Source organism: Jatropha curcas, chromosome 1 (genome assembly GCF_041381405.1).
Source record: "Jatropha curcas cultivar XTBG-Jc1 chromosome 1, XTBG_Jcur_1.0, whole genome shotgun sequence".
Classification (NCBI taxonomy): domain Eukaryota; kingdom Viridiplantae; phylum Streptophyta; class Magnoliopsida; order Malpighiales; family Euphorbiaceae; genus Jatropha; species Jatropha curcas.
In genome coordinates, this window is record NC_143151.1 from 27,642,203 (window position 1) to 27,767,677 (window position 125,475).

The 125,475-nt window shown below is 31.3% G+C and overlaps 11 protein-coding genes and 2 long non-coding RNA genes across 25 annotated transcripts; 6 read left to right on the top strand and 7 right to left on the bottom strand.

The window, feature by feature from the left end:
• Positions 1 to 254: 254 nt before the first annotated feature.
• LOC105630096 (subtilisin-like protease SBT3.9) lies at positions 255 to 5,364 on the bottom strand. Its single transcript, XM_012211792.4, has 11 exons — positions 5,210 to 5,364; positions 5,027 to 5,118; positions 4,411 to 4,508; positions 4,154 to 4,309; positions 3,945 to 4,056; positions 2,942 to 3,485; positions 1,859 to 1,956; positions 1,524 to 1,763; positions 1,234 to 1,348; positions 948 to 1,170; positions 255 to 878 (listed from the first exon to the last, which is right to left on the bottom strand). Exons 1-11 carry the CDS (start codon positions 5,285 to 5,287, stop codon positions 310 to 312), a joined length of 2,325 nt encoding a protein of 774 aa, XP_012067182.1. The 5' UTR covers positions 5,288 to 5,364; the 3' UTR covers positions 255 to 309.
• A 6,020-nt stretch (positions 5,365 to 11,384) lies between these two features.
• On the bottom strand, positions 11,385 to 13,474 carry LOC110010010 (uncharacterized). Its single transcript, XR_016319968.1, has 3 exons — positions 13,217 to 13,474; positions 12,316 to 12,381; positions 11,385 to 11,498 (listed from the first exon to the last, which is right to left on the bottom strand). It is a non-coding gene; the product is annotated as an uncharacterized LOC110010010 (long non-coding RNA).
• Positions 13,475 to 14,466: 992 nt separating this feature from the next.
• Positions 14,467 to 18,712, top strand: LOC105630098 (SH3 domain-containing protein). The gene is made up of 10 exons (XM_012211794.4): positions 14,467 to 14,685; positions 15,423 to 15,545; positions 15,626 to 15,695; positions 15,789 to 15,940; positions 17,000 to 17,101; positions 17,414 to 17,614; positions 17,707 to 17,769; positions 17,845 to 17,997; positions 18,128 to 18,202; positions 18,328 to 18,712. Exons 1-10 carry the CDS (start codon positions 14,626 to 14,628, stop codon positions 18,442 to 18,444), a joined length of 1,116 nt encoding a protein of 371 aa, XP_012067184.1. The 5' UTR covers positions 14,467 to 14,625; the 3' UTR covers positions 18,445 to 18,712.
• Positions 18,713 to 19,434: 722 nt separating this feature from the next.
• LOC105630097 (squalene synthase 1) lies at positions 19,435 to 32,019 on the bottom strand. Of its 3 annotated transcripts, none has more exons than XM_020677864.3 (15): positions 31,823 to 32,019; positions 31,168 to 31,375; positions 25,202 to 25,244; positions 24,359 to 24,448; positions 23,724 to 23,799; positions 23,068 to 23,137; positions 22,572 to 22,715; positions 22,361 to 22,465; positions 22,081 to 22,227; positions 21,206 to 21,281; positions 20,969 to 21,057; positions 20,274 to 20,365; positions 20,131 to 20,176; positions 19,855 to 19,924; positions 19,435 to 19,771 (listed from the first exon to the last, which is right to left on the bottom strand). In XM_020677864.3, the coding sequence occupies exons 1-14, from the start codon at positions 31,903 to 31,905 to the stop codon at positions 19,856 to 19,858; spliced, it is 1,338 nt and encodes a 445-aa protein (XP_020533523.1). In that variant the 5' UTR covers positions 31,906 to 32,019; the 3' UTR covers positions 19,435 to 19,771; position 19,855. The 3 variants fall into 3 exon arrangements, with proteins under 3 accessions (XP_020533523.1, XP_020533524.1, XP_012067183.1); XM_020677865.3 differs by having other exon boundaries at positions 31,168 to 31,385; positions 31,823 to 31,914; XM_012211793.4 differs by lacking the exons at positions 31,168 to 31,375; positions 31,823 to 32,019 and adding an exon at positions 25,837 to 26,314.
• A 3,808-nt stretch (positions 32,020 to 35,827) lies between these two features.
• On the top strand, positions 35,828 to 41,006 carry LOC105630099 (protein DETOXIFICATION 46, chloroplastic). 2 transcript variants are annotated; one of them, XM_012211795.4, is made up of 14 exons: positions 35,828 to 36,592; positions 36,685 to 36,779; positions 37,364 to 37,472; positions 37,597 to 37,652; positions 38,062 to 38,117; positions 38,256 to 38,394; positions 38,480 to 38,617; positions 38,710 to 38,778; positions 38,866 to 38,976; positions 39,277 to 39,405; positions 39,914 to 39,991; positions 40,267 to 40,338; positions 40,422 to 40,487; positions 40,578 to 41,006. In XM_012211795.4, exons 1-14 carry the CDS (start codon positions 36,139 to 36,141, stop codon positions 40,677 to 40,679), a joined length of 1,674 nt encoding a protein of 557 aa, XP_012067185.1. In that variant the 5' UTR covers positions 35,828 to 36,138; the 3' UTR covers positions 40,680 to 41,006. The 2 variants fall into 2 exon arrangements, with proteins under 2 accessions (XP_012067185.1, XP_020533581.1); XM_020677922.3 differs by lacking the exons at positions 35,828 to 36,592; positions 36,685 to 36,779 and adding an exon at positions 36,989 to 37,194.
• Positions 41,007 to 44,023: 3,017 nt separating this feature from the next.
• Positions 44,024 to 51,042, top strand: LOC105630100 (protein DETOXIFICATION 46, chloroplastic). Its single transcript, XM_012211796.4, has 14 exons — positions 44,024 to 44,615; positions 44,714 to 44,808; positions 46,425 to 46,533; positions 46,713 to 46,768; positions 47,490 to 47,545; positions 48,105 to 48,243; positions 48,331 to 48,468; positions 48,549 to 48,617; positions 48,703 to 48,813; positions 49,018 to 49,146; positions 49,602 to 49,679; positions 50,327 to 50,398; positions 50,495 to 50,557; positions 50,638 to 51,042. Exons 1-14 carry the CDS (start codon positions 44,129 to 44,131, stop codon positions 50,737 to 50,739), a joined length of 1,704 nt encoding a protein of 567 aa, XP_012067186.1. The 5' UTR covers positions 44,024 to 44,128; the 3' UTR covers positions 50,740 to 51,042.
• A 627-nt stretch (positions 51,043 to 51,669) lies between these two features.
• Positions 51,670 to 56,005, top strand: LOC105630101 (protein DETOXIFICATION 46, chloroplastic). Of its 2 annotated transcripts, none has more exons than XM_012211797.4 (14): positions 51,670 to 52,383; positions 52,630 to 52,724; positions 53,119 to 53,227; positions 53,413 to 53,468; positions 53,640 to 53,695; positions 53,856 to 53,994; positions 54,079 to 54,216; positions 54,295 to 54,363; positions 54,452 to 54,562; positions 54,694 to 54,822; positions 55,259 to 55,336; positions 55,443 to 55,514; positions 55,599 to 55,661; positions 55,770 to 56,005. In XM_012211797.4, exons 1-14 carry the CDS (start codon positions 51,921 to 51,923, stop codon positions 55,869 to 55,871), a joined length of 1,680 nt encoding a protein of 559 aa, XP_012067187.1. In that variant the 5' UTR covers positions 51,670 to 51,920; the 3' UTR covers positions 55,872 to 56,005. The 2 variants fall into 2 exon arrangements, with proteins under 2 accessions (XP_012067187.1, XP_089579818.1); XM_089723692.1 differs by lacking the exon at positions 51,670 to 52,383 and adding an exon at positions 52,857 to 52,957.
• A 789-nt stretch (positions 56,006 to 56,794) lies between these two features.
• LOC105630102 (RNA-binding CRS1 / YhbY (CRM) domain protein) lies at positions 56,795 to 60,040 on the bottom strand. Of its 3 annotated transcripts, none has more exons than XM_089726531.1 (4): positions 59,390 to 60,040; positions 57,543 to 57,749; positions 57,328 to 57,419; positions 56,795 to 57,103 (listed from the first exon to the last, which is right to left on the bottom strand). In XM_089726531.1, the coding sequence occupies exons 1-3, from the start codon at positions 59,987 to 59,989 to the stop codon at positions 57,342 to 57,344; spliced, it is 885 nt and encodes a 294-aa protein (XP_089582657.1). In that variant the 5' UTR covers positions 59,990 to 60,040; the 3' UTR covers positions 56,795 to 57,103; positions 57,328 to 57,341. The 3 variants fall into 3 exon arrangements, with proteins under 3 accessions (XP_089582657.1, XP_089582653.1, XP_012067188.1); XM_089726527.1 differs by having other exon boundaries at positions 56,795 to 57,108; XM_012211798.4 differs by having other exon boundaries at positions 56,795 to 57,204; positions 59,390 to 60,039.
• Positions 60,041 to 67,764: 7,724 nt separating this feature from the next.
• On the bottom strand, positions 67,765 to 69,949 carry LOC105630349 (uncharacterized). The gene is made up of 4 exons (XM_037636739.2): positions 69,134 to 69,949; positions 68,909 to 69,028; positions 68,508 to 68,649; positions 67,765 to 68,348 (listed from the first exon to the last, which is right to left on the bottom strand). Exons 1-4 carry the CDS (start codon positions 69,751 to 69,753, stop codon positions 68,199 to 68,201), a joined length of 1,032 nt encoding a protein of 343 aa, XP_037492667.2. The 5' UTR covers positions 69,754 to 69,949; the 3' UTR covers positions 67,765 to 68,198.
• A 2,455-nt stretch (positions 69,950 to 72,404) lies between these two features.
• XK-1 (xylulose kinase-1) lies at positions 72,405 to 76,665 on the bottom strand. Of its 2 annotated transcripts, XM_012211800.4 has the most exons (9): positions 76,540 to 76,665; positions 76,179 to 76,393; positions 75,503 to 75,642; positions 75,141 to 75,393; positions 74,909 to 75,041; positions 74,081 to 74,169; positions 73,358 to 73,635; positions 72,862 to 72,931; positions 72,405 to 72,780 (listed from the first exon to the last, which is right to left on the bottom strand). In XM_012211800.4, the coding sequence occupies exons 1-9, from the start codon at positions 76,604 to 76,606 to the stop codon at positions 72,577 to 72,579; spliced, it is 1,449 nt and encodes a 482-aa protein (XP_012067190.1). In that variant the 5' UTR covers positions 76,607 to 76,665; the 3' UTR covers positions 72,405 to 72,576. The 2 variants fall into 2 exon arrangements, with proteins under 2 accessions (XP_012067190.1, XP_012067191.1); XM_012211801.4 differs by lacking the exon at positions 76,540 to 76,665 and having other exon boundaries at positions 75,503 to 75,646; positions 76,179 to 76,533.
• Positions 76,666 to 90,898: 14,233 nt separating this feature from the next.
• LOC105630104 (Kinesin motor family protein) lies at positions 90,899 to 103,938 on the top strand. Of its 5 annotated transcripts, none has more exons than XR_016320219.1 (25): positions 90,899 to 91,551; positions 91,657 to 91,754; positions 91,883 to 91,972; positions 92,112 to 92,164; positions 92,499 to 92,564; positions 93,247 to 93,300; positions 93,586 to 93,645; positions 93,960 to 94,038; positions 94,132 to 94,199; positions 95,681 to 95,737; positions 95,824 to 95,928; positions 96,326 to 96,430; positions 96,735 to 96,842; positions 96,940 to 97,071; positions 97,182 to 97,364; positions 97,860 to 98,075; positions 98,838 to 98,975; positions 99,591 to 99,710; positions 99,830 to 99,880; positions 100,363 to 100,410; positions 100,598 to 100,744; positions 101,029 to 101,766; positions 102,493 to 102,622; positions 102,738 to 102,823; positions 103,578 to 103,938. XR_016320219.1 is itself a non-coding variant. In XM_089719741.1 (25 exons), the coding sequence occupies exons 1-24, from the start codon at positions 91,211 to 91,213 to the stop codon at positions 102,791 to 102,793; spliced, it is 3,273 nt and encodes a 1,090-aa protein (XP_089575867.1). In that variant the 5' UTR covers positions 90,900 to 91,210; the 3' UTR covers positions 102,794 to 102,823; positions 103,578 to 103,938. The 5 variants fall into 5 exon arrangements, 3 of the variants coding, with proteins under 3 accessions (XP_089575867.1, XP_089575863.1, XP_089575870.1); XR_016320218.1 differs by having other exon boundaries at positions 102,738 to 102,820; XM_089719741.1 differs by having other exon boundaries at positions 90,900 to 91,551; positions 102,708 to 102,823.
• A 1,769-nt stretch (positions 103,939 to 105,707) lies between these two features.
• Positions 105,708 to 107,788, bottom strand: LOC105630350 (B-box zinc finger protein 20). Of its 2 annotated transcripts, none has more exons than XM_012212158.4 (3): positions 107,348 to 107,788; positions 106,763 to 107,206; positions 105,708 to 106,144 (listed from the first exon to the last, which is right to left on the bottom strand). In XM_012212158.4, exons 1-3 carry the CDS (start codon positions 107,582 to 107,584, stop codon positions 105,890 to 105,892), a joined length of 936 nt encoding a protein of 311 aa, XP_012067548.2. In that variant the 5' UTR covers positions 107,585 to 107,788; the 3' UTR covers positions 105,708 to 105,889. The 2 variants fall into 2 exon arrangements, with proteins under 2 accessions (XP_012067548.2, XP_020533464.1); XM_020677805.3 differs by having other exon boundaries at positions 106,011 to 106,202.
• A 1,191-nt stretch (positions 107,789 to 108,979) lies between these two features.
• On the top strand, positions 108,980 to 111,933 carry LOC149499289 (uncharacterized). The gene is made up of 2 exons (XR_016319657.1): positions 108,980 to 109,238; positions 111,697 to 111,933. It is a non-coding gene; the product is annotated as an uncharacterized LOC149499289 (long non-coding RNA).
• Positions 111,934 to 125,475: the final 13,542 nt, after the last annotated feature.

Sequence of the window (125,475 nt, forward strand, 5' to 3'; positions counted from 1 at the left end):
AAGTTATTAGGATTTGAAAGGATGACCTGCTGCATTAGAGAAAATCCTTTGATTCAATAACATTTGAATTGTTATATGACTTCATTAAACCACTCCAAAACATATATTTATCACCACTTCTCTTAATCCATTTCAAAATTTCAGTAGGCATGTTGAACAGACAGAGTTATTAAGAACCTCAAACAGCATTTGACTACTTGTTTGCCTTTTGATTTACCAGAAGCAGAAGAAGAATTAGTAGCAGGCTATCAAACTTGTAAGAAATGACATATTATTCGCAGAAATTGATGCAATTAGTCACATTTTGCATCATGTTTCTGCATAAAAATTATCAACAACAGTTTTAACAATCAAAGGTATTCTTACTACATGGAACCCATCTTCCCAAAATAAGTTTCCAAATGAGTATCTTCCTTGAACCCTTAACAGTGAACAGAAGGTTACCTTGAACTTGAGCTTCTTTACAGAAGAATTAAATGACAAAATTGATGGCTCAACTCTCGCATAAGTCCCGGCTGGAGCTTGAACACGTGAGAAGTAGACAGACATGGCAGGACCAACATTTGTGACAGTTCTTGATACAGTTAACCTGTTCTTAAGCTCAGGAATGGTGATAGATGGCAAATTAAGATTGACAAGGAAGCTAGTCGATTTGTGGCATACAGTTCGAGTTCTAGTCATTAAGCTGATTGCGGAGTTATTATAGCCCAGAGAACAAAGGAAATGGATGTAATTTGAAATGCTAATGTCATATATAAGACCAGGATCTAAGGCTTTGTTTGGATCGACATGACCACCTCCATAATCAAATGGATCAGCTTGCTTGTGAGGACCTCCCTCAGCAACAATTTTTTGACCATATTCATCTTCTATAGAAGCTGCACAACAAGATAGAGCGTTAGTAATATGCAAACCAGTAATCGGAGTAAACAAATTTGGTCTGTTACCTGTTGTTACTAATGCAGACTTTATTGCAGCTGGGCTCCATGTTGGATGAGTAGCTTTAAGAAGAGCCACAATACCAGAAATGTGAGGGCAAGCCATGGATGTTCCCGATTCGAATTTGAAGTTCAGTGAAGTCAACTTATTTTTTGTGATATCAAACGATAGAGGTGAAGCAACAGGTGACCAAGATGCCAAGATATTGACCCCAGGAGCAGCAATGTCAGGCTGCAAAAAAATGATATTTTGTTAAACTGAAAGACCACAAAAAGACAAGAAGAAAATTATTACCTTTAAGACAACGGGAGAGAGGGAACTAGGTCCTCGAGAAGAGAAGAATGCAATCTCCGGTGATATCTCTTGCCCAATAACTGTTTTTGTGAAGCTAAACTTGACTCTAGGATTTCTGTCTCATGAAAAGTTTCATTAGAGGCGTACATAGACCATTCCATTGCTTAGGAAAATTAAATTAAATGCATGTTGATCATGTTTAATGTGACATTGAATAACAGTGGACATAGTTTTTGGTTGCTATTGTTAAGTTCTATTCTCAATGTAACTTCTTTCGATGTAAAGATTACCTGCTTGACTCCATGTATGAGAGAAGATATGTTCCAATTGCAAAGTCCACATGGATGCATGGGATATCAAAACATAAAATGACATCCTTATTAGGAAACTGTGCAAAGATAAGACCAGCACCCTGAACCTCGGAGACAGTCCTTGTAGCGACAGTAGCTGACCTGACTGATCGAGATTGAAAACATAGAATTACTTTCCCTCTTGCTAAAGTGGCATTCAAGGTTCCAGTTTCACAATTTCTGTTAAAGCAAACACTATCAGAATGCGCATTTGCTTATAAGAGTCAGAGATTATCTTCTACATTTTTATATTAACAGAAGGCACAAAAATATACCTTGCACTTTCTTCAAATGCACCTGCAACTGCTATGTCTTCTCCATTCACAACAGGGTAAAACTTGTCTGCATTTTTCCCTGTATACAAAGCCTGACCCTGTTTGAGAAGAAAAAATTCATTTCTTGGTGTTTGAGACATAATGTTATAACTAATAGATATGTCATTTACTTAAAAAGGATGTTAATGAAAATTAACTGAAAGTTTCAATAATCATTATATCCTCCCATTTTGATCCTAAACCATTGAGTTTGAACAACTCATATTTTCTTCAGAACATATGATATTTGGCATTTCTTAAAGCAAGAAACTGCTTTTAATCATGTCTCAATCAGAATAAAAATTCTATAACAGGAATCTTTAAGGGCACAAAGATTGAAATGGAAAAAAAAAAAAAAAAAAAAAAAAAAAAAAAAAAAAGAAAAAGTATGCCCTTGGTTGTGAAACAGATAGAGTATATACTTGTGAACTAAATTGGCATATTCAACTTTCAAGCACACTATGAGTTCTGATTCTCTGATAGAAATTGTAAGTGTCTTAACCATAATAACCAAATAGAAGGATATGACCCTTAGCAAATGAGAGTTAAAAAACACTGATGTGGATGATGACTCTCAAATCATAACATGTTACAGAATGAGCAATTATTGAACTAAGGAAAGTGGCTCACTTTTAATTCAGCCATCGATGCTCATAAATTTTAGAAACAGTAATCAACTATCAAGTAGGTTGGCTTGGTACACTTGGAATCACTTCCAATTGGATATTGCATTTGACTACTATACCTACCTCAAGAACCAACCTTAAACAAATAACAAAGTAACTAGTTGCATGTTATAGGTGTTTGCAAGAAAAGTATTGTAACTCTAGTCATCCTTGGTGAATTCTTTTCATTACTATCATGGTTCATAGACAGGAACAGTTGTGCCATGGAAATCCTTTCCCATCCATGCATTTATTTGTTCTATTTACAATCAATATCTATACACATTGTGGTAAAGATGTCAATCTCCATGCTCATATAATGCAACTATGAACATAGCAAAAGTTGTCATGGCTGAAAAGAAATATAAATAGTGATTACCACCACAGTTTGATTATTCCCTAAGGTAATCCTTGTAGGAAAAGCTCGATCAATCGTACTTGCTGCAACAGTAGTAACCCATGGAGCAGTGTTTATGACAGTTTGATGATAAGGACCGGAATTCCCTGCAGAGCAAACTACAGAAATTCCTTTAGTTACAGCATGAAAGGAACCTATAGCCACTGGATCTTCGACATAAGTTGCTAGAGGAGGTGTTGAGCCGATAGATACAGAAAGCACATCAACACCATCTAGGACTGCATCATCGAATGCAGCAAGAATATCAGCAGAGCTGCAGCCACCATTAGCCCAACAAACTTTATATATAGCAAGCCAAGCTGATGGGGCACCCCCTCTTGCTAATCCTTGAGCTAGTCCCATAAAACTTGCATTTTCCACTATAACACCAGCTGCAGTGGATGAGGTATGAGTTCCATGGCCTCTAGCGTCTCGAGGAGACAAGTATTCAAGCACATCACTTGTGTCTAGCTTTCCAATTTCAGCTTCATAACCCTTGATATACCAACGTGCACCAATAATTTTCCTGTCCCAAAGTATCATAGAAGTAACTGTAAAGAGTTAGTTTTTAAGTTCACTGAAGAGGATCCAGTGCAGTAGTAAACATACTTTCTATGCTTAGGCAACATTGGATGTTAGAATTTGGTTACATATCACCATTCTGCAAATTTAAATTCAATAATTGTTTTTTTTCATAATGCCATATATATCGCACAAGATCCTGTTAAAGTAAGGGAAACCTCAACTGCACTAAGATTTGTAACCAAAAGAATAAGTATAAAACAATTAGTAGGTACTCTAGGTAGTAAGCCATAAAAACATAGATTCATTATGCAATGAGAAACTTTGACTCTCTAGTCCCCACCAAACAAGTAAAGATGCATAGAATCTGCAGTTTTAACATGTATCCTGCTACACTCTTCAAGTCAATGCCAAATCAGTTTACGGGACATTGAAGCATATAATAGAGCATAATTGGCCAAACCTATTGCAATGAGAATGATTAAATCCTTCTCCTTCCTGACATATCCCTTTCCAGCGTGATGGCACCTCTCCTATGCCCTCATCTGTGAAGCTTTTTGACTCTGGCCATATACCTACACCCAGAGTAGTTAAGAAATGGGAGAAAAAGAAAAGAGATTACAGAGTCAAGAAAATTGTTAAAACAAGAAATCTAACAGCATCCCCACCAACCAGTATCCATAACACCAATGATGGACCCAACCCCAGAATGACTCTTTGAAAGGAGTCCATCATCAAGATAAGGCTTTACTTGCAGGAAATCCCAACTTCTAGTTGTCTGAGGTCTAATAATTTTATTTCGAATTACACTGACAACTCCTGGAAATTCTGCACCAGTACATTATTATACAGAACATTAATAAAGAAATAGTTACAAGTTAAAATTTATATTGGGAAAATGAGTTCACAGTTCGACAATATTATAACACCTGCAATAACCTTTGCTTGTGACTTGGTTAAAACTGCTGCAAATCCTGAAAATCCATGCTTGTAGTTGTACAGAATTGATTCTTTTGCAGCTTCTTCACTGTCAAAATCCAAAATGACAGGATGTTGCTATCCATGGAAATATGTTTGAAATTGCTAAAATCTAACTGTAATAGAACAGTAAATTGAATCAAGCTCAACCAGAGCAAGGCGAAACCTTTTCCTCGCTAACAGCCGCATCGGGAGGGAATACATTCAGACTTGACCGTTCTAAAATTGCTAATCCTACATTGCATGCAATAGTGCCCATATATATTTTTTTTTTTTCACAACCACTACAATCACCTGATTCGTCCAGCATAACTTTGTATTCATATCCACCTATATGTTACAACTTAGAATCTCAAGATTCATTTATATATTAAGTTATTTACCTGAAAATTGAAAAACCAAGGTAATAGTACACACTACACAATTATAAGCTAATAGAGATTCATTTAAAACAGAAGGCTAATAATAGGCCGAAACAAATTGTGATAAATCCTTTTTTTTTTTTTTTTTCAAAAGAAAAGATAAGGCAATGTCCATAATCCGTAAAGAAAAAGAAAGACTAGTAACCTTCCAATAATATATGAGAGAAATTCATGGTGGGACTCCTGAACCAGCTTAGGCTCATCATGGAGTCTGTCTCCCATATATACAATATAAACCTGCAAATATAGAATTCCAATAACAAACCTTAATAAATTCAAATATAAATTAAGAAGCAAAACAAAACTCAAGGATTTAAGGAAAACCCACATATCTTTCAGCAAGAATTTCAAGGGACCAAGCCTGAAGTAGAGCAAGAACAATGCCAAAGCTCCAAAGAGAAGCCATTAGAGTGGAAACAAGAAAACTTTGAAAACCAAAAAAGAACAGTGCGATTTATATATAGTGAAATGGGGTCAAGTGAATCCACTGAGTGGGACGTGGGGGCCATAGCAAATACACGAACTTATTCACTATTACTAGCATTATTGGACAAGTGACTCTGCAAATAAATTTGAAGGCATAGGATTTGTCAATGAGGTCTTTTCATGGAGCAAACATGCATAAGAGGCTCATAAAATGGTTGACTTTGAATACCAGTAAACGATAACGGGACAGTATCTAGCGATAAGCGAAGATGGCATATCCTTTTCACCTGTGGGAAGTTGGGGACTCCACTCTATCGGTGCTCTCTCTATACATTTTCTTGTTTCTTCTTCTGGAGAAATACTGTGTACTTTTTCATTAACTTGCTCGTTAGGTTCTTGAGAACTATAAAGACAAAGATGGGTGCATTACCATTCATATTATTTTTTTTGAAAAAGTTATATAGTATTACACACATTTTAATATTATACACCAAGATATAAATAAGTAATTTCCAATATTCAAAAGAAACTGTATTTTAATATTAATCTCTTTTAAATATTCATATATAATATTAAAATGTGTATATTTGATATTTTTCATATTAAATTTTCAACATTATTTATATTTAAGATTATTTAAAACAAGCAGCATTGTCAAATTTAATTGATAAAAGATACACAAACGAAAATCAATATCTAAATTCTCCGACCAAATAAAATTAAGTAATATATTTTTATTTAATAACAAAAAAAAAAAAAATACTAAATCCTTATAATGAAAGAGAGCAAACCCTCAAGAAACACTACAAGTATGAGACAAGTAACAATAAAAAAAAAAAAAAGGAGATGATATATCTGAATTTACTAAAAGCAAGTAAAAGATTAAAAGAAATAACAAAGACCGAATCTCATTTACTCATATCAATCAAGATTCCGTCAATTCCATTACAAAGTGCTTCAAAATATCATAACTAGTATTTAGTTGATGAAGGATGCATGCTTAAAAATTAAAATTACTTGGCCAATAGGTGGTATTTTGATTGGTCTTCTCACTTATGTGAGGAGTAAGAGATTTTAATTTGAGGTCTTTCGACTACAATTGTTTTCACTAATTTGATAAATCAAGAGGAAAACTACCCACTATTGTGTAGCCCGCCATATTATCACGCCCATATAAGCATCTAATGAATTAAAAAAATTAAAATCGAGAGGATTTAGTCTTAATTATTAAAAATCATTTATTAATAATTTATATTAATATGTAAAATAATAGATAATACATTCTTACAATAATTTTCTTTAATTACTTAAATTTCAAATTGCATACAAATCGAAAATCCTTTTTTTTTTTTTTGGTTTTTAAGTATTGGGAGAGGGGATTGAAACTTGGATCTATTATCAGGTCATATGTGCATTTACCATTAATTTATATCTTGATGTGCTACAAATCCCATTAAGTTCAGGTCAAGTATAAAAAGTAATAATTTGTGTAGAAGAATTGAAAAAGAAAGAGAGAGGACTATACTTTTTCTCTGTCTTAATCCTACTTTCCGTCCATTTGAACCTAACTTGCAAATCACATTCCATCATTTTGAGGAGGAAATACAAAAATTGAAATGTGTTTTACTAAGAATGATACAATATATTCCCTCTGTTCTAAAATATAGTTCAATTATTTTTTTACATTATAGTTAATACTTAAATTATCTATTATACCCTTATTAAAAATTTTATCTTATTTTCAATAATCTTCATTAGTTTTTACTTATTATTCAAATATAATAAATGCTCGTGTGTTATTTAAGATGGCATAATAGAAAAATTATATTAATAAAATTATCTTTTAACTATATTTCTTAACTGTATAAAAATATATTATCTTTTTGGGACGGAGGTATCTTCGCATAAAAATTTTCAAAAGTTAATAAATTCAGCCAACAAAAAAAAGCAAAGCATAAGAGAGGTAATGGGTTAATGGAATGACCTCTTCAGAAAATTATTTCTTTAAAAGCTATTTTGCTCTCATAGAATATAGAGGACCACCAATATCTTTTAGTTGCACCAAGAAATTAAAAGGAAATACTGTTACCTTTAGTTTAGGTTACAAAAAGTTTATTCTAATATCATTAGTAAGACTATTTTAAACTCTTTAGTATGTTAGAATACCCGAACTTTACAGGATTTTACAATTTCACTCTGTTTCAATTTTGTTTTTCAATTTTGACCTTACTATAAAATTGAAAATGACATTACTATAAAATTATATTCACTCAAATATCATTTTTCTAAATTTATAAATGTGTCACTCACCATATGTGAATATAATTTGATATTCAAATGATATTTAAAATTTATTTTTATTATTAATTTTTTTAAATGACGGAAATAATCTTTTGTTTACCTATCCTAAGGGAGCGAATACACACAAAATTTGCAATATTAATACCCAAACTCATTTAAATATTTCAATACCATATGCATCCCAAAAACCCATTTAAAATTCTTTTTCAAATACTCATACGCACACTTGTTCAAAAATTTAATATTAGCATCAGTTCCATATCCATTTAACTAACGTTCAAATCTGCTTTAAATAGATTGGTGTGGGTAAGATACCCACGAAAGTCCACCCTGCTTGTATATACAGTACCGTCCACCCTGCTTGTATATACAGTAGTACCTCACCAAATCCATTATAGTTGATGTTGGTTGAGCTTTGGAAGACGGGGATGAAAATAAATGGTGGACTAGAAAAGGAAAAGTACAAGTAATGGATAATTCTAAAATTTTAGTCATTTGATATTTTATTAAGTAATTAATTTTTTTAGTATTTAATGATATTAGGGCTTAGAGTTTTGAGCTTGGGTTTAATTTATTTTAATTTTTAAAAAATATTGAGCGCTATATGCACATTAATTTTCACTTGAATATTATTATATTAAAAATTTTAAATTATATAAAGGGTTTTGGTGGATACTCACCGCTTTAGATCAATACTCAATCCAAACTGAAAGTGGTTATATCTGTTCTAAACCCATTTAATCAATATTCAAACTTGCTTTAAACGGGTTTTTACGGATTTGCCACCTGCGCTTCCATACCTCACCTATCCTTAATCCCAATTGAAGATGCCATTATTATGCAAGTTTTGAAATTACAATAAGTTTAACCATCAAAATACAGTGAAATTGCAAAAATTATCCAAACTCCAAATATTTTTATACACTGAGCCTACGAAGACTTTAAGACTCTTAAATAATAAATTAGAAATAGTTTAAACGGAGCAAGAAATATGAAGTGCGCTTATATGATAATAATCCACGAAATGTTAAAATTATTTGATATGAATAAATTTCATAAAATTTTATATTTTATTATTTAGTATAAAAGTAAGTTATATTTATTTTACTCTTATAAAATCAAATTTTATAAAATTTAAAAGAAATAAACTTTCGTTTATCATTCAAGTTTATTTACTAATTAATAAGAGGTGTATTTATATTTTACTAGATTAAAAAACAATTACTATGTTTTATTATCGACCAATCACATCATTGGTACTGAAACATACATTATATGCTTCTACTGTGTTCTGAAAGACAGTGGATGACATGGTCATTTTCGGTTGTCCACCAACTGCCCCAATATAAATTTTCTTTGTTGTTTGATTGCATTTTCCAAAATCTAATCTGTGGAGCAACAAAATCTTTCAATTTCTTATTATATCAGCAACTATTGCGAGGGATCAATTGCAATCGAGAAAGCTGAGATATAATATTTTTTAAGTGGTTGATCGATCATGTTAAACTACAATGAAATTTATAATATTTAGGAACACTAAGACCATTGTTTTTTCTGAAATAAGCAAAATATATAAATTTAACATTTCATTTTAACCATTTATTTTTTAAATTTTCCTTTTAATAAATTTTAAGCACAAATTGTTAAATTATTAATGAATTATATAATAAGTACTAATCATAATAAATTAAAAGAAAGTGATAACGAAATTATATATTTATGATATATAGTATCCATGATGGCTTTTTGTTTTAAATACCAAAGTAAAGGATAAAAATTACAAACATTAATTAGGATGTAATAGGTGAAATTAATATAGATTTGCTAATAGTTCAAGAATATACTTTATGCTTTCAACCTTTTAATAATTAAAAACAAAACAAAAACCCTAATTGCATTTTCAACCGTATATAAATGAAATGTCACTCATTTAGAAGTGGGTACTTAAAAGATGTATCTCTCATTTCTCATTTAATGTTAGCACATTTGCTTTTGATTCAAAAGGAGAGGGAAAAGAAAAGGGCAAAGATGTAAAAAGCAACAAAATTAGAGATGTTCACAAACTTCCATTAGACGATTAGAAAAATCACTTAAAATTCAAGAATTGAACATTATTGATGATATATACAGTTTAAATAAAGATTTGATATAAAACTCAAGTTTTTTTTTTTAAAAAAAAAGAAAAAAAAAACTTCTTTGAATATGTTATTATAATTAAACTCACTTTTGAATAATGTCTAAAATATGTGATTTAACTTCAACTTTCATAAAAAAATATTTAGGTACTTGTATTCAAATCCGTTTAAAGTTTTACTACTCCTATTTGTACCAAATCCATTTAAAATATACCTTAAATGGTTAGAGTATTTATAAATTTTAAACAATTCAAATCCGAACTTTTTCAAAATACATATTTTACTAATAATGGATAGATACATGCGGATACAAATTTGTTTAGAATCGATTCATGAGCTCATCTTTAGATCAAACCAATCGCAATAGAGAATTTTATAAAATTGTTCATACTTTATCATTTTTTTTTCCAATGAATGATCAAGAATATTATCGTTTCTAAAAAAAAAAATTTATTTTCCAGTGATTTGATCCATAGGTGGGTCTATAGACCACATCTAGATAAGTCATTCTCCGAAAAGCTTATCACGTATATCTTCACAAAGGCAAAATTTGACCCTTCAATTTTTAAAGAATGTCCGATTGGATATAAAATTAAGTTATCAGTCAAATTAAAACAAAATTTTTAAGTTATGACTCGATTTAACCCAAAATCTTAGGTTCTAACAAAATAGAATAAAAAATTAATTTGAGCCCTTATTTTCAGCTGCTTTCTAAATAATGCCCAATATTTAAATTTTTTGTAATTAGAACTTTTTTAAAAACATTTTATGCAATTAATTAATTATGTGTCTAATTTGCATGTTTTAAGGTTATTTGTGTATTTTCATTGTATAAAGCCTTTTAACTTAAGTGGTCAACATGTATAGGCTGCAAAAATGTTCTTGGTGATGATACAACGGTTGATGTTATCCCATGGAAACAAAGGTTACATCATAAAATATAAAGACAAACATTCTAGAAAAGAAAAGAAAAGTCAGGATTTGTCCAAAAAAGCAAACCTAATTATCTAATACGTGAAATCCATGAAACATAATAATTGGAGCATGCCTACGTTTCTTGTATTAGAAGGGTTCAATTCTACACCATTATTTTCCTAAAAAGAAATAATAAATAACTAAATATATTAAATGATTCATTTAGCATTAGAATTTTTTATCTTTAATTTTAATATTTTTCTTGTAATCTATAAAAAAAAAATTAGAGTTTCAAATTAAATATATTTTTATCTAAATAATATTTATTGAAAGAAAAATGAATATATAAACTTTAAAGTTTATGTCTCATTGTCACGACCCGTTTCTGTGGGCCGGACCGGCACTAGGGCCCAGGTAAGCTTAAGGCCCCCGAGGCCCGTAGTAAGCCTAAATTATTCAATCTGTCTACATGATTCTCCTAATTTCAACAAAACAGTAAGCCCATATGACTTAAGATATAAGTTTTATAAAATTTTCAAACATCTGGCCCAATATCAAATAATACATAAAATTTAACCAGGGCCTATTCACAATAACTCATAATTACAATAAGGGCTTACTAGTTTACCTACAGTTAATTGCACAATAATTAATTTATAGCGTAGTGCTAACAATAAGGTCCAATTTAAATACACAGCCCTATAACTGCGGAGTCCAAAGAAAATCTGGTAAAAGAATAATTTATACATTCAAAATTAAATATCAAGAATATAAAGTTTACATTTATAACTCTGCGGAGAAGATTGCAGAGCTTCAGTCGGATCAACTGCTTCCTAGTACCTGGGAGGTTTGGAGAGAAGGGGGTGAGTTTTGCAACTCAATGAATAATAATAAATAATACACACCACATACAGTCAAGCAAAATGCACCATAGTATACTGATGAACACACAACAGTCAACCATATGACATTACATCAGCACCCACAAACAATATCACCTTCAAATAATCACATCACGTGGAAATTAGTCAGTGGAGTCACCGAACCCCGATGAGCCGTCCTCCCACATGGCTCATCCTCTCACATGTGCACCAGGGAGCCGATCCCCCATACTGGCCGACCGGTCTAATCCTCACTTGACCAGCCCTCTCATTATTTTTCCATTCTCTCTTTTCTTTTTCATACCAACAGGAGGTAATCCGGTCGTCTCCATCAAATCTAGATCATCAGGCGCTCACAACAGGAGGCCACCCTGCGGGCTGCGATCAAATCTAGATTATCAGGTGCGCCCAATAAAGAAACCAACTTGTGGTTTTCCATATCACACAGATCATAGCAGTAGATGCACACGGGGGCGCCGATCTCCTATTTACCCGGCTAACAGTAATCATATTGAATCCATATAACGGTACGGTCTCACAGTCCCATGGTGACCCACTTCATCCCAATTCCACACAAACAAATCACAATATATGCACAACACAATTATTCAAACAATTCTTTCAATGTACTGCACCAAATACATCAAAATATACAATTATGCAACATAAAATAAATATGAGCTTTAATATAAAAATATATATATGTATATATATAAGGTTTGTAAAAAAAATGCTATGCAAATGCATGTTGATATGCATTATTTATTATTACTCACAGTGGTGGAGAGCGAAATTCTAGCTTTGATTCTGTCCTGGAGGAGCACTAGATGGACCCGGGCGATCTAAGAAATTTAAAAAATGACACCAGAAAATAATTATATCAGATAAAATATTTATTTACCTTTAATAATTTTTATTTCCTATTCTTACTTTTTATACTTAATTATTCTCTATATTAAATTTCTTTTCTGACATAACTTTTATTCTTATTATTATTATTATTATTATTTTATTCTATTTTATTTTATTTTATTTTATCTAACTCTAGTTTATTTATTTTCTTCTACCGAAATTTATTTTATTTTTATACCAAATTTATTTTTATTTTTCTACCGAAATTTCGGCAGCATCTCCCTTAAAAATTGAACTATCTACCTATTAAAATATCAACAATTTCACAAATATTCAATCCATACGAGCCCATCCATCGGGCAATTAATCAAACAACATTTTCCCATCCTCCTCCAATCTCAACATCACCACACAATCCAAATTATACATTACAATAACATTATATTTAAACTACTTTAATTAAATCAATACTAAAATTATAAAACTGTTAACTACTCACAATTATCAAATTAAATTAACCAAATTACTTAACTACAAATAATAAAATTAATTTAATTAACTAGCATTACTAACATTAACTTAACTAAACTAATTGACTACAAGTAATAAAATTAATTTCATTAACTAATATTACTAAATTAATTAACTTCAAATAATAAAATTAATTTAATTAACTAATATTACTAACATTAACTAAATCGACTAAAATTATTAAAATTAAACTAACTAAACTAAATCAATTAACTAAATAAATTCAAGAACACTAACTTAACTAAATAAATTACCTACAAACAATTAATTTCATTCACTAAAACTAAATTATACCTCATATATTGTTGCCGGAATTCGATTAACCGGAAATGGGGCTGGTGGCCGGAGGTCGACTGGCGGTGTGGAGAGAGGCGGCGAGGGCTGGGTGGCGTGCAGTGGATCTGCTGTCTCTCGCCAGTCACACAGAGATAGACGCAGGGAAGAAGAAAAGAAAAGAAAAGAAAAGAAAAGAAAGAAAGAAAGAAAGAAGAAAAGGAAGAAAGGAGGAGGTGGTGGTGGTGCGGTGGTGGGCTGGAGGTGGCGCAGAAATGGTGGGTGAGAAGTGAAGGTGCAGCGTTGGATATATAAAAAAAAAGGAATGTTCTAGATGCTTTGGGTCGAACCGGTTCGGTTCGATTCGATTCGGCCCAAATCATCGATTTTTAACTGGTTTTTAGCTTTTTCAATCGGTTTTCGATCCGATTTCTTACAGTATTCGCACTAAAATATTAATATTAATTTACAGGCTCGGTTCATTAAATTTAATTGGAAAATTTTTTGAAAATAAAAATTCTGCTTGTTTCACTCATGCATTACAAGATAAAAGGAAAAGTTAAAATTTTAAATTATATTATAATCAAATTAATATATAGAAATATTTGTTTTTAAAAACTAATTATATTTTGCTGACATTTTAGTCTTTTCATTCAAAATAACCTCTTTTGACTATCATTGACTGAAAAATCAATCCATTGACCATGAAATTCTTAACTTATGATTTTTATTAACATTTAGTCCCTCTGTTTTAAACGGTAAAATCAAATATTGATAAAATTATAATTTAGAGATTTTATAATTAATTTTCTTATGCATTGATTTGTCATAGTTTAGGGATTAATTTAAATTTTTTTCATAAAATAAATAAACACTACCTCATTAGACTAACATGAATGTAAACCACGTTTGGAAGTGAACCAAACCTAGATTAGTTCGACAAATAATAAATTATAATTAACTTCTACTTTTAAATCAAACCGAAATTGAGAGATCATATTTGATTCAATTTCAATTCAAGTCCTTATGGTTTGGAATTATAACCATAATTGTTTGATTCAGTTTGGGCAATTTCGACTTTAAACTGTAAATTGAATTCATAGCTCGATTTTTAAAGGTTTACAAATCAAACTAAATTACTAATTTTTAAAACTACAATTTTAGATCGGTTTGGGTTAATTTGAGTGGTTTATGAGTAATCTACTTTCCAAATTATAATAGAGTCCAGCGTTGGTAAAATGAGAACGGCCACAAGTTAACATTGATGTGTTTCTCTAATTTGAAAATAGGCATAGAACAAAGTAACAAAGACACCCCAAACTCACAGCGATTTCCCTAGTTTGTGCCTAACACCAACAGCATCTCGTTTCCTCTCTGTGTCACAGCTCTGAAGCTTCACAACATCAAATCCAAAATCATCCCTCAAGTGAATGGAAGCCATAAGAAAACAAGCCACGAAGCTTCGAGAGCAGGTTGCTAAGCAGCAACAGGTACCTCAAAATCGAACCCTAGTATCAGATCCAAGTTTGTCCTTTTCCCGTTTATCAGCTGCATTTCTTTAATTGGTTCTAATCTCCTTTTCTCTTGCTTTCTGTTTTTTTTGGTCATTTCTTTTATATCTATGTTGTTCTATGGGCTTATTGAACCATGCACGCCCAAATTAATAAATTGTAACAAAAAAGGCTTCGGGAAATTCAAATTCAAAAATGCGGGCTGATTTTGGAAAAATGGAATTCATTTTTAAGGAAAAATGGAATTCATTTTTACAATGTGTAATGGGTTTAATTTTGGACTCCATTGCCTAGTTTTAGAGTCGGGTAGATTGCTATTAAAAAAAATTCTTGTAGAAACTCGATTAGATGAGTCAATTAACTTTGGATGTTCAAGCATTCCCTTGAAGACAGGAACTGGGTCTTGTTTCAATAGAGCCAATCTATGTTATTTATAGGTGGTTTTACGATATGCATGTATGCATCTAAGTATTCTGCTTATAGCCAATATACAATTCTTGTTTTCTTCTTATAGTTGTCTTTTCTAAAATGTTGATTTGATTTATATTTGTAATTTGAATTTAACCTATGAATCAGAAGCTCCATGTTTGTGGTTCCCCGTATTAATATTATTGTGCGTTTTTAATTTTGTATGCATTAATCATGATTAGTCTTTTTTGTTTAGTCTAGTAGCTTTCTGTTTAATACTTCTTTAATTACCTTGAATGTTACTCCAGGCTGTTCTCAAACAATTTGGGGCCGGTGGATATGGAGGTTCAGACAATGTTATTACGGATGAAGCTGAACTCCATCAACATCAGAAACTTGAGAAGCTTTACATATCAACACGTGCTGGAAAGGTTGACTAGTCCTCCTATAATGTATTTATCCTTTCATTGTTCTATTTGCAAACTTGAAAGTGATAAATGTTGCATTTCAGCATTTCCAAAGGGATATAGTTCGTGGTGTAGAAGGGTATATTGTTACAGGATCCAAACAAGTTGAAATAGGTGAGATTGTGCTTTGATGTCATTTTATGGTGTTCTGTAATGAATTTCGAGGATCAAATGTTCTCATATATGTGTATGTATTATTTTCAACAGGAACAAAGTTGTCTGAGGATAGCAGGAAATATGGTGCTGAAAATACATGTACCAGTGGTAATACATTATCAAAGGCTGCACTAAATTATGGGCGTGCTCGTGCTCAGATGGAGAAGGAACGTGGTAATCTGCTGAAAGCTCTAGGGACACAGGTTTGACAAAAAAATATTGTTTTTTTTGTACAAAATAAATTTCTACAGATTTACATCTCAAATTGTTTGCAATTCAATAGCAAAAACACTCGCACATATTACATATTTAACTATTATTTTAAACAAGCTTATATTCTGAATCTACGAGCATTATGGCATATATAGTGAACCACATTCCCTAAACGAATGTGTTCCATCATTCTGCAAGCTCCCAGCCGCATTGCATAGACTCTTTGGAACTTCTACTGCAAACAAGAGAGCAATTGACATGAATTTACTGGGGCTATTAAGAAATTTTTCTCAGTAAGGGGGGTAACTATGGGATTGCTGCATCATTCTGAATTCTTGTTGAGACTATCAAACTCTTTTTTTTTTTTTTTTTTAATTATTTGTAATGGTGTTAAGTAGGCTCTCATTTGCGATGACTGCCCTCTCCCCATTAAATTAAGTTATTCCACTAGAGATGAGATGAAAGGTTTTCTTTTAATGCTGAAAGATATCTGGAAATTAGCTATGTATATAGATTGGGGTTAGATCCTGCATCTAGCATCTAGGGCTGTTAAAAAATTAGTTAACCACACATACATTCTAATCCAAATTTGGTAAATAATTTATCAAATCCATTCCAATTCATCAATTTCAGTAAACTTTTTTAGGTACAGTCTTTGTCTATATATAACAAGTTCAGATATCGAATGTATTTCTCCAAGTCTTTTTTTTTTAAAAAAAAAAAAAAACCAAATACCCTTTCTTTTTTTACAATAGATCAGATTACATAGAAATACTTGTTTGGTTTATTGTTCTCTGCTAACTAGCTGTAGCAGCTCCCCACTCCCGCACCCCACATAAAAGTTAATAATTTTTTGTATTTCATTTGAAATTATTTTATTAAAAGTTTCTATCCTTTTATTAAATGCTTGACGTTTTAATTGTCCTTATTTTGCTTGGAATAATGTTAGTGTGGCTTGATTGTTAATATTTGCTTACTGTCTTTGTTTGTTATGATCATAGACCTTTCAATTAGGTGCATGATACAATGTTAATTGTTTTGATTGGTAGGTTGCAGAACCATTGAGATCAATGGTAATGGGAGCTCCATTGGAGGATGCTCGGCATCTTGCTCAACGTTATGACAGAATGCGACAAGAAGCAGAAGCTCAGGTAATTGCAAACGTGGCTTCTTACTGGATTATTCAAGGGTATAATTTGATGGACATGAATCAATAGGATCTGTAGATTGTTCTTGAGATTGACTTATTACGTTCAATGTTCCTTTTGATCTAATACTGATTGTTCAAGTTTCCTTGATTTTTGCGTCTCCTGAAGAACTGCTAGATATACTCCTTTTTATATCTAAAATCTATTACAGCATCATGGATGAGTCTATTTGCTTTTCAAAATCGTTACACTGATTTTGAGTTGATTTTCACCTAAAATTGTTTAGTAACACACACTTCTGTTTAACCTGGTCAGGCTATTGAAGTCTCCAAACGCCAGGCAAGAGTAAGAGAAATGCCAGGAAGTCCTGAACTTGCTATGAAATTGGAAGCTGCAGAATCGAAGCTGCAAGACCTAAAGTCGAACATGGCAGTATTGGGGAAGGAAGCAGCTGCAGCAATGACTGCTGTTGAAGCTCAACAACAGAGGTTGACCCTCCAACGGCTTATTGCTATGGTAACTTGAAGTATCCACTGCCTCTATCATTGTTCAATTTACTTATGATGTCAGATTGTGACCTATATCCTTGTGTCCTTTATGAATTGAAGGTTGAAGCGGAACGTGCTTATCATCAGAGAGTTCTGCAAATACTTGATCTGCTTGAAAGCGAGGTATGTAATAATATTTTATTATGAGCTGCATTGCCTTGGTTTTTGTGTTTGATCTCCAAATCTTGTTATCATTAGATGATATCTGAACGACAACGAATTGAAGCACCCCCTAACCCAAGTGTGGAGAGCAACATGCCTCCACCTCCTCCATATGAAGAAGTAAATGGTGTATATGCTTCTCAATCGCATAATGGCTCAACCGATGGCATGGGTTACTTTTTGGGTGAAGTAAGAAACTCATTCATTCTGTTGCAACATTTGACTTCATAAAAAAAAATGGCATGATTTGGTTGGTTAATTTGCTTTTTTATTTCCTTTTCCTTTTGGGACAAATCTTAATTCGCTGTTTGTAATATAGGTTATGCATTCATATCAAGCTGAATCTGAGGTAGAGCTGACTTTATCAGTTGGTGATTACGTTGTTGTTCGAAAGGTTTGGATTTATCTAAAACAACACCTTCTGTTTTTTTCTTTAATGTCAATGGTGTCCAATTATGCTGTCTTATATCCACAGAATTCAGTTTAAGAAAGTTGATTTTTGCTATGCATTGTTAACAGGTGACAAACAATGGCTGGGCTGAAGGAGAATGCAAAGGAAAAGCAGGTTGGTTCCCATTTGGATACATCGAAAGAAGGGAACGCGTTCTAGCGAGCAAAATAGCCGAAGTGTTTTAGAGAATTTTTGCTGGATTGGCTTGTGAGCTGAGGATTTTGTGTGCTTGATTTGCTCCGGCACCTCCACATATACTCAAATGTGGAAGGACGTATGGTCACAAATAGAATGCCATAGCTTTCCTCCTTGTGATATAGATACCAACATTTTCTTGTGTTGTTATTAATATATGAATGTATTATTTGTTGATTTTTTTTCTTTGTGAAAGGATGCAATCAAGATTTTGACCTAAAAATTGTTGATATTGTGAATTATGATGATTGAAGAAAACTCTCTCTCTCTCTCTCTCTCTCTCTCTCACTTATATTTATACATTCATGATTAGTCTTGAGCAAATGGCAAAGTGGTCCTCACGGAAAACAAACTTGTCCTCTAAGTATATAGAGGGAAAATAATTATTTAGTCTTCAGATTTATCATAATTATCTAAGTAGAGATATTTAACTAATACCTCACGTTTGCCTCGTCAAAGACCCTTTGAGTGAGGTGAACCACAATGGGATTGCAATGGAGAGAGACAAGAAGTCTTATCTTTATCCCAAACGTGAACTTGACGCTGCTGGTACATCCATTAAAGCATTGTTACAGTGGATGAGATGTTTTTTCATGATTCAAAGTGATTAGTGTGGAAACCGCTGCAAGTTGGGGCTGAATGAAACACGAGAACCTTCGATTTTGAGGTAAATATGCTAAACTTTGACCCATCTAAGTGTTTGCTCTACATGATTGAAAACCCATTGATTGCTTTCACTTAAAAAAAAAAAACCCTTCAGCTGAAAATCCCTTATGCACCAATCCAAATGAGACTTGGTAGATTTCAGCCTCGGTGCCACTCCTTGGTCATTAGACTTGGTATTTATTTTGAGCATTAGTAGTAAACGCCAATTAATATTGATTTAATTTTAATTATGTCAAACTTATTAGATTTCAGGAGAATTTCATGCAAATTTTAAGAATTTTTAAATTTCTTGCTACCAATACCACCATAAGAGGTTTTATAGGAAAGAAGACCTCAATTTGCATAATAGTATTTCAGTAGCAAAATAGGGCACAGTTGACACATGCGCCCACAAAAAGGGAGACGTTTCGTTGCACTTTACAATCTTAATATTATTGCTCCACCACCACAATTAAGAGTAGAGTAACAACAATCAAGCAATAAATTAACTAAATGGGATTTCAGGGTTAAGGGGGTGCAAACTTTACTTATAGGCCTTTTTGTTTAAATATCAGGGAACAGACTTCTGGCATTACAATATTCTGTGCAAACATTGTAAAAGACGAAGTTCGATGGAGCAAGTCATGAACAAAGTTGAACAGAGTCACAATCCTGCAGAAATGATTCAAGGTCTCCCGTAAAGTCAATTGCATAATGATGCTTACAACACCAACCAATTTTTTAACAAAACTTACTCTAGATACTTGGTCGATTTGCAGAAAGATAAGAGAAAACGATGGACAGTATTACAAAAAGTAGGACAATCTGCATTGAGATTATGAAATAGGAGTCAGTGTATATTATTTAAAACAAGTCCTATTGCACATATCCAACAGTTGATGAATGGATAAAGTTGAAAATGGGTGGTGGGATTCAAGAGAAATGAAAAGGAGGGAATTCCATTCAATTCAAAAAAAAAAAAAAAAATTAGGGCCAAAAGAATGGAGGCTGATATTTTGGCAGGAACTCACCAGTGCAGAATTGTATCTTGGCTTACTCCTATTAATGTATGATTTCCTAGTAGAACAAAGCCCCAAAAAAGAATCAGAAAAATGTCAGCCAAACAAAAGAAAAAGAAAACCAGATCCAATGTTCACAGGACAACTTGACTAACCTTTTGTTTAGAAGCCCAGACTCCTGGCATGCTTTTTGTATCCCTTCCAGCCTGCTTAATGTCTTTTCTGCATTTGGATCACTCATGTCGACCTGTGGTAGCCAATTTCATAGTTTCAATAAGCACATGGATCATCCAGATAAGATTTTAAAAAAAAAAAAAAAAAAAAAAAAAAAAAAAAAAAAAAAAAAAAAAAAAAACCCTACACCAAATATCATCTGGCAGCATAAAAGACAATTTTGTTGCATTTGCAAGTAAACTTTCAGTAGGCTTTGGAATACATAGACCACTACAGTTGTTAAAGGCTATAACAAATATAGATTGCCATGCATGTTAACCATGGGGAAATTAGAATGAAAGTCCACCATCATTGACTTGATCTAACAACGGAGATGATTCTTAAGAGATTTCTTCATTTTCAGCAGGAAAATATTCTAATTGTTTAGAGATCTGAAACTTCCATCCCATGAGTGGAAACATTGGTGATACTGCAACATTCTGTGAAATAATTGTCTAGAAAGTCTATTTGCATAAATTATGCGGAAATCTTCAGAGATTCAAAGACACAAAACAAAGATTGCAGAAAAAATTAAAAGAAAGTGAAGTGGTACAGGATAGAGCATTTGAGATTACAAGTTAAATAAAAATAACTCTTTACACTAACTTGCCGAGCAAATTTAACAGAAGTGCCATACCTTGGACTTGAGCATACAGGAGAAATCAAAGAAAGCACCATATACATCGGCCATACTTTTTGTTTGATAAATGACCTTAGCAGTTAGACCTAGAAACATGTTATTAAGTGTTAGTCAGTTGAGAACTTTCACGTCCCAGTCTTTCCTACTCGAAACTCTTAAAGAAGGATAGTCTAGAACATGTCTCCAATTTCCACAACTAAGAAAAGCAAACAGTAGCCAATACATTAAACTTACCACGCCTCATCTTGACAACACCTCTGAATACTTCGATGTTGTTGTAGCACAATGCTAGTGTTCCAATTGCCATGATCTAACAATAGACATGTTAAATGAGAATTATGCTTCAACAGGAACATCCATCATAATCATTAGAGGAACAACTATAGAACTGGCACATCAAATGATTTTACTATGTAATAGGGCATCCCTAAGAAGGTGGAAGTGGCACCTGTTGAATAAAAGTTGAGAGAAGGAAGATTCATAAGGTTTTAGGCATGCGCATTGTAGATATTGGAACTGAAAGTTGAGCACATTGAAGTTGCAGCAGAAAAGAAAACAAGAGGTAAAGGTAAACCAAGGAATAGGGGCATGCAAATGGTCAATTCAGTTCAGAATGGAAATTGAGCAAACTGAACAAACCAAATCTGAAATGAAAACCAAACTGAATCAGACAGGTTTCATCAGCTTTTACCTATTTTACAGTTCTGGGCTTATTTTTTGAGCTTCATGAAAACCGAACTGAAGTGAAGAAAATGTCAGTTTATGAAAGCTGACCCATACTTTGTGTATGAACCGGACCAAATCAAACGACCATACTTATATATGAACCAGATCAAACCAAACTGGTTCAGTTCAGTGGAAGTTTGCATGCCCCTTCCAAGGATGATAGAGGGTGAAGTTGTGAGAAAAAATTAGTGTCTATACACCTTTCTAAACATGCACAATTTTGGAAAGTTGCTATCTTAGGACTTGACAGGATCCAATGTCAAGTTCATCTTTTTCCTTTACAGCATCATATTAAAACAATTAAACAATTTAGCAAGATACAAAAGCTGATTAAAAAACATGAGATCAACAATTTTGAAAATCATTAGTCATAATATGCACACCTGCGGGATGACACAAAATCGAAATATAGCAGGATCACGCAATGCAGACATGTACTTCAAGCAGTCATCCACATGCATCAGAGCATTTGTCACCATATCATTCAAGCATCGCACTGCCTTGAGCGAGTTCTCTTCATATTTCAAGTCCTGAGGAGCAAACCATGAAATGGAGGAGAAAAGGTCAATCAGATAAACCAAAATAACAATAAGGTGCAAATTTTAAAACGACCTCCAGAGAAGTATTAGAAACATTAAGACAAGAAATGGAAAATAAACAAACCTCAAGTTTGTCAACATATTTACTCCAGATCTGGCGAGGCCAAAACATGCGTGACTTGGGTATCTCATTTATGTCCTCCAGATAATCTCGAATAATGTTTGTTTTCTGTGTTTTATCAAATGCAGAACTTATGGTATTAGAATTAAATTTCAAGACAAAGCTGAGAGATTGCATGTGAAGCATATGGTTACTTCATGCATCATAGTGATACCTGAAGAAATAAACCCATTGAGTTGGAAAGGACATCTGGTGCCAAATCTTCCAATTCAGAGGCATGGAAAAGCTTGGACAGGCCTAGTCCAACAAGTCCTGCTACATAATGGCAATATTCATCGTAGTCATCAATTGTTTCCACCTGCAAGATAAGAAATTCAATTAGGTCCATCAGCACCACGAAGAAGTGAAGGCATAATTCAAATTCAGAAGCTCATGCAATTTCTCTAAGACTTAACAAGCCTCAACTTCTTCAGAACCAGGTGTCTAATTCCAATAATTCAATTTCTTGATTTCACGACAACCCAGGATTATATGCCTATTTTCATTTTAGTTCTGATATCACTACAGATCCATGACTTTCCAGCTGTTTGTATGCACATACTTTTGTAGTTTATATCATGAAAACTAATAATGACCCCCGCAATTAAGTTTATTTGAGTTAGTTATCTATTTATGCTGTACTCCCACTTATAATAACTCATTGCACCAACCTCCTTGCATATGAATTTAGCCATTCCTGCACCCATTCTTTTCGTAATATCCTCAATTGCCTCCTGATAACTGCAGAATAAATTGAATTTCACAAGTCATTTATGGAGTGAAAAGAAAGGACATCAAAAAATTTAATGGCATATTCACACAAGTTAGATGCATTGAGTTGTTAAACCATAAAGTACATCATACAGATTACATAACTCCATACCAATTATAAATATTCCTCTTAAGCTTAAATATGATGTAGTTTACTTAAAAATATTTTTCAATAAAACTTATCTACCTAAAATCCTCAATAACCAAGACTAGACTTAACTATATTAAGCCCTTTGTAACTCGCTAGAGCATAATCCCAACCACAAATTGGTTGAAGCATATTTTCGAGCAATCTCCATTAAGCAAGCTATCATTAAACTACCTGAGAAGTTCTAGGAAGTCAAGTCATTAAGAAGAAGCCATAAAGCTTAGGATAAGTCTTACACAGAAACTAATATCAATATTTGAAAATGCAAGGAATATAGTAAAAATATAGCTATCAATTATATCAGTGCTAGAAATAATAAAAGAAGTATAAGCACAGCTAGAAATATCTCCAAATCTATTAAAGGTCCCTTCAATAAGGCACACCAGGAGGAATAGAGTAAGAAGGGACCTTTTCCCAAGCTCTAGAAAAGCTGTTGAAACATGGTGAAACTGATCCATGAGAACTTTATAGTCCTTAGCACCACCTTACATGAAAAAAAGAATCACATTAGAGTGAGCAAAAATATCTATTGAAATATGAAATAAAAATACCATATAACCATGGACTCTTTGACAAAAACTTTTGAAGCACTATTTAAGAGATAATTGAACATGGTGATCTTCTAAGACTAACTTGTCATGAAAGTAAAAATAGAAAAAGAATATAAAAAATAAAACATTTTTACACAGAATGCTCAAGCTTTTGCCCACGAGATGTGAAACGTCAATTCTAATGATAATTCTAGTGAGAACAGGTAATTTTCAAGGGAAACTGAAACCTGAACTATCACATGAGTAAATAAACAAGTAGCATGCACTGATAGGACAAAGGATGATCGAACAAAAGATTTACATTAACCATGATTGAATTGGTATATAGAGATGTCTTATAAATCTCATGAAACAACTGCTTAAGAAAACATGTAGCTACAAGTTCAGTTAAGCGAAACTGTCAAACCAATTTTGGCAAATGAATGAGCCAGATCTTGTTTTCTCCAATTTTGCAGAATCTAGGAAAATCCTAAGCAAGATTTTAATACTCACATGAAAAATGCCAGTCTTGATCATATATGTGACGGTGAAAAGCTATCAGGATAGGCACTTTGACATCTGTAGGTATGCTTGTATCATCCTCTGAAAAAAAAAATCATTATGAAAAATCAAACAAGAAAAAATGCATCAGCTTAGACAAGCATCAACAACACATGGGAGATATTTCTTAGAATAGAGCCTCTTCAGGTAATCTTTCATTACCACCTGCCCTGGCCAATGTACTGGACCCATACTCTGCCTCTCAAATTTCCTCCTTTCTTCTGTCAATTTTTTTAAATAGGACCAACAATCTCAACTTCCCTCCCCAAAGGCAAAATAAATGCAACAGCACATGAGGTTTGGTGTAAAATAGTATGTATATTTGCAATCATAAGATCTGTCTTTTTAAATGTATATTTGCAATCATAACATCATCTCAAATGCAACAAGAGACTTACATAGCCCAGGATTATTGTTAACAAACATTTGAATGATAATCAAAGTTCCTATTTCTCATACCTCCATGATTGACACAAATGTCAAGTGAAAGTGCAAAGAGAAAAAAAGGTGAACTCATGAATACAAGTTTCAAACCCAAACAAAGCTGATAAATACTTGCTTCCAGCTTAAATTTCTCATGAGTAGTTCGTAAAACAAACCCAATTCTGGAGCTCACAACTAAAAAATTCAGAATGTGATAGAGCCACATTTCAGAAAATGGCACATTGAATGTGCAAATAAGACAAAACAAATACATCAATTAACATCAGGAAGCCAAATTCAGTATATCAGATATACAGTAATAAAAATCATATAGAACTACAGGAATAATAAGGTTAAAGTCAGAGAACAAACCAACTGTGTCAAGGGCTCGAAGAACCAAATAAAATATGCATACCTGCAAAACGCAAAAAGCAACTGGAAATTAGAAATTATTTACCAATTAGATAGATGAAACACGTTATTCTCTAATCATTTCTCACAACAGATGATGAGAACAATATCAAAATGACGGATGTGCGTCAGAGAGAGAAAGAGATGGGAAAAGTAGTAGTATACTGTAGTTATTATGCAATTAAATAGATGAAACACATTATTTTGTAATACAGACGGTGAAAGAGCAGTTTATGTCGCTACTCCAATCTCTATTAACAGCAATTATATCCCACCAACAACTCACAAGAATGAGAAGTACAATTATAACTCCAATCTCATATTCGCTTTTCCCTGTCTCTGTATGTGTATACATCAATGCCCATTAAACTTCTTAACACCCAAAATCTTCAATGCTCACAAGGAATACTGTTAAGAAGACTAAAACAATTAGAGTACTTTCACGATGAAAACAAGTTCACATCCCCAGTCCCTGAATTTCTCGAAGCAACTTTTAAAAAAAAAAAAATCCATAAATCAAATTCCCAATAACGAGCAGAAGTAAAAACAAAAGAAACAAAACACATTTATAGATAGACATAGAAAACAAAACTCACAGCATCTCGAAGTTCAGTGCCAAGCTGTTGAATAACAAGAGCAAAGCTACGAGAAACCTTATGAAGCATAGAGTAACAGAAACCCCAATGAGGTTCGGGTGGGATCTGCTTCTCTGCATGCCTTGCAGCCATTTTGAGCTTCAAAAGTGGGTATAAGTCATCTGGATGTTTCAAAATCGCACCTAAACTCCCCATTATTGTCAGATCCTTTGATTTTCAACCCAAAATTTGAGTTTATATGCAAATTTGGGTAATGGTTTTTGCAGAAGACAGAGATGGAGATGACGGATGAGTTTGTACGAATGCGTCTGAAAAATATCCAATGCAGAATAGGTTGGGAAAATAGCTGGCATTTAAGTCCTGATTCGCTAACAATATGTCAAAAAATTCCAGTAGGAAGGATATATTGTAGCCTGTAGGCTTTAGCCCCTTGAAAGGGACTCTTTAAGTTCGGCGTGAAGTGAATTTCGCAAGGAAGTTATGGCGTGGAATATTAACGTAATTTAGTATGTATATTTATTGATTTTGAATTTTATTTTGGTATACATACAAATATAAACACTCAATTTGCTCCTCAAACTATTTTGAGATATTCAATTAGATCCAAATTTAATTTTTGAATCGAATCGGCAATTCAACTTTGATTTTCTGCCGATTTAGTACTAGTTTAGAAAGATAAATTACTATTTAATCCCTAAGTTAATAGATTGAACTGTAATTTACTATTTAGTCTTGTATTTTTGATAAAATTATTAAATCATCCTTAACTTTTGAATTCATTAAAGTATTTAGTTTTAATTTATAGTTAAATAAGAGATTAAATAGTAACTTTATATTAAATATGATAAAATGAATATTACAAAGGATCAATTAGTCAAATATTACAAAGTTTAATAGTAAAATTACCATTGTTTAAATAGAATGACTAAATTGTTTAGCATACAAGATCCAAAAATTAAAAATAATGTAGTCATTTAATTAAAATATAAAGATTATATGGTAATTAAAATAATTTTAAGGATTAAATAGTAATTTATCATTTAAAAAGATACTTGTGTCTATGAGTTCAAACCAAACAAAAAAATATTTAAATATAATAAAATTCTTAAATTTGGATGGAAACACATCCTTTGATACTTTCCTTTAGCGTTTACTTGGTTGGATTAATTTAATCCGTTCGATTTGATTTTAAATTTTTAAATCAAATATTTTAATAATTTTTAATTAAAATTAAATATGTATATAAGAAAATGAAGCTGCTTGAATCCGTTATTGGTTTTCGATTCTCAACGTAGAAAATTTTGATATTATAATAGTTTGTCTATTTGAAACCCGCTTCACATTGAATTATTAAAGCATATTATTTTACATTTTCACAAATATAAAACAATAAAATAATACAAGATTTCTAGATGCTTCAAAATTCAATATTTTAAATATCTACAGATAATATATGATAGGTTCATCTACTGAAAAAAATTATATTTTTTTTTAAATTAATAATTGAAAGTTTCCAATGAATTGAAAGGATGCCACAATTGTTTCTATACAAAAAGAATATCTATATAAATAAAAATTAAGAAAAAATATAATTTAACTATAAAATAATCACTATCTTTTTTCTTTTTTCAGGTAATTCATTGAAGAGAAAATACTAACAAGAGGCTTTTTTTTTTTAATTTTAAGTAAATGACCCAAAAAAAAAAATTTTTTTGACTAGAATTTGTTGCCCTCTTCACGGGTTTAGTTCGGTAACAATGCATTGCTTAATACTTATTTAAGGTGGCGTGAGCCAAGCAAAAATTTCGTTTTTCATTTTTTTATTCATTTTTACGAAATAAAGTCTTTTTCCAATAATATACTTCAAAGAAAATTTTAACTGTTTGGGATTAATATAGTTAATATCAACAAGTTTGGGATTAAGATTTAACTGTTATTATAATTACTGAAAAAGATAATTATAAATTAATCGTCAAAACTTTAAAAATAAAATTTTTTGCCGAAATGTTTTATTTTTTGTGATTAAATATATTAATAATATTAATTTTATCAATTAAGTGTTTTATATGCATATGACTATAAAGTATAAGTAGGCCAATTAAATTTGATTTAGTTAGTCTTTTTATTTACTGTAAGAATGTAAAAAACGAGAAATGCCAAGCTTGAATTATCTCGAATATAAAAAATTTCATTAATTTGGTCTGTTCAGGATAAAGCTACATGTGTTTTGTAACTCAATATTCTTGCAGCCTGTTAAATCTCGTAACAAAAATATATATAAAGAAAAAAAAAGAAAATCTGTGTATAGGGTATTTTGGGAAACTCCCCCTTACTATAAGGGTATTCAAGAATTGTGGAAATAGTCATGTGGGATTAGCTTTTCAAGAAAGGAGAAGATGTTTGGGCACACGCTCGCTTTTGCCGGAGAGTTAGATGATTGAGTTGCTAAAGAGAAAAGACTGTTTGATAGCTATAGGAAAGAAGGAAGGGTATAAGTAAAGAATGACAAAAATGTAATTTTATTAAGCTAAAGATGTGCTGGTGATATGAAATTTAACCACGTCATTGTTCTTTATCAGCTATTAGTTACGCAATAAATTGATGGGCCTTGTGCTTCTACTCGTTTACTAGACTCCTGAAATTTTATTTTTCAAACAAAACTACAAAGTTTTGAATTGAAAATGACATATATCCATATTCCTTTTATTTTTATAATAACTATTTAATTAAATAACCAATTTTTTTTTTTGAAAACAACCAATTTTAGTTACTTCATTAATTAACAATATATAAATAATTATTATAGTAATTAACAGCAGGATCATTATAATACCTAGTATCAAGCATAAATAATCACAAGTAATATCATTATATGAATCAAACCATTGACAACAGTTGAAAGTTCCGTCAATAAAAGTTTGACGTAATTTGAATTGCTTTTTTAGACGAACTAAGTTTAAATTTAATTTTTAACCTCGCTTAATAAATAAATAAATTTGACACATTTAATAAATAAATCATATATAAACTTTTTAATTTCATTGATATGCGATTATAATTGGAGTCTTTTGAATTGTGGAATTGGAACTAAATTTAGAATTGAAATTCAACCAATTTTTATGGAGACAATTTTATTATTTACAAACATGTGATACATCATTTTCATTGAGAATTATGCATCTACGCATCGTTTTGTCAACATCTACAAGATAACAATTATATTAATCTTGACTACAAGGTTAATTACAAACAATAACTATATATAATAATATTAAGTTGACCAACTGTTGAAGTGCTTTGTTTGGCCAAGTTAAGTGTGGACTTGAAAACCAATTCAAACTTTGAATTAAAAATGCAAAATACATAAATTTATCTCCGAAATTTATAACATTTTAAAATTTTATAAATGACCTAATGTACATTTCAATTTGTAAATTTTGATAACCTCCATAAATTTTCATACTAGTAGCAATAATTTTTAAAATTTTAGACTTTTATATGCAAAAATTTTAAAGTTAAAATGTTCAATAAAATGATTTTGTAGGTTAAAGTATTTAATTAGATATAATTTTATAAATTGAAATGTTTAATAAATAAATAAATAAATAAATAATAAAGGGTGCCATAAAGTAAAGTACCAAAATTATGTGTTCAGCCAAATAAAAATGATTGATTCTCTTTAGCTACGACTAAGAGGACATGGTCAATTCTGCTACGAAGAGAAGCACTACTCAACTTTCAGGCTCATTCCAACTTCACATTCATTAATTTTTAATTTATAGTGGGTTCAATTGTTGACCATATTCCTAAATATTTTTTAATTTAAATTCGTTTAATTTATTGTATACTTTTTTTTCTTATTAGTGTTGTAAGAAGTGTTTTATTTAGTTTCATTTGAAGTCTTTTTCTTTTAAAATCTAAAATATAAAAACTCTTTTTTCTTTCTCCACGGGCGGCCATCGATGAGCTTTTCTCTTTTTGTTTGCAAATAATTTTTAGACATATTTTCAAATCTGAGTTATTGTTGTCCAAATATTGAGATTTGTTGTTGCCCATATTTTGGGATTTTATTCTCAGATTTAGTTTTAAGTTATTGTTATCATCATTACGGTGATTTTGCCTAGCGTTTTTATTATTTGAATAGTTATGCAAAAAGAAGTGCAGATCTCATTTCCAATAAAAAGAAGAAATTTGAAAATAATCAGATCGGACTTATAGAAAGACCATGGAATCAAATAGTGGCCTTAAACAGTCACAAAGTGGAGCAAGCGATCGCTTTTGACACAAATATTATGTTGTATCAACTCGATCAGATACTTCAAATTAAACTTGTGTTTTTTATTTTTTTATATAAGCGGTTCATTATTAGACTTCCTATACAAAAATATAGAAATATATTAATCTGTGTCTCATATTTGTATACAGTTTTCAATTAATGAAATTTCTAATTTGATTTTTTGTAAAAAAAAAAAAAAAAAAACTGTCATTTGGAGTCTGTCATAAAGTTTTATATATATGCATTCAAATTATAATTGCAAATAATTTGTGAAAAATTTAAGTAAATTTATTCATATATTTTTATTAGAAGCATCATTCTTTTTTAATTGAGATCAAATATATAACGTTTAATCAATTTTTTAGCTACTACTTATTGGAAAAAATAATAAAGATTTAATAATTTTTAAATAAATATATATTTTTTGATTGGTTTGATCATGGGATGGATTTATAGATCGACTCAGATTAAAATTTGTTTGAAAAAGATCAAATTGAAATTGGCTTATTAATTTCAATTTTGCCAATTGGACTTTAATCACGGGTTCTCTTACGATTCAATTTTAGTTCTTATAAATTTATTTTTGAGATGAGAACCAACTATAAACCTATTTTTCTACCTTACAAAAAAAAAAAAAAAAACCTATAAAACTATTTTTCCAATCAATTCTAATGAAAAAGAAACTATATCGAAATTTGTTAGAACCAAACTTGAATTACGACTAACTAGCTTGAAATCAATAGAACCAATTTCAACTTCAATTTCAAATCCTATAGGCTCGAAAATACACGCTCAGTGAACCAACCACCTCTTGCAAACAGAGATATACAATTGGAATGTACCAGAAATCTCTCACTTCATTAAAAAACATATAAATAGAGGAGCGGTGCTATAATTCAATTAATAAAAAACAATGTATAGAAGTATTTATATATATATATATATAAATCTCCCCTCTAGAATTTAATGCTCCTATTTCCAATCTAATTAAGATATACCTAACCGTTTACTTTTTAAAGGTCATATATTAAAAGTTGTACTGTAAAATAACTTACCGCATTACGAAACTCTGGGTCAACATGTTGGGAAATAGCAATTGCTAATACACGAGCAAACTTGTCAAGCATGGAGTAACTGAAAACCCACTCAGGCTTTTGTGGAATACACCTCAATGCACGTCTTGCTGCCATTTTCATCTTCAAAATCGCCCAAAACTCCTCTGCCTGTTTCAAAATCTCTTTCAGCTTCTCCATTTTTGTTTTCCTGCAACAAACTAAAACTTATGGTAATGAGCTGATGGATCCAAGGATTTTATATCATCTCATAAGCATGTGCTTCGTTTTAGATAATTTTTTCTTTATTAGCAAAGATATAGGACATTTATGTTTGAACATCAAAATCTCATTTGGATTTTAGTTCTAGTGTAGACATTATTCCTATTGCTAATGTCATTTTATTGCTAATAAAAAAAAAAATTGTAGAGTGCAATTATGAAAAGTTAATCAATAGTCATAGATTAGCAGGTGAGGAGTGTGGGGAAACTGACTAATAGTATCTTTTTTAAAGAATATTATGAAAATAATTTATACAATAAATTTGAAATATTTCAAGGTCCATTTGAATAGTCAATAATTTAAAATTTAACAACATATATAATTTTATATTTAGAGCTCAATAATTCCATCCTGACTGGTACAAGAACTTACTTACTTTGAGAAAATAATACGGAACTGGAACTGGATTACTGGCTTAAGATCAATCACGAACGGAAATTTTCTCCAAGCTGACAACATGTAATCTCCTTTGAATTGCAGAGAGTAATATTTGAATTTGTGGTTCTGTGCTTCAATCTAGCTCTCTTTGTGGGCAGGAGGATTTCTTTTCCGGGCCAGTCCAAAGCTTCACCGATCTCCCAAAATCATGTGGGTGTGACATATTTCTGTTGCACCGGTTGAAGATAATGATGTGGTCTTGTTATATAGTTCTTTATTTATTGAGAGTTTCAACGAATCAAGATATATATTATAACCATTTGGATTTGTCAAAAAAAAAAAAAAAGTTTACTTATAAAATTATACAATATAAATATATGGATGGTCCTCTCATAAAAATCGATAACAATTTACAAAATAAAGGATATATTTATATCATATATTTCATAGCAAAGTTGATTTCATTGTTGCCAACCAACTGAATATATACAGAGGATGATAGAGATCTGCCACGAAATATATATATATATATATATATACGTATAATTTTTATATAGATATCGATTTTTATCTCTATATATATATGCATTAATTATAAATAAATTTAAAAAGGAAAAACCTTTTTATAGATATATCTAATACCGACATAACAATATAGATATATATAAATAAAAATTTAAAAATCTTTAGAAAATAACATAATAAAATACATACCAAAACCTAAGACTAGAGGTGACCATATTACGGTTCCCAGAACCAGAACTGGTGGTTCGAACTGGATCTGAACCGGAACCGGTGGGAACCGAAATCGGTCCGAATCGGAGATTTTCGGTTCTAGTATTATTGGAACCGCGAACCAGCGGTTCCACAAACCGATCGGAACCGGAAGGAACCGCCTGTTCTCCGTTCGGTTCGAACCGCCGGTTCTAGCCATTAGAAACTGTCAGTTTTTATTTTTTTAATTTTGTTGTAAAATTTCTTAATTACCCCTCCCAGCAACCATCAACGGCTATATAACGGCTAGTTTTAAGGGTATTTTTGAAAAAATAATTTTTTGGATTTGTTACAAATTAAGTTCAAGCCTCTTTTTTTTTTTAAAATTATGTTCAAACTTTTTTAAATAAAAAATAAATTCAGTTGAAGACTTTTTTTAAAAAAATAATTAAGTTCAAGTCTTTTAAAAAAATAAATTTAATTGAAGCATTTTTTGATTTTTTAGGTGTTTTTTTTTTTTTTAGAAATAACTTTCACAAATTTTTAAAATTTTGAAAACCGGTCTTCAAATTTTAAAATTTAAAATTATGCGATTCGCCGAAAAACCGATCGGAACCGTCGGTTTTGAAACCGTTAAGGAACCAGAACCGGAACCAAAACCGAAAATTTTCGGTTCGGTTCCGGTTCTAAAAAATTTGGAATCAGAATGCCGGTTCCGGAACCGTAGCCACCCCTACCTAAGACTAAAAGTTCTCTCCTCTTTTGCCACGAGCGGTGAGCTCTCACATGGCAATCATGCTGAAATTACCCATTTAATCCCAGTGGACAACTTACGATTGGCAAATTTTATCCTCTTCTTCTCCAAATCCAACATCTGCCTCAACTTCTCGCTGTCCACCCTCTTATACACCTTGATGAATTTATCTATTGCTTTAGCGAATCTCTTTATCCCCTTTTCTTCCTCATCCTCACTTTCCCTTTGTTCTCTCCTCTTCTTTCTCTTTTTCACTCTCTAACTCCGCCGCCACTACAGCAGCCCCAACCATCACTGAGTAGTTTCTCATAAAATACTCATCATCCAATGGCCTCTACTGTGGCATCGACATCACTAAAATAGAAACGGGAACTGAAAACTGATTCGGAATCCTTTGCTAAAAAGTCAATGGAAGAGCCATCGGATGAGACGGTGATCAAGACGGAGAAGCTTGTTTTTTAGTGCCAAAATTAGATCCAATCACCTTCGTCGGCGATCCATCTCTTTTAATCTCCCTTAATCTTGTGCCCCATGCATCTGTTGTGTCGCCTTTACACACCGATCTCATTTCTTTGTTTTGTTTCTTGATCAGATCCCTCTTTACTCTTTAATTTTATCTCTTATATCAAAATCACAAATGGATAATTTCAACATGATTGCCACATTGTACAACATTTTATCTCTTATATCAAAATTACAAATGGATAATTTGAACATGATTGTCGCATTGTACAACGTACTTGGATTAAATGTCAGGCCAAAAAAGTTAACACATAGGCATACCAAGTAAGGAGACACATGCATACCAAGCAAGGAGACATATGCATACGCGAGTTTTACTTACTTTCATTAGATATTTCGATTGTTCATGTCATCAGGAGACATCAAATTAATAAAAAATGTAAGTATAGACACTCAATTATCACGATTTGTCACAATTTTTCATTTAAAAACCAAAATAGAAAAGAAAGACAAATACATGCTCAAAAACAATATTGTCCCAAAAATATTTTTTCCTTGAGTTAAAACACATTTTATTCGCGTGAAACTTAACCAACTAACTATTTTTGTCATATCAACAAAAAAAAAAACAAACACTTAAATTGATAATATTTTTATTGTTGAAAAAATTATAAAATGATCGAAAAAATATAAAGTTTAGAAATTTTGGACACCAAATGTATAATTTTTTTATAAATTAATTTCTTAACATGAAATATTAAATTCATTAAAATTTCAGAAATTTTAAAGTGCGATATTATTAAGCATAAATCCAAATCTCAAGTATAATTAAGAAATTACACAATAAAACATATTCACTCCGTCCTAAAAAGATTGTTCACTGATTATTTTCACACATATTAAGAAAGTAGCAATTATTATGGTTAAAAGACGATTTTATTCATATAACTTTCCTATTATACGCATTTTAAATAACACATCAACAATTATTATATTGGAATAACAAATAAGAATAAATGAGAGTTATTAAAAATAAGATAAAATATAATAAAGGTATAGTAAACAATTTAAGAATTAACTATAATGTAAAAAAAGAAAAATAAATTATATTTTGGAACAAACTAAAAAAAAAAAGATGAACTATCTTTTTTGAACGGAGGAGTAAAACTTTAATTAAATGTGGATATAATCCTCGATTTTAAAAAAGCACAGTTCTTCTTTTAAAGGAGAAAGTTGGTGTCACAAGTTCAGAGAGAAGAAGATGAAATGAGATCTGAATCTTTCCATTAGAATCCCTAGCCTTACTTTCAAGAAGTAGGTGTACACAGAGAAAGGTAGATGATGAAGGAGATCATTACATTTGCGGCCTGTCGTGAATATTAAAAAAAAAAAAAAAAAAAGATTTGTAATGAGAAGTAACACCAAATCAAAAAATTATTTTGATTATTTTATAATAAAAGTAAGTTCAACTCATTTGAAATTCAATTGATAAATAAAATTATTTTATTAATAAAACTGACAAGTCACTAATAAAGAGTATAATATACATACATCATGATATGTACATAATTAATAAAAATAAGAAATATAAATATAAAAATTTAAAATTTATTTTTTAGAAATAATTTTGGTAAAAGAAAATTAATATTCACGGTAAAAAGCAAACAGATTGTAAACGTTAATGAAGATGAAGAATGATTTGAAACACAAAATTTGGAAAAACACAAAAGGAGTAAGAGATTAATTACAGTCGACAATGAAATAATCCTAATTTCAAATTAGTTGTGTGAATTGCTTATTCTGAATTATTAATATTGACAATCTAAATTTAAGTATCAAATTTTAATTTTATCATAAATCAAACTCGTCATACATAAGCTAGCTGATTGTTTAGTCAAATTAATACACAACAGAACATAAAACTATAGCCTCCTTGATACTTAGTTGTAATCCTACATTCCAACTTTCTTTAGAGCGACAACCGTGGATTAGACAATTTATTTAACAAATTGGCTGTCGTTTTGACTTGGAATTGCCGTTGTGATCTGCTATTTCGAAAGCTTTTTGCAGTTAGGTAGCATCGGAAAGAGAAAGGGAAGTAGCTTGTACTCGTAATGAGAATAATTGGCGGCTACTGAGCCGACCCGCTGAATTTTGGCTATGGCTTCTCTCCGGTTCCATACACTAAATAAGAGAGATGCGATGGTTAGGACTCGCTCAAGGAGATGTGAATATAACAGGAGAGAAGCCAATCAAGCTCTAGCCGCCAACTCGCTCTTTAAAGAACATTTAATTCTAACGTACACAAACTGTTACCTTCTTCTTCTTCTTCTTCTTTCATATTTTTATCTGTCTCTGGTTTTCTTCTGCAATTTCAGAAGAAAATGCAAATCAAAACAATGTCTCTCTCTTTCCACACTCCTCTTTTAAAAAATCCAAACCTCAAAAATATTTCTCGACCTTCAGTTCTCTTCAGTAAATCACCTCCGTCGCCTCCTCTGTCTTTGCCACCTTCAACTCCATTACACACCTCTCTTTCACTTCAAAGTTCTAATCGCAACATCAATCGGTTTATAACTCCATGCATTGGCTCCGATCAAGAAATTCTCAATACAGAGCCTGAAATTTTAAGTGAAAATGATAATAATGGTGACGATAAAGTTGAAGCTGTTAGGTTGAAGAGAAGTGAGTTAGAAAACCAGAGCATATGGACGCAGATGAAGGAAATTATGATGTTTTCGGGTCCAGCTACCGGGTTGTGGATATGTGGGCCATTGATGAGTCTTATATCTACGGCTGTGATCGGTCGGGGAAGTTCTACGGAACTTGCTGCTTTAGGTAATTAATTAATTGCAGGTTTTTTTTTTTCCTGTTTTTGAATAAATTGTTATCAATTCTTTTGCGGATTTAATGGGATTTTGGATGGACAGGTCCAGGTACTGTGTTTTGTGATAATATGAATCTTCTTTTTATGTTTCTATCAATTGCTACTTCAAATATGGTGGCCACTTCACTTGCCAAACGGGTTAGTTTGTTGGACACTTGTGATATTTAAAATTTAATTTTAAAGAGAATTTGTTGCTGAATTTGGTATTTTTAGATGAAATGATAATGGCATAGCCATTGTGAGTTGAATATTGTTAAAATTTTATAAAAATTTCAAGTAGTTGCAGAATTTCCTTTCGTTAAATTTACTCAAACCAAAGATGACTTCAGTGTTCTCTGTGAACTATCATTGGACTAGTAGCCCAATGGTCACTATCATTGGACTAGTAGCCCAATGGTCAAGTACTTGCTTCATAGTGTAAGAATGCAGACCGGAATGCTCCCTCCCTCGACTCTATTAAATCCTGCTTGTTCTCAACAAAAAATGTACTCCGTGCGCTGGTGATAGGCTATGAAAACCCATTTCTATTCTTTATCCTCATTGTCATTGATTCGTTTAAGTTTCTTCTTTCTTTATAAATATATGTGATTTCTTTTCTAACTTTCTTTTATACATGCAATTTATATTTATACATGGTGGATAATCATTTTATGGAATAAGTTATCGTTTTTCTGTTCTATCTTCTATCCTGCATTCTTTTTAACTGGATGGTATTGATGCAGGATAAAAATGAAGTACAACACCAAATATCAATTTTGCTCTTTATTGGATTGGCTTGTGGCATCTTAATGCTATTGTTTACACAATTTCTTGGCCCCTGGGCACTAACTGGTAATAAAGACTAATGCAGCTCTTGATTACTCCTCTTATTTTTCACCATTTCACAGGTATTGATAATTGCAACAGAAAAAGTGATATCTATCGAATGACACAATTTTTCGTTTCAATTTTTCAGCTTTTGCTGGCCCAAAGAATGTGCATATTGTACCCGTAGCTAGCAAATATGTTCAGGTACATTTTCTTCAACTTTAATTTTTAAGTACAGTTTTTTTCAGCTTGATGCCCTCTCAATGAAAAAAAAAAGAAGAAGAATAATATTAATTTCTATCTACAACTAAAGACAAAACTTACTGTGGACCAGAATTATTAGTACTATAAGTTGATGCATAAGATCCCTGTAATGCAAAGTTTTTAATAACACGACGACAAATATTTTGCAGCAACATCAACATGCTGTTATGAAAACGCACTTACTTTTGATCATTATTTTTATTTAGTATTAAATGACATTATAGAAATGTTGTTCAAATCTGATAGTTGTTGTAATGCGTTCAACTACTATTATTTTGGCTGATGGAACTTTTTCCTCTGCTTACGTCTTGATAGTGGGATTTGACTAGTTACCTTCATTTGTTGGCAGATTCGAGGCTTAGCATGGCCAGCAGTTCTTTATGGATTAGTCTCTCAAAGCTCAAGGTGGAGATATAAATCACATGTTTCTTTGAAGTTTTCTTTGTACAAATGAATTTAGATTCCTGTTAGTTTTAAAATGTGAACCACCCTGCCTTATTTAGTTTGAATTTTGATTTTTTTCAATTTTTTTTCAACTTTCAGTCTCGGCATGAAAGATTCTGTAGGACCTTTGAAGGCTTTGGTGGTTGCCAGTGCTGTGAATGCCATTGGTCATTTAGTCCTATGCAGTTTTCTTGGCTATGGTATTACAGGAGCAGCGTGGGCAACAATGACATCACAAGTATGCATAATATGATCATTTCATTCTTTTTGACTCCAGTTCAGAAATTGTCCTGCTTTTCCGCTTAATACTTACGTTTATCCAGGTCATTGCAGCCTATATGATGATTGAAGCTTTGAATAAGAAAGGATATAATGCTTTCGCTGTCTCTATTCCATCCCCCAAAGAATTTTTGCAAATATTCAGCATAGCTGCTCCAGTGTTTGTAACAATGTTCTCAAAGGTTGAATTTTCTTTCTAATTTTAATTTTCTATAGCTGTTCTCTTCTCAAATTTGGTTCTAACTTTTATTTTTTGGACATTTTCATGTTTTAGGTGGCCTTCTACTCTCTTATGACATATTTTGCAACAGCGATGGGCACATTCACAGTTGCGGCTCATCAGGTTGGTTTTATTTTTGCTAGTACTTGCATTTAATTTCTAGCTGCAAGAAATTAATAAAATTTACTTGACAGTTTATTACTCTTCCAGGTTATGATCCAAATGTATGGCATGTGTGTAGTATGGGGTGAGCCTCTCTCTCAAACTGCACAATCATTCATGCCTGAGTTGCTGTATGGAGTCGAGAGAAGTTTAGACAAGGTTAGTAATATTTATATTCATATTGATATCACTACTGTGAGTCATCACATCATCTCTTGGACTCTGAAATGGTGAGTTGAGACCCAGTAGGAACCTAATTAACTGAAGAAACAAAAAAAAAAAAAAAATGTAACTGCTCATTCTGGTTATATATTCCCCCATTTCTTTTCTGGAAAAAAATATCAGTTGTCTAGAATTGTTTCTTTTGTTTTTTCATTATAATTATGTCATCTACTGATGATATTACAATTATGAACATTGGATTTTGGTTTGATCTACATGGTATAAGCAATGAAACAGGCTAGAACGCTGCTCAAGTCACTAATGATTATTGGAGCTATACTTGGAGCAATAATAGCAAGTGTTGGAGCATCTATTCCTTGGCTGTTCCCCAACATTTTCACTCATGATCTTAAAGTCATACAAGAGGTTGCCTTCCATTTTTAAGCTATTGCAACTACTTTATTTCCTATTTGAATGTCTGTTATCATATCTTCATTAAGGAAAAAACTGCACGTATTATATGCTTATTTTGCAAGTTTTCAGAAAAATTGCCCTGGAAACTGACTTTCATGTATTATATGCTCTGCATAAGTAAGAGGCAATACGTCTAACTCTGGATTTCTTATCTTTTGTTCAATTGTGGCCTAAGAGGGTGAATTAGTCTGTTGTTTTTCTTTCTTCTTTTCATTGTTTCCAGAAATGGAATTAGGAAGGTACAATTGCAGAAATTGCAAAACACATATTTGCACTTTACTTCTTCATAATTTAAATTGTTAGTTTGTTAACAACTTTCTATATATTTTATAACCAAGTTGAGGAAAACCAATCAGTAGACAAGTAAATACTCGTGGATATATAATCTTTGCATAAATATATGATAATGAATCATATGTATTTAACGTTGCTTGATATTTCATTTTTTGTGTCAATGCAGATGCACAAAGTGTTAATTTTGTTCTTTGTCGCATTATCTGCAACACCCTGTACGCACAGCCTCGAAGGGACATTGCTGGTATTTTTTCTCACTTTAACTTGGATTCTATACTTTCTGTTTTCAAGTGAAGAGTCATATTCAATGCCTTCGACAACAAATTTATTTTCCTAGAGGCAAATATTTGATTTCTCAATAATACACCCTCCTTAGATTAAAGCTGTGAATTTTTGTTTGCAACCAATATTAATATAATGGCTCATAAAATTCTGCTTCTGCTATTTTCAAGACTGTCACTGAGGGTTCTTGATCAACATACTTGGTCTTATGTTGCTTCTCTTGTACTCATTGCACAGGCTGGACGCGATTTCAAGTTCATCAGCTTATCAATGAGTGGATGCTTTTCATTGGGTGCTCTTCTGTTAATGGTTAGGCTTATTTCTTTCCTCCATATTGCTAATTATTCTCGATACATGCATTAATAACGATCTCCATCTTTTCCGATAACCAGCTTGCAAGCAGCAAGGGGGTGTATGGTCTGCAAGGCTGCTGGTGTGCGCTTGTAGCATTCCAATGGGTGAGAACAAACCTCAACCTTCAAAGGCTAATTTATTTTTTCTTTTTTTTGGTTAATGGAATTTAATTTAAACCACACAAATTCTCCCAGGCTCGATTTTTCTTTGCTCTCCGACGCCTATTGTCTCCAAAAGGCATACTCAGTTCCGAAGAAACTGTCGAATACAAACTTGGGAAGCTAAAAGCAGCTTAGTTGCTTGGACCAATTTCGGTTTGTGTTGCAAAATCCCAGGACTAAAATCTATGTGCACTTAATCATCACAAATAGGCACATCTTTTTGGTCTTAGTTGCCAAAGATCAAGTTGTCTTGATTCTCTGATGCCTCAATTAGACTAGTAGCTATCATATAACCAAAAGGCGAATGATTTTGCTTGGTGAATTGTTATAGGAATTGATTATGCCTTTGTATTTGTTCGCAGGGTAGTTTTATCATGCACCATGTGATTTGAGGCAATTTTGCTTCTTGATTATTCATTTAAAGCTTGTTAAGTTTCAGAAATAAAATAGAAAATTTGACAACGTTAGGACACCAAATTTATAATTAATCTTATCGCAAATGACAATATTGAATTGCCTGGGTGGACTGGTGACAAAATATTTTATTATTATTCTTTTCCTAAAAGATAATATATCTGATATGGAATCAATTTTATTAACATTTTCATATATGATTTTTTTTTTTTTTTTTAAAAGTAGTTACGCAGCTTTTAGTGAATTTTTCAATTTTACCATATCATATATTTTTTCAGAAAAAAAATATTAAATATAATAAATTAAATTTTATGCTAGCCTCTAATTCAATTTCTATTAGTTTAAATTGTGTTGCTTTAGTGGAAAAAGCAACGAATTTGCTGACTGACAGTTTGATTTGTGAATAAATTGCGGGCGTGCCAAGTGTATGAAATACACCAATTGAAAAAATAAAATACGCTTGATCTGACTTCTAGACCGTGGGTTTGGATCCACGGTAAATACTTCACCGTGTAATTTAAAATAAATTTGAGCAGAGAAATTTGTAAATAAATTGCTTGCTTGTATTGAAAAGAGTGTTTATAATTTAATGTAGATTTACAACGTTTAGAAAAAAAAAAAATAAAAGACGATGCTTTGAAATTAAACTGCTTGACTCGTTGGAGAGCGTAGAATTTTCTTCATTTTTGTTCGGTCTCTTACTCTTTTTGTAGGCTCCACAGGTTTATCCTCATTGACTACTTTGATTTCCACTTTCTTTACGAGGTGAATAACTGTTTGACAGTTGCTCTCCTTTTTCCCAACCATAGGTCTATTATTTATTTATTTTATTAATTAATTATTTAATTAAAATTAATTAATCAATCAATTACTCAAAACAATATTAATTGGGCCCCAATTAAATAAAATTTAAGCCCAAATCTAAAATACTAAGCTCAATTTTAAAAAATACAGAATGGGTACAATAAATTGTAATTTACTAATGTGATTTTTTTTTTTAAAAAAAAAAAAAGCCAGGGTTTGAGTTTTATTATCCTAGTAAAGAATGGTAAACACATTGTTTAGTTCCAAAATCCCATCTGAATAAGCAATATGTATGCATAGAAGAATGCGTGATAGTCTTCAATTTCACCATTGCTGATCTAAGTGGCGTTACATTGCATTTGGAATTTTGGTCTAAATGCATTTATGTCATAACATTTTTAAGTTTTCAAAAATAATTTTATATTCAAAATTATCACCTGTAAATTGCTTCACTTTTTTATTTAATACTTTATAGCTCATAGTATTTTTTGTAAATAATTAAATTGCAACATCCTGAGAAACAAAGAGAAAGGGAGATTTTGTGATTAGATTATTTTAGAGTTAAGTTTTACTCGAGCAAAATCTGGTTATGCTTGATCAATTTTTCAAAATTCAATTTTAAAACTATGGGTTTCAATTATAAAAAAAAGATGACATCATAATTGAATCGCTTTTACACGGTTTCTAAAATGATTTTGAAACCACTTATTATGGTTTGTTGTAGTTTGGAACCAAAATCACATAATCTTTTCGAGCTTTTATTTTTTTCTTTTTAGTTTTGTTGCTTGAATAATAATAATAATAATAATAATAATAATAATAATAATAATAATAATAATTATTGAAAAAGACTAAAGTAATTTAATAAAAATCTTAAAATATATTTTAGAAAATGTAATAAAATAAGAAACAAATTTAGGAGTTCTTTAAAATATTTTGAAACAAATTAGAAGTTTTTAAAAAATATTTTTTCACAGTTTCAAACCGGAATAATTAATTTTAAATCAAAACTATTGATTTTGGTTACAAAAAGTAAAAAAACAAAACCAAACATTAAAATACAGTTTCAGTACGGTTTGAAACTACAACTGTTGACCATAATGCAGTGCCAATATTGATCGATTCAGTCTTAATTTGATTCTGATTTGAAATTAAATCATTGTCAGACCTACTTTAACTATGTCAGGTTTTAAATCCGAATTTAATTTAAGTATTTCGCTGCAATTACCTATCGTTTATTGGTATTATTTTTTCTCGTGTACATGGTGTGCCTAAGGGAGAGAACTCAACAATTTGAGATTGGAGATAATTATATCATAAATTGCGAAATTGGGATAAAATAATTAAAATTCATAAATTGCGATAAATTTTGAAAAACTTACAAAATTTAGGATAATTTTGGTTATTAGTCTGAATATTTGTGGGTTGTCCAAATAATAGACCGTTTAAATTGAAATGTGAACTCTCGAGCAAACCTAACCACTCAGTATCATCCACTTCATTGCTTCCACATGAAACAATTTTGGACATTAACAATGATGGGTTGCTGGTGCGTACAAGAAACAGACGGAGCAGTTACTATTTAATCCTTATAATTTATAAAATTTATAACGTCTGTTTTAGAAGTCAACTAAATAATCATTTTATTTTATTAACTTTCAAACTGAAAAGTTTTTTTTTAAGACATAAGACGTGGCATTATCATATAACAATGATAGCTTAAGTTAAAATTATAGATTTAATGTGTTCCAGAACTACATTCTAAATTTTAAATTTGACATTATAAATATAACAAATTATTTGCATTAAACTGTAGGTTTAATGTAAACGTTATTTTTATTAAGATTTTTTAAAACTTTTTAGTTAATTAAAAATTCAATTAAATATTTTTTGTTTTTTCATAAGGAAAAAAAAAGTAAATTTTACTACTAAAATTTATCTGATAATTTAATCTAAATATAAAAATGACTTATTGTCTCCAATGAGTTTTTATTTATGAATTAGAATGGATAAAATTCAGAATAAAATAAAAAAACTTAGAGACCTTTAGTTTATGGCGGCATGCAAAAAAATTAAAAATTTTATTAATGGTAAAATTAACATTTCATGGTAATTAACAGAAAGGTAAATAAAATTATTATTTAATCGAACAATAAAAAAAAAAAAAAAAAGACTATTAGTCATATTTGCAATAGAGATTCTAATTTATGAGTTTTATTAAATTATAAGGATTAAATAGCAATTCCCCAAAGAAAAAGCGAGCCAAAACAAATCAAAACCCCAGCACGACACGCCTCTTCTCTCCACTTCGCTCCTCAATTTCAAATAAATTCAATTCAATTCCAATTTTTAGCTAAAACAGCACAATGCAAATCAATGCCCTAAGTCTTCATTCTTCTTCTCTAATTTCTCCTCAAAACCCTAATTTCAAGCGTTACTATTCTCAACCTTCACTTCCTTTTAACAAACAGCTAACTCCTTGCATCCATGGCTCTCGTTTCCCTTCATGTTTACACCTTTCGAATGCAAAGCATCGGAGAAATCGATTTACGAGCAATTGCATTAGCCCTGGCAAAGATGTAGCATTTGATAATGATACAGTATCTGAGAGCGGAAACGATAGTAGAATAGCTTCAGTTTCGTCCTTTCAAGAAGAAGAAGAAGAAGTAGGAGAAACAGTAGAAATAGAGGTCAAAAGAGATGGATTAGAGAATCAAAGTATATGGAACCAAATTCAGGAGATTGTAAAGTTTACAGGACCTGCTACGGGGCTTTGGTTATGTGGGCCGCTAATGAGTCTTATTGACACTGCAGTTATCGGTCAGCAAAGCTCCATTGAGCTTGCTGCTTTAGGTAGCTTTTTTTCTTTCTTATATATAATCTTGGGGAATTTTACTTGAGTTAATATCCAGTGCAAGTAAATTGGCTGAATTGTGATTTTTGTTGGGCAGGACCTGGGACAGTGGTTTGTGATTATATGTCTTATGTGTTTATGTTCCTTTCAGTTGCCACTTCAAATTTGATTGCAACTTCCCTTGCCAGACAGGTTTGATTCCCCCATTGTTTGATCAAATTTTGACTGCTCTTAAGAAGTAAAATAATTCTTAAGATGCAATTAGGAAAAGTTAAAATGGTGATATGCATAGCTTTGGGGGGTCATACTGGAGGTTTGATCTTTTTTCAGGGTTGCCAGTTTGATTTTCAAGCTTACTTGATGTGTGTGCGCATGGTTTTTGCCTTTATGTGTAGCTGCTTGGTACATTGATGATATAGTGGACCATACATGTTTCCTTATTGCCCGTTAGAAATTAGAAAGATGATATTCATCTACAAAGATTGTCTGTATGTTTGCGTGTTTTGATTAGAATGATTTTCCATTCTTTATGCAACAGTAAAGGTAGAACTCTCATGTTCAGAATCGAAATTCTTATTTTTAGAATCAAGAATCAAGAATCTAATCTAATCATAAGATTCGTTATAACTTTTCAAAATTAATTAAAAATAAATATATATACATTTATGGATAGTTTCCATTAATTTTGTCGAAATATTACCAAAAATTTAATTGCAAATAATGTATTTATATAAATTTCAATTCCGAATCATGTACTAAAAACAAAATGAAAGAGAACCTAATTACTTGTTTAGTTGTCAAAATCAAAATATCAAACTATGAAGTTAAAATTTTAAATCAAAAACAAAGTAAAACCACCAAGCTGTTAAATTTCCTATTCAAAACCAAATTCATTCATTATTATATCCAAATTCAAGCCCTTCATTATCTTCATCTTTTAATATAACTATATTCTCTTACTCTTATTTCTCTTCATTGACTTTTCCACTTGTTTCGTTGGGTAAGAGAATTGTTGGGCATGAATTGACTCGAATCATAAGGCTCAAAGATTCCGATTCACCCATATGATTCGAATGTTTAGCATGAAAATTGAATCGAAATATGAATCATAAGATTCTGAGAACACTGATTACAAATTCCAAGTCTGGTTTTTAGTGTTAAAAACAGTTTGAGAATTAAGCTTCAGACTAGTATCATATCCTAACATCCTAATCAGTTGTATTAACCAGATTCATTCCCAATGATATATGGTTCATAATGATCCCTTCACACTGTAGACCCTAGCTGATAATATTTTAAAAGGTCAGTTGTCAGCATAAGCCTAGCATGGAGGGATAGAATTGATTATTTGCACATTTTCCATGTGTGTTTTTAGCAGGATATTATTCTTTTCTGTCATTATTTCATCGTTTCCTACTGCCAATATTGCATGTTGGCTCTATTCTCTTTTTCAGAGTAGCTATGTCTTGTTTTCTTATTGTTGTTTTTTGAACCATGTGATGGACATTGACCTTGTCACTCATCTATTTGCTCTGGTTTTAGTTTGCTTTGTAACTAGATGATAGAATATATAATAAAACAGTAACTCATGAGTAATTAGCCAAGTACCTAATCATAAATGACCAAGGACTTATTCGGTAATTCAGGCCTAACGACTATATTGGGTAATTAAAGCCTAACGGCTATATTCTTAGATAGAAAACTACCTCTTATTCTTTTTCTAAGGATATTTGACATATTTTATGCAATACTATTTCTCTTATATTCTGTTTAATTTTTGTAACTATCACTAGATAATATTTGTGCAGGATAAAAATGACGTACAACATCAAATATCTATCCTTCTTTTTGTGGGGTTGGTTTGTGGCATCTTGATGTTTCTGTTTACAAGGTTTTTTGGTTCATGGACATTAACTGGTAATAAAGACTGGTAAAGCTTTTGATTTTTTCCACATGGCACCAAGATGGAATTTCTTTCTCTTTTCTTTCATTTTTTTCTTTTCTTTTATTGTGTCATATTGTGCTTCTAACACTGCTTATATAGTTAGAATCACTAACACAACAAATGATGAATTTGCTTTTCTTGTATTTTTCAGCTTTTACAGGACCAAAAAATGTACATATTGTACCTGCGGCAAATACTTATGTTCAGGTTCATGATCTTCTTGATAAATCCCTCATGGTCCTTTTTCTTTGATGCACCCTAGTATAAATTTACTGAAAAGAAAAGATGATAAAAATTAAGTCTTCAAAATTTCCTTTTGTTTGTTTGTTAGATGGGCGTATATTAAGTACTCTGTACTAAGGCTTCAGTTGACTATTTAAGGTGGTGTAGATCTTTATCCCATCATTGCTCATGCTCATTATCTGGAAAGTATATTGGCTATATAGACTATCCGCTTAATGTGTGATACTACTAGTTTAGAAATTGTGACAGATGCAACAGTTAATCATCATGTACCCTTAACAATGAGAATTCTTATGGATGATTTTCTGCTAAATCTCTACAGCATATGAAGTTGGTGCATAATAGTAAAGATACTAGTTATTCATTTCTGGTCCAGTATTTTGGAAAAATTCAGAATAATTAAGACAAAAATTTGGATTTTAGTTTGAATAATATATATATGTATGTGTGTGTGTGTGTGTATATATATATATATATATATATATATATTTTTTTTTTTTGTTAAAAAGATATAAGAATCAGTGAAGTGCTTATCATTTAGGTTGATATAGCATTCCTGTACATGATATTCTTCTGTTGCAGTAATTGAATCGTATCAATTTCATCATGAATTATTGTATATTATACTCTAATTTCTTTGTTTCAATAACCTTTAACTGAATGTAATTTTTTCTCCTGTTGGCAGATTCGAGGCTATGCATGGCCCGCAGTTATTGTTGGATGGGTTGCTCAAAGTGCAAGGTGAAACTGTTGTGTGCTTTAGGCTGTATCTTTGCATGCTTTATGTACTGAATGACATAACAATGCATTGATCTTGTTACATTATGCTTGAATCCTGTATCAGATTTATGTTCTGCTTGGTTAGCTCATGTAACCACCATCTCTGTTTGTACTGCATAATTTTATTTTGTCAGATATTAATGGTTATTTGGTGCTGTTGTTCATTCCCTTTCCTAGCAAATTTTTTTTGGCAACCCTATAGATTTTCCTTCTTTTCTTTGTCCACGTGAGTCAATTGGAGACCTTGCTAGGAAACCTTTCTGTGGAATTGCACAGCGCGACTTGGACTGTGGTGATCTTGTAAATTGGATGTCTTATTTTGAGAGAGATTATCTTGAATGTATCTCAAACATTTAATGGTCATGATTTTTAATCTGCCTAATGCCTAAAATCTCTAATGTTAACTTGTCTGTTTGCACTCAAGATTTTGACTTATTATTTCTTATGGTTATTTTTAAAAATTTTGAACTGTACATCTGGTTTGTTTTCCATTTGAATTTTTTTTTTTTCCTCTGTCCAGTCTTGGCATGAAAGACGCTTGGGGACCTCTGAAGGCTTTGGCAGTTTCCAGTATTCTAAATCTTGTTGGTGATGTAGTCCTCTGCAGTTTCTTAGGTTACGGGATTGCTGGTGCTGCATGGGCAACAATGGTGTCTCAAGTATGCCTAACCTTCCTTGATTAAGCGTATCCAAAATGGTATACACATGCTTTATTTTTGGTTTTCCTCTTACTACATATGCTCTAGGTTGTTGCAGGTTATATGATGATTGAAGCTTTGAACAAGAAAGGATACAATGCATTTGCTTTCTCTATTCCGACGCTCAATGAACTTTCAATGATAGCTGGGATTGCAACTCCAGTGTTTGTAACAATGATGTCAAAGGTTACATTTGTACTTTATTCTGTTCCATTTATCTACCCAATGTTCCTAATTCAGTAATCAAAGACTCTCAAATATTTTAGGTGGTCTTCTACTCTCTCCTTATATACTTTGCTACGGCTATGGGCACAAATTCTGTAGCTGCTCATCAGGTTAGATATGCTTATACTTCTAGTTTTCCCCTCTCTCAACAAAGCTGATGGTTATATACGTTGACAATTAAAAAATTCACTCTAGGTCTTGCTTCAAACGTACAGCATGTGTACAGTATGGGGTGAGCCTCTCTCTCAAACTGCACAATCATTTATGCCAGAGTTGATTTATGGTGTCAACCGAAGTTTGATAAAAGTAAGTGATGCTTCAAACTCGTGATATTTACAGCACCTGCTACTGTATTTGTGTGGCAAGCAAAGAGATTTTGTAGGTTCTAATGGGAAAAGAAAAACTACTCTATTCTCTTGATGGTATCTAGGAATGCATGATTGATAATTTGTGTTGCGGAGTTTTAGGTTTCGCTTGTTCACGTTCTAAAAGATCTATAACTTGAAACAGGCACGGATGTTGCTAAAGTCACTTGTGGTAATTGGAGCCACACTTGGAGCATTGTTGGGGGCCATTGGAACAATTGTCCCTTGGTTCTTGCCAAATCTCTTTACACCTGATCAAAATGTTATACAGGAGGTTAGCACTTCTTTTTGCTCTTTTTTTTTTCACTTATTTTGTGTTAGAACTTTTGTGGTAATATGGTATCATGAGCAAAGGAACTGCTACTGGTCCGTTTGTTTCTTTATTCAATAACATATAATCAACCATTATGTGTCCATTTTCAACTTTGTACTGAATCATATGTAGCACAAGGTGCTCATGTGTGCTCCTTATTTTATATAGCACCAGATTGAATTCTATCAACTCTATTTATGTTTTGAGATCCTCCATGGTGAGTAACAATTGGATTTTGAGAGCTGTTAATTTTCTCAATCTAACATTTTATAAATTATTAATAAATGAAAATAATGCTAAGAAATTCAACTAGAAGAGTATTTTTTTATGCATTGAAGTTAACGGTTTAGGAATCGGATAGTAGACACTGCAAATTAGGAATTTATTCATTGATATCAACTATTGTCTTCATGCAGATGCACAAAGTGCTTTTACCATACTTCTTGGCATTGGCTGTGACACCTAGTACTCACAGCCTTGAAGGGACATTGATGGTATGTCTGGTTTGAGAAAATATCTGAACATCTTCTGTAGATATTTCTTTTATAATTGATTGTACTTGCATCCAATTTTCTAGATCAAAATATAAGTAAAAAATTTTTTTTGTCAATATGGGAATAGTACTTCGTCACTGTGGTAAGCTATGCCTAACCAGGAGATTATGAAAATCATAGATAATTAGGGGGAACTTTGCTTTTAATGTGCGACTCTCTTGATTCTGCACACAGGATTTTTCTTTTGAAGTTTCTTTTCAAATATCGACTCAGAACCTCTGTATCAAAGAATCTTAAAAAGAAAAAAAAAGCTGATAAAAAAGAGATGCATTTGTAGATAACATTGCATTCTATTATTGCTTACCAGTCATAGCCTTAGTGTTTCAGGGTTCCAGCCTTCAGGGACAAGACCAAATTCAATTAGAAGATATGCATGCACTGTACGTGATATTCAGGAAAAGTTGGTCTTTTCAAGATCACAAAACAAAACACGAAAATCTAAATTATACAATTGAATAGTTTGATATTGATGTAGTAAAGCTCTAAGTTTGGTGTAGCATGCTTATGGATTTATGCTTTATGAAAGAGAAGATGTGCAAATTCATGCTAGCTTATGTTCTGGCATCTTTACGTTTATGTCTGTGCAGGCTGGACGAGATCTCAAATTTCTTAGCTTGTCAATGACAGGATGTCTTTCCTTTGGTACCCTTATATTGATGGTAGAGATCTACGTCTCCCTTTCAATCCTTTTTTTTTTTTTTTTTTTTCCATTTCCCCATACTTTATTAATGATCACTTATTTTACTTGGTGCCAGCTTACAAACAGCAAAGGATATGGTCTGGTCGGCTGCTGGTTCGCGCTTGTAGGCTTCCAATGGGTAAGTTTAACAATGCAGCAGGACATTATTAAAGCATTTTGTGTTTGAAAAATTTTAATTTGCAAATTTATTCTTTTCAGTCTCGATTTTTCCTTGCCCTCCAACGACTTCTCTCACTTGATGGCGTACTGTACTCTGTAGACTTGAGCCGCTATAAAATTGAGAAGCTGACAGCCAGTTAATTTAATTTAAGGTGTTACAAAGAGATCAAGTTTGTAATCCTTACCTAGGACCTGAGCTGCAAAAATCTGGATATTGAGTTCTCATTAATTTTTGGAGAGTCAATCTGTGCAAAGTAGCAATCTGCACTCAAGCTGTGATGTGTTTTTCTTCACAGCTGATATCAATTGTAAGTTTCATATTACTCGTAATCATCAAATAGGATGATTACGATATGGCCCAAAGCTGTCCTTATTCGAGCAGGATGATCAATTTTATCAATTAGAATTAAATTAATAAAAATATTTTATTATTAATTCAGTTAATTACTTCTCTTTATCTCTCCCTCTTAGCAAATTTTGAAATTTCTCCCCATTGCATTTGGGAATTTAAGCTCAATAAATAGAACGGAAGAACCATCAGTTTAGATAAATCTACGGGAAAGAAAAATACTTTCTAAGACAGAACTAACTACCATTGCAATTCTTTAGATTCGATACATAATATTCAGAAGTTTAGTTTTTCTTCCAATCACAAGAATTTTTACTGATTTGATGCTCTAATGGGAGAGGTATCCCATGTTACGTAGAGCCTCTAGTATTACTTGGCCCATTTAAATTGTTTAATTGAAAAGAAAGTAAATTTAATGGAGTAAAATGGAAATCAAATTAAACTATTTTAAAAATGACGTGAAATCTTAAACTCAATCAAATCAATAAAAAGAACATACGTCATATAAAGCAAATACTTTTTATGATTTAACTGGATGTGGAGTCAGCAGATTTCATTTCACATCAGGATCAGGCAGCACTTCGTGTACAAATTTGGTACACTTACTCCAATGGTCACAGGCAAATACAAATTCATGTGAGCTGTCGGATCTCCAATTAATGTGCGATCCTAATTTAGCAAAATGTTTCCTCTAAACTTGGAATGACATGTGCACTATTCTTCTGTGGCTCTAAACTCTAAACTCTCTTTCAAGTCCCAGCTTCTTGTTGTTTTCCTCAAAAACTCAAAATTACAATGAAACCACTCCTTAATCACTCACTTTCTTGCCTCCTTCGAACTGCTGTCCTTTGTCCTAGTTCTAATCCCAAATGTGCACACATAACTCAGAAGCCTCACTGTCCTGATCCGCTCTTTTCTCCATTTTTGTCTTCCTATTTTCCCTTTTCCACTCCAAGTTTTCAGTTTCAAGAAAATGCATATTCACTCCGTTCTTCTTCAGTCTTCTCACAATCCTTTCAATACCCAAGAACCCAAATTTCTCTCTAAATCTTTAATAATCCATTTCAAGAAACCTCCTTTTTCTTTAGCTACACCGGCCACTTCTTTTTTATGTCCAAGCTTAACCATTGTCAAAGCAAGAAGAAAGAGAGTGCTCGTCACTCCTTGCATAAGTAAAAGCCAAGAACTTGTGGATAATCATACTGTCAGTGAAAATGATGTTAGTGTTGCTTCAGATTCTCTCTCTTTTGGAAACGAAAAGGAAGGAGAGGATGTCAAAATTGAGGGATTGGAGAGTCAGAGCTTATGGCAGCAAATTAAAGAAATTATAATGTTTACAGCTCCGGCCACAGGTCTTTGGATTTGTGGCCCATTGATGAGTCTTATTGACACTGCTGTTATTGGCCAAGGAAGCTCCCTTGAGCTTGCTGCTTTGGGTATAAATATAATTCCTTTTAATTTTTCTGGGTTTTTAGTATAACCTGTTTTGGTTACTCAAGAAATTATTATATGAGTTTGTTTAGATTGTAAATGAGCTATTGTTTAGAGTTTAGACCCTTATTATGATAGTATCATTATAGATGTAAAATGATGTGGATTATTTATTTTCCAAAATTTAGTTTTCTCAATTAAGAAATAGAGAGTAATAGATATGCCTTGACAGTAAATTTGTGGATTGATAGGTCCTGGGACAGTTTTGTGTGACAATATGAGTTATTTGTTCATGTTCCTATCAATTTCGACATCAAATATGGTCGCCACTTCCCTTGCCAAACAGGTTAGATTCTTATGCGTTTATCTCACATAAGGCATAGTTTGTTGCATTAAATTAAGTCATCAATTCAAGAGTATCTAGTATTTCTTTTTTCTTTTTGTCTGTTTATGCTGAATGTGAAATTACCTGACGCAGCATGATGGAGCTGACATGAATGTTCTGAGAAACTATTAAAAGCTACCACTTGTACATTGATTTCAAAATCCTTCAGTATAGCCTATGAATGATCTCATCAAGTAATTGATGCACATTTTTGTAAATCTTGACGCTTATTGTGAATATCTTGTGATATTTGTTTTTCCTGTTTTTTTTTTTATTTTCTACCTCAGTTAAAGATTAGTTACTACACGATTTTCTATGTAAGGGCAGTTTGTTTGATTATGCCCAATATGTGCAGGATAAAAATGAAGTGCAGCATCAAATATCTGTCTTGCTATTTATTGCATTGACTTGTGGATTCCTGATGGTTTTGTTCACCAAGTTCTTTGCTGCATCAGTATTAACTGGTAATGGACACCGGTACAGCTTTTGTGTCTTTTTTTTTTTTTTGAAAAAAAATTAAGTTTAATTGCGTTTGGTTTCTCAATCTTGTGCATATGCCACACAATGGGTAAAAAGAACCTGCGCTTGAGAAATAGCTGAGACCAATATGAAACTGATAAATTTTCTATTCTTTCTTTCTGTTTTTCAGCTTTTTCAGGTTACAACAATTTACATATTGTCCCTGTGGCAAACACATATGTCCAGGTTCATTTCTTTAAAACCATTGTATTTCCATATTTTTCTTTGCCCTATTGCTGAACTGTAGTATATTGTTTTTGTGCATACCAACAGAATAACAACATTATTTTGGAAAACACATAATGGGTAGGGTAACGTTTTATACTAACGTTTTAAATCTTTCCTTTTCTTTGGTAGATTCGAGGTTTAGCATGGCCTGCAATTCTTATTGGATGGGTTGCTCAAAGTGCAAGGTGGAAATATAATATACTTTTCCCATGCATTATCTGCTAAATGAGTTGGCAGCCCCTTAATTTGGTTCTTGTATGATGGCTCTTGACTTGCTAATTTTTTGCTTTGCCTCATAAAATTCTTTTGAGCCAACTAATATTGTTTTGCTCTCTGATTTCCCAGCCTGGGCATGAAGGATTCCTGGGGACCTTTGAAGGCATTGGCAGTTGCCAGTGCTATAAATGGCATTGGTGATATAGTCCTCTGCAGGTTTCTAGACTACGGTATAGCTGGTGCAGCATGGGCAACAATGGCATCACAAGTATGATAATCAATTGATTCATACCATAATCAGCATGGGCTTCATCCATTGTTTGAGTTGCTGAGTTACCAGTATATATTTCAGGTTATTGCTGCTTATATGATGCTTGATTCACTGAACAAGAAGGGATATAATGCATATGCCTTCTCTGTTCCATCACCCGATGATCTCATGACAATATTTAGGCTTGCTGCTCCAGTGTTTGTAATGATGATGTCAAAGGTTGTTTATAGTTAGCTATGTTCTTATGATTATCTTCTGCATATATATCATATATGAGAAACAATTTGGATGTCTTAGGTGGCTTTCTACTCTCTCCTTGTATATTTTGCTACATCGATGGGCACACTGAGCTTGGCTGCACATCAGGTTAGTTAGGCTCATCCTTGTTACTTTTTCCAGGTCCTGTAGTTGATATATTTGAGAATTGATGGTTGTGTATAATCTCTTATTCTAGGTCATGATTCAAGCATTCATGACATGTACAGTTTGGGGTGAGCCTCTTTCTCAAACTGCACAATCATTTATGCCTGAGTTGATGTATGGAGTCAATCGAAGTTTGGCAAAGGTTAGTGGTGTAAAACCAGTGAGAATACAACACATTCCATGCGTATTTTGCGGGAAATAGCTACTTTGAAGAAGCTCTATGCATGTTTTTTGTTTGTTCAAGTATTTTACAGGGTTTGTGGTATATAACAGGCTCGAATGCTGCTAAAATCACTGGTGATCATTGGAAGCCTACTTGGATTGTTATTAGCGATTGTTGGAACATCTGTTCCTGGGTTGTTCCCTAATATCTTCACATCCGACCAAAGGGTCATCCAGGAGGTTAGTTCTTGTTTTAGTATTGTACAAAATGCAGCTTGTCTGCAGTTTTCATAATCAATTATTGTTATATAAAGATTTCAGATTTGCATCAATGTGTTGTGACTGCAAATCACCAAGGACTAGCTAAAAGCAAGAATTGCTGAGCTGAAAGTCAGCTCCATCATATCAGTTACCGAAGTTAGAAAAGTTCAGCTATAAATTGTCTTTATTTATTCAATCATTTTGAAGACCATTTGAAAGTACTTTGGCATGCAGGTTGAACATGTCTAATGAGCCATTTCTCTCGGATAAATAATCATATATTTTGGTAGCTTAAATTGTCAGTTTCAGTTGTAATAAGTCTGTACTGATGCAAAATGATAGGATACATTTTCACAGCTACAGATAAAAAATGATCTGATAACTTATTTAAATACTGCTATGTCTGTCTGTGCAGATGCACAAAGTGCTGGTACCATTCTTTGTGGCACTAGCTGTGACACCCTGCATTCTCAGCTTCGAAGGAACATTGCTGGTATGATTAAAATATAATCTGAATGTTTTCTGAGATTTCTAAGATAATTTATATATTCATTGTGTATAGCATGCAATAGCATCAGAAGTGCTGTTTGCTTGTGCAGGCTGGGCGAGACCTCAAATACCTTAGCATGTCAATGAGTGGATGCTTTTCTGTGGGTGCTCTAGTGCTCTTGGTAGATATCTATTTCTTGTTCTCCTATTTTCTGTATTGAAACATGTTTGGACCTCTAATGCATTAAAAATGGTGTTTTTGCCAGCTTGTGAACAGCAAAGGATATGGATTGCTGGGATGTTGGTGTACACTCCTAGGCTTTCAATGGGTAAGACAAGAATAGCATCCTCAACACTCTTGCATATGTAATTTCATCCTTGAATTATTTGAAGAGGCGGATTTTTCTTTTCTTTTCTTTTTCTTTTTTTTAAATCAGGCTCGATTTTTCCTTACTTTGCAACGGCTTCTTTCCCCAAATGGCATACTGTTCTCTGAAGAGCTGAGCCAGAAAGAGTTACAGAAGCTAAAAGCTGCATAGATAGTTCCAAGCTAAAAGCTAAAACTCGGAACTTGTATAATTAATATGATAGATAGTTCAGGATATTGCCAATTGCTCAAATTTCATGCTTCTTACTTGAGGAATCAATAGCCAGTGTTATAATCTTTCTTTAATGCCTAAATGAGAGGCAAAAGTGCCATATCTCAAGCTGCTTATATATATATATATATATATATATAGTACTTTCACAGCAAATACTACTTCCTAGATCAGAAGACTACATTTCAAAAGCTTTCTGCATTACGCTGAAATGTTGTTCTTTGAGTTCAGATTTTCTCTCTCAAATTTTGGAGTTCTTACAATTGCATCCTTTTTTTTTACTGTTGCATCCAAATTAGACAACTCAGTTGCAATTGCATTTCTATAGTTAAAATTGAGAAAAAAAAAAAAATAAATGTCATCTCAAACCAGACCTTTGTCATGCCTAAATGTTATTATACCCCCTTTTTTCTTATTATATCCTTATTTCGCAATTATATCCTATGATAATTGAACATAATATTTTATTTATTCATCGGGATATAATCTTGATTAGACAAAATTGAACATTAATTATTTATTATACAAACTAATAGAACCAACATTTTTTTATCAACTTTGACCATAAGGTATAATTGCAACTAAATTGTCGAATAGGATTGCAATTAACAACAAAGGTAGCATGCAATTGCAATAAGCCCTAAAGTTTGGGTTGTAAAAATCAATTGAGCCCTTAAGGAAAATTTGAAATGCAAGAGATGGTTCATTTATGTTCAATCAACGTTCTCTTCCAGAACACAGCATGTTTTATTTCAAGTATTGGAAGATGAATATATTCTTAGGCCAAGTCTTTGAGTGCATATTTGGACATCAGTTCAACTGACTTTACCAAAAGACCAAAAAAAAAAAAAAAAAGGGAGAAATAACCTTCAACACTGAGTATATGCAATTTAGCAATTAACATTAATCATTGTCCTTGCAGTTTCAGGATCAAGGATGCAAACAACACCATCCAAGTGCAAGTAGTGAAATTAGCTCAGGCCTCTTTTTTACGCATTCTCTATCTATCAAAAAATGAAGTCTAGAGTGGATTATGTAGCCCCTTGAGTTCACTTTCATTATCCAATCTGCTAGCCCCTTGAGTTCACTTTCATTATCCAATCTGCTACTAAAAACTCTGGAAATCTGTTGCCTTGGGAATATTTCTGAAGCAAAGGTCATGTTCCACTCAGCTGCACTAAAATAATTCCAGCAATAGTTTCAGAAAATAGCATTCATATCCTGCTTCTTCCTCAACGAACACACTAGATAGTCTTGGTACTTGTCCTCTTGGCTATAATTTCAGTAAGGCAATCAGTACATTCTCTACTTTCTAAGTTAGGCAATAATGCATCTGAATTGAAACAATTGTGAAAGAAGAATTAAAGGAAAGGAAGCTTTTGTTCACAATCTTTACCAGCGATACAGGCTTCAGTTTTGCGTCCTTTCAGTTCGTGATCTTCCACGACGACCACGCCCAGATAGCCTTGGTACTTGTACTCTTGTTGGCTACAATTTCAGTAAGCTGATCAGTAAATTCTCAACTTTCCAAGTTAGGCAATAATGCATCTGAATTGAAACAATTGTGAAAGACGAATTATAGGAAAGGAAGCTTTCGTTCATGATCTTTACCAGTGACACAGGATTCAGTTTTGAGTCTTTTCTCACAAAAACTCTACGTGCACGTAGCTTTTTCTCCTCCGCCTCCAATTTAGAGAGACTGGGTCGGTATATAATCACTGTCCGACCAATTTGACCAACCACCACTGACCCAGTTCCTGCCTCCAATTTTTGAACCACGTCCTCTAGCTCTCCTGGACAACTCCGGTGTATTTTGATCTGTTCAAGGCATGTAAGCGTTCACTTGCACACCAAATAATTCCATACTCTTAAGTAACCCAATCAAAAGTGGTATCATAATAGTCAGTTCATAGCTTACAACAAATACAAAAACAAATGAAAAAACAGTGCACACCCACAGCTATTCACCTAGTCCTTTTGAATGCTTGCACAATCGAAAAGTTCAAACAATGATTAGCAAATGATTTTGAGATGTCATCATATATGACTATGTTTTATCACTTTGTAGACTAGTAACAAGCCTAAGGAGAATTATTAATATGCTAAAAGGGAATGATTCATGAACTCTATCACTAACTTTTAGCAAATGCCAACTTAAATCAGCTCTTCTTCTTATTTACTGTGCTCTGGTGAACACAACAATTTGGTTGCCTCTAGTGAACATCATACACCAAACTTTCAGAATAAAAACTTTTATTTGATTATACAATACATAACAACAGTAAAATGGACAACAGTTGTGTTGTCACTAATAAGTAGCTTCAAGCCATACCAAGTGAGACTATAATATGCATCACAACGGTGTCAGGACCAACCCAGTTTTTAGTAGTAATAATCCACCAAATGTTAGCATATCCCATAGTATTTTGTGAATCACAACTAGTTAGTTATATACCCACTATATAATCAACACTGCTAACTAGCTAAAAGAAAACACCAATTAATACCAGAACAAAGTAAAATCAACGAGTAGTTTTACCTGTAAGTTTTGTGTCAATTGATTTGAATAAAATATCTCACTACTAATCACATTCGTAGCTCCCAGCAGAAGGAGCTGAAGAGCACTTGAATTGAGATTCCTCCATCAAGAATCAATACCCAAAATACTAAAAAATAATAATAATAAAATTGAAGGGAGAACTTTCTTCCACCAGGGAACTAATCATAAAACAAGGCTTTCCCTAATGTTCCAATCATAGTTGTCAATTGAGAATGGAAATTCCCATTTTTAGAGTCGAGAATCAAGAATCAAGAATCAAGTTTCAAAATTAGTTAAAAATATACATACATACATTTATGGATATAATTACATTAATTTTATCAAAAGATACTAAAAATTTCATGGCAAATAATGTACTTCTAAATTTCAATTCTAAATCATGTACTAAACACAAAATGGGAGAGAACCTAAAGACTTGTGTAGTTGCCAAGTTCAAAATATCAAACTATGACGTTAAAATTTTAAAACAAAAACAAAGTAAAACTATTAAATTTCCTATCCAAATCCATATTCATTCATTGCCATCTCCAAATTTAAGCTCTTCAACATCTTCATCTTCTAATATAATTATTTTTTTCTTGCTCTTCTTTCTCTACATCGACTCTTCCACTTGTTTTGTTGGGTAAGAGAATCCTTGGGCATGAGAAGCAATTGGAATAGTTTGAATCCCTTAAGCATGAAAATTGAATCGAATCCTACTATTCGAATCGTGAATACTAAGATTCTGATAACACTGATTCCAATGTCCAAGAAATGAATACAAATATAGATATACATATATAAAGACCCATAACATGTAAACCCTAAGGAAAGCAATCATCCATTTCATAAATGAAAAATTAACAACAGTGGCAAAGTTAAAGTTCATAGCTAAGAGAAATTCCACTAAACCATTTACCTTTAAAAGCTCATTAGCTTCAAGGGTCTCAATAAAAGAAGAAACAACATTATCTGTAACTCCAGACTTGCCCACTAACTGGCACTTGAGCTTCTTGCCCAATCCATGCGCATAGGAAGCTAATTCTTTCTTTTCCTTCACTGTCAAATTCGGTACCTTTAAACCACTTCTACTTAAACCTTCTTTACTAGACCCATCACTAGTATTAATAACAACATTAGCGTCCCCCACTTCCAAGCTTTCAATTCTAGTATCAATATCTTCCTTTGCATATTCAATTTCGCCATCATCGTCTTCATCTTCTTCCAAGGAATGAGACTTATTAGGTGAAGATGTGGAGAGAGAGTGTGGAAGGAGGAGAGAATAAGCAGCAGTAGTAGACAGCGGATAGAGAAAAGAGAGGATGGTCTTCACTGTGGTATAGTGAGGCCGCGATTTTGAATATTTGGAGAGGAGAATAGATTTTCTGCTGATGCTAGCGGCGATAGCACATGTGGTGGCGGTGGGAAGAGGAGTTACAAAGGGGAGAACTGGTGGCTGTGGTGGAGGTGGGCGAAGGAGGCGGTGGAGGACATGAACCGATGAGGATGCTACCGCCATGAGGTTTGTGGCCCAGTTGGTCTGGTAAAGCCTTGAAAAGGGGGTGATTTGATGATAATTATGGATTTTATTGATCTGACACGTATACGAATCGAAGGGTGTTTGGTCTAGTGGTATGATTCTCGCTTCGGGTGCGAGAGGTCGCGAGTTCGATTACGCAACACCCCTTTGGCTTTATGTGTATGTATTTATAACGTTAACATTTTTACCATTTCAGTTGGAAGGTTCTTTTCTTTTCCACTTTGGTTTAATTAGTAACTAATAACTGAAATAATTAATTTCAGTCAATAATATATTATTTATAATACATTTGTATAAGTAATATCTATTATTTATTGATTTTATAAATAATAATATAAATTTTTTAATAACATACAGACAAAAAAAAATATCGTTCCTGCACCCTGGCTGTAAAAAAAAAAAAAATCAATATAAATCAATAAAAAAAAAATACATACATATGCTTTTTTATATACTTCTTCAATTTCAGGCGAGGCTTGAGAAGATGTACCTAAATATCGACCTAGCCTCATCCCTAGTAATATAGTTCTCGGTTCAAGCAAATTACTTAAATCGTTCAAAAAAAACTTTAATTAGCGAATTAATAATGTTTAATTTCTACAGTAGAATCTTTTGTCTTGTTTGTGTTGCGTCCCAATAAATTCAGAACATTTTGCTATTCCTTTGTGAAAAAACGTGTGAAAATAAAAAAAGAAGCCATAATCGAAGTAAAAATTATTAAAGTCAAAGTAGAATCTATACTAAATATTAAAATTTACAAAAAAAAAAAAAAAATGCTCTTTTTCAATTGAATTGAACGAATTTCTTTTTTTTTTTTACTTTTATTTCCATAAATACTTTATATCATAGTTTGAATCGATTTCCCTATCAATTATAATAAAAAATAAGAAGAAGAACAAAATCACAAAAACAAAATCAAGTCCAGTGAAGCGATTGCCTGCAACCATGACTCTTATGCCGGTCTTGCCATCGAAGCATAATTCATGACTGCCAAAGAAAACAACAAGAAAATTTATGAATTGTGGCGTAGTTGATGATGTAAATTGGATATGTGGAAGAAATTTTTGGATTCGATCTGCACTAAATATAACATCCCTTCTCGGTCCACCCGTAAACCCGAATAAACCGAGACGAGACGCTACAAACTGGTTGACTGTATGTCCTGTCATGCTGACATCATCCTGTATATGAACATACTAGCATGCTGATGCTGTTATATTAATACTGTCTATAATCTTTACAAGACATGATACTAGTTACAAAATGGATTGGGCCCAACTGTGTGCCCTGTACATGCCATAAAAAGAATAACAAAATGAGTTTCTACCCTGAAGACAGAGTCTTCTACAGATGAATGGCAGCAGTTGTAAACGGACCCTCTACGGACTAGTCTTAAAACCTGCGAGTTAAACAGGTAACTCGCTGAGCAAATAAAGCTCAGTGGATATCTCAACAAGGAAAGAAACAATAAAGCACATACTTGTATATAAAGAATCATGTAGGCACACAAGGCACATATAAGCACACATATCATGATATCTTTCATTTATCTGTATAATTTATGCAATGTTATGTCAGATATCTGTATGGCTCCATAAGGTTATAGCGAAACCGAGGTGATAAGAAAACTGTATAAACTGGATGAATACTGTATACTTGGTTGCTATGACCCATATATAATCATATCCACTCAACGGCCTGTAGCCGGAGTAACAAACTGTATGAGGCGCAGATCTGCTATCCTATGTCGCGACATGGCCTTATCGACATGGTTTCTACCTAACCTCAAAGGAGCATAATGTTGGTATGTCAAATGTATAATACAACATCATAGTAATAGTTCATCACTTCATAAATTATAATGTTCATATGATTTCACATCATTTGCATGCTTGGATGTTGTTTTGATACATGTTCTAATGTTGTCTTTTTGTTTTGAAATGATTGGATGCATACAAGTTGAGCAAAGAACCCAATTACATAGAAAAAGAAAGTCCAAAAATGCAGGAAAAGCCAAGTCGCGAGCGCGCCTGTGGAAGTCGCGAGCGCGAGATACAGAAAATAAGAGACAGTGTGTTATCAGGCACAAGTTGCGATCGCGTACTTGAATGTCGCGAGCGCGTAGTGTGCCAAATGAGAGACAGTAAGTTTCAGGTGAAAGTCGCGAGAGCGCACATGGAAGTCGCGATCGCGTAATGTGCAAAATGAGAGACAGTGAGTTTTCATGCCAACTACGCGAGCGCGCAGTGCAAGTCGCAAGCGCTTCCAGGCCAAGGGCCAACTTCGCGAGCGCGCACTTGAGAGTCGCGAGCGCGTAATGTGCCAATTGAGAGTCAGAGAGTTTGAAGTGGAAGTCGCGCGCGCGCAGTGCAAAGTCGCGAGCGCGCGACGTGCTTCCAGCCTACGCAGTGCCAGGTCGCGACGCGTTTCCAGCCTGCGCAGTCTGCACTCTTTTGGTTATATCTCTCAATATACAAATCCAATTTGGGTGATTCAAAAACCCATGCAAAGCTAACACATAGAGGAACAAATAACTCTTCTATGACACTTCCTAATTCCCTCATTAAATGGGGTCAAAATCAAGATGAAGTCCTCCCCTGTTTTCAACATAAACTCAATACCTCCCCTGTTTTCTCACCACTACCATTCTCCAACATGAAGCAATATATTGTCTCAATAGCAACACACCACACAAATTCTCATGCAAAGACAATAATAAAAATCAAGAGATATCAAACCTTTACTCCAAAAACGCGTGAGCTCTGTTCTAGCTTCTCTTCTCTACACTCTTTGAACTCCCTTCTCCTATACACATCAAAATTCTTACAACTTATCTACAATATCACTCAAGTAGAGACTGAATAACAATAAGCTGCAAGTAATTCTACTTACTTGGAGAAATTTGAGGTTGCCTAATTGGATGGAGAAATAAAGGAAATGAAGGAGATGAAGAAGATGAAGATAAAGATGAACAATGGGAAAGTAAAATGATGATTACGGGTAAGTCATCACAAAATCAAGATAAATGATGGAAACTTACTACATGGTACCTCAATTGGGTAAAAGCTACAACTTAATACTCAAGCTTGTTCTTTTAATGCCATTAAATCCTAATCCTTACACTTTGCTCTTTTTCTCTCAATCAAGTAAGTCTACTATTAATCCCATTCTACCCTAACCGGGTTTGGTTCAACTCGACTCGACTCGACTCGACTCTATGCAAAGACTCGACTATGCAAAGACTCGACTCGGTAGGATGTCACACTAAACATACCTATAGAGAGAGGCGAAGAGTCTTAACTGTGACTAAGTCCCAAATTAGATTAGGCAGTCCTTAATAATTAGGTCTGGACATTGATGGTTTACACAAAAAGAAAAAAAGAAAAAAAAATTACACTATGATCCATGTGGTTTACGACATACAGTTAGTTTGTCCATATATTTTTAAAAATAGATTAAAACATCATTATATTTTACTTTCATCAGGCTATAAGGTCATTCCGTATAATTTTTACATTTTTTCGTTAAGTACTTTCTAAAATAATGAAAATACCCATTTTATTTTTAAAAATACAAGAACGGACTAGTTGTATTTTTCAAACTATAAAAACCGTACTGTACTTTTTTTATATAATATTATAGTATCTCTCCTACGACATTTATGTTTTCTTGTTCTTAATGGAATTAGATGCAAAAAATGGAGATAATGACCTAATAGTATAACAAAAGTAAAATATAAGAACAAATTGGTACATTTTTAAAAAGATAGAAACGCACTAATTGTGTTTCACAACAAATCACATGGATCATATTATAATTTTCCCCGGAAAAACAAAAAGAAGAAAAAACAGAAAAAAAAAAAACGAAATGTCTAACAAACGGTAGGTTTTAAAAAAGAAAAGGGTAATTAGATAAATAACTAATAAAAATAATATTATTTTAGTAATTTCAGTCAAAATGATATTTTTAGAACTAAAATTTAAAAATCTGAAATATGCTATAATTATATATATATATAAAATGTTAAGCCAATTAAAGATAGGTTAGTCCAATAACACACGTATATATTTTAAAAGATTCACTCTTATTGCATGTTATTACTCGATCAATATTGTTTCCGGTCTAATTTCAAGCGCAGATGGCAAGCCCAAGGCCCAGAGCCCATGAAGAACACAAACTAAGTTGAAAGGGCCCGCACATGATATACTATACAGATTGTATATCATAGAAATTGTATTGTAAAACTATATGGATAATATTTTCTTTAAGTATATTCCTCAAACCCTTATAATAGTTATAATGTAATAATAATAATAATATTAATATTATTATTTACCTTTAAAAAAATTCGTATAATAGTTATAATATGATATTATTGTAAAAGTTACGAAATTCAAGACATACAAACTTAAATGCATCGATAATTACTTTCTCCATTTTCTCCTCTTACTATCTTTTCTCTCGTCTTCCTAACTTAAAATTTTTATTTTCTTTTTTAATTTTGCCCTCTAAATATTGATTTTTATTTTTTAACTTAAGCCCATCTTAAATTTCCATTAGATAACATATATGAACCGGGGAGAGAGTAAGGTTTGTAGTTGAACGGTTCAATTTATTTAAATTATTTATTCACTTCAAAATTTGATTAATAGAAATAACAACATATTTATCCATATAAATATACACGAAAATAGGAATAGAATAGAGAACTTTAAAACTATCATCTTCTACCTTCTAAGACTATAATTAGAAACGAGTTAAAGAAAAGTTGGCCTATGGATTATTAAATTTCTTAAACGTCTTAAATTTTTACCTTAACAAATAGGTCATGAAAACCTTAAAAAAATAGGTCATGGAAATGTATAAATGGATACCATTTTCTTTGTTGCCCTTAAATTTTACAAAATTCAATGATAATCGTATAATTTTACGTTTCAATAATAATTATACACCGTTACATTTCAATCCCTTCAATTTCTTCGTCAAAATAAAAAGAATTGTATAGAAATTCAATTATAATTCTATACTTTCATTTAAAAGAGGAACATAATTATTACAAAAAGCATAAAAATTTAAAGACCACAAAGATAATCTCTATATCAAATTTATACATTAAACCTATGAATAAGCCGAATGGCCGTACACATCTATTAACATGAAATAACCATTATTATAACACTTCGAACAGATGACAGAAAAAAAAAAAAAAAATTAAAAAAATTAGCTAAAAAATTGTAAAAGCCTCACGAAATAAAAAGTTGAATCATTAGCCCTAGCCTGTTTTATTCAAAATGGCCCTTTTAAACCAGAATATAACTTTTTTTTTTTTTTTCCAATAGGCATTAATTGATGTGTTCTGCAATTTCTGCCTTAAACATCTATATCAAATTGCATATTCTAAACAAGTTCAAGCAAAATTCGAGTATTATTCCAATCTAGAAAGAAAAGCAAATGGAAAAAGAATAAAAATCGAGTATTATTCCTTTTTCTTACCTCTTTTTACTCTTTAGGCATATGCTAAAATATTTGAAAAATAGAGAGACCGGATATATAAATCGCTCTCTATACTTTCACCAAAAAGTCTCGCAGCCTCCTTTATTTTCAAGATGACCCTGTGGATCTTGAATTTTACATTTTGTAATCTATACAGACGCAATGCAGCAAGTTAGGTGACCTGATAGCATAATACGTGGCACTTTATATAACATAATTAAGGAGGTCATGTTAATTAAGTTAATTGAGAATAATTAAGGATAACAGAGTTAATTTTCATGAAAAAAAAAAAGGATATCATATAGATAAGATCTTATCTACTCAACATCTATATGGGTTAGGTAAATAATTTCTTCAGAAAACAAACCGGATATTCTGTCAAAAATTATAATTTGCTTAAGAAAAGTAATCTGAAACCCATGAATTTACTAAAGGAAAATGACAAAAACAAAATAATAATAATAATTGTTGATTGTCGTTGAAAAGAAAAATTCGAACTAAGAGTCATAACAATCTAGCTAAAGAAAATGAATCTACACAAAAACTAAAATGAATCATCATCCTATATACAAAAACTAATCTGAAAGCCATATTGTCTGAAAATTTTCACTTCTTTATTCAAATCAGCATTAACAATCCATGTGGAACTCAATTTCTTTTCTTTCCCTCTTTGGACTAATGATAAAGCAACAGCTAACGATTCATGAACTCACAAGATATTCCTTTGACTCTCAGCTTCTTCTCAATCGATCAAACAAACAAAATGAAAATCAGACAAACCAGCAGCATTGGAGATTTACTTGTCGGTGTATTAAGGAAGGAAGTTTCAGGAAAAAGAACAAAAAGAAATTGAGAAATTTAAAGAAAGCTAAACTAACTAACTAACTAAGGTGAGATGACATTCAACATAATTAACATCCAGATTGCCATTAATCCACGTCATCGAGCGTGCGATTCATTTCATACTTTTTACTCTGTTCAGGCGTATATAAATTACAAAACGTAAAATTTAAATATCATAAGATTACTTTGAAAATACAAGAGTCACAAGATTTTTTTCGTGAAACTTCAGGAGTTATTTATATATATCGGCCAAATTAGGAAAGATAATTTAAAAACGGCTGAATATATCATTTGCCTCCTGAACTAGAGCAAAAAAGTTTTGTGATCCTTTTTACTTTCAAAATAACCTTGTAACACGATAAAGTTGTAAAATTGTTAACATCACACCCTTATTAATCCAATCACGCAAAAACAAATTTTTTCCCTGCGCTTGAAATTGTAAAATATTACTAGATGACATTTTATATTATTAAAAAACTATTTTTTGTTACTAAATTAATTACAATATTATTAAATTTATTTTTTTCTCTCTCATCCTATTTTCTTTTTGCAAAGATTTGGGTTATTCCCAAACTAAAATCTCATCTCTCTGCTGCGGTGGCCGGAATTGATTATAGCGGTGGTCGGTGCGGCTTCAGCTCAGGTCACTGGAACGCCAAAAGAAAGGGAAATTAGATCACACGATCCACCAATCAAAGAATTAAAACAAGAAAGAGAAAAAATTGCACAAAAAACTCAAACAAAAGAACTCCATTGTCTCTCCCCTCTTCTTGTTTTTGTTCTCTCTTTTTCTTCTTCTTTTTTTTTTTTTTCTTTTCATTTTCTTGATCCATGGTACGCGATAGAGGAAAAAAGAAAAAAAACCCATTAACCACAAAGAAGTAAAAGAGAAAGAAATAGCAGAACAAGTAATAGAACCCAGAAAAGATTCAGTAGTTTTGATCTAATAGAGGAATAGAAAGATTGGATAAGAAGACGAGTGGATCTGATGGTGGGTGGTGCATTATTGTTATTGAAAGGAGTCAAGAAACTGGTATTTCATTATTGTGGAGGTGCTGCTGCTAGGTTTGTGGTGGTGGCGCTGCATAGAAAAGGAATATGCAACGTCACATCTCGATCGAAGTTGTGATGCGATCAGGAAGGGGAAGGAGGGATTTTGGGTTTAGTTGCTGATTTGGTTCAATTCATAAATTTTTTATTGCATATACATGTGGCAAAATTAATGGTGACTTGGAAACATAATTATCCACATCATCCGCGGGCGTGTTGGACACCTAATTTACTAATCTGACCAGGTGTACAGTTATAAAAAATTAAAATTTAAGATGACACAAGTCACTTTAGAAATAGAACACTTTAGAAATAAATAAATAAAAAAGGTGAACACAAAACTTATAGAAATTGAAAATAGAGGAGAACACAAAACTTTTTTGGCAAGTTTATAGGGGCAAACGATGTTTTTGTATTCCACCGTCTAAAAACCATGTCATGCCATTACATTGCACATTCATACATTAAAAAAGAAAATTAAACTAAGAAGGGTGAATCCCACCACCTGCCCTTCCAAAGTACCAAGTGCCAGTATCCACCCTCTCTTGATCTTCACAACAGCTAGCTCCTAGCATTTACCCTATAAACTAGAGGCAGCACCCTAATTTACCTAATATTACATCATTAGCAAAAGAAACTTGCATAAGCAATAGCATACCTAATGGAACTAGAAAAACAGAAAAAAACTGAAACTTCCTCAACTAGTTATAGAACTAACTGACACAAGCTATATAAGATAAGCAATATGCAGAAACTGATGTTGTCCAATCATGGCCACCACAATCTAATGATCTAGATTTGGTTACCACTTACCGATACGTCTCCCTACTATCGTTTCCTTCACAGTCACCTTTGAACCATCACGAGGAGGACTAAAGCATACGGGAAGATAATCATCTCTTTCGCACTCAAACACAGAGCTCTCAAAATGCCTCACCAGCTCCTTCTTTCCCTGATTTATATAGATATATACATCACATTTTCAAATACAAATAAGATAAGTAAATTAAAGAAATAAAAGAGAATGGGAAAAAAAGAGAAAAGTGGGTTGGGCTTATTTTTGCAAGAAACCGAAGCATTAGGTCAGTTTATGTTTATGTATATTTTTTACCTGGATTCTTGCACTGGCTATTTCACAAATCTTGGTTGATTGGAAAAGATTCCAACGCTTGTTATGAACTGCTATGTTAAACTTCCATGCGGCTTTTGGCTCTGTGAAGTTCACAAAGGCGTAGCCCTTGTTGGCTTTGTTTCTGCAATATACGAAAAGCCACAAGAGGCAAATATTAGGGGATGTTTGGTATGCCTGTATTTTTCTATTTTAGTTTTCCTGTTTGATGTTTTAAGAGAAAATAAAGTGCAAAATGTGAATTTAACTTCTTTTTCTCAGTTGGTTTTCCAAGAAACAACGTCTTACTATTTTGAAGAACAAAAAAGAAAAAGAAAAAAACCCTTTATAAAAATGAAATAAGCATTAAATGAAGTAGTGTAAACTAAAAAGAGAAAACGTACTCAAAGTCCATAGGAAGATACAAGAAATCAAAGGCTGACACAATTGTCTCATTCTTTATTTTAACCTTTTCATTCTCTTGCATGCAGTGATCATCAAGAAACTCCATTAAAAGCTCTCTCCTGCAAAAAACGAACAACAATAAATGAGATTAATTTTGCCAAAAGATACATGCAAAGGAACATATAAACTACGAAAGAGAATATGAAGAGTTTTTGCCACCATACGAGTATCTATTAGGTATATTCCTAATCATAACAGTAGTATTTTCTTGATCAGGACCAATGGGTACAAATGAATAATGTTGTCTCGAACAAGATCTTTTTGCATGTCTTCTACTACTAGACCCAATCTTCTTGAAATTTTTATAACCATCATCGTCACCATCATCACTTTTAGCCTTCCATTCTTGTTGCTTCAAACTTTTTTTCTGATTATGACCATAATACCCTTTTTGCCTTCCATTAAAAATCCCACGACCTCTCCTGTTCCCACAAAACCCACCTTCTTCTCTTTCTCCTCCTCGAGGAGCCACCACTTGTGTTCCCACCTGGGGTTCATGCACCAAATGGGTTTGGCCAGAAACCGTAATTACAGGGCTTGGTTCAGTCACAGTTGGTACAGTGGGTGAGACTAGGGTTTCGTTCTTATTAGGGTAGCAAACATAAGGAGAAGAAGGTGGAGGGGCAGAATAGTAACTACGGGGATCAGGAGCTGGAGAGGCAAAGATTGGAGAATTAACGTAATAGAAAAATTGGGTGATTTGATTTTGTGGATTATAGTAGTAATTAGGAAAAAATTCAGGGGCTTCTGGGTTTAAGCTTTTTGGAACTACCATGGAAGCCATGTTTTCGAAGAAAAGCTTAAAAATAAGGGTTGTATTGAATTATTTATATGGAGGAGAATGGAGCGAAACAGAGATTATGTGAGAGCTCCGTAAGTTTTTGGGCTAAACAGAGGCATTAGCATTACAAATAAAAGAGAGGTCTTAAGGGTTTCTCTTTCTTTCCGGTGCGAGGAAAAGAGGGTTGGGGTTTCTAATTTCTCCTTTTGTCGTAAGGAAATCATGAGTGATAATGCCAGGAAAGGTGGGTGTTTATATATATATATATATATATATATATATATATATGGAAGAAAAACTTACCTTCATCGAATCCATAATTTCACTTACATTCTATATCAATTAAATTAAACATATTTTTTTAAAAAGAATATTTATAATTCACTTATATGCTTAATCAATAAAAATTAATTAAAAATTTTTATTGAAATAAGTGTATTTCTATTTATATATTCAAAAGGAAAAAAAAATCAAAATATTTTTTAAAAAATTTTTAATTTTAATAATTTGGTCTCGGCTATGGGCCGGTCTAGACAGTTTTTTTCTTTATATATATATATATATATAATTGAAAATTTGGCATAATTTTTTTTTGTCTTGTATTCATCGGAGTCATTAATTGATTGAAAGGAAATTACGGCTTAAGTATGGTGAGGGAAGTGATGAAGCCGGTCCAATTCACAAGGCCCAATTATGCAAGCCCAGGCCAATAGTCCAGAGAATAAAAGGAGAAGAAGACATTTCTTACGAGGAGGGTTATTTGGGTTTGGAACCCAATTATGTAAATATTGAACAATTACAGAGTATTTTAAACTTTGGGTTTGGGTTTTGAAGAATAAAGGAAAATGGCTAGCAAGTAACTAGGGAAATAGGAATTGACGAATTGGCGGTGGAGAGTTGGGTGAGTGTCAAAGAGAAAATCTCCCATGATTGCTTCTCATTTAATGCATAGATTTGTTTCTCTATTTTCTTCACTTACTCATTTATGAATCTGTGTCTGTCTCTGACGCCGAATGTTCTGTTTCCTTACAGAAATGTCTCCTTGCAGGGCTTCGCTGGACCCCACAACCACCCATTCCCCACCGCAAACTGGGAATTTTATTTATTTAATCTAATCCAACGGTTGCTGCTAAGCTATAAACACTGGTTATGACTATCCAAATTCTGTATAAGCATATCGTCTGATTATTCCTCTAAGTGCTAAACTAAAAATAGATTAGCCAACAATTTGTCAAACTGAAAAATAAATGTTACCTCTAATCTAACAGTTCTTACATGGCAGAATACGGTCACGTTTTAAAGATTGCCAAAGGCTTTTGGGTTAGCGAATTGGTTAGGAAGGACTGTTCTTTGCTATGTTTGGGGCTTTTAACTTTTTTATTAATTAAAACGCTAAATCCCGATTTTTAAGGGTGTTTTTTAACCTAATATTTTAACATAATATTTGAATTAACTAAGCATTATTTTTTATAGTGCTCGATAATATAATATTTAAATTAATTTTTAAATGTGTATAAATAGTATTTTATAAAAATTTAACTCATTTAAGATTAACTTTTCATGAAAAAGTAACAGTTAAACGCTAGCAAAATTTTACCACCTTATGTTAATCTATCAAAATGGAGAGAGTCTCCATCTTTTTTTTTTTTTTTCAATTATTTGTTTTTTGACATTTCTATTTCAGATTTTATCATTTAATATTATGATCCTAGATTGGATCCTTACTTTTTTTGTTGTTTAGATGGATGGTATCTGATGGTTCGGAGAGATTAAGATACAATAAGATGGGTTAATGAGTTATTTTTTGGGACGAGACAACAGAAATTTGAATTTATGGAATGGAATAAAATTAACCAATTATAAAAATGGTCAAAATTTACCGCTATTTTTTTTTTTTTTTCTATAATCACCAGTATCTAAAACTCCAGTACACTCCGACCACGTCCAACTTAAATGCTACATGGCCATGCATAGAGAGTCCAAACAAAAATATATTTTGTCGGATGAAATTATTCTTTTTACACAACCTTGTATTTGCTATGCGTTTTGTTAATATATTTGAGAAAAAAATAAAGATCTGAAGTAGTTTAATGTTGTTAGAATTTCAAATATTGTAAAACTATCAAATTGTGCAACTATCAAGTCTTGTACAATATTCTTCTCAAAAGAAAGTCTTGTACAAAATTTCATATTTGTCCCAATAATGTTAGAATGTCAAATATTGTACAACTATCAAGTTCTGTCTTGTACAATATGCAATATTTGACATTCTAGCCTTTCTACTATTTTTATTTTTTATTTTTTAGTTTACTTGTATAAGTAGACAACCATCTAAAGCTTGTAATGTGATTGAGAATAATTTACATAAACACTCTTTCATCAAGTTCATTTCTCTCAACAAATGTGTACAATTATTTTCTTGTTTAATAAAAATTTATTTAATTTTTTTATAAGTAATTTAATAAATCCACGTGTTACTATTATTTTGAATATAGCAGATGTTAGAACAAATGATTCATATAGCAAATCTCAACTAGTTTCGGACTAAAATTTAGTTGTTAATTTAATAAATCCACCTTTGAATTATAAACAAATTTCAGACAGTACCTCATTAAGTATAAGCTATTCTATAATCATTTTGCAGCTAAAAAAAATGAAACCAAGATGGAACTTTATACTTAGAACATGAATATGATTTATATGACTAAATTTTTCTAACGAAAGTTGGCTTTCTTCTCTTTGCCATCAATCTACATGCAAATAACTAATACTGGTTGTACTTGATAATTTCTCAGGACATTTTCCTCACCTATTTTCATTATGCAATCAATTCACAATCTGTTGGGCACCCTTCAATGCCAGTAATGCAGCTCCATAGGCAGCCTCTGTTTGCAATGCTCGGCTCACGGGCAAGCCGAGCACTCTCTCTCGTATCTTTGTCCATTTCTCATTTTTTGCACCGCCTCCTGCTGTAAAAACTTCTTCAACCTGTGTTGCTCCCATATCTTTCAATAAGCTATAGGCCTTTGCCTGAAATTACATGAGGTGTCATTGTCAATTGTCACTAATGGCGCAATAATGGTAGGAACAGTGGAGATACAATATTAGTACCTCTATACGTGCAATGGATTCTAAAATGCCATGCAAGTATTCAACATCACTTTCCGGTCGTGGATGTAATCTGCATGAGAATGCAAATATCAAATAAACTGCAGAATTTTTTTTTTTTTTTTTTTTTTTTTTAGAAAAAAAATTGTGGGTACATATCAAACTCATGACTCATTAACCAAATCTAAAATAAAGACAAAATTGACAATCTGGTATATATTCAAGGGACAATCGTTCGGTAATAAAATGATATAATTTTTCTTTTAATTTTGATCTAAGGTAAGATTGATCGATTAAAACTTAAAGGTAAAATTGCAAAGCGCGAAAAATTTAGGATTTTTTGTACGATTATTTCTTATTATTACCTTTATAAGCACATCAGTAAGATATTTGCAAATATGCAGAAGTTCCAATAGCTACCCAAAAAACATTTATGATATCGCTCTCTTGACTCTAACAAAAATTACCCAAAAAAAAAAAAAGATAAAAGGTTATATACCTGGGAGCCAGATTTGGATCTGCCACCGGAAATCTCTCACCAGCTGCTTTCAGAGGATAGTAGTCTAAAGGAGAAGCTTCCATGGGGTTAATCTGTTCACTCAATTTATCCAATTGCTCATCAGTGAAAAGTTGTCTGAGAACAGCTCCACCAGTATTTGAAGCACCTCCAACGAGCCACTTATCATCAAGGCGATGGCTATAAACCCCAAATCGTGCATCTTCAATCCTGCTAGTGCTCAGTAGCTTAATAGCAAGTGTAGAACCCAATGAGGTAACCTGGAATTAGATATTGTTACCATTATACTCTGTAATATATATATATATATATATATATATATGAAACAGCTCTGTAATTTACTGGACTAAATAATTGTGGTAAGATGAGAAATTGCAGAAGCAGGGCAGCTGCTACATCTGAATCATACAATAGTTGTAATAAATAAATAAATAAATAGGCAATCCATAATGCAATAATTGTGGCAAGATATGATCTAAATGAGATATGCAGAAAATGCAAGTAAAATGTGAATCGGATAATCTTCATTTAAAGTAGTTCTCTGGAGAACTTTCATGTTATTCTTCTACGTGTATGAAAAATAATTTATCATGTATGCCTACATGGAAAGCACCAAAACCAGTCCAATATATATATAGCAATTCAAACAGCCATGTTTACTAGTTCTCATGAATATAAAAATAAGAGCAAAAATAATTTTCTTACAGCTTTCCCAGGTTGCGTTGCGCGTGCGGCGAGAAAAGCAGCTATACTGTCAGTTGTTCCTGTGCATACAACACAATCTTCTGGAAATCCTGCAAGGATAATTATATAATACATCAAATCACAACACCTACTGCCAAAATATACAATCTGATATGTTGCAGCTTAAGAATCCAGTTTAGAAGCAGTTTTAAGGTCCAGTAACAGCAAATAGGAAAATTTTGCAGAAAATTTTACAAAAACTCATTGTTTATGGAGGGAAGAGGCACGAAGATAAAAGACATTATAACTTCATACTGGCAAATTTGACGCAATAGCATGAGTAGCATTTATAGCAAACTCAGATGTCCTATGGTCAGTGTTAACTTGTCCCTGAAATACATAATTGATATCCTTTTGTGAGCCTTGAAATGGCATTCTCCAATGATTTGTCAATCCAAACTTTGATTAAAGGCAATGGAAGCTATCATCTCTCATGAAGTTTATATTGGCACTAGGAGTATCAAAATATATTATATGGGCACTAGTAGTATTAACAAACAAGGAAGTCTGCAGTTTAAAAATGTAGTAAAACATGTTTGCTCAATTTTTGTTAGACAGAAACAAGATGAAGAAAAGTCATTTTTATCATTGGCACTTGAAGCCAATCAATAACTGAACCAAATGGATAGTAATTTAATAAACTCTTGAACTCAATTTTTCACCCAATTTTTCATTCCCTTCGGTAAAATATAAACAAAAAGACTAAATTGTCCATTGTCTCCGACTAATGTAAAGAGCAAGAGAAGAAAAAAAAAATATTACATACCTATTTAACAAAAAGAAACATACCAAATTGGGATCTAATATCCTCTTTTAGACAACCAATTGAAGTTCCTGGAGCTGTAACTGTAGGTAAAAGCTGTGAATATGGTTGAGCAAGCAACCATGGTGGATAAGAATCCAGTTCGGGATCATAGCCAACCTGCAACAAACAATATCTGAATTTTCCATCACGGATGATTAATGTACAATAAAAGCATTAAAAAGCAAATCCCAATTGAAAAAAGTTAGTGACTAATACCTTCAGAGCATTATTATAATCAGACACTCCAAGTTTACCATGAAGAAGCCACAAAAGCCAATCGGCCTGGTGCAACAATAGTGCTGAATTTTTATTTGAATCCTCAATGTTCCACCAAGAGACAAGCTTGCATAGGGTAGATGATCCAGTGCAAACTGTATGGTTTGCAGGAGCAATAGATTTTACAACTGGCAATGCATCGACACAACTCTCATTGTAAAGGTACGGTCTGCATAATGGATCTCCTGTATTGCTGTACTAAAAAATTAATATGCCTAACTCAAATGTAGCCTTTACTTGGACAGGAAAATAAACTGTAATCAAGTATATACAAATAATAATAATAAATCTGCAACATTTACCTGTCTACAATCATAGTAGTTGCAGAAGTACCATCAATAGAAATAGAAGCAATAAGTGGTCGGAGATGACTGGGAACATCTTCAAGCAGTGAGAAGAGTGTTGTTTTCCAAGACCGCACCCAATCCATTGGTTCTTCACTCTTTCTAGACAAAAGAAACAAGATTCTCAACTATTTGGCCAAGTAACCAAATTTTGCTGGAATTACATTATGGAGATTAAAATTTTCATTTTGTTTTCCAAATATTCACATTGTGTTGTATATCCTGGAAGATACTGGGTAACATCTGCACAGACACAGAATTGATTAAGAAGCTTCAGTTTGAAAATGAAGGAAAATCATTCTTGCCAAGGTTTTGACTGATCACATAGTTTCCACAAGACAATCCCTAGCAATTAATCAATTTAATCTGCCAAAATTCTAAAAACCTGATCTTTCTATGAAAGGAAATTTTCTCCGTATGATAAGGACATGAGGTATTAAACTTCAACTCAAGTTACAAAAATCCAAAATGATTCACAAAAGATACAAATCCAATTCTTAGCAATTTCAACTCTTTCAGTTCTAAATAATTCTCATAATGACAACTTAAAAGCAATCAATTAAACTGCATGAAATTTCAGTGAATTGAGACCTAATTCTCCAACAAATAAGAACTTCAAAAATAAAAGTCTTACCGTATAAAGAGGGTACTCCTTCTTTCCTTGAGAATAAATTGCTCCTTGCTTGTCAATAAGAGCATATCTAGCGCCAGAGGTCCCAAAATCCATTCCTAGATAAAGCCGCTTTCCTGCTTCTTCAGTATCTTTTTTGCTTGCAAAAGTCATTGGTGCTTGTGTTCTTACTTCGTTGCTTGTGGTGTTGTATAGCTCCGTTTTTGAACGATAATGCCCTGGAATTTGAAACAATGGCATCAAATATCAATGGAGTTTGATGGCAGTGCATAATTAATTCAGGTTCATGACAGTTCGTGAAAGGAAAAACTATTTATGTAACGTAATTTCAAATTAGCAAAGAGAGACAGAGAAAAGGAAGTACTGAGTTTTGCAGAGAATGGGCAGAGAAAGGGGAAGAAGAAAGTGGAATGGTAGACTGAGGCAGCCATTCTGCGCTTGTTCTTTACACGGATAAGGAGCTTTTTCCTTTATGCACTCGAATACAAAATATACATGTAAGTTCAAATTCTTTTATTTTCAAAAAAAAAGTTCAAATTCTTTTGAAAAAAATATATTCTAAGAAAAGAATTTGAGAAAATAAAAAATTTGAAATTTCAATTTTACCCAGAATTTTGGAAAATTTTTTTTTTTTTAATTCATTGAAGATCGAATACAAAAAATAACAAAACTAACGAAATAATAACAATATGGTAGAGAGTATTTAAATTTGAAATTTAATATTCTTCACATGCCTGAGACGCTTTCTTCGTATTAGCATCAATGTTTAGTTAAAATTTTATAAGATGACAATTTCAAATTTTGAGCCATATTGCACATGATTTGAGTCCAAATACACTATTAATTTTAACACATTTTATTTTTTTTCATTTAGACGATACTTTTCAAAAATCAAAGTAGTGTTGATTATTTTATTTCAAATTTTAATTTTTTCATTGTCTAAATATATCTATCAAACATTTCTCTTAATTAAAAAATTAATTAAAAAGTAATTTAATCAATTATTTTATTTCTAAAAGTGATTTAATCATTTTCTGAATTCATATTAAAAGTCAAAAAGTGTATAATTGAAAAAAAAAAAAATGCATGGCCTTATAAGAGATTATTAAATATTGAAATTTTCTATTGTAAACCTCAACTTTTAATCTAAAATTATCACTTTAACATGTAAGTCGGATTTCTATTAAATTTAAAAAAAAAAAAAACATAGGGTTAAGAAAAAAAAATTAGTTATGAACAAGACATATTAAACGAGTAATTTATAAAAATGCATAATTCAGGGAAAATATAGAATTATTGATCAGGATTCCAATTATGAGCTTTATGTGTGGTTCAAAGCTCAAACAACACATAAACTCTCTCTCTCCTCCTTTCTCAATTAATTTTTTTTCTTTCTTTTTTCTATATTGACACACAAAAATCAAGCATGTAGATATAAGCAGGGGCTAATTCCTATCTCTTGTAACCCCTCCTCATATTTTTAATTTTATTGCCAATTTTTATATTTTTTTTTGTTAAATAAATTATAGATCTATGTCTATTATGGGATAGATTTATGTTATTTATGTTTTTGCTATTATTTGTGTTTTATCTCTATCGTGTGTGGAGTTTACGATCTCTCCATTTTGTAGAGTATTTATTGTGTTTTTTTTTTTTTTGGCATTTGTTTGGTTTTATTTGGATACATATACACAATTTGTGGAAAATTTTTCTAACTACACAATGATCTTTATCTTTTGGAGCCCGGTAGTACGATATGTTCTTCCATTAGATTTAGTGGTTTAAATCATTTATGTTCGTTATAAGCAAGTAGTTCATGGATAATTAGGTCATATATAGAAAATTCGGGGGGTTAATCTAATCAGCCACTCTTGAAGATCTATCAATTTTTTTCAAGTTCACCTTTCAATTTTCATTAGGATTTTTTATTAGATCAGTGAATAATAATTATTTTAGTTATAATAATTTTTATTCTATGTCTAATTTTTAGGGGAGCGATCATATCCTCTTATATTATTTGTATTGATTTAAAGTTTTTTAATGAAATCCTAACATATTATATTCAAAAACCACACATAAACCGAGTCGCCCTGTACTCAATTCGGCCTCAACCTAGCCCAAAATGCTAAAAAATCCCAAGCCCACTTATTCAAGAAGAAAGAATATAGAGAGGAAATATTCACAAATTTAAAGGGAGTTTAGCTTGATAACTTACTTTAATTTAAAATGCATTTTTAAACTCCTACATCAATCTAAAAATAAGTAGTAAAGTCTTTGATGAAATTACTTTTGAATAGTTTAAGTGTTTTATTAATAAATACTTTAAAATAATTTAATTTGAGACGATAATAAAAATAGTGTACTAATTTGAAATTATTTTAAACGAGGGTAAATTACTAAAACTCTTGGAAATTGTACTTTTATGCTTAATTCCTTGCTTTATAAAAAATTAATACAATGGTTCTCAAAATTTTCCCTACATTTTAGTCTACATACTAAAATATCATTCTAGTCCTTGATTTTTCGTACAAAATAAAATTTTGACCCCTAAAGTCAAAACAATAGGCAATTACCATTCGAAAGAAAATTATCATTCTAGTTCTTTTTTTTTTTCAAAATTTAATGACTATTTATTAAAATTTTGGAAAAATAAGCAAGTGTGAATCAAAGCAATTAATGTCAAAGTGATAGTTTAACCTATATATCATCTAGAGTTAATACCTCTTTATGATTTATGATCTTTACCATCACACAAAATCTTGAATTTGGACCCATTGATGGAGCTGTTATTTATCTGCTAGAAAAGTTGTACTAGTTGGCCAACATAATAATAATCTGTGCTTATATTGTTAAAACTAACACTTTCCTTTTAGCAAATGGGCATGGCTATTGGCAAGTATAATTGCCTTTTGCTGTCCCCTACCCCAAATTTGTCTTTTCAATGGACAAAATTTATGAATATGAAAAAGAAATATGAAATAAAATTAGTGTCCCAACTCCTTCCTCTCCTCATCTTTTGTTTCTTTGAAGGTTTCTAGTTCTACCCTTTTCTTATTTGAGCTTCAGAGGATTTGGTATTTTTTTTTTTATGACAAGAATTGCTAGATATGAGATGAGATTATTTACCATATATAGTTAATTAAAGACCACATCACCAAAAATTGGTTGCTTGGTTGATTTTTTTTCTTGTTTTCTTAGGCCTTATTCGGTAAAAACTTTTGAGACAATTTTTAGTGTTTTAATAAAGTCAAAACTATATTTTTATTAATTGTAGTGTGATATAACGTATATAATAACTTTAGAGGTTGAATGAGTTTTTTTATGAAATATTAAATACTCTCACGTTTAGCTTTAGCGTTTAATATTTAGTTTTTAGTTAAAATTTTTTTGAAAGTCATATCTATTATTTTTTTTCTTCAAATTTTAATTAATTAAACAACTAATATCATTTTTTGTCATTTTAAATCAAATAACTAATTAAATACCTATTTTTATCAAATATTTTTAATTTAAATAATTATATAAATAACTATCAATTTAAAGCTAACAGCTAATAATTACTCCAATAGCTAACAACTAATGTCCATGGACCCTTAGTCAATGATTATTTTGACAATTTTACATTGGTTTTGATTATGGTAAGGTATTTTTTCTCATTTACCACTTTATATTTTAGAAAAAGAAAATCTAATTGGTGGAACCCAATATGCTAAAGGACACGTGCCTTTGTTGCACGTGAGCCACTTGTCTAGCACAAAGTAGAGGTGACAGGACAGCTAGTAAACTTTTACTCACAGTCACAGCTCACAACTTACAAACACACATACAAAATAAAAGCAAAGAAAGAACCCAAATTGTCCCAACCCAATCATCCCTTCTTGCAATATGTAAAAGGACCACAAAACCACACACACACACACAAAAAAAAAAAAAAAAAGGATTGCATGTGCCAATCAAACCTTTTAAGGATTGGAATAGTCAATGATAGAACTTCCTAAATCTATTCTTTGCTTCTACTCTTTCAAGAAAATATATAATATGTATACAAAATGAAAGGAAATGAGTCACTTTAGCAAATGAGTGAAAAAAGAGAAGCAAAAGCAACAACAAAGCAATAAACATTCTCTCTCTATATCCCCACACATTTTTTTTTTTTTTACTTGACTAATCCTGTTTTATGTTTTATAGCTGTCTTTTTTTTATAAAAATTTTTTATAAATTGAATTTTTAAGCTCACCGATTAAATATGAACGTGTCTTATCACTTGAAAAACTTTTTAAATTTTTTTTCTCTTTTTTTGACATATTTGATGCTATTAAATGGGGGCGGTTGTTGATTTGTTAAAACTAACCCATCTTTTAGGATTATGTTATTATAGACATAGGACCTACAAATTACATCTTACCATTTTCATTAATTATTTTGTTATTTAAGTTTCCTAATCTAGTCATTGTTATTAAAAAAAGGAGGTCACTTTCCTGACCTCTCTCTCTCTCTCTGTTTTCTCACAGCAACATTGACAATTTGATCAGAAAATTTTCTTTTGAAAATACAGTTTTTAGGATGTTATTTACTAATATCATCTCACTTTCTTTCATTATAGTCTGTCTAGCTAGAGTTTGTTTATCGACTAATATTACAATAATCCATTAATAGAGTTTGTTTATTAATTCTTCTTATGCTGCTTATTTTCAAGCATGTATTGTCCATTGTTATAGCTTGTGAATAAAAACATATTTTGGACAGGAAAATAAGTAGTAGTTAATAAATACTATTGGTGAATATTTGTTTAATTCAAGTTGAAGAGCTACCAAATAATAATTTTGTCATTTTCTTGCCCATACTTTTTTTTTTTTTAGTATTGAAAATGGAAAATTTGAACCTGAATCTATAGCTACGACGTGAATGTATTTATCATTAGATTATGACTTGACGTGCCTTGCCCATACTTTTATGTAAAGTGCAAATGGATTTCTTACTCTAATATACAAAGCCTACTAATAATCACTATATTAGTGGAGCCAAACTTAAAATTTTGAAGGCCCAAATAAAATTTTTAAAAATTTAAAGAAATTAAACCAATAAAAAAAATTTCACACTATTTTTGCAAAGTAAATTTTTAGAATTTCTAAAGTTTAGGAGGCCTGCTCTCTTTAATCTTCCCTCTCCCACAATCTCTTTCTGTATATTTCAGTATCAATATCTATGTGTTATGCACAGCAAATATTTTTATCTATAATTTTGGAGATATTGTGATAATATTTTAAAATATATAATTTAATTAATAAAAAATTTATAATTTAAATTATTATTAATTTCATATTTATTAATTTTATTAAAAACTATTAAATTAAAGAACATCTATTTCAAATTCAAAATATTTGACTAATTACATAAAATTAATGTCCACAATAAAATTGAAAAAAAGGAAATATATATGATTGATTTTAATTTATTTTTGAATTAATAAATTTTCTTAGGCGATATTAAAAATAACAAAATAAATAAAATAAAATGGACAATAGAAATTCAATCATATATATATATATATATATATATATATATATATATATATATATATATATATATATATTATTTTTAATGATAATTTAATATAAACCGCTTTTTCTTGTGATTTATCAAACTTTTCCTAATTTGATAGAGTAATAGAAATTATAATAGAAAAAAATATATCAGTGTCGAAAAGAAATTGTACAAAAAATTATATATTAAAAAAAAATCATCTTACCAAACCTCAAAGAGCTCTGTCCATTTATAATCTAGTAATAAGCAGTTAATGACAATTCTATATATTATCATTAAAACTAATAAAAGACAACTATATATTGCAATTTTAAGACAAATAAATATTGAAACATTTGAATATTCATTGTTAATAAAACAATTAATAAAAATTTTCATTCATAGTTATAAGTGATAATTATGATTGATTATATTGATATTCAAATCAATATTATAATAATGTTGATTTAAAAGATAAGTTATAATACATATTAATATGATAATGAACGTTAAAATTATGATAATTTTTAATTAAAAAAGAGATTATAACATTATAATAATTTTAATTATTTAAATACATATCAATATAACAATTGAATGACAATTAAGATAAATATTATGTAATTTTAAGTGAGAAAGATTACAATATTATAATAATTATAATTATTTACTAATATGTATTAATTATGATAATTGAATGATAATTAATATCAATATTTATAACACACTATAACTAATAATTAAATTTTATGTGGCACTATCAAATTTTGAAAGTCCTATGTGATATTATAATTTTACGTGTCACCAAAAATTTTATATGAGAAGAGTAAGGAAAGAGCATTCATTAAGAAATGCCACATGTCATGAGAAAAAGTGCTTGATATATATATATTAATTAAGTAAATGAGCCATTAAAATAGTAATACATAGTAAGTTATGATATTTTTTTACAACATAAAGAAGTTTTATTAATATGAAAAAAAAAAAATTGCCTTTTGATGGATCATAGTTCTCTCATATATTAACAAATATTATATATAAAAGTGTAAATGAGTCCAACCGACTCGTGATCAAACTCGACTTGAAAAACATTTTAAAAAGTTTAGCCCAAATCTAGTGATATTTAATTTGAAAGTTCATCAATCATCAAGCCTTATCGAGCTTATATATATATAAAATATTATTTTAGACATAATTACTCTAATTAAATTCGAGCTCCAAATTTTTCGAATTAAACTCGAATTTTAAGTTAAATTTGAACTTAAAATTTTGAAACTCATTGAATTTCGAGCCTCACGGGATCAAGCTACACTCAACCTGTTTACACCTCTAATATCATATATATATATATATATATATATATATATATATATATATATATATATATATATATTTATATTTATTTATTTATTTGTTGAAGGACTAAAATATGAACTTTAGATATAGAGAACAGGGAAAGGGGAGGGAGGTGAAAATAGTTGGAATCCAGCCTGGGACGGTACTAGGTGGAATCATAAGTGGGCCATGGTATCCCAGCAAATTTTTTTTTTTTTTTTAAATTCCTTTACTAAAAAATATTTTTTAATTCTTAAAAATTTTAAAATTTATATTTTGCACCTACAAAGTTCTAAAAATTTGTGTTTCCCACTGCAAAATAATTTTTTCTAATTTTACCCCTCAACCTAGCTTAATCATATAAATACGTGGAAGCATAAGGTCAGGCTAAATTTTGAATCCTGAACGAATTCCTTTTAATTTTAATGCGATTCAAAGTCGAAATTTCTAAATTGATTTCAATATGGATCAGGCCGATAGTGAGTTGTGCATGATTGCATACTGTGGGGCACGTTGCAACAAACAAAATAACATGATAAATTGATTGCACGTTTTACTTTTTGTGAACACAATTATTTATAGTTTTGAAGTCTAAAATTGTTAATAGAGACGCATACGAGCACAAAGTACCAAACCAACAACATATGCTTACTTCCATCAGAACATCGTATTCCTTGCAGACAAGTTAGATAAATAATACAGGAATAGCGACAAATTGATGTTAGGATTAGCTAATGCTATATATTACTTCCTCCGTTCTAAAAAATAATTTTTTTTTAATTTGCTAAAAATATAATTCATTTTTATTTTTTATATTATAATTAATTTTTAAATTATTTATTATACCCTTATTAAATTTTATTTTATTTTAAATAACTCTCATCAATTTTTATTTATTATTCTAATATAACAATTCGCTCATGTGTTATTTAAGATATCTATAATAGAAAAGTTATATTAATAAAATTATCATTTAGTTATAATAATCACTATTTTTTTAATCTGTGTGAAAATAGAAAGTGGATTATCTTTTTAGAATAGGAAAAGTATATGCCGATGGGAGCCTACCTGGTAGAGTTTTATTTCATAAATTAATGCTTTTGTTGCCTAATTATGACTAGCTATCTCTTCCTAAATTGAATTAGACTTGGTTTTGAAAAAAGAAATAGATTTTCATTTTTTATTATATTTCCTCATTCCCTTTTTGTAATTATTTCTTTTTATCTCAAGATATTTGCAAAGTTTTTAAATTTATATATTTAAATAATTATTTTCATAATAATCTTTATAATTATTAATTAAATAAAGATATTTTATTAATATCTTAATGAGTTAAGGGTAAAAAATAATAAAATAATATTTATTCACTAAATTTTTAATATGTGTATTTTGTCAGACCATCAGGAAGAGAGGGAGTAGTATATACTCGTGCATGAAAAATTCATGATCATGAATTTTATTTTATTTTTTATGGATTTAATTTATGGTTTAGTTGATGATTTTGTTTTAATTGGTCCAATATGCTCACGTTACCATGGAGTTTAGTTATAATGCAAACATAAACATAGCTTATGACTTTCCTCAAAAAAAAAAAAAAAAAAAAAAAAAAAAAAAAAACAAACATAGCTTATGGCTGATTTATAAAAATTGATTGTATTTTACAATAATCCATAAAATAAAAATTTAAATTTATCATAAGGTGTGTTTTACATCAATTAAATATTATATAAAACTTATTAAATGTGGAATGAGGCGTTGGTTCCTTTAAGTAACGTTCATAATTCGAACTCTAACGTCGTGAATGGAAAAAATTTAATTGAAGAGGGTCACTCCCATAATGGACTTTTGCAGAAACCGAATCCGGATTAGTCTATGCCAGATACCAGTTGATTTAATAATAAAAAAAAAAACTTATAAACGTTGAAACTTTATCAAAATTTGTAAGTTCACAAGTTTAAACCTATATATGCCTGGTGAATAAAAAATATTTGAATGGATTATTAAGAATTGAAATATTTGAAAAAAAAATATTTATAAAAATTAAGAATTGAAACATTTGAAGAAAAATAAATTAATTTTCGTGAACTAAAATTTTTTATCATTTTTTTATATAATTTTAATGGATTATTAAAGTCATAAAACCGAGAGGAGGATTTTCTTCCAAAAAAAAAAACTTAAGGGCTCTTTAGTAATATATTCGAACGAAAATATCCAGTAGAAATAAGAGCACGGGAGTTGTAGAGAGGCAGAGCAATCAAATGCATGCATGGGCTACACATTAAATGCATAAAGCAGGCAGATCAAACGATCCATCTGTCAACTCTCATTGCCAGCATCCATGGCTAGGGATGGATGAGAATTTAAAGGTTTGGATACTAACTATTCATTATTCATTATTCATTAAGTTTAACCGTAATCAACTCGAATTTATAAATCGATTTTGAACCGCATGATGCATTTTAAAGTGAGTGTCCAATCCGATATGAACCCTAACCGGAATACCTTCACACATTGTGCCCAGAGAAGAGGACACAAAAAGACTTAAATGTCCCCACCAGCACGACCCAAGCAAATTGACTTCACGTTTTGATCTTACGTGTAAAGTGTGACGGGCAAAGGACGCACCGTCACATGGGAAAATATCGATCTCGTCTGATTTCCCATCACTTTCATTGCATCACTAAAAAGTAAATAAGGTTTAAGGTATGCATAAAGTTATCTTAACTTAATGCTAAAGTTAAACATCAAGGTAAAAGGTAGTAATGATTGTCACTGTTATTTCAGTGAAATCATTCACTCGATTTATATTTTGATGAACATTTATTCTTATCTTTATAAATTTTACGTGATCTTCAACTTTTTTTTTTTTAATATATTGATTAATACAATTCATTATATACATCTATTTTAAACATTTTAATCAATAAAATTATTTTATTGAATGCTATTCATATAGAAATAGAATTATAAATGAATCAAACTATTCATAAACCATATGAGGTTCCACTCAGTAAAAGCTCAGCTCAATTTGAGTTGGTTTTCTAAACAAAATAAGCTTGAACAGAATTTTAAATTCGTTTAATTAAATGAATCAAGTTTGAGCACGAGTTGTTTGGCTCAATAAAACTAACAAACTATCCTATTTGTGAGGTGCGTGAACATGCTCGTGAACGGATTTGTTTAGTAACTTCGTGAACGGGCTTATTTACAAATTTATTCACAATTATTTTATTTTATTATAAGTGTACTATTTTTAATAGACTCAAACTCAAATTTAATATTTTTAAACGAGATGAGCACGAGCTTTAAAATATGAGTTCAAACTTATATATATATGGAGATGGCTCGAAGACCGTGCCCCAAGAAAAAAAAAAGAATTATTTATAAAATATTATATTTTGATCCTTTAAAATATTTAGCCCTTAAAAATTTTAAAAATTTTCGTTTGAGTTTCTAAAATAATTATCCAGCTCTGTTCCTGATACACACACATATGTATATAGGCAACATTATTTAGTGATTTATAAGTTATAGATTATAATGAATAAAAAAATATTTAAGAAAAGTACAAATGTAATTTAAAAATATATCCTAATTCAATTTTCATTCATGAATATCGAATATAATAATATCAAATTTCCTTACAAAATAAAATATTTTTAAATATAATAATATAATAATTATTTTTTTTATTTGATTGTGGTTTTATAATAAATAGACACGTAATCCTATGTACAATTATAATTAGAAAGACATGGTTATAATACTAGTTGTCCTTATACTAGTTGTCGTTGTTATTATTATTATTTCTGATTTGGTTTAACATAATGTATTTTTTTTTAAAGTTTTATAATATAGGTTATTCTGTATTTCATTATTAATAATTAGTAATTTTTTATTAAGTTGTATGCATATGTAGATGAAATTTATTATTATGATATAAATATATTTATGATTATAGGTTATTAGGTTAAGTTGAATATATTAAGAGATTGTATATATATTGATTAATTATCTTATTATTAAAATATTAAATATAATAAGAGATAATGAATTACCAATTTTTTAATATCATATTCACAGTATCTTAACATGCATTGATAAATAATGATAAAATTTTTGTTTTAAATAATAAAATATGATAATTTTTTAAAACCAAATAATATATCCAAAAATAAAAAATATATATTTATAAATTTATTATTCAATTCAATTTAGGTTTAATTTGATTCCAATTCAGTTTTCGTTCGATTTTTTATAAGAATCATAAATTTTTAGATTCGATTTTAATTTAAGTTTGTATAAAGGTGATGTTATTTTCAGAGCATAGATTGTTAAAGTCAGAACAATATTTACTATTTTGACAAAATTACCCTTCTATTTTCAATTTCGTATCATATATCACCCTTTTTATTTATTTCAATAAAAGAATTGCATCGTTGAGTATTCTTTTGAAGCTAACGATCTTAAATAACTGTAAATAGCGGGCAGATTGAACATAACTAAAATTCACATATTCAATATGAATCCCAACTGATTAATTGGCCAAGGTACCCCAAAATATTTAGTTGGCAATTTTGCTCAAAAATCATACCATGATTAGATCCACAACCATGGACGGAGGAGCTAAGTGAGTTTTTAATTAGCTTGCGACCATGGACAGCTGCTGCAGTTAGGAACATCATCTGAAGGATAACGACGAGAGTGAATGATAGAGAGATGGAAACAGTCAGAATTAGAGAAGCGAGAACCAATAGAGATTAATTGAAGGTACTTTGGCAGATGTTGAAGAATGGTGGATTTGGAGAGAGATAGTGAAAGAGAAAGATTCACATATTCAATATGTGAATCCCAACTGATTAATTGGCCAAGGTACCCCAAAATATTTAGTTGGCAATTTTGCTCAAAAATCATACCATGATTAGATCCACAACCATGGACGGAGGAGCTAAGTGAGTTTTTAATTAGCTTGCGACCATGGACAGCTGCTGCAGTTAGGAACATCATCTGAAGGATAACGACGAGAGTGAATGACAGAGAGATGGAAACAGTCAGAATTAGAGAAGCGAGAACCAATAGAGATTAATTGAAGGTACTTTGGCAGATGTTGAAGAATGGTGGATTTGGAGAGAGATAGTGAGAGAGAAAGAATTGGGTTCAAAGTCCATAAGAAAAAAAAAAAATTTAAAATGGAGATAATGGAGTAAGGCAAAGTGATTTTTAATTGAAGAAACGGATGGTGATAATATAAAAAAAGAAAAAGGAGTAGATTAAAATGGAGAACAGGAAGATCTAGAGAGTCCATTTAAATTCAAAGTTACATGTATCATCACCTACAAAAATTTTATTCTAAAAACAGAGTAAAAGAACAGTGCAATGGAGATGGCCTCTGTGTTAGAGAAGGATAAATTACCAATAGAAGAAGTCCATTTAATTTTTATTTTGACCAATAGAAAAATAATTCCTTATTTAGAATAAATGAATTTTATAAAGTAGAATTTATTTATAAATTCAAATTTTTTTGTTTGATATAAAAAAAAATGAAAGATTAAATTTTATGAATTCAATTCTATGATTTGAATATAACTAAATCAAATTATAAGGTAGAATTTTCAAATAAATTTCACAAATTTAAACAATCCAAAATTTTATGAGAAAACTCTCCATCCTCCAAACATTCTAAATTATAATGTCAATGATATTTAAGAATAAAAATAAATGAATTTTCAATATTTGAATTTATTTAAAACATGAAAATTCATTTATAAATGAATTCCACATTTTGAGTTTATTTATAACAAACGGACTTAAAATTACACATATTAAACATTATAATTTATAAAATTATTTTATTGAACATTTAAATTCATAAAATTTTATCAACTGAACACCTATTTGATAGTTAAAATTATATTGCAAAAGTTGTGCTAACCACGTATCAAAAATTAATATTTTATATATAATTCTAAAACACTCTAAGATGATGTTGTTAATACGGAAAGGTACGCTGTGTTAATAAAAATTTATAAATTTAAGAGTAAAATAAGTCTTTCTCAAAATTCATGGTGACGTAAAATTAAAATAAAAGGTTAAAGGTGAATTTAAATATTTGACTGAAAAAGATTTATCTTATGTACCAAATGATAAATGAGAATCTTGTATCAATTTCATAAATATTTCTAATTATATTATGTAATCATTGCTATAGTAATGCGCTTCTATTTGATTAACATTTATCAAATTGTTGACGACTTTTGTAGTAAAAAAAGAAAAAATTACAACTTGTAATTTCCCATTATTCATACCCTATAAAGAAATTGAGAGGCCAATCAATCACGTCTGGTTGGCTGACATTGCCGTTAGATGGTATAGGAAACAAGTTAATGTAGGAGCTCATTTCATTGCTCGGGTTTCTTATCATCACGCTCGTTTTAAATTGTGAGATTCTATTTCGCAATATTTTTTACCTTTTATGATGTTTAATGCAAACATATGATTTTGCTTTCAAAAAGAATTTCGTGAAAACAAAACTCAAATATTTTCCAAAAATTATAATTATGCACATATCTTCTAAAATATATTATTTTACTCTAATATTTAAAGAAATGTTGCAATTATGTCCATATGACCATAGTTAAAACGAAAATGTAATCCTATTATACCTATTATTTTTGTTTTCAATGACTCGCTAAACTTTTTTATACCATAAGTATATCACTACCTTTTTAATTGCAAACAATTGACGGTGTAATTTTGATTAAATGTGTACAATTATAATGGACTTTGAACGTTCAAATAAAATAGTATATTTTGAAATTTTAAAAATTTAAATTATTATTTTATAAATAATTTTTGATTTTTTTGTCATTAGCCTTTTGATTTTATAAAAGACATATTTGAGGTAAATATTGTGAAAATAATTCATCAAATTATGGATCATAGATTATAATAATAGTTAGAGCGTCTTATCCAATGATAATTATAAAATATGATTATTTAATGGTAGGCATTAGGGTCAAATCTTATAATAGTAATTCTAAATTTTTAAATTGTTTTAAAAAAATCAATAATCTTACTAATCAAACACGTCAAAAGAGAAATTCAAACACCAATTGCCAAAGTATATTTCTCACCTGCTGGCAGTGGCTGCTTCCTACACTCTTGAACTCTTTGTATAACAAGCCTAATATTTTCCTTTTAGTTTGTACAAGCCATACCACAAAGCTCCAAATCCAATATTTCAAAAAACAAATTAAATTAAAAATTTTCAATAGTTTATTTGTAGTAAGGCCTCGAAGTGGGCCGGGTGGGTCCCGGATCATCGGAAAAACCATAAACAAACCCGATAATATTTTTTTTCCCCAAAAAGTAGGCTAACGTAACAGACGGTTATTTTGAGACGTGTCCTCACCTCGTCGATGACAGCCAACACGACTTTTCTCCCACGACGCTCCTCCTCCATTCCATCGTCATTTCTGTACAGCAGCAGATAATTTACAATACTCTCTTTCCTGCTTTATTAGCATTCCCGAATTAAGAAGGTTATTTTGGTAAATTACCTTCTCCTAATTTACCCAACCGACCTGGCCCACCCTAGTCAGGAAGTATTAGAGGCTAAAAAATTAAAATTAATTAATTTTGCTTAATCAATTTCCAACTTGTCCTGATCCCCACCCGCTGTTATTCCCGCTCATTTTTATTGCCTTAATTTCAAAATCTCCCTGCTTCGCGGGTCCATTTTACTTGCTTTAAACTCTCATACCCTCAACTGCCACGTCACCTCCTCCACCATTATTCCCATTTTTTTCTTAACCACCTTAAAAAATTTTTTTTTTTAAATAAACAAAGTTTGACAAAAAAAATAAAAAAAATAAAAAAACAAAGCCTATCGTTCTCATTTCTTCGTCCCTCTCTCTCTGGTCTATTAGAAATCAAATCTCTTCTCTCTTACTCTCTGCAACCCTTTGTCTTAAAGAAGAAGAAACAATCTCTCTCTGTAGCTTCAGTGGCTTAAAGTATTATACTAGCAAATAAAGAAACCGCAATGTTATTCGCTTTTGTCTGTGAAGCCATGTGACTACACTGACTCATTCTTCACTTCTTCTTCTTCTCTTCGGTTCTGGCTTTATAGTCCTCAACCGAGTCTCTCATTGACTCACTGAGTCAACGCGACTCGAATGGCCTCTTCCTCACGAGCTCGGAGCAGCTCCCCATTTTCCTATCGGAAACCGTCTACTCCTTACTCTTCCTCTTCTTCAGCTTCTTCTTACGTTAGCAACAGATTAATTCCTCGTTCCTGCTCTTCGGTTTCTTCTTCGTATTTCAACTCGGGAGGCGGACTTGGTTCCCGATCCATGACTCCGAGTCGCTCTCGCTCGGACTCAATGTGCTACGGTCAGCGCAATTACGGCAATCGCACTCCTGTCGGGTTTGGGACGGAGGACTTTGTTGCCGAACCGATTGATGCGCCGAGGAATGGAGATAGTATTTCGGTGACGATTCGGTTTAGACCGTTGAGGTAATTGTTAGATCTGGGTGTAGTGGAACAGATCTATTGCGTTTAAATTTGAATCCGTTTGGCTTGTTTTATGAGGTGATGTGGATGAGATTCGCTTGGTTACAGTGAAAGAGAGTTTCAGAGAGGAGATGAGATCGCTTGGTATGCTGATGGAGATAAAATTGTTAGGAATGAGTATAATCCAGCAACTGCTTATGCATTTGGTGATTCTTCTTCTCCATTGTAATTGGATGGAATTAAATTATATATATATATATATATATATATATATATATATATATATATATATATATATATGTAAGTTTAAATGACACTGAATTTGCTGTCGCAGATAAAGTATTTGGACCACACACTGCCTCTCAAGAGGTCTATGAAGTTGCTGCTAAACCAGTAGTCAAGGCTGCAATGGAAGGTGTAAACGGTATGTCAGATTCAGATTCATTAATGAATGAGAATTGATTAATCGTGAGTTGTTATAGCAAATCCTGTGGTTGAGCTGTGGATTTCTAAATTTCTGAGATCATAAAACTCGGATTTTTATTTTCCTTTTGACAATGCAGGAACGGTTTTTGCTTATGGTGTCACTAGTAGTGGAAAGACACACACTATGCATGTAAGTTTAGTCCTCTAGCTTATTTCTTTCTTTGTTTTTATTTTTTTTTTAAATGAGCATATGTGGCTTGGAGTCTTCGCTCTAAATGATCCAGTTATTATGGAAAGTTAGTAGAGCTTAGTTGTGAGGCTTTGAAAATGATGCAGCCTTGCTGTTCAGTGGAACTGATTAATTAAGCTACATATGGAAGTGTGCCGGACTTCAAAGCTAGGGGGCTACAGAAAAATTTTCAATAGTTAGTGGGCCAAATAAAAAAAAAAATGTTGGAGCTTGGGGGCTGTTATTCCATCTCTTTCTCTCTCTCTTTGATTTGTTGTTTAAAATATATGTGCAGGGAGATCAAAATTCTCCTGGAATCATACCATTGGCCATAAAGGATGTTTTCAGCATTATCCAAGATGTAAGTTTCATTCAATTTTTACCATCTTTGAGCTGTTGCGTGGTAATTCAAAACTACAACATAAAATGGTCAGTTGCATATTTTTCCATTATGCCTAGATATGTGTGTAGTTTCCCAATTTTACTTGGTAAAAATTTGGGTTCCCAATGTTGTGTACCTGATAGCTATGAGTTTTTCTGCGGCAGTATAATGCTATATGCATGTAACACTATTGACCGAAATGCTTTTCTTCATCCATAATCTTAAAAATTGTATATGTGAATTCATTTTCACCTACAATATTTTGAACATATGAACATTAAATTTTTGCCTGCAGCTTTATCATCTGTATCGGTACTGTGTTTTTTTTCCCCGGAGGAAGGCAGGGGGGGGGGGGGTTGTCAACTAGGCACTACATTGAACTAACAGGGTTCCCTTGACATAACTAGCTTATCTATTGCTTCTTTTTTTTTGTTATTCACTTCATCAAGTGTGAGTGACTTATTGTGCTTATGTGTACTGTGTTTTTTCCTCCCGGGGGAGGGGGGGGGGGGTTGTCAACTAGGCACTACATTGAAGTGACAGGGTTTCCCTTGACATAACTAGCTTACCTATTGCTTTTTTTTTTTTTTTTTTTTTTTTTTTTTTTTTTTTTGTTATTCACTTCATCAAGTGTGATTGACTTATTGTGCTTTTGCTTCAGACTCCAGGAAGAGAGTTCTTACTACGCGTGTCTTATCTTGAAATTTACAATGAGGTTAGTGGCACCATATAGATAATGAATTGGAATCTCAGGCAGTAGCTCTTGAATTTTCATTTTCTTTTTTCCTATGCAGTATCATTAGTAATGTTACTTGGTTAAGAATTTATTTTGGTTGAGAAAGTTTATATGAAACTTGAATGCTTGAAGTCTTGCATAATTTGACTTATATGTTGTGCTTCTTTTTTAATAAAAAAGTTAGTTTACATTAATTTACGCTCCATCTTATTATTTCAATGATGGTTATCTTATTTTTTGTTTTCATACATATTTCTTCTTCAGGTGATAAATGACTTGCTTGATCCAACTGGTCAAAATTTGCGTGTTAGAGAAGATGCACAGGTGTTTTTCTTAAAATTTGTGCTTCAGTAATTTCTCTTGTCTTTGTCTCTGCCATGCACATAGAAATGCAAAGTTGCTCTCTTATTTTAGTTCTCCTAATGAAATATTCTTGTTTATGTATGCATTGGATGGATTGCTCATGCTGATGGGGAATATTTTAAATATGCTACATGCACACACCAACTGCATATATATTTGGAGTGCAAATTGAAAAATGTTCTTAATGTAATCTTTAACCCTGAAAAATTGTTAGTAGCTGAATCTTATTCTCATGTATGTTGGTTTTGCCAATGCTTCCACTATATGTTTTGCAGGGCACTTATGTTGAGGGTATAAAGGAAGAAGTGGTTTTGTCTCCTGGGCATGCACTTTCTTTCATTGCTGCTGGAGAAGGTGACTAATACCTGAAAACTATTCCCGTTTGTGTACTATTAATCGGTGAAATTTCCTTTCTGTTGTGCTCTAATTGACATTTGGTATTTGCAGAACATCGTCATGTTGGTTCGAATAATTTTAACCTGTTGAGCAGCAGAAGCCACACCATATTTACACTGGTACATGCTTCATGTCTATTAGTTAAGCACGTATAGTTAAGACACTGATGGTCCATTTGATGTACAACAGCTTAGATCATTTTTGAAATGCAAAACAGTGTCTTTCTGCTGTGAGATTAATAACTTGCAATTATGTAGTTAGATTTCATGAGTGAGTTACAACTGGCCATGTAGGTTAGTTTGAGTTTTAATGTGTTTTTCACCTGCTTCCCTTTCAGAAGATATAGCTAATGGTTGAATTATCCATTAAAGATTTTAATATTTATGGTAAGGTTTACTACCTACGATTACAACCTCATAATAACCCTATTTTTTTCTCACTCATAGCTGAGCACACTTATCAGTTATCAATAGTTTGCCATGCTGCTCTGTCTGAGCATACTGTAAATTATTTATTTCAGGTGCTAGCTGTAACTTCAGTGATATTTTCTATATCTGGCATGATACTTCCTCAATAGTAATTATTTTTCTGGACAAAAATCACAACAGCTCTTGCCTCATTAATTTTCTGTTACCTGGACTTTCCATCATCTGCAATTTTTTCTTGTTTTGGTGGAACATCATGGGTGGGGGAATTATTGAACTTAAAACTGAACTAAACCTTATTCACTCTTTGGCCATCTGAACTGTTAATTTGCTCGTTCTATCTTTCTTTTTTTCTTTTTCCTTGAATAATTTAATATGCTTCTCATACTAGTTAGTGTGGATGCTGAATCTTCATGTCTATTAGTTAAGCACGTATAGTTAAGACACTGATGGTCCATTTGGTGTACAACAGCTTAGATCATTTTTGAAATGCAAAACTGTGCCTTTCTGCTGTGAGATTAATAACTTGCAATTATGTAGTTAGATTTCATGAGTGAGTTACAACTGGCCATGTAGGTTAGTTTGACTTTTAATGTGTTTTTCACCTGCTTCCCTTTCAGAAGATATAGCTAATGGTTGAATTATCCATTAAAGATTTTAATATTTATGGTAAGGTTTACTACCTACGATTACAACCTCATAATAACCCTATTTTTTTCTCACTCATAGCTGAGCACACTTATCAGTTATCAATAGTTTGCCATGCTGCTCTGTCTGAGCATACTGTTAATTATTTATTTCAGGTGCTAGCTGTAACTTCAGTGATATTTTCTATATCTGGCATGATACTTCCTCAATAGTAATTATTTTTCTGAACAAAAATCACAACAGCTCTTGCCTCATTAATTTTCTGTTACCTGGACTTTCCATCATCTGCAATTTTTTTCTTGTTTTGGTGGAACATCATGGGTGGGGGAATTATTGAACTTAAAACTGAACTAAACCTTATTCACTCTTTGGCCATCTGAACTGTTGATTTGCTCGTTCTATCTTTCTTTTTTTCTTTTTCCTTGAATAATTTAATATGCTTCTCATTCTAGTTAGTGTGGATGCTGAATCTTCTATCAATTGTTTCTTTATGATTATCCATCACAAATATGCCTATACTGTTGCAGATGATTGAGAGTAGTGCCCATGGTGACGAGTATGATGGAGTGATCTTTTCTCAACTTGTATGTACATTAAATTCATTTTTTGGTAAATAAAATATTTTTGTAAGATCTAAAGCTCAGGTACTAACTTTTGTCTCTTTTATTAGAATTTGATTGATTTAGCTGGATCTGAGAGTTCAAAAACTGAAACAACTGGACTGCGGAGAAAGGAGGGATCTTACATAAATAAAAGTCTCCTAACTCTTGGAACTGTATGTACCTGGACCAATATATGCAATAGTATGCTATGTTTTTCCTTTTATCAATGTTTGCTTCCATCTGACCACATATATCATTATAAGCTTTACCCCTTCCCCACGAAAGCTTTCATATAAATACTGTATAATGAAAAATCTGCTTTTGATTTGAGTTTTTCTTATATGGAATCAAGAATACTGGAGCCATTGAGGGCCAAGGAATTTTAGTCTCTCTATCATTAGTGAATTAGTAAACAATATTCATCCTTGAGTGCTGAAACTTGAAGTGAATTATTATATTTTCATGTAAATAATGGTTTTACTTTTTATCATACATAAGGTACATGTTGGAATTTATATATCCATTAGCATTTTGAGATTTTTATTAACCTTTTTTATTCTAAATATGAAGGTAATTGGAAAGCTGAGTGAAGGGAAAGCATCTCATGTTCCTTATCGAGATTCCAAACTTACCCGTCTTCTGCAGTCTTCTTTGAGTGGGCATGGACATGTTTCAGTAAGTTCAAAATAGAACAATGGTTAATGATTGCGTTATGCAAGCACAATGTATTAATTAGACTTTTGCTTTTTTGTCAAGGATCATATAAACATATTTCATGTCACATGTGATTTAAGCGAGTGGTACTTGCATCCCTACAATTTGGATTGCATTTTCATTTATCATGTTCTTCTATTGAAGTACACAAAATAAATTCTATTTTTTTGTATTTTCTACTTTCATTTCTGTTTTGGTTTCTAACCATGGTTAGAAGTTTTATAATATACAATCTGATGTTTTTTTCCTATAAATTATTTTACAGCTTATTTGTACAGTTACTCCTGCATCTAGTAATATGGAGGAAACACACAACACATTGAAGTTTGCTAGCAGGGCGAAGAGAGTTGAAATCTATGCTTCACGTAATAAAGTATGCTGTAATCTTGGAAGTTATGGTTTTTCAACTGTAATGTACAATAATTAACACTTGCGCTGATACTGATACTGGTTTTGAAAATTGCTTTCAGATTATTGATGAAAAATCTCTAATTAAAAAGTATCAAAGGGAAATATCAATCCTCAAGCAGGAACTTGATCAACTAAAGCAGGGGATAATAGTTGGTGTCAATCAGGAGGAGATTCTGACCTTAAGACAAAAGGTTTTTAGATTTTTTCACCTTTGAATATTATTGATCTTGTTTTTCTTTTCAGTTTCTTTATATGGTTGCATGATTTTTTACAAGTAGTTACTTATTGTTCTTTGGCATAGTTGGAAGAAGGTCAAGTGAAGATGCAGTCAAGATTGGAGGAAGAAGAAGAAGCCAAGGCTGCTCTTATGAGTCGGATCCAGAGGTTAACCAAGCTCATACTTGTTTCTACGAAGAATGTGATTCCTGGATATATGGGTGACATTCCCAGTCATCAGCGGAGTCATTCTTTTGGTGAAGATGATGTGAGTTATTCTCCTTCTCTTGGGTAAACAAAAGCCAGACCTGTGGATTTTTGCTACTTTAATCATAAGAGGGGATTAAGAGGTTTACTTGTGAGTCATATATCTGTTTTTCTTAGTCAAGTCACCAGATCACTAGGTTTGAGCTGATAACATTCTTTGCTGCCCCCATGTCAACATATATGAAAACTGTTAAATTGTAAATTTTGGAAATCTTAGAGCTTTCTTGTTGTTGTTGACATGATGTACTAGTATTTGTAAATGCTTAGTTGCTTAGTGAAGCTGGATGATGTCCAGTGTGTAGAATTTTTTCACCATATCCCTTTGCGACTTTCCCTGCATTTATTACTTGGTGGGTCTATTTCGTTCCTGTAAACTTTCTCTTTAGTGGTTAAGGATTTTCCTGTCTAGTTATTTTTTTTTTTTTCCAAATCTTGCTTTTGAGTTTCAAAATGAATATATAATGCTACTTTATTCTTTCACTTTCTTTTTTGTTAGAAACTGGAAGTTTTGAGAGAGGGTGCTTTACTCCTAGAAAATGAGAATCAGAAGGACAGCTTGTCTTCTGCTTCTGTGGTTTCATCGGATGCATCTCATGAATTTAAACACAAGAGATCTTCCAGCAAGTGGAATGAAGAACTCTCTCCTGTTAGCAGTACAATTACTGAATCAACTCAAGTGGGTGAACTTGTAACTTCTACAAAACTACCTGCAGTATGTTTTATTAATTATCTTCTTACATATTTTTGTAGTATTTTATTCTAAGTAATATTCCAGTGTAATTGCCATAGTGATGACTTAATGCTGATATTAGGGCAGATGCACCAACCAATGCATTTCTTATTGTGTCTAGAAATAAGGAATGTCTTATAACAATTTTGACATGCAAAACTTTTCAAATGGGAAGTTTAGCTCTCCCTTTTTAAATAAAATTGTACTTGGTCTTATGGCCTTATTTTGAGTTCCATTCAATTTTTCTCCTTTAAATTTTTTGGAGTCTGTACTTGGACTGCAGATTTGTGAAAAGAAACATTTCAGGATGGTTAAGGGACAGATTGTCTGAATCTTCAATTTGTTAGTCTATCTTTTCAATTTCTTTATAATTGAGAGTATGTCCTATGAGGTAATATAATTAAAAATGTCAAATGAGGTATCTTGGATCATTTTTGAATCAGAATACAAAATCTCTCTCAGCCACCTCCGCTTGAATTTTGCATTTGGGAAAAGTCTCCCCTGTTTACTGCTATCACCTTCATTTATCATATCAGAAGCTACTAGTCCTTTTTATGCTTAAAATCTTTAGCATATTAGTGGTAGTTGCCGCGGCGTGCTATAGTTTTTTTTTTTATTATTATTAATTTTTATTTCATCTATTATGCTGCTGGAATTCAATCTGCCTCTAGGAGACTGACCCCAGTGTCGTCATATTTTTGCATTTGTGGTAAACTTTGAAGCTTGCTGTAAATTTTATTGCAGGGTGCATTGACACAAGATCAGATGGACCTTCTCGTTGAGCAGGTAAAGATGCTTGCTGGAGAGATTGCATTCAGCACTAGTACCCTTAAGCGGTTGGTGGAGCAGTCTGTGAATGATCCGGGTAGCTCAAAAACTCAAGTATGCCTTTCTTTCTGTATTATAAACTTTATTGCTTGTTGATATTACTTTGAAGGGATAGGCATCTATATGGTGAATATATTGCTCGGAGCCAATGAGGTTGAACTACTCTTGTTTGAGCTGTATCAAAGGATAAAATGCGCAATAAGTTACTCTGTAACATTTATGTAATATGCCAATTTTAGCTGATTATAAATTCTAATATTTTATTAGCGTGGCAAAAGACAGAAAAGTTATCATTCTAAGCTTCAATTTATATGGTTATTATTCCAAATAATGCGGTTGAAGTTTATTGAATGCAGCTCTACGTGGTTTGTTTTTGTTCCATTTTTTCGTGTCAGAAATGTAGTCAGTTAAACGAAACTGGCTTTATTCTCTCTCTCTCTCTCTCTCTCTCTCTTTTAGTTATCCCTTGAAAATATCTCATTCTTTAAAATACTACTAGATTCCTTATCTTAGTTTACAAGACATACAAATAGAATTTTCACTGTCTGGCAATGTTTTATATTTAAGTGTCCATAATGTTGTAACAGTATAAATTCGAGTATTCAAGAGGCTACATTTATTTTTAGAGAAATCTCTAATGTATATAGGTGCATGCTTTCTTAATGACAGATCCAGAACTTGGAACGTGAGATCCAGGAGAAAAGGAGACAAATGAGAGTTTTAGAGCAGCACATTATTGAGAGTGGTGAGGCTTCAATTTCTAATGCATCAATTGTTGATATGCAACAGGTAGTATCATTTTCCTTCTTCCTCATTTACAGTTTTCTCCTTTAGTATTGTTTATTTTGTTTGTGTCCATTTATTCAAATATAGTTGCTGATTTCTTTTAATGGCATTTCTGTCAACAGTCAGTTATGAGATTAATGACTCAATGTAATGAGAAGGCTTTTGAGCTGGAGGTGCGTATTTTGCAACAGGAATAAAGTTTTTGAAGCATTTTGAGCATTGATAGCTATGCTGAGGTCCATTTGAGGCTCATTTATATGCCAACATTGTCATATATATATCATCATGCTACTTTAGACTGGAAACTGGCACTTATGTGATGTTAGGAAAAGAGTAATATGATTTCCTTAATGAAAATTTCTCTGTACATTAATGTTTAAGTGCTTGATAGATAGTCTAGCTCCTTGATTCTCTTTCCTAACAACTCTCAACTTTAGCATATACTAAGCTTGCAGAGAGATTCTAAAGATAGGTAACTTCTTTAGAATATTTCTGATTCAAGCTCTTGAGCATCTCATCTAACCATTTTTTTAGTCTTTTCCTTGGACCTTTTCATGGATGCTATGTCCTATGCTTCTCTGTTTTCACTGATCCTTATGTATATTTTGCATAGTTCTATTTATTTAACTTAAAAAGATTTTGGCAATCAATGCAGTTAAAGACAGCAGACAACCGTATCCTCCAGGAACAACTGCAGAATAAGGTTAAAAAGCCATTCTCTATACTTCTTGCCTCCTTATTTGATTCTCTTTGGTCTATTTTAAGGGTACTGCCAATTTAGCTGAAGCTAAATACCTCCTTTTGAGGATGCTTCGTGCCTCTTCTTTAACCGTGGATGTCATTCTTATTTAGCTAAGTTATGGTTTTTTCATGTTGTTGCTTGTTGTTAGTGTACTGAGAACAAGGAGTTGCAAGAAAAAATAGATCTACTGGAACAGAAGTTGGCTTCAGTCTCTAAAGATAAACCATCACTGGATTCTGAACATGTTGTGCCGGAAGAATATGTCGGTGAATTAAAAAAGAAAGTTCAATCGCAGGTGCTTACTACTTTCAATTGGTTATGGCCAATTTTTTTTTTATTAAATTAAGGGAGTTTTTTTTTTTTTTTTTTTTTTTTTTTTTTAATTAAATTAAGGGAGTTTATATGTTGATGAACTGTTCTGCCCATGGGAAACAAAAGATCCGTTTTACTAGAATTGTATGTTGAAAAACACAAGTGAAAAATTGATCCGAGTGAACAATTGTTCTAGTTATTTCACCAAGAATTTAGAGTTCGGACAACCTAAATGACTTGCATAGATGTTTTTGCTTATATGAGCAGGAGTTTGAGAATGAAAGGCTAAAGATAGAACAGATACAGCTTTCAGAGGAGAACAGTGGGTTACGTGTGCAAAATCAGAAACTGGCTGAAGAAGCTTCTTATGCAAAGGAACTGGCATCTGCTGCTGCAGTTGAGCTAAAGAACTTGGCTGGTGAAGTGACTAAGCTTTCATTACAGAATGCAAAATTAGAAAAGGAAATGTTGGCTGCTCGAGAGTCCATGCATTCTAGAGGTGCTGGCATGCAAACCATTAATGGTGTTAACCGCAAGTATAGTGATGGCACGAGATCAGGAAGAAGGGGACGGTTCTCTGGCAGAGCAAATGAAATTTCTGGAGTGCACCCTGATGACTTCGACTCTTGGAGCCTTGATCCAGAAGATTTGAAGATGGAGTTGCAGGTGAGGAAACAAAGGGAGGCAGCTCTTGAGGCCACTTTAGCTGAAAAAGAGTTTATAGAAGAGGAATATAGGAAAAAGGCTGACGAGGCAAAGAAAAGGGAGGAGGCTCTGGAAAATGATTTGGCAAATATGTGGGTGCTTGTTGCTAAGTTAAAGAAAGAAGGGGGAGCTATTCCTGATGTGAATACCGATGAGAGACAAAGTGATGGAATAGATTTAAGTGAACCAAAATATAGTGGGGATGATCAAAATACTGTCCTGAAAGAAAGACAAATTTCAGATCCATCAAAACCACCCGATGAAAATCCAAAGGAGGAGCCCCTAGTTGTTCGATTGAAGGTAATGCTGAATCATTTAGATGTTTTTGGTTGATTTCTCTATTTGCTATTCTATTGTATTTGCTGTTTTCAGATAATTTCTTTATTCTATTTAAAAATAAACTTGAAGTGCGTTTCGAATAACATCACATATTTAAGGAGCTTAATGCAAATTTAAGAGCAAATAACGAAAATGTGAACTTGCAGTTTTCTTCAATAACCATTTCTCAGTAATGCTTGCTGATACGATTTTGTGTCTGTCAAAGCCTTCAATTTAAAATATTTTGCTGGACAATTTATTGTTTGCGGAGCACTTTCCTTCATCATTTCTTTCTCTGCTTGAGAAATTCCCCTGATGCCATGTTATTTTGGTCCCACCTCTAGTCTGTGCAGCATGTAAGAAGGTAACATCTTGATGTTCATGTACTTTTTCCTGTGTGGCTTGCTGATTAAAAGCCCCTTTAACTCTTTAACAGGTTGTTTATCATGTTTGCTAAATTCTTACTAGAAATGTAGTGTTATGAAGCTTTTTGAGTTTTTTTTGTAAAGATTATGAGTCTTATGTTTAAATTAAGATTTGGATATTATTACTTTTTGTTTAATCCTTGGCTGGTGCTGATTATCCGGCCACAAAGTGGTATGTAGCGTGTATTTATTGAATTGTTCAGATGATCATAATCTCATAACTTATGGAGGTAATCACTTGGATAGGTGATTAAAAATTACATATGCATTTTTCTTCTTTCAGGCACGAATGCAAGAGATGAAGGAAAAGGAACTAAAAAACTTGGGTAATGGAGATGCCAATTCACACATGTGTAAAGTATGTTTTGAATCACCGACAGCTGCAATTCTTCTCCCTTGCCGACATTTTTGTTGTAAGCCAGTTTCTTCCAGTTGAATCCTAGCTATTCTTTGCCTTTTTTATCTATAAGTGTAACTATTTTTGCTTTATGCTTGCAGTGTGTAAATCTTGTTCATTGGCTTGTTCAGAGTGTCCAATTTGTCGCACAAAGATTGCAGATAGGCTTTTCGCGTTTCCTTCTTGACCCTGCAGTTTATGCCCTCCAAATGAGGTTGTAAGACTCCTATTTTTCTATATCTTATGTGCTAACAGGTTAACCTACTGGACTAACATAGTATGCTCATTGCTTTCTGCTAATTGCTAAACAAGTCAGTAACATTTTTTTTCTGGGTAGAGATTTTGAGAATAAGTAAAATGAAGTAGAGATGCATATAGTATTTGAACTTATTACATTCTGTACTATCAGATAGAGGTAGGTAGAAATCAGTTCAACATTATTGCAGAGCTCACTATTGACTTGATTAGAAAACTTGAGGCTTTACTCCAGCTTGATTAAGTTTTAGTTTCCATGCTTCGGACTAAAGCTCAAATGAAAATTTGAAATACTTGATTTCAACTCAGCTCAACTCGATTACTTTAGACTATAAAAATAAAATTATTTATTAATATTCACATAAAACTTGAATAAATTCAAGAAAGGCCAAACTTGAGCTTGAATCAATGAATCAATTTTTAAGTGACTTATGATATAAAATGTATTTAGAATTATATAAAAATAAAGCATTTGAGCTTGCAAGCTATTTTGAGTGAGATATATGACACTGGAACTCTAGTGACTCAACTAGAATTGAACTGATTTTGAATATAGTTAGTGAGTATGAATAGCTTGATCATAAGATATACACTTAAACATAGTACTTATATTGGTCCCTTGTGTGTTATATATTAGAAAGATTGAAATATTTTCTTATAATGGGTGCATAAACTGACACTTAACTTCTTGTTTCCCCTACTTTTTTTTATTTCAGGGTTCATCCACATTGTCCTTTCCGCAATATTCAATGCAATAGCGGGTGCAATTCTTTTATTAGTTTGATGTATGTAATTTGTGTAAAAGGTATATCAGTATATTGTTTTCGTTCTTTTTCCTTCAAGGCTGTAAAATAAAGTTGTGATTAAAGGTTAACCCAAAAAAAAGGAAAAAAAAAATCTGTACATTTCGAAGTACAGATTGAGATATTGCATTGTTTTGAAACATGCAGCAAAATGCTGTGATCTGCAGAGTACTGTGATCTGTTTCAATATATGTATAGAAACAATGTATGCTTCTGTGAGAAGCATTTTTCCCCTTTGTATCCGAGAAATACTAGCTCTGTGATTCTCCGGATCTTTTCTTTTGTTACCTTTTTTGGTTCTCGATTGTAGTTTGCTTATTAGAGAATCAAATTTCTAAAATTGTTGAATGATGTTAGGACCATAGCTAATGCTATAAGCCGAGCCAGATTGATAACTGCTGAGCTGAAGTTAAGTTCACTAAAGGTATACTGAGGCTTGATTTCGGCCTATTTGCAATTTATAGGTTTTTTTTTTTAAATTTTTTCCCCCTCTTTTAAAGCTTAAATTTGAGCTTTTAGATTGCCTTGTTTACTAAACAAACTTCACGAGTAGGGTTGTTAAACTTATTGCATGATGTTCGAATTTTGCTTTTTCCCTATTGGAGTCTTGACTAATTCATGAGTTGATTGTCTCATTTATACATAGGTATAACAATTTGGGTAAATGGTAACATTAATAATAGATTAAAAGCTTCAATTGACCTTTGTTCTAGTAAACTTGATTGGAGAAGGTTTTTTAGTATGATATTTGTAGGACTTACAGTTGTTAACATTTTTTTCTGAAAAACGCTCTATTGAACAATAACCAAAAGCAAAAGGTAGATAAAAGGTTTCTTCAATAATCAATGGTATTTTTGGAGTTCGGAGGTGTAATAAATAGTTTATTATTATTGTTATTATTTATTGAGAGATTTGATAGGAGGTAGCTATACAATATGAGGTAGCATTCTTCACTCACCAAGAAGGTAGCTCTCTTCAACTCAACAAGACGGTAGCTCTCTTTGACACACCAAATAGATTAATCAGATTACATTTAATAGCTATGATTTACATAATATTGAGTTTGAAAAGCTCAAGATTTAGAATCTAATTTCAACTTAATTGGTTTTTAATAACATTGAACTTGAATTTTAAAAAATTATTAGATTATTATTTAAATTAAAATATGTATTAAATATGCTATAATTTAAATACTTGATTAGGTTTGTGAACCACATGAATTAAAGTGATGTTTGATGGGGAGTAAGTAGACCATACCAGGGAAGTGTATAAAATATTTGTGTTTGGTTAACATTATTAATTTTATTTCTAGAAAAGTAGATTATCCAATTTCTCTTATACAAGATAAGTAAAATGCTATAGAAGTTGCACTTTTCTAGTTAAGTATAATAAAATTTACCAATTTGTTCTATTATCTAAACACACTTAAATTTATATTATGAACATTATTGCCTTTTGTAATTTAAAAGCAATATACTTTTCAGAAAGTTGATTTTTATGCCAAACACATTTAATTATATTTTCTAAAAAATAATTTTCAAAAAAAATTGATTTTTATGCCAAACACATTCCATTATATTTTCTAAAAAATAATTTTCTTGGAAGTATATCTTTTCAATAAGTATATTTTTCATGAAATAGTTTTAAACCAAACCATAGTCAAAAGCCTGGTAATGCTTGAATTTGAATGAAGCCACTGAACTTGCTACTCGGTGACTCGAGTTTAAGCTTAATTCAATTAAAAAGGAGTCCTTAACAGTAGAATAATCCTTAAGATGATTCAAAAATATAGAATAACCATTTAACATCAAACAATTACTGTAATCACATGCTAATGTCTTTTTTTTTTTAACATTTACACTGAGGATGAACAAAACAAAGTGACAGAAGATGCAAAAACTTTTTATATTTGATTCCCATTTTAAATTATTAAAATAACTATTGAACTGGACGAAAATAAGAAAAAAAATATCCTACTATATATAACTAAGTCCATGAAAATATCCTAATTAAAAAAAGTCCATGTAAATATCCCAATTAAGGTTAAAAAAAGGAGAACACCTTTCATTAACAGAAAAAACAATAATTTGAACAAAAAGAAAAAAAGGGACAGTGAGTAGTACACCATTTGATATGAAATGAAAAAAACTCCACTTAGTTGCGCGTTGACTATAGATATTGAAGAACACGTGGGTATGTTCTTCTTCTTCTTCTTCTACAGGATCTTATTGCCTTGATTTCTTGAAAGGTCTACTGCCAATTTCAGGAACTGTAAAAATATCCTCAATTGTCCAGTTCCTGTTAACTATTCCATTACTTTTTGCTTCTTTACTCTCCTTTAGTCCTACAGTTAGTTCTTCTGGTACCCAAAAGCCGATATAATCTTCTGGTGAAAAATAACTCATTTGACGACTTTGATGAAGATCTTGATGAATTTTCATCGTCATTACCGTTGAAACCGAATCACTGTCAGAATTAGTCTGCATCAAATTAATAATAATTCGCACAGTGTTCATCAATTGTTTCAACCATAACACCCTAACCAAACAAAAGAAGATAGATAAGATATTAATGCTAAAAAGATATTTTTTTTTTCTCTTTTTAAATATTTTAGTCAGTAACCGTTAATATTATATTGTATTATATTACATTTTATAAGGGAATATCAAACTTGGGTAGCCCAATATATTTAACAAATCTTAATGTGATATAATATAAAATATTATATTATATTATATTATTATATTAAAAATGTAATGCAAATAATTAGTTGATTAAAAAATGTATTTAATTATTTTTAAAATTTTTACTTAAAAAAAAGTGTATATCACGTTTGTTAAGTATTTTTTTTTTATTAAAAATGTCTAATCTTGCAGATGTTCTCCGCTAGAATTAAAATTAGAGATTGACTTGTCTAAACACGGTCTAAAAATCTAGTCGTGGATCAAATTAATTAAAAATAATTTTTTCAATATTTCGAACTATTACTAAAAAAACAGGATAATTTGAAAATTATCTATTTTTATTAGTTCTCAAAGACCAGGTTGACAAGTCTAATCCTTAAAACTAAGTTTTTAGAGTGTAGTATTAATACAAACCTTAGAAAAACTGTCTGTGGCGGCTTCAACTGAAGGATCAAGAAAATCATCGAGGCGCCATCCAGGAATTGTCTCTAAGTACTCAGAAATACTACTTGTTGAAATTGAAATATTATCATCAACGTTATTGTTATAAGGGATTGATGTTGATGATGCTCTTTCAACAGTAGGAGGACTAAAGATTTCACCAGAAAAGGTTGGACTGTGATTATTATTACGCAGATATGGCCATTGAGGGCTTTTCATGTTTGTTTCACAACCGCTATTGGCTGAAGCAGGAGAAGAAGGAGATGGGTATAAAGAACAAGAAGTAGAGATTTTAACTCCTGTTAGAAGAAATCTATTATGTTTTTTTGTATGTTCATTTGCTTCATGTATTGGAATGTCACATTCTCTGCAAAGAATCGCTCTATCTTCTTGACAAAACAAGAAAGCTCTTCTTTCCTGCAACAAATAAAAATTAGTTCAGTAATAAATAAAATATAAAAAAACCCCAAGAATCAGGAAAATATATTTATATGATAATTTCCAAGATCCAGATTTTTATTTTCTTGATAATAAAGAGGGAGATAGAATGATTTGTACCTGACAAATATCACAAAGAGGAGATTGTTTAGAGGAAGGACGAACGAGAGAGAAGCGCATATGTTTACTGGCAAGCTTATTTGCATGGTGAACATGGCGGTCACAGCCATCGCAAAGAGCAGCTTCATCTGCAGAACAAAAAATAGAAGCCTCTGCTTTGTCGCAAACATCACAACTAATCTTCATCAGTTTTTTCTTCTTATTATTATTATTCTTGGCTGGATTTAAACTGAACATGGCTATATATATATTATAATATACATGTAGAGAGAGAGTGGGATACTGACAAAGATGTTATGGAAGTATGGGCAATAGGGTCTAATGGATAAACAGCTAAGCTTGAAGGATCTTGATTGCATCTGACTTTAAAGAGAAAGCTCTGGAATGGTAGATATGGATGCTATTAGATTTTCTTTTCTTTTTCTCTCTTTATTGAGTAAAGAAGAGGAAGAGCAAGTTGTGGGATTTTATATATATATATATATATATATATATATATATATATATATAATCTATAAAAATAGAGTTTGTTTTTTTTTTTCGTTTGGTTTTAAGGAATTGACTTACCTAAATTAAGTCTATGGTCCATTTACAACTAATGAAAAATATATATTTTTAAAATGAAGATATTTTTATTATTCACTATAATTAAAAAGATAGAATAAAAATAATTTTTAAAAAATCTCTATTTTAATTGATTTGGATTATAAGTTTATATATTTTAATTGGCAAGTCTAATATGTTTTAAATTATACATTAATTTTCTCTTTGAAAACAATTAATTTCCTACCTCTAGTTAGTATGACTTATTATCATACAACTTTTCCCATTCATTTATTTATTATAAATTGTTTTAAATTTAAAATGAAGTTAGCACATGCTAACTTCAATTTGTTTCGCCTCATTTAAATAAGACAACGAGTAATTCATTTAAAGTTCAAATTGTATTTATCCTCTTGTCTGGTGTTCCTAGCAATCTAGGGATTTTGGGAAATTGTAATATAAGGTGTAATGAAGCAATTGTAAAAAGAGAAGTTGTTTTATATTTTTAGATAATGTATTTATCATGATAATATCTATTAATTACATCCCATCATGATAATGTATTAAATTAAATTAAAATTTAATTAAAATATAAATAACCCAAGCCATACAATAAGAAATACTTAATTTCTTGGATGAGGTTACGTTGATTTTCCATTACATTTGGTGTACAATTTTTATACTCAAGTAGATAAAGTACTTTATAATTGATGAGCTCCAGTTCCGTCTAAATGAAGAATTTTTATTTTTATTATCGCAATTTTTTATTTTGTAGTTTTTTGGTATGTCTTTGAAACGACCCGAAAATTTAATTTCGAAGAATTTTCATTTAAAAACTAAATTTTTTATTTCAACCAATGAAATTATACCAGCTAGTATTTTATTATTGCTAAACTGGACCCGTAACCCAATTCGATTTTTCAAAAACCAAGCGAAAAACTCGAAAACCAAACAAATTGAGCCAAATCATAGAATTAGACCAAACCGGTTCGAATCGAACCGGAATGGTCTAGAAGCCCAAGATTTTTTCTTTCTTTTCCTTTTTTTTCTTTTTCTTTTTCTTTTTCCTTTTTCTTTTTTTCTTTTTCCTTCTCCTTCCTTGCGCTAGTGCCAGCGCGCAACCTCCTCCTCCTCTTTCCCTTCCCGTTTCCAGCCACCAGAGCCGATCGATCTCATCTCCTCGCCGTCGACTCCTTGCCGCAGCAACCCGGCCTTCCTTTCCCTTCTCCCCGTTTCTGCTTCTGGTGAGCGCAAAAATCACGGCGAGGCTGGGACTTCAGCCCGATCGAGATACCGTCTTCGTCCTTCTCTCCGTCTCCGAGCAACTCCGGCGACTATCGCCGATAAGGTAAGCCGATTATCCTCCCTCCTCACTCTTTTGCAAATTAAATTGCATAAATTTCAAGATCTTTGTAGTTAGAATTTTCAGGTACTGTTTATATATAAAAAAAAAATAATAAAAAAAAAAAAACAAATGATATTTGCTTCTAATATATAAAGTTAATTACGTTATTGACAATATAGTGCTAAGATAAAATCGTTGCTTTTCATTATTGCTTTTCATTGCTTTTAAAAATAAATTCTTTTTTTTCAGTATATACCAACAATAAAAAGAACTTGATACTACAGAAAAAAATAAAAATAAAAAATAAAAAAAAGAATACTCGGGTAAGGCGTTCTTGAAACAGCAGTGCAAGAGACCCAAGATTTGAAGCCCGAAGTCCCTTTCCCGCTTTAATGTTTAAACTATTCTTATTACAAAATAGCAGTGCACACATATTCCAATTACACAATTTGTTAGAGGAATTGATAAGCCTTTAAAGATGGCAGCAGTTTAATGGTTATTTGCTTGAGTTTTCACTATGATAGGAAGGAAATCTTAAACTTTTATCATTCCAAATGAGCTGCAGACTGAAATTTTTAAAAGTATGTGTAGGCTAATGTGTTTGCTGCATATTCTATATAATAAATTAGAGCAATTTTAAAATGGCAGCAGCTATTTCTCATTATTTCTATAAACCATTGCTTGATATGGATTATAGGATGTTAAGAATCTAAGTTTTGATGGGAAATGAGTGAAATTTGTGCATATATGTATAAGTCTAAGTTAAGGAGAACCTATTGCATTTGGTGGGGAGTAGCTATTGAGGGTAATCGTTGCCATTTTTATATGAACTAACATAGGAATGGATATATTCTCAATATTTTTGTGATGGATACCATTGGTTAATGCTCAATAGCTTCAATCTTGTTAGGTAACGATTCGATGGTAAACATAATCTACTATAATCTAGAAATCGTATTTTCATGGCAAGATGAAGGAATTTTAGGAAGCCTTAGTTATACGTTCAAGTTGTGAGTCGGGTTGCCTAGTAGAAGTATTTATGAAATTGTAATTTAATTGAAGCATTGGTTCTTAGTGGCTAGTTTAGAATTTTAGTAAATGTTTAAAGACGTTGTTTATACCTTAAGCAAGGATGATGAAATAAAGGTTTAATAAGGAGTTTTATAATAGTTAGAAGCTAACTAACTTAATGGTATAACTTCTGTTTATATGTATATGTATGAAAGATTTCATTTATTTGTCAATTAGCTAAAGAAGCTGATTATAATTATGTGAAGCAAAGAATGTTCAATAATATTATTGGGATATGTTTGAAGGTTATTATAAGTTGTGAATTAATAGTTGAATGTTGACATTATTATTTGGATGGAGGAAGGGAAATTTAACTGTTTGATCGCCCGACGGATGGGCTGTGTGCATTGATTGATTAATATATAATATCATTGTGATATTTAAACAGGTAGATAGTCCTATTTTTAGGGGAGATGCTGCCGAAATTTTGATAGAAATTAGACTAAATTTTAATTAACAACATAATTAATAAGTTTATTTAGATTAGTTCTATAATTTGGTACATAATAAATATAGTGCTCTGGTTGTTTATAATCTTTATTATTCATTTAACTATTTACATATTCATTTATTTATTTTATTATTGTTGTTAATTGCTAATACTATTTATTTATTTATTTATTTGCATTGATTTTGGATGTTTAATTGTGCATTGCATTACGATGTCTAATTGAATAATATGTCTGAATTTGAATGCAATGTTTGATTTATTGTGTTGTGATATTGCTGTGCTTTGTTTGTGTGGAATTGGGATGAAGTGGGTCACCATGGGTTTGTGAGACTGTTTCTGTTATACGGATCCTGATTCTGATTTCTGTTATATGGATCCTGATTCTGTTTCTGTTAGCCGGGTAAATGGGAGATCGGCGCCCCCGTGTGCACCTACTGTTACCGTTACTGTTAACCACAGGTTGGCTTCTTTATTGGGCGCACCGGATAATCTAGATTTGATCGCAGCCCGCAGGGTGGCCTCCTGTTGTGAGCGCCTGATGATCTAGATTTGATGGAGACGACCGGGTTGCCTCCTGTTGGTATGGAAAAGAAAGAGAGAATGGAAAGAAAAATGAGAGGGCTGGTCAAGTGAGGATTAGACCGGTCGGCCAGTATGGGGGATCGGCTCCCTGGTGCACATGTGAGAGGATGAGCCATGCGGGAGGACGGCTCATCGGGGGTTCGGTGACTCCACTGACTAATTTCCACGTGATGTGATTATATGAAGATGTTAATAATTGTGAGTGCTGGTGATATGCCATTTGTGTGACTGGCTGTGTGAGCATATACCTAGTCGGATGACTAGGTTGATATATTTATACAATGGTGTGAATGCTTGTGTTGTGCAATAATTATTATTCATTAATAAACTCACATCTCTTTTGTTTAAATCTTTCAGGAAGTAGCATTTTCTAAATCCTAGCTATAACTCTGCTCTTCACTATAAAAAAAGAAATTCGCTAATTTTCGTATTGATCAATTAAATAGATAAATGTCCGAAGACTTATATGTATACATCCGTCAATGAACTCCGCAGTTATAGAATTTGTATACTTTTAAGTTCTGTATTATTATAGATGGAATAATTCTGTGAGCCTGTTTTATTAAATATAGTGAAATTTGTAAATGTTTAAAATTATATTGAGATAGCAAATTTGTAGTGTTTCAGGCTTACTACGGGCCTCGGGGGCCTTAAGCTTACCTGGGCCCTAGTGCCGGTCCGGCCCATGGAAATGGGTCGTGACAGTCTTATAGTAGTTTCGAAAATTATAGTAGTCTCATATATCAGGAGTTGAATTGTACGGAAATGGGAAATGAAATACAGAATGTACGAGATACGATAATTTTTAAAAAAGATAGGACATTCATTCGCTTAAAACACACTACGCTAAATAAGTAATACATTAATATTTTAAATAAATAAACAATCATTTATAATAAATATAAAATAAAAAAACACTAAATTTCTTATTTCAATGAAACAAAAGCAAATTAAAAAAAAAAATTCATTTTTATTTGTAATAGAAAACTATGAGTTGATTAACTTGGTGTATAGAGTAGTTTCATACACGAAGAGCTAGGTTGCACAAAGACAAAATACGAGATACAAGAACATACGAGATACTATAATTTTTAAAAAAGATAGGATATCCACACACTTAGTACATAATATACTAAATAAGTAATATATCAATATTTCAAATAAATAAACAATTATTTATAATAAATTATAAACACAAAATAAAAAAAAAATTAATTTCTTATTTCAATGACACAAAAACAAATTAAAAAAACACTTCATTTTTTTTTTTGTGATAAAAAAAATCTTAGTTGATTAGTTTTGTATATAGAGTTATCTCATATATCAGGAGCTATGTTGCATGAAAATGGGATACGATAATTTTTAAAAAGGTATGACATCCACACACTTAGAACATAATACACTAAATAAGTAATACATTAATATTTCAAATAAATAAATTATTATTTATAATAAATTATGAACATAAAATAAAAAAAACTTAATTTCTTATTCCAACGACACAAAAGCAAATAAAAAAACTTTATTTTTATAGGGAATAAAAATAAAAATAATCATTTTATTATATAGTTTTACTATTTTTTAATGATGTTATAAAATATTATTTCATCTTTTAATATTACCTTGCTCATTGTGCGGATTATAAAAGCAATTATATTTTTAGATAATATCATACAACAGGAAAAAAAAATTAATATTAATAAGTAAAAATTATTTCGAAATAAGAAAGGAATATAAGAGAAAAGAATTTTGATAATTTTCATTTCAAATTAGAATGAAAATAAAAAATTATAAAAATAAATTTGTAGAGAAAAATTGATTTTATTTTTCTTTTATATTTAAAAAAATAAGCAATAAAAGTTTTTCCGAAAATAAATTTAGTCCCTTCTTATTTTTTTTGATTATTCATTAATAAAAAAGATACAAAAATAAATTAAAAAAAACTTTATCACGCAATACCGGAACATATGCAGTAAGATAATTTTTTAAAAAGTAAGAGATCCACACACTTAAGACACACTACACTAAATAAGTATAGTATATTAATATTTTAAATAAATAAATAATCATTTCTAATAAATCATAAACATAAAACAAAAAATATTTACTTTCTTATTTCAATATAATTAGTTAAATTCTCAAAATTATTATCACTATCGAAAAATACATTAATAGTGTTTGCATTTTTTATGTAGGTCATACTAGGAGTGTCAAAATTGGTCACGACACGCGAACACAATTCACCTAACTCATGAAATAAATGGGTTAGGGTTGAGGTTAAACGAGTTCGTGTCATAAACGAGTCATTCATTTATGATATGAATATTATGACATGAATATAAACGTGTTGTGTCGCGGTTTGGCGAGCGAGTTAGGCGAGTGACTCATTTATTTAAGAGTAAAGAGGTAATTTTAGTGTTAGATATAAATACTCTAATTAAAATCTATTTAAATTTTATTGTTGTATTACTTTTTTTTAATTATAAATCTTAAAGAATTTATGCATTTTACATGTGAAACTTTATTTTTAAATATGATTGGAGTTAAATAGGATAAAAGTTAAAAACACTATAAGCAAGTTAAGAGGGTCGTATATAGGTCAACAAATTTACTTAACCTACTTATGATCTTAAGCGGGTTATACGAATTGTATATGAGTCAACATGACCCACTTAACCTGTTTATGATATTAAGTGGGTTAAACGTGTCATATTCATGTAAATCGTCTAATTTTCATATTGTATTTATTTCGAAATTATAAAAAATTATTTCATCCTTTAATATTGCTCCACACATGTTCTAACACTAATAAATATATACAAAATAAAACTAACTAAAAATTTGAATATAATAAAATTATTTAATAGAAGAAATTTTTTTAAATGGAAGTTAAGAGATAATTAATGAGGCCAACTAAGTATTGTGTGGTTGATTTTTTCACTTATGTGGTGAGTGATGAAAGGTCTTAAGTTTAATTTCTGACCATGAGAGTTTTCAACAATTTAGCAAATAATCCTGCCGCTATCTCTCTCCTAACTTCCGTTGTCATCTCCTCCATTGAAACTGCATCGTCTCTCTCTTCCTCGTTATCATCTAGGATATCTTCAATTCCTTGCAATGAATTAGTGACATCTTCATGAACTTTTTTAAGTTCATGCTAATCAAAGTTTGGTTGACACAAAAAGGTTATGTAAATGAGAATAAACAATTGTACTCCGTTAGGAATTTTGATCAATGACGTTTGATCAGATGAATAAAATAGAGAACTAAACTCTCAAAGAAGTTTATTGATAGGAATAATGATCAAAAGATAATGCATGTGCCAATGATATAAAATAACCTATTTATAGGTTAGGTTAAAGCATAAGGCCCTAAAAAAATAACACAAAAGTCATAACTGGACAAAATCCTAATAGGGGTGGCGGCAGGGGCATGCTAAACATGACGCGAGCATGTCCTGGGCTTCCAAAGGCTAGCACAAGGCATGCTGGAATTGACACGGGCATGTCTATGTGCAAATCGCAGCTGGACCTATCGGCACATGTGTACTGTACATGGCACGAGCGTGCTCTGGACTCCCAGAGGCTATCCCACTTTAAAATCTTTCATATATTGAAGTGTAAGTTGCTCCACATTATTGGTTCTACAGAATCTTCAAATTTTGGATCCTGTGACAAGGATATTAAAACAGAATTTTAATTTAGCATATCCTCTTCATCTGTTCATAGCAAAACAAAATAAAGAAGATTTTAAAGTGGCTTTACTATGTTCATCTGTGCCTATCACTATTGTTTTACTTAAATCTATTCTAGGAACTGAAACGTAAAAACATTGTCTATTTATTGGCATATACTAATGAAAATACTAACTTTTTCCAAGTAAGATTGCTTCGAATTTCCAATCCCATTATTGCTCATTTCTGAAACATTATCTGATGATACTAAGATCTTATATCTTCTGATTCCTTTGACAAGGAAGCTGCAATTTCAATGGAGGACGCTAGAGGAGATGACGATGGAAGTTAAGAGAGATAAAGCGACAGGGTTGTTTGCTTAATCAAAACGATGATTTTTAAGTATCAGATTAAATTAACTAAGGTTATATTATAGGTCCTACATTTATATTATTTTATTTTAAACCCTAATCCTAATATGAAAATAGAGTGCTAATATATTTAAGTTTATAAATCGAGGTGTTCGAGGTACAAAGGTCGAATTATAGTGATTTTTATAAAATTAGCCTTACCTACTGTGTTATATCAAGAAAAGAAAAGGGAATCAGTGAGTATGTCAAGCATTAAACATTTGTTAATAATTTGTATTAAAATTTAGGAATTTAAATAAGAAACTTCAATTTTTTTTATTCGGTTCAAATATATTAAGTTATTTTTAAAGCATTATATTTATGTTAAAAATATTAATTTACTGACAAAAAAATTAGTGTACGACTCTGCACATGTGCTATGGACTATGGAGTCTTAAGCGTTTACCAAATTAATGGTAATATAACAAATTAATTTAATTAAGAGGTGAAGCCAACAAGAGGTAGGGTAAACAATAAAAAGGCGTTTCTTGGTTGTTATTGCAAAGTCAACATTATTATCTTTTTTTATTTTGATAAATTCTATTCTACGGTTGCTTCATAATATGATAGTTGCACCAAATTTCAATTTTGAAGACCAACTGCTAACATACAAATCACGTTTATTTTCCTTCAAATTGTGATTTATTATGCATTGTGCTAATAATAAAAATAAATACTCTCTTCATCCCAAAATATCTATCCATATTTCAATTTTTAGATATTATAAAATGTTTATTCAATTGACTTAAGAAATATTTTATTTTTCTTTTATACCTCTGCTTATAACTGATTTTAAATTATAGAAACAATATTTTCTTGACCCGAAATGTTTGGGAGAGGAAGTGTTCCTTTTTTAGGGTATTCTCGGAAATAGATCCAGTAAAGACGGGATAGAGCCTGTAGCTTAAAGGATTAGCGCATATGGCTACGAACCACGGTGTATGGAGAATAAAATCAATGGGATAAATATTTTGAAACAGATGAAATAATATATATTAATACCTATATTTGTATTAATTTAGATATGATTGCTTGTTACTGTATTAGATCTAGACCTAAATTTTTAGTAAATTAAATTGGGGAGTCTAATGAATTGAAATAACAATATGAACTACACAATATAGATAATCACTCGCTTAGCTCACCAAATTAATAAAATATTATAATAAAAAACTTTGAATTCAAAATTTTTCATTTCTTGCATAAAAAAAAATATTAACCAAATCACATCAAATTAATAATTTTTTTAGATTAGTTAAAAATAAGAAACAAAGAATGCGTATATAGACTATGAGCAAAACACACTTTCACTGGTAGAAAAAGATGGGCGAAAACTAAACGACAAAAAATACTTTTTAAAGGACCTAAGATATGCTATCTTTTGGGCATCGCTAAGGAGACATCGCAAGCTGTCATCAATAAAAAGGTGAAGGAGATAAGGAAGGAACATTAAACTTTAACCAATTAAATTATATTTGGAGTTCAGTTTCAATCCCCAATGCTTCTCACATGGATAAGACTTCTTCAGTTCAGGGTTCATTAAAATATGCAATAATAAACCTAAGGATCCAAGCTGTACTAGTAATGCAGACTCAATATGTAAGAAGAGTTTTCAAGTTCGATCATTATTAAATACATCTTAAAAAAGATTATGAGTATTAATTGTGACTAAACTCAAGTCGAATTAGGTAATTCTAATATTAGGGTCTGAATACTGGTGGTTTATAAAAAAAAAATATAAAAAATAATTTATGAATCGAATTAGAGTATTCCTAATAATTAGGGTCTGGACAGCGGTGGTTTGTAAAAAAAAAATGCAAAAAATGAGTTATGAGACTTCACATAAACTGCCAAGAATCGTTCATTTTTTGTTTTTTTTAATATATATATATATATATATATATATATATATATATATATATATATATATAGTGCAATGGCACTCCACTCTTTTCACAAAATTTTGGCACAGTGAGTTGTAAATGGATAGATTGGTTAAAAGGGTAGGAACAAAGCAAATTTGATAATATTAACAAATTTTATAAATATAAATATACTAAACATATATAAGTCTCTTCCAATAGCATAGAATATTTTATTTAATATGGTAAAAACAAATTAGATTATTCAATGAGAGACAATATTTTTTTTTTCTATTTCATCACACTGATTTTAACTGAAAGTTTTTAAACTTAAATCTTCTACATACCAAAAAATAGTGTAGTAGTAAGCACATAAATACACTAGATTCATTTTCAAATTCCTTCTCCAGTACCAAAAAAAAAGAACGTGAGACTTCTATGTTTTAAAAATGATTCCACTGTTATTAAATTAGAACTTATTATCAATATGAATTTTCAAGACGAAAAAAATGTTAAAATGGAAAATCTCATTCAATTTTTTTCATGAGATTGAATTGTGTTCATTTTAAAAAAAAATTAGATGAGAGATTCAATACTAGGGCAGCGGTGACAAATGCTCTGAATATGAAGAGATTCGATACGACTCAATATAAATGAAACAATTTTCCAATCTCTTTAATATTTCGTCATAAATTTCGCTCCAAACCTGAAAATCATATTATTGATTCAAAGATATGATAAAATTGGTATCCAGACATTTTGTCCTCATCTTTGCCCAAATTTATCTGAAAGTAAAAATAAATAAATAAATAAATAATACTCCCTTTATTTTAAAATAAGTGTCATTTTTATCTCGGCACATGTACTAAAGAATATAATTAATAGTTTGAATTTTATAAAAATTGTTTTATATAATATCTATTTTATCCTCCAACTAAATTAAACAAAATTAGTTAATTAATTTTTTTTTAATTCTCCATCCCACTATTTCTATTCCATTAATAGAAGAAGAAAAGTTTTCAATTCTGTACAGCTAGCCATGAAATTTCTTAGAAAAATATGATCACATTGTTAAGAGATAATTTTATGGTAGGAGTAATTGAAGTACAATTATGTTATGACTAGAATACTAAATAAATAAGGTTAGTTTGGAAAAGAAAAAATTATTAAAGTCTTTAAATTATAAAAATGACATTTATTTTGAAAAGGGCAACTTAACAAATATCTAAAATTAGGTTTCTACATTAATAAAATGTTAAAAATATATATAAATTAAGAGAATGTCAATATTGGTTAAAAATATATTAGTAATTTCCAAACTATCATTATACACCTTTTGTGATTCAATCACTAGAACAACAACAACAACGATGGTGACGACAATGTTACTGGCAACGATAATAAAAGCGATGACGACAGTGATGACAACGATGGAACCAGTAATGGCGGTCGACGACAGCAACAACAACAATAGTGGCAGTGACACAATGACAACGGTGACAAAACGGACGATAGCAACAATGACGATGGAATCGGCAACAACGACAATGATGACAGTAGCAACAACGGTGACGATTAGTGACGACGACAATAAAATGGTAAAATAGTAAATAAATAATGAAAATAACATTATTTTATTATTTAAGGTCTGATTGACAGTTTTCAAAATAAAGTTTCAAAATATATATATTTTTTATCGGTATCCCCAGCCTATTAGACTAGAACTAAATCCTGCTTATATCGGGTCGATCCACTAACAGTAAAGTGCTCCCAGCGAATATTTACTTCATCCATGGTGATCAAATTCTTGATCTTACTTAAAGGAGAACAGTGTCAAACCATCTATCCCAACAAAATATGTTATTTATGACAATCTCTCTTTAAAAAAAGTAAAAAAAAAAATGGGAATAATTGCAATTTTAGTGTATAAACTTAGCACTTTTTTCTATGTTAGTGTATGAATGGAAAAAATTTACAATTTAATGGATCAATTATTATTTTTTTAACAATTTAGTAAATTTTACACGTGTATCGTCGGAAATCCAATAGGACAATATGGATCCACATATCCATTTGAATTTTGATTAGTAGGCGCCAAATAGGACGCCACGTTGATTGCCACGGGGATTTGACTAATCAAAAACCTGAAATTACTAACCTAACCCTTTCTCTAATACTCAGCACATGGATTCAGCTCCTAAAAACAAATTCAAACAAACGCCTTTCACATAAAGCTCTCAAAATGGAAACCCGTTTATCAGAAACTACTAGTTTACTAATAACTGTTCAACTGCGAAGAACAATATTCAATCAAATTTTTACAGAACTAAAGACAAAATGAGCGCAAAAGAAATATTAATTCACTAAAATAATCAATAAAGAACAAATCTTGTTTTATGTTAAAATCGGTAAAGAACAAATCAGTAAATAACTAAAATAATCAGTAAATAACAACCAAAAAAAAAAGTATTTTGTTGAAATTCATTACATGGAAACCTGCAAATATCGAGCAATATCAAGAGAACAAAACAAAGTTTCTCTTTATTCACAAAAAAGAAAAAGAAAATAAAGTTTCTCTTTCAAATCATCCATAAGAAAGCCCTCATCCATTACATTAATCGAGCCATCAAAGCTTTGAAAAACAGGAGCTGCATGAGTAAAAGAAAACCCACAATCCACCAGTAGACTGGACGTTTTCAGGTCTGTAGTTAATCAAATCCACGTGGCAATCCCGTGGCATCCTATTTGGCGCCTACTGCTCAAAACTCAAATGGATATGTGCGCCCATATTGTCCTACTCGGATTTCCAGTTATTGTATATATGCAAAATTCGCTAAATTTGTTAAAAAATTAATAATTTATCTGCTAAATTGTAAATTTTTTCTATTCATATACCAAAATAATAAATATATATATATAAAGTTCACATACCAAAATTGTAATTATTCCAAAAAAATATTTATTTGAAACCAAGGAAGTATATTTTATAGATTTTTGCATTGAAAGAATGGGGATGGAAATTTATTATTCTTCACGAGGCGAACACGAAGTGAGATTATTTTCAGTCCATTCAGGTAATATGGGAAAGAGAATCCGTTCTTGATCCTTCCCATTGCCATCCCTATGCTCGGGTCTACAGGTAGGGAATTTTCTGCGCAGTGACGAATTATTGTCACATTGAAAGTTTCAAATATTAAAATATTTGTGTTCAATAAAGAAAGTTTAGAATATTGAAATAGATAAAAACCACGTGCTAACGTACTTCTTGGGACCAAAGTCGGTGAAAGGATAGGATGTGTGGGAACCCTAAAAAAACCAAAAAAAAAAAAAAAAAAGCAAAATTGTCAAATTTAGGCATGAAGTGTGAGAATATACGTTAGTAGGTCCACTATAAGCTCCATTCCTAGAATGCTAATATTTCCAGTTTACCAACTTGAAAATAATAGCCATTCCCTTGGAAAAAAAAAAAAAAGAAGAAATGAAGAGGTAACTAACTCTTTATAGGGCGGTATAGTTTAGAGGGTATTGATTCAGTTGAGTTATGCGGTGGATACAGCGGCGAAACTAGGGGTGGCGGCAGCCTCCCCTAATTTAAATTTTTTTAATTTATTTTATAAAATATAAAAAAGTTTTACTTTTAATCTATAAAATAGTGATTTATTTCGATATCCCATTTAAATTTTGAAAATTTTTTTTACCTCTGTAATTATTTTTTTTAATTCCATCATTCGGTGGATAGCTCCATTAAACTTTTTAATATACAGTGATAATCATATGGTTTTTTATTTTTTTCATATTAAGTGATAATTAGTTTATATTTATATTATACTTGAATTTCATTTAACTTTATATAAATAATTATTAATATATTTTTCATAGGAACTCGAATAGCTTTGTGTAGTAAAAGTTGCACGCAAAATAAAATTTCTGAGACTATGAATTGTCTCCTCAACCTCTTCAAAATGCCCTCGTATAAATAACGAGCAGCTGATAACTTTTAAGTTCTTCATACATAGATATTTAATGAGGAAGAAAAAAATAATAATAATCATGAATCCACCATATGGATTCGACTTTAATGACTTCTCTCCTAATTTGTCCACAAATTTAGGCTCCATTTGTAATTTTTCATTGTTTGGAGGCGTTTAGGAAAATAAGTCAATAATATTTTCCTAGTCAAAGGAAAATCAAGATATTTTGAAAGAAAATAACTTTCCATTTTCAAGAACGTAAAATATTTTTTCGGACTTTGATAAACGTATTATAACCTTAAAAATTCATATTTTTTTATTTATTAATCATCAATAGTCACTACCACCGCTCACCATTCACCATCAACTACCACCACAAGTCACTGGAAACTTTCATAATTTATCATTTTCCTTGAATAATTTTTCACTCAATCCCCAAACAATGGAAAATTAGGAAAGATATTTTACAGTAAAATATTTTATGCAAATAAACGGAGCATTAATAATAAATTTTTTAAAATATGAAATTTATATTATTATTATTATTATGAAATTTATATTATTATTATTATTATTACTATGATCATTATTATTATTATGAGTTAAAAATTTTAATATTTTTAACTAATTTTGAATATGCAACCAAACAACGGAAAATAAGCCATTTGAAAAATATTTTTCAAGGAAAAAACATTTTTTAAAAGTAAGTTATTTTTCAGAAACAAATGAAACCTAACCTTAAAAAAAATGTGTCCTTTCGAAATGACATCACATTGGTTTTTTTTTAAAAAAAAAAAACTTAATAATTCATTTATCATGAATATAAGTTGAGCATATCATAATTTTCCTATAAGAATAAGAAATATAAATATAGAAAATTGAAATGTTCTAATTGGAGATGTTCTTGATTTTAGCAGAAAATACTAATCTTCCAGGTAAAAATTTGTTTATTTTTAAATAGGAAGACAAAAGAAACTTTTTACAAAATATTGTCTCGAAAGTATTTGAAAACTTATTACAATTCACACCCGCATAAGAATTCGACATACTAAACTTTAATAGAGAAACATTCCGCATTACCAAACCCTATTGATAATATAACATAAGGAAGGAGGATTTGCAAGCATATACGATGATAGCACATATTTATCATTCGATTTAACATACATTTGATGAATATTTAATACCTACATACATATAAAAAACGTGTGCAAAAATTAGAAGTGCTATACATTTTGAAAATCAACCCAAAAAGAAATGATAATAGTTATGCTTTGCTAATATAAGTACATGAAAGAAGAAACGAAGAGCCTTAACTGTGATTAAATCCAGAATTGAATTAGGTGGTCCCTAATAATGGGATTCGAACACCGATAGTTTACAAATAAATATATAAATATATTATATATATATATAAGTTTAATTATAAGTATTTTAGTTTAGAAAATATAAAGTTTTTACAAGACTTTAGAAAATATATATCAACAAAAACTAGACTAAAAGACTTAAAGACTAGACTAATGCTTTTTAATTTTTATCGTATATAAACTTTAAGGACTAAAGACTTACAAAAGACTAAAAATAATAAAGACTTATGACTAAAGACTAATGACTTGCTTTTAAGACTAAAGACTTATACTTTTAAACTAAAGACTTATGCTTTTTAATTTTTTTATCGTTTCTTTGAAAACAAAACCAACAAAACTTTTGACAAAGACTAATGAATTACAAGTCATATATATATAGAGAGCTAAGATTATTACTCGGATTTAAATAAATACAGATACAAATATTTAAAGATAAATTATAACTGTGAACTAAAATACTATGATTAATTGGGTTTATATGAATACTTATATAATTCATTAAGTATGATTTTACTTCAGAATTAACATACAGTTTAAACAATATTTCTGATGTGGAAGATCAGACTAAGCTGCATCCACAGAGCATACTTATGACAAATTTAATCAACAATTTAACACAAAGGTTTAGGGTTCCTGCAACCTTAACCTGGGATCCCCAGAATTAAGTTAAAGTGTGGAGGGAGAAGAGAAAGGTGCCGTAAATACGGACTTATATTCGAAGCAGTTTAATATAAAATACAAACTTTATTTATTTATAAAATATAAATACAAGATTTAAAACTTACAAGAGTTTTAGATTTAGACTTTCTCCAACTTGAACGCTTACAGCTTGAACTAGGAGCGAAGAAGGAGAGAGGGATTATGGTTAACTTAACTAAAAACTAAACTTATGCCTTCACAAGGGGAGAGGCTCCCTTTATAAAGAAAAAACAAAGAATCTTCTTTCCTGTAGACTGTTTACTGTTGATGCACATTGCTCTGTTTTACCACAGAATTTTACTGTAGAGAAATAGTGCTTGGTCGGCCATTGGAATTTGCCTTTTACTGTAGAGACACGTGAAGGAATAAGGTTCCTTCTGCCTTTTAATCAGATGAGGACGAAGTGTCCTTTTTCTTCTCTTTTCTTTTCACTTTACTTTTTTGTTTTAACTTTGCTTTTCCTTTTTTTGTCAGTTTTACTTTTTACTATTATTGATTGAAGAATATCATCATTGATATCTTTACTTGAAACAAGGGAAGATGATGATGTTGACGAAGATGAGGACGCCATGTCTGCCCATTTGGCTTTGCCTTTAAGACTGGGTTTGGATGACGATTTATCTGAAGAAACTGCTGGCGGTTTACTTGATGAGGGTTTTATTGGAGAATCTGAACCTGTGGAAAGCTGCTGGAACATTTCCTGGCAAATTCTTTTATACTCATCAGGTGTTTTAGCCGCTGCTAACCTGGCTTGACACTGTGCTTTTTGGATTCCAAATGTAGGTTGATCCTTTAAAGCAAGAGTTGTAGCATAGGTTAATGCAGGTGTACCAGAAAGTTTAGTTCGAATCCATTGATCGATTTTAAGTTCAGTGGTAGAGTTTTTGAAAGAGCCCCACCATTTAATCTTGTGTCGTTTTACCAACATAGGAATTTGAGTTCCTATGGCATACTGAGTGTCCAAATACCATTGATATACCCAGGGCGTAAAGAAGGCCATACAATAGTACATTAAGGATGGAATATGGGCTTCTTCAGGTCTAGGTTTATAATGGGCTTTAAAATACTGATATAAAGAGATGATAGGAGGGGGGAGAATATCATTGGATAAACCCCTTGTTTGCCACCATTTTTTAAACCAGTTTGGAATCTTTAAATCAGTACGAAAAGACTGATCAAAATAAATTAACCACGAATGAGTAGCAGTGGGATTTTGAATATAGAAAACTTTTTCCCATGCGTCTTTATAATCAAAATAATTATAAGTAGTACTATGCACATGCTTATATAAAACTTTGAATTTTACTGGAGTATAAAGGGATGGAGCAGGCCAATCTTTAGGATGAATAACTCTTTGGATTTTTATGGAAGAATACAAAATAATAGATTTATTTTTAGGATCAAAATTATGTTTAATTTTTACAGAGTCAGTATCAAGTAAGATATTATGATAATATTCCTGAGGTTTTGAAAGATCATTTGGAGTAAAATAGCAATCCTCAGGGTAGTAGTGTTTTAAAATTGACCAAGGATTAATATTATTATACCCATCCTCGATCTCAATTTCATAATCAAAAATATTTTTAACAAACCATTTATGTATGCTTTGAGGAGTATACTGAATTTTTGGCAAATCCACAGCCATCAACGGATTTGATAAGTCTTTACTGTCTACCGTTTGAGACAGACTAGCCGTACCATGAACGGGCACGATCGTTTTAAGTTTAGAAGACATACCTGCATCCTCTGTGGAAGAAGATGCTATACCTTGCAACGCCTTTAAAACTTCAGGAGATTGACTAAGTTGTTCAATCCATTTTTGAAGATCTTTAGAGGTTTTAGTGTTTAAGGCTGGGGTTTTAGTGAGGTCTTCAGAATGCTCAGAAAGAGCTTTAGTGGGTGAGTCGGATTCTTCTTTAATGGCTTTTCCCTTATCCTTTTTCTTGCCCATTGTTCTGTAAGAATTCACGAGTAAGAAAGTCTGGAATATTGTTTTTATTACCAGGAATGAATTCAATATCAAAATCAAAAATACTTAACAATGCTTGCCATCGTGCAAAAATTTGTTTAGAGGCAAGATTTTGAACATCTTTTTGTAAAACATCTTTAGCAGATTTGCAATCGATACGTAATAAAAATTTTTGATTTAAAAGA

Excerpts from the sequence above, each read along its gene's own strand:
- LOC105630096 (XM_012211792.4), bottom strand. The coding sequence starts at position 5,287 with ATGGCTTCTCTTTGGAGCTTTGGCATTGTTCTTGCTCTACTTCAGGCT. Across the intron at positions 4,310-4,410 it reads ACAAGCAAAGGTTATTGCAG|AATTTCCAGGAGTTGTCAGT; the intron begins GTGTTATAATAT and ends GTACTGGTGCAG. Across the intron at positions 4,057-4,153 it reads CATTGGTGTTATGGATACTG|GTATATGGCCAGAGTCAAAA; the intron begins GTTGGTGGGGAT and ends CTCTGGGTGTAG.
- LOC105630098 (XM_012211794.4), top strand. The coding sequence starts at position 14,626 with ATGGAAGCCATAAGAAAACAAGCCACGAAGCTTCGAGAGCAGGTTGCT. Across the intron at positions 17,102-17,413 it reads GACAAGAAGCAGAAGCTCAG|GCTATTGAAGTCTCCAAACG; the intron begins GTAATTGCAAAC and ends TAACCTGGTCAG. Across the intron at positions 17,998-18,127 it reads TGGGTTACTTTTTGGGTGAA|GTTATGCATTCATATCAAGC; the intron begins GTAAGAAACTCA and ends TTTGTAATATAG.
- LOC105630097 (XM_020677864.3), bottom strand. The coding sequence starts at position 31,905 with ATGTTGTCAGCTTGGAGAAAATTTCCGTTCGTGATTGATCTTAAGCCA. Across the intron at positions 25,245-31,167 it reads ACCCAGAGTTTCGTAATGCG|GTATGCATATTTTATTTGGT; the intron begins GTAAGTTATTTT and ends TGCGTTTTGCAG. Across the intron at positions 19,925-20,130 it reads CAAGATACAATTCTGCACTG|ATTGTCCTACTTTTTGTAAT; the intron begins GTGAGTTCCTGC and ends ATCTCAATGCAG.
- LOC105630099 (XM_012211795.4), top strand. The coding sequence starts at position 36,139 with ATGCAAATCAAAACAATGTCTCTCTCTTTCCACACTCCTCTTTTAAAA. Across the intron at positions 36,780-37,363 it reads CCACTTCACTTGCCAAACGG|GATAAAAATGAAGTACAACA; the intron begins GTTAGTTTGTTG and ends GTATTGATGCAG. Across the intron at positions 39,406-39,913 it reads ATCTTAAAGTCATACAAGAG|ATGCACAAAGTGTTAATTTT; the intron begins GTTGCCTTCCAT and ends GTGTCAATGCAG.
- LOC105630100 (XM_012211796.4), top strand. The coding sequence starts at position 44,129 with ATGCAAATCAATGCCCTAAGTCTTCATTCTTCTTCTCTAATTTCTCCT. Across the intron at positions 46,769-47,489 it reads CGGCAAATACTTATGTTCAG|ATTCGAGGCTATGCATGGCC; the intron begins GTTCATGATCTT and ends TCCTGTTGGCAG. Across the intron at positions 50,399-50,494 it reads TTGGTACCCTTATATTGATG|CTTACAAACAGCAAAGGATA; the intron begins GTAGAGATCTAC and ends ACTTGGTGCCAG.
- LOC105630101 (XM_012211797.4), top strand. The coding sequence starts at position 51,921 with ATGCATATTCACTCCGTTCTTCTTCAGTCTTCTCACAATCCTTTCAAT. Across the intron at positions 53,228-53,412 it reads TGCTGCATCAGTATTAACTG|CTTTTTCAGGTTACAACAAT; the intron begins GTAATGGACACC and ends TCTGTTTTTCAG. Across the intron at positions 54,823-55,258 it reads ACCAAAGGGTCATCCAGGAG|ATGCACAAAGTGCTGGTACC; the intron begins GTTAGTTCTTGT and ends CTGTCTGTGCAG.
- LOC105630102 (XM_089726531.1), bottom strand. The coding sequence starts at position 59,989 with ATGGCGGTAGCATCCTCATCGGTTCATGTCCTCCACCGCCTCCTTCGC. Across the intron at positions 57,750-59,389 it reads AAGCTAATGAGCTTTTAAAG|ATCAAAATACACCGGAGTTG; the intron begins GTAAATGGTTTA and ends TGCCTTGAACAG. Across the intron at positions 57,420-57,542 it reads AACTGAATCCTGTGTCACTG|CCAACAAGAGTACAAGTACC; the intron begins GTAAAGATCATG and ends CTGAAATTGTAG.
- LOC105630349 (XM_037636739.2), bottom strand. The coding sequence starts at position 69,753 with ATGGCTTCCATGGTAGTTCCAAAAAGCTTAAACCCAGAAGCCCCTGAA. Across the intron at positions 69,029-69,133 it reads AATATACCTAATAGATACTC|GAGAGAGCTTTTAATGGAGT; the intron begins GTATGGTGGCAA and ends CGTTTTTTGCAG. Across the intron at positions 68,650-68,908 it reads TATCTTCCTATGGACTTTGA|AAACAAAGCCAACAAGGGCT; the intron begins GTACGTTTTCTC and ends CGTATATTGCAG.
- XK-1 (XM_012211800.4), bottom strand. The coding sequence starts at position 76,606 with ATGGCTGCCTCAGTCTACCATTCCACTTTCTTCTTCCCCTTTCTCTGC. Across the intron at positions 75,643-76,178 it reads AGGAGTACCCTCTTTATACG|AGTGAAGAACCAATGGATTG; the intron begins GTAAGACTTTTA and ends TTGTCTAGAAAG. Across the intron at positions 74,170-74,908 it reads GGATATTAGATCCCAATTTG|GATTTCCAGAAGATTGTGTT; the intron begins GTATGTTTCTTT and ends TTATCCTTGCAG.
- LOC105630104 (XM_089719741.1), top strand. The coding sequence starts at position 91,211 with ATGGCCTCTTCCTCACGAGCTCGGAGCAGCTCCCCATTTTCCTATCGG. Across the intron at positions 95,929-96,325 it reads GTCTCCTAACTCTTGGAACT|GTAATTGGAAAGCTGAGTGA; the intron begins GTATGTACCTGG and ends CTAAATATGAAG. Across the intron at positions 100,745-101,028 it reads AAAAGAAAGTTCAATCGCAG|GAGTTTGAGAATGAAAGGCT; the intron begins GTGCTTACTACT and ends TTATATGAGCAG.
- LOC105630350 (XM_012212158.4), bottom strand. The coding sequence starts at position 107,584 with ATGTTCAGTTTAAATCCAGCCAAGAATAATAATAATAAGAAGAAAAAA. Across the intron at positions 107,207-107,347 it reads CTCTTTGTGATATTTGTCAG|GAAAGAAGAGCTTTCTTGTT; the intron begins GTACAAATCATT and ends TATTTGTTGCAG. Across the intron at positions 106,145-106,762 it reads CCACAGACAGTTTTTCTAAG|ACTAATTCTGACAGTGATTC; the intron begins GTTTGTATTAAT and ends AATTTGATGCAG.